Source organism: Podarcis cretensis (genome assembly GCF_951804945.1).
Source record: "Podarcis cretensis genome assembly, chromosome: 8".
Lineage (NCBI taxonomy): Eukaryota > Metazoa > Chordata > Lepidosauria > Squamata > Lacertidae > Podarcis > Podarcis cretensis.
Genome location: NC_137177.1, coordinates 66,618,718 through 66,761,395, shown reverse-complemented (window position 1 = coordinate 66,761,395; position 142,678 = coordinate 66,618,718). Strand labels below are relative to the sequence as shown.

At 46.6% G+C, this 142,678-nt stretch overlaps 3 protein-coding genes across 6 annotated transcripts in view; all 3 read left to right on the top strand.

Annotated features, from left to right (window-relative positions):
- Window positions 1-3,836, top strand: part of HES2 (hes family bHLH transcription factor 2) — a 4,476-nt gene extending 640 nt beyond the window's left edge. The window contains exons 3-4 of the mRNA XM_079989273.1: window positions 1,577-1,670; window positions 3,489-3,836. Of these exons, the coding sequence (XP_079845399.1) occupies window positions 1,577-1,670; window positions 3,489-3,754 (360 nt within the window). The 3' untranslated portion in view covers window positions 3,755-3,836. The remainder of the gene's footprint in view (window positions 1-1,576; window positions 1,671-3,488) is intronic.
- A 24,784-nt stretch (window positions 3,837-28,620) lies between these two features.
- Window positions 28,621-93,206, top strand: ACOT7 (acyl-CoA thioesterase 7). 3 transcript variants are annotated; one of them, XM_079987193.1, is made up of 10 exons: window positions 28,621-28,881; window positions 43,527-43,644; window positions 45,478-45,634; window positions 51,408-51,499; window positions 52,042-52,156; window positions 55,800-55,814; window positions 56,811-56,897; window positions 70,116-70,232; window positions 82,307-82,491; window positions 92,223-93,206. In XM_079987193.1, the coding sequence occupies exons 1-10, from the start codon at window positions 28,799-28,801 to the stop codon at window positions 92,325-92,327; spliced, it is 1,074 nt and encodes a 357-aa protein (XP_079843319.1). In that variant the 5' UTR covers window positions 28,621-28,798; the 3' UTR covers window positions 92,328-93,206. The 3 variants fall into 3 exon arrangements, with proteins under 3 accessions (XP_079843319.1, XP_079843320.1, XP_079843321.1); XM_079987195.1 differs by lacking the exon at window positions 28,621-28,881 and adding an exon at window positions 41,421-41,520; XM_079987194.1 differs by lacking the exon at window positions 55,800-55,814 and having other exon boundaries at window positions 28,623-28,881.
- Window positions 93,207-99,006: 5,800 nt separating this feature from the next.
- Window positions 99,007-141,458, top strand: GPR153 (G protein-coupled receptor 153). 2 transcript variants are annotated; one of them, XM_079986960.1, is made up of 6 exons: window positions 99,007-99,589; window positions 117,666-118,206; window positions 118,887-119,316; window positions 132,686-132,875; window positions 133,790-133,974; window positions 135,249-141,458. In XM_079986960.1, the coding sequence occupies exons 2-6, from the start codon at window positions 117,827-117,829 to the stop codon at window positions 136,062-136,064; spliced, it is 2,001 nt and encodes a 666-aa protein (XP_079843086.1). In that variant the 5' UTR covers window positions 99,007-99,589; window positions 117,666-117,826; the 3' UTR covers window positions 136,065-141,458. The 2 variants fall into 2 exon arrangements, with proteins under 2 accessions (XP_079843086.1, XP_079843087.1); XM_079986961.1 differs by lacking the exon at window positions 99,007-99,589 and adding an exon at window positions 106,831-106,904.
- The last annotated feature ends 1,220 nt before the right edge of the window (window positions 141,459-142,678 follow it).

Genomic DNA, 142,678 nt, shown 5'->3' with positions numbered 1-142,678 from the left:
TTTCCCGAAGGTCTCCTGCTTTTTTTGGACTACAACCCCCATCATCTCTAGCTAGCAGGTCAAGGATGATGAGAACTGTAGTCCAAAAACAGCTGCAGACCCAATTTTGGGAAACGTTGCCTAGATGCTGTTAGACTTAGGCTGCCATCCTTCAAGACCTAGTGGGCATGCCAGGGATCCTAAGGGAGGGAGCTGAAAATAAAACTGCAAATATCCTCATGAAAATCAGTGGTGCAACTGCTTTTCTGCAGTGCTGTGCCCTGTTCAGATCATCCCTCCTCAGAAAAAGGGTATTGTGGAGTTGGAGAAGGTTTGGAAAAGGGCAACCAAAATGATCCACGGGATGGAGCAATTCCCTTATGTGGGAAGATTGCAGGTTTTGGGACTTCATAGCTTAGGGAACAGGCGAGTGAGAGGCAACAGAATAGAAGTTTATAGCTTTGTTTTCAATCTGTTTTAGTGTTTAGACTTGTTTTAAAGCACAGTTGTAAATTTCTCTTGGTTTTGTTTTAACTTTTTGTAAACTGTTTTGAGGGGTTTTGGTTTGTTTTTACAATAAGCAAGGTAGAAATTGTATTACATACATATTGTAAAATTATGCATGGCATAGAGTAAGTGGGTAGAGATAATATTTTTCTTCCTCTCGTAATTATCAAACTCCTGGACATTCAATGAAGTTGAATGCTGGAAGATTCAGAACAGATCAAATCAAGTCCTCCTTCCATACACCACATAAACTATGGAACTCAGTCCCACTAGAGGCAGTGAGGGCCGCTGACTTTAACAGAGGATTACTACTTCTAGCCTGCAATGCTAGTTTCACTGTTGGGAGTCAGTAATGCTTCTGAATACCAGTTGCTGGCAGTGGAAACTGCAGGAGGGGAAAGAGCTCAAATCCTGCTATGGGTTTCCTAGAGGCATCAGGTTGGCCGCTGGGAGAACAAGATGCTGGACTTGAGGGGCCTCGGTCCTGATCCAGCAAGCTCTTATCATGTTCTAGCCATTGCCCATCCTGAGTTCAACATCTAGAGCACTCCATATTCCACACTGGTGGGCTAGCCAGAGCTCTCACCTGGATTCAGAGGCATATGCCCTCAATAAGTGGAGACTACATTTATTTCCCTGAGTCTTTTTTCCATGGATTTGCCCTATCCATGGTTTAGTTGGGGGGCTGGAAACCTACACCCTTCATATGTTATTGGACTCCAATCAGCTCTAGCCAGCTCAGCCAGTAGTCAGGGATGAAAGGAGTTTGGCATCTAGCAAACTTAGAGGAGGAGCACAGGTTCCCATTCTGGTATTTAAGGATTGCACAGAAAAGTACTTCTGTCTGAACCTGCAATCTTTTCATTCTCTCTGTGGCTCCATCCCACCTAATGTCTCCCTGGTCCCCCTGCCCCTAGCCTCCATTAGATGGGTGCCCACTCTTTTCTGTCCACATCCAAAATCCTCTTCCTTGCCCTTTTCTCATCTCTTCACTACTTGGTATCTCTGGGTCCCTTTGCAACATCCTCTGTGCATTTTCTTGCTTTTGAGACTCCTAAAACAACCCTCTCTCTCTCCCTTTCCTTTCCAGAGCTCTCGCTATTCCAAGCTGGAGAAGGCTGACATCTTAGAGATGACTGTCCAGTTCCTCAAGGAGCTTCCAACCCCTTGCGCTTCCATCTCTGGTGAGTGACGTGACATTCACAAATGATGTGCGTAATGGCATCACTTGATTTCTTACAACTGAATTATCCAACACAGGGGAGCTGACCGATGAATGTGGGAATAGATCCCAGTTTTGTTTTGGGTTATTTTAAGTGTTAGAAGAGGCAAGAGATCTAGGGGCCCAGTGCAAGAAACTGGTGCTTAGCATGCCTGGGCCAGTCCCTCACAACACCCCTGTGTGTAAACACTTGAGCAAGGACTGAACTTGTCTGAACCAGTAAAGGGGGGTTGGCAGAGAAGAGGGACTGAATGGATCTTCCACACCATACTATTAAAACACTATGATGCCAATTTGAACAGTCATGGCTTCCCCTAAAGACTCCTGAGAGCTGCAGTTTCTTAAAGGCACTGAGAGTAACAATACCCAGAGTTCCCTTTGAAGAGGGATTAAATGTTAGACCACCCAGAGAGTGGCGGCTATGTGAGGAGGAATAGCAACTCTTAGCACCCTGAACAAACTACAGCTCCCAGAATTCTTTGGGGGAAGCCATGCCTGTTTAAAGTGGTGTTATGTACTGAGTTGAATAGGATCCAAAATGCAGCAGTCTGATTGGTCCTAGAACAATAGGATTCAGAATGCAGCAGTCTGATTGGTCCTAGAACAATGCATCAGTATGATTGGTCCGCAGGAGCCACCCAATTCAGCTCCAGGTGGAAGTGAATCCACAACCTGATTGGCCTACAGGAGAATCCCGGAATTAGCCAATCACATGCAGCCCATTGTGTAAATAATGTATATAAAGCAGATATTTTTGGGGAACTTTCATTCCTCCTCACCGCTATGAGCTGAATAAAGAGCATGAAATCCACTCTCGACTCCGAGTATATTTCAAGCGGTATGATAGTTCTTTAGATATATGATGCAAATGTGCCTCAGGAGCATAGGAGAGAACTCAGCCAAAGAGGGGTTGCTGTCATCAGTGGGAAGGATCTCTGCCTCTTGTCAATCAGCGCTGACAGCACTGACCTAGATTGACCCAGGATCTGACTCAGTTACAACCTGATCATCAGACCTCATGAGACTACTTTATAGGGAAGTCAGACCATTTGGTCTCTGCTCTCTCCCCTAGCCAGAATTTAGGAGACATGGGCAAAATCTTTGAGAAGAATTCCTACCTGGCTGAGACGTTAACTCTATATTGATAATACAGCACATAGGGCTTTGTGGGTGGAATTCAAAGATCCTGGAGTCTGGGCTCCCAATGAACTTAGTCTAAAACTGACGGTGGGGGAAATAAGAGGGGGGAAATGAGCCCATGGGATAAATGATGGTGTTGCATGATGGGATAGATGAGGTCCACGCTTCATTTGGCAATGTGTGGTCAGTACTGTCAAATTTCCCTATTTACACCAAAACAAATTACAGGGCGAAATTTTCTGAGCAAAGCAATAACACGGTTATACCAGTTAAATCATCACAGTTCCCTCCCAAAAGAATCCTGGGAAGTGTGGTACTTTAAGCATGGAAGGCAGGGTATTCTCTGTTCATAGAATCAAAGAACTGTAGAGTTGGAAGGGTCCCCTGAGGGACATCCAGTCCAACCCTCTGTTGCTGACCTCTGAGTGGGTGCTGTAAGTTCAACAAAGAATAATGCGTGTTGTATTACTTTCTGTGGCTGGCACTGGTACCCAGCTCACAGACACAGAATTGTAGAGTTGGAAGGGACCCTCAGGGCCATTTATAGTCCAACCCCTTGCAAGGCAGGAATCGCAACTAAGGAATCCCTGACAGATGGCATGACAGATTTCTCTCTCTCTCTCCCCCCCCCCCCCCACAGGCTCCGCAGACAGTTTCTGTGACGGCTACCACACCTGCCTGTCCCGCCTTGCCACCCTCCTTCCTAAATACAACTTCCTGAACCGTGAGGCCTGCAGCACCCTCCTTGGGCATCTCCAGCAGGCATTTGCACAGCAGGGCTGGCTTCGGGACTGTTCCAGCCCAGCAGACTTGTCCAAAGAGCCAGGCTTGGAGAGGCCCCCAGGCCCACCTAGGAGGGCCCAGGAAGCCCCTTCACCACAAACAGCACTCTGGAGACCTTGGTAGAGCCGCAGAACTTCTCGACTTAAAACTGAGAGCCCTGCGTGCTCCTGTTTTCTCTGTACAGCAGCCGTTTTCAGACAGGAAGTGGCTGGAGCAGAGCCCTGTGCTGTGAAAGGATTGCCGATGTGACGAGCAGAGAGATCCGCCTGCAGAAAAGGCTGTGTCTAAGAATGATGAGCTGCTCTAGCCTTCCAGCCAGCCTCAGCTGGGCATAAATAACGTTTACCTTGTAATTCGGGTGTGATTGGATCGTCCCAAGTCGCTCCTGACCCAGTTGAATGACCTGCCCTCAGATGAAGCTGCTTGCTGTGCCTCTGCATGGCGGTTCCTTGTGTTCTGTTTAGGGAAGGATCACTCAGTGATAGAGCATGTGCTCTGCATGCAGAAGGTTCTAGGTTCAATCTCCAGGGAAGGTTGGGAATGCCCCCCCCTCCAGAAACCCTGGAGAGAGCTGCTGCCAGTCATTATATAGATGACCCTGAGCTAGGTACAGCTGGATCACAACGGTTGGAACACTTGGCATATGTTCCTATTAGACAATATAGGACGACTTCCTTCCAATTGGGAGGAGCACCCATGACATGAGACACATGAGAGGGACTCCTCTGAGGGCAGGTGATTTCTTACTCTGAACGTGTGTGCATGCAACAGAGTAATGTGTCTTCCTTTTCATTCAGAGTCAGGTATCAGTTGCCTGGAGAAAACTGCTAACTCTTTCTGAGGAGCATCAAGGGTCTGGAGAGACTTCCTGCGCGCGCTCTCTCTCTCTCTCTCTCTCTCTCTCCAGACATCTCCTTTCTCCCTCCCATAACCACAATGGGGGGCGGGATGGAAGGCCAGTAAACCCCGCGGGTTGTTAAATTGTCTTTTTCTTTCCCCTGGTCTGTGACTTGCACAAATCCGGCATGGCTTGAGCCAAGGACCGGACAGCACTTTAAACCTGTATATAATAATGGATTTGATACACAATTAAAAATAAATAAAAAATCATGTTTGTTTGTTTGTTTTTTAAATGCATGTATTGTTCTATCATGAGAATGTAAGAAGAGGCTGCTGGATCAGGCCGGTGGCCCATCTAGTCCAGAATCCTGTTTTCAATCCAGGCCAACAAGGTGCCTGTGGCGAAACTAGCAAGCAAGACCTGAGCACCAGAGCTCTTTCTCCCCTCCTACTGTTTCCAGCAACTGGTATTCAGAAGCACTGCTGCCTCTGACCCTGGAGGCAGAGCATAGCCACTGCTGGCAAGTAGCCATTGATATCCATCCATGAATTTTCCCAATCCACTTTCTCCGTGCCACACATAATTTGATAAACGTCTTTCATGTCATCTTCTCTCTAGACTAAAAACTCCCCAAAGCTGCAAGCTTTCCTCGTATCAATTTGTCAGACATAGATTTATCATTATGGGATACATTCATGGATTGCATTTATATCCCAGTTTTTTTTCTCCAAAGAGCTCTAGATGCCATTCATGGTTTTCCTCCTAACAACAACCCTGGGAGGTAGGTTAGCCCAGGAACACCCAGTGAACTTCCTGGCTGAGTGGGGATTTGAACCCAGGTCCTAGTCCAACACTCTAACCCAGTGGATCTCAAACTTTTTCCCCTGGGACACACTTTCAGAATAAAAATTTGCTCAAGCCACACCAAAAAATTTTATTGATGAGAAATATATTGTGGGGGGCAACTCCTAGCAGTGCTTGATTTATAGCACAAAACACAACTATTTTATAATATGATTGTGGGACATCCAGAAAGTATAAAACAATGCAGCTACATAAAAACATTAACCATTCCCAAAATATAATTATAAACAAACCTCTTACATTATTACCTAAAGTACATACTGTATGTATGTATAGCAACTCAGTGAGGTGTGAACTTGCTTTTGCCAGGCAATCTCATTTATATTGGCTCTAATTTGAGACAAACTAATCTCATCAACGTAAAGAAGCCTTTCCCTTTTCTGATCTTCCATATTTGTCAGAGTTGAAAAACCCTATTCACAACAATATATCGTGGAGAACTGGAAAATAATAGCCATTGTTCTGCCTCTTGTTTTGAGAGTATCTAGCCCTATTTTGCAAATAAAAAAATATTGTATTTAAACTATGCTACGCTACACTGACATGGTTAGGTGTTTCTTTGATTGTCCTTGAATCTTCCTGCCACACTCGCCATCCTCTCCTGACACACCAGTGTGGCACACCACACCCTTCGAGAATCACTGCTCTAACCACTACACCACAATGGCTCTATCTACAGCAGGGATAAACTTTCAAACCACTGGTTGGGCAGGTTGCTTAAACACCTTGCTACACCATCTCCCCCTGTAGGTTTTCCCCAGAAAGACCAGTCCCTCCTAGTACATTAGATACACTCCAAGATAGCAAAGAACTGGTAGTAGAGGGGAAGAGAGAGAATGTGCCCTCCCTGCTTTGTGATCCATGTCAATTTCTGAACTTGGCAGCCACCCCCCTCAACCCAGAACTTTGCTCTGGTTGCCCAAACATGTCCCAGCTATGGCGCCAGTTATTGCTCGGGTTCCTCTGCTCCTGGTGCTTTGCCCAGTCTTGTCCCCAACCTGCAAGCCTGCAGTGCTGTGAAGTGTGTTGCCAGCCACATATCTACAGCATGTGAGGGTGTGACAGAGGAGACTTGCAAGGGGCTCATTCCCTAGCACCCAATTTCTCAAGCAAGAGACCTGCAATGGCTTCCTCAGTGAGAGCTTCCCTTTGCCCTTATTACAGTCCACCACCTCCTGGGAGAAGCGGTTACAGCTCTGTGCCATTTCATTAGAGACATTAAAACAACACAGATTCTTGGAACATAATAACAGGCTGCTGGATCAGGCCAATGGTCCATCTACTCCAGTATCCTTTTATCCTTGTGGCCATCCAGGTGTCCTGCTGGGAAACCAGCAAGCACAAGAGCATTCTGCTCACCTGCAGTTCCCTGGCAGCTGGTATTCAGAAGCATTTAAATAGCAACTTGATGAAAAAGTGGCAGGCCAAAGGACAGGAGGAAAGCTGTCGTCGTTTTAGAGGAAGAAATGAGCTGAAATAATGGGCTGTGTGTGGCAGTGCAAGGACAGGGAGTTGGACTAGATGAGCCTTTTGGGTCTCTTCCAGCGCTACAATTCTAGGGAAAGTTCTGCATGCAGAAGGCCTCAGGCTCAGTCCTCAGCAGAATCTCCAGGTAGGGCTGGGAATATCTTGAAACCCCGGAAACCTGCTGCACACAGACCCTGAGACATCTTGGTAGATTCCGTCTCCAGAGTGCCCAAATTCCTTATCCTGCTGACACCTTGAAGGTGCTGGATCAGCAGTCATGAGACACGGAAGCAGCTGCCTGATGACTGACAAGTCTCCTGGGAGCTCCAGCTAGATAATCCCTCTCATCAAGACGGCTGTGCCCTGGTGATTGGCCAAAAACAAGCACCACCAAAACTCTGGCAGAGGCAGAGAAATGCCAGTCAATTTCTAAGCTGTGAAACCCAAGAACAATGACCCAGCAAGGTAGGACCAATTCATGATGGACAGATCTATCGGCTACTGTTAGTATTATTCATTTACCTGCCCTTCCTCCTAAGGTCCTCAGGTGGGTTACAGCATTAAGACACAATATTAAAAACAGTTTCAAACAACCTGCAACCACAGAAATCAGGCGGGTCCTAAAAATATACATCTCAAATGTCAAAGGCAATGGTAAAGAGTTGTGTCTTCAGCATTTGCTGGAAACTGTGGTGTGTAGTGCCAGGCAGTGCCACCCCCAGGTACAGTATAATTACTACCAGCCTCAGTCTGCACTGCTGTGATGGCTGGGGCTGATGAGAGTCATACTCCAAAATGTCTGGAGGGTGCCAGGCTCAGGAACACCATTCAAATGTATCTCCACTGCATGAGGGCTAGAAACTTGATTGTTAAGAAATGGAGAAATTAACACAGAGACCGACGGCATGTAGGGAAGGAACTGAGTCAGACAAATTTCAGAATACATGGTATACCTTCATGACAGATGTCACCAAAGAAGCTTCTTCCAGCCATCCTTGGTCAGCTGTGGCTAAATATTCTGGGCTGATACCCACAAAGAAAATGCACATTAGTTAAAGAATTCCATATACAACTTTAAACCTGATAGTATTCTACATAATAATATTCTCTTTCCTTTCTTATTGTGACAGTTATCCCTTTTTTTTTTTTTTTTGTATTTTTATAACCAACCACCCCCCCTCTCTCAAATCTGGTATAGCAAAGGTGAGAAACCTATAGCTCACCAAATCTTGTTAGGTTCCAGCTACCATTATTGCTAACCACTAAGCTTGCTGATTGGCGCTGATGGATGCTGAAGACTGACATCCTCTACAGGACCACTTTGGGATTTCCAGTCAAAATGTAAGATTGCCAGACAGGCATATGAGGGGCTGACACTCATGGAGTTTCTGAATCACTATAGAAGGGACTGTATGAGGTCACTTCTTTAATGTTTTGGTGGGAACTACTAACAAAGTAGATGATCTTATGCACTTTCTTCCTGAACTCCCTCTCTTCTTTCAAGCCAGTGATGTGAGCAGATGTACGGTACATGCCTGGGTTCTGCTTAGGGCCCAGACTCCATGTTGGAAACCAGTTTTATATTTTGTAACTAAGAAGTATCTTTTACCTTCATATTACTTTGATGTATTTGCTGCCTGCATTGAAATGTAAGTAAACCTTTTGTTTGTCTTACTAAAATGTGCAGCTCATTCTTAGCGATGGGGACGAAGAGGTCAGCAGACCACAAATAAACAGGGATAAACAGTGTAATTGCCTGACTCCTCACTTCCAGTAAGCTGCAAAAGCACATGGGTATTTTTACACTGCTAAAGGGGCTTCACAGCCTGGTTACTCTCATATTTCTCCCCCCCCCCCCAGGATAGGAGCTTTAAATTTTAATTTAGAGATTTAATCCTTAATTCATCTCCATCAACCACAAGTACTTTGCTCCTGCACCGGATTCTGCAGATGCAGGTTAATGATAAGTCGCAAATGGGGCCCCATCCAAATTCTTTTCATGGGTAAGATTACAGAACATTAACAATGCAATCTTATGCATACCTACTGAGAAGCAAGTCCAGTGGAGTTCAGTGGGATTGAAACCACCTCCCTGAGAGTAAGCCCCACTGAACTCCATGGGATTTACTTCTCAGGGGATACGTATAGAACTGTGCTGTACAAGTCAAGTTGAGCAGGACCAACCAACGCCCAAAGGTGAAAAGTAAAGTTGAAACACCAGTGCAGATCTTATCCTCCTGCTGGGGTGCCCCAGTGCTTAGCTCATGAAGTGGAGCAGGGAGCACTTGGTTCAATTGCTTAATTACCAGTTGCTTACGTCTCCTCACTTCTACCCTTTCCTGAAAACCTGGGGCTATTGCAAAACTATTTTCCAACCACAGAGAGAAAAGGAACACAAGAACTCATGGACATCCAGTGAAACTGAATGCTCAAACACTCAGAGAAATAAAATCCTTCTTCCTGCCGCGCATAGTTAAACCATGGAACTCCCTGTTAAACCATGGAACTCCCTCCCACAGGAGGCAGTAATGACCACCAACTTGAGTGGCTTTTAATGAGGATTAGACAAATTCATGGAGGAGAGAGCTATCAATGACTACTAATCCTGATGACTATTTTCTACATCCCCAGATAGTGGCAGTAATGCTTCTGAATGCTGGTTGTCAGAAGCCACAGGAGGGGAAAACGCTCTTGTGTTGAGGTCCTGCTTGCAAGCTTCCTACAAGCATCTGGTTGGCTACTGTGGAAACAGGATGCTGGACTAGATGGACCATTGGCCAGATCTAACAGACTCGTCTTATGTTCCTATGTAAGCAGGAGGAGATGAGTCCTCTGGAAGATGCTCTGCAGAAATACTCATGGTGCGGAGAAAATGATGGTTTCCTTTCTTTCTTGGAATGCTAGAACTTGAGGTCACTGAATGAAGCTGACTAGCAGGAGGTATTCAGAACAGACAGGGAAAAGTTTGGTCTTCATTCATCCTGTGATGCACTGGTGGGATTCACTACAAGACTGGACAGATACATGGAGATGAGGTCTCCATTAGGGAACATCTATAGCCCTTCAGATGTTCTTGGATGGACTCCAAACCCGCAATAGTGAGGGTAAATAGCACCACTATAAGTTGGCCAAGTGCAAGAGAGGATTATACAGCTGGTGAAACTTTAAAAGCTGTATAGACTCCAAAAGCCAGTGTAGTGTAGTCGTTAGAATGTCTGACTAGGACCTGGGAGACCAGGGTTCAAATACCCACTCAGCCATGAAGCCCACTGGGTGACCTTCGCTAGTCGCTCACCATAACCTCCAACATTTCACAGATGAAAATAGGGACATCCTATTCCATACTCTCCAACATTTCTCCAATGAAAATAGGAACGTTCTGTTCCATATCTCTCAACATTTCTCTGATGAAAATGGGACATCCTAATGAAAAGCGGGATGTTCCGGGATCAAATAAGAAACCGGGACGGCATCTGTAAATCCGGGACTGTCTCTGGAAAACAGTGACACTTGGCGGGTGTTGTAAATGAAATCTGCCCTTATAGAGTCTTTTGTAGGTTCTCCATCAGTAGGAGAAAATAACAAAGGCCAACCAGAGAATATTGAGAAGCAAAGCAGCTAGTAAGCCTGATTTTTATTAAAGCTGTTGCAACATGGTGCTCCCCTCACATGCAGGAGGATGGAGGAGGACCTAGAACTAAGGTGTGCCCGCCCTTATATAGACATTTTAAATTGCCCACCCTGGAGTCCAAGACCACCCCCAGAAACATCATACATACATCACAGAAGAGGCAGTCTACAACAGAAATCTGAGTGCGTTGTTTATCTCCTGTCTGGCAAGTTACCTGTTAATGGTCACTTGATTGGGTTACCTGGGGAGCCTGGCCAGTCTTTTGTAATGATAAATACAGGGGTACCTCGGGTTAAGAACTTAATTCGTTCTGGAATTCCGTTATTAACCTGAAATTGTTCTTAACCTGAGGTACCACTTTAGCTAATGGGGCCTCCTGCTGCCGCCGCGGTGCCACCGTGCGGTTTCTGTTCTCATTCTGAAGCAAAGTTCTTAACCCAAGGTACTATTTCTGGGTTAGCGGGGTCTGTAACCTGAAGCGTCTGTAACCTGAGGTACCACTGTACTTAGTTCCTGAGCCAGGTCACAGGCTCACCATATTCATACACAGACATACCCTTAAGACAGGATTTGTGAACAAAAAGACAATGGGGATGCTTTTCCATTTTCCTTCGATCTTGCAGAGAAATATTTGAGGTCAATTTGGGAGGGACAAAATGGTTTCAGGACTTTTTCTGTAGGGTTTCAGACATGTGGTTTACATATGCAGTTATGAATATATATATATATATATACACACACACACACACACACACAATTCTTATAACAAGGGTCTGATGCCCTCTCAGCCTAACCTACTTCATAGGACCGTTGGGAGAATGAACAGGGAGGAGGAGAGCTACACTACTTTGAGCTCCTTGGAGGAAAGATGGGATATAGAACCACAGAACTGTAGAGTTGGAAGGGACCTCAAGGGTCATCTAGGCCAACTCCCTGCAATACAAGAATCAGAACTGAAGGCTCCCTGGCAGATGGCCACCCAACCTCTGCTTAGAAACCTCCAAGGAAGGAAAGGTTTTTAAGCAGGGGTTGGATGGCCACCTCTCATATAAATGTAATGAATGAGTAAATCAAATAAACTCCCATCAGCCCCTGCAGCTGGCACAGCCAATAGTCCAGGATGTTGGGAGCTGGGCTACACAGCAACAACTGGCGGGCACCTGCTTGAGGAAGGCCATCCCTGAGGATGCATGCAGCTCCCTCCCCGAGTGCTTTCCTTGATGGGAGAGATTTGCTGGAGGTGTCTGCGGTGCTCAGGCAGAGCTGCCCGGGCATGTTCTGGGGAGACAGGCCGCTCAGCCAGCCACCCACAGGGCTCGCAGGGAGCGCGTGACTCAGCAGTTTCGCTCGGCAGTTCCAAGGAACCAGGTGAGGCCTCCATGCCCCCAAGGGATCGGCATCCGAATGGCAAGCCCTGGACTGATTTGAGCACCGTGGGAAAGCAGCAGCCCGCCTTGCCCCTGGTCGACCCACGTGGCTAGCTGTGCATGCCTGTCTGCCTTGCAGCCTCGGGCAGCTACTGCACTCTGGGCTGCTTGGGCCAAGGTGTGCCAGAGAAAGCAACTTTAGCCAATCCAGAAGAGACCTGATATTCGGTTGGAAAAGTATCTAAGACCATTAGGAAAGCCAAATTTCACACTGCATTGTGGAGAGGGAGTCCTGTGTGTTTGTTGTGTATAAGATAAAATAACGCCAAGCAGCGCAGAATTTCTCAAGGGTCCTCCAAGCTTTTGGAAACATGCACTTTAGGAGTTATTTTTTCAGCGGATGCTAAACTCCACATATTTTTACACCAAAGCAGAAGTCGCAAGTTCTGTAAAGTTTTCACACAACCAAGCTCCTGGCAGCCGCCTGCATCCGGGTCTAGAGTTCCTGAGCACTGAAACCCTTCCGCTGATTGTCCCACAAATTTAGTAAACAAAGCTGTGGTGAAGTAGTAATGCGTTGTTTGAGTATTTTGGTCATTCTTGACAAACCATATTCCAGAATTTGAAAAAAACAAATAAACTGTGCAGTTCCACCATAGGTAGAAAATGGTACCTCTTTTTCCACAAACCCCCAACAGTTCTGAGAAGATTGTGATGTCACATAGGCAAGTGGGTTGTGCCATCTTTGAAATATTTTCATAGAACACTCTCTCACTTCCATTGAGAGTGGTCTATGTGGTTTAGATGACCATAGTGCATACCATTTAAAATCCTTTATTTGTGTGAGGAGTTCCTTCTCCTGTGTAGGTTTAAGGCCCAGCTCATCATGAACCAGTTCACACTGAAGAGTCTCAGCCAACAAGCCAGCCAGAGGCCACGATCCAGATCTCCTGCCCTTTCTGCTTTTTATTTATTTAATATTTTTAACTTTGCTGATGTGGCAGCTTTCTCTCTGATAGTTATTGTGGGGGCACACCCACTCCCAGTTCCTTATTTGTTTTTGTCACATGGGGCCATTGCATATGTGCCTGAGCACTCTGCAAACACAACAACTTTGTTACGGTGTGTGTGTGTGTGTGTGCGCGCGCGCGCGTACAATATGCATCTCAAAGGAGACGGTCCCCTCCTCCATTCCTTCCAGGGTTTAAGGACATTCTTTTAAGAATGAAGAACCTGCTGGATCAGCCCAATGACCTGTCTTGTCCAACATCCTAGATGCCCAAAAGGGAAGCCCACAAGCAGGACCTGAGTGCAAGAGCACCCTCCTAACCTATGATTCCCAGTAACTGGGTTCAAAAACATTTATTGCGTATGACTATGGAGGCAAAGAAAAAGGGACACGGGTGGCGCTGTGGGTTAAACCACAGAGCCTAGGGCTTGGTGATCAAAAGATCAGCAGTTCGAATCCCCACGATGGGGTGAGCTCCCGTTGCTCAGTCCCTGCTCCTGCCAACCTAGCAGTTCGAAAGCATGTCAAAGTGCAAGTAGATAAATAGGTACCCCTCTGGCGGGAAGGTAAACGGTGTTTTTGTACACTGCTCTGGTTCGCCAGAAGCGGCTTAGTCATGCTGGCCACATGACCCGGAAGCTGTACGCCGGCTCCCTCAGCCAATAAAGCGAGATGAGTGCCGCAACCCCAGAGTCGTCCGTGACTGGACCTGATGTTCAGAGGTCCCTTTACCTTTACCGTGGAGGCAAAGCACAGTCATCATGACTAGTAGCTATTGATAGCCTTCTCCTCCTCCATGAATTTGTCTAATACTCTTTTAAAGCCATCCAGGTTGGTGGTCATCCCTGCCTCCAGTGGGAGGAAGTTCCACAGTTTAACTTTGCACTGCATGAAGAAGTCCTTTCTTTTATCTGCCCTGCATCTTGCAACATTCATCTCCATTCATGGGCATAGTCAAGAGGGGGGTGGGGGGCACCTGTCCCCCCCCCATCAAGTAAAACAATAGAGATACTTAACTAACTGACCAATCACATTGGTTCTGCCCCCAAAATCCTGCCCCTTAACAAATATCCTGACTACGTTCATGTCTTCATTGAATGCCACAAGCTCCCTCTGCGAGAGGGAGGAAAAATTCTCTCTCTCCACTTTTCAGAGCTTTCCAAATGAGCTGTGTGTCTAAGCGCCATGCAAACAAGGAACTGGGAACGAGTAAACCGACTGCGCCTTTGTCTCCGCCATGACCTTTTCCCACATCCTCGGTCTTGTCACCTGATGTGCCCGAGGGCAGGAAGGATGTGCCAACCCGTGGAAACCTCCGCCCATAATAACTGGCATCAGTCGGAGGTGGATCTACCTGGAGGCAGCAGGTCTGACCCCTGGAGCCCGAGAACAGCCTCCTAGGCCTGCAGGCACAGGCAGGCAGTCTCCTAGTTTCGCTCTGGCTGCTGCCCGGAAGCGTTGCTATGAATCACCAGGAAGGAGCTGCTTGACGGAGGAGTTTTCTATAGGAGCTCAAACCGCAACAAGCTGGAGCACATGTCAGCATCTGTCTCCCCCCGCCTCCCTCCCTCCCAGCACTCAAGAGCTATGCAATCATGCTTCCGAAGACAAGACGTGGGAAAATTGCAAGGAGCGCCAGGTTTGAGCTGCCTTGCAGCAACAGTTTCCCAGGCCTGGGGAGAGAACAGAGACGACGGTGGTGGCAGGAAAGTTGGGTGTGGCTTTTGCTCTCAAGCAGAGATGCAAGGAGAGTCTGCTTGCATCAGGCCCACCTAGTCCAGGATCCTACCCTGGATGTAGCAATGGGAAACCTTCAAGCAGGATCTGAGCCCCAGAACACTCTTCCCTCCTGTGTTTTCCAGCAACTGGCAATCATTCAGAAGAATTCCAGATCCCCATTCTCTTAGGTCTGCTTTCTTTGCTAGGTCTCCTTGACTCAAACTGCTTCCCTAGGCAATGGATTGCTGTTGCTCCCTTTAAGAACTCCTTCTTCTTCCCCCAAGATATTTTGTCTGTGCAATTAAGCACCTCCTCGGCAGAGTGCTGAGCATCCTGCCTTGGTTTCTGGACCCCATTTGCCTGCTCAAACTAACCTCAGCCAGATGTATAAACTATGAGGCGGAATTTGGTTCCCAATTTCCAGTTCCTTATTTGCTTGGTTTTCAAGGCCACCACTCTCAAGCACGCCGCCGGCCCCATGGGAAAATTATTTAGGGCATGTTAACCCCATGCTTCAATTAGAAAAGGTTTCCAGGGTAGCTTACAAAAATCAGTAATAAGACAGTCCTTGCCCTGAGGCTTTCAACCTCAAAGACCCAACACGCACACAAAAAGGGAGGAGTCAAAAAGCAAACCAAGGCACAAATTCTCAGCAACAAAGTTCTTATATACAGGTTATTTCAGGGCACTTCCAGGCGGTTGTTATTTCTAGGTGGGATTCAACCACATCCCAGCCAATTCAGGTTGCCAACTCCCCTATCAAGAAAGGTTATAGCGTATGGGATTTTTTCCTTTACAAAAAAGGCAAGCCAGAGGTGCCATGATAGAAGTTTATAAAACTTTGCATGACAAGGACAAAGCAAATAGGGAAAGGTTTTCCTCTTCTTTCATAAAACTTAGAACTCATGGTTATCCAATGAAGCTGAATGCTGGAAGATTTGGAACAGATAAAAGAAAGTCCTTCACACAGTGCATAGTTAAACTGTGGAACTCACTGCCACAGGACACGGTGATGGCCACTAACATGGCTTACTTTAAAAGAGGCATGGAGTGATTCATGAATGGATACCAATGGCTACTAGGCACAATGGCTATGCTCTGCCTCCATGATCAGAGGCAGCAATGCTTCTGGGAACCACAGAAGTGAGTTGGGCTCTTGCTTTCTGGTTTTCCACAGACACCTGGTTGGCCATTGTGAGAACAGGTTGCTGGACTAGGTGTACCGTTGGCCTGATCTAGCAGGCTCTTCTGATATCATATGTTGATTAGAAGGTATTTTGTAACAAACCTGCTTCCCCCAGAGATCAGATTTTTTGTGATAAGGAAAGTGACCAGGAAATGCACCAGGTAACATTTGCTTTGATGCAAGAGATATATAATCTCCCTGAGAATGAATCAGAACGAATGCTTGATAAACAGGCCACTTGGAAGCGCCCCCAGGCAGGCAGGGAGCTCCTTCTTTGGCTAATGGATGGGGTCAGGTTGGCCTTACCTTTCTATTTGGGAGGCAGGGATGCAACCTTCCAGGGGTCCTGGGTGTCAGTGGCTGATGGCAGAGGCAAAGTGTGCGGTTCTCTTCAGCTTTGCAGTCCCAGGTCCAATGTGTACATAATTGCCAGGGTAGGCATAAACGAATCAGTTTTGGGGTATCCCAAATTTCACTCTCATTCATACAAACATGTCCTTTATTAGACACTGTAGCATTGGGTCGAACCCAAGACATAACCAGGCACACTTCAATCAGGCAAATGCTTGCCAATATACATAACAGTATATAACCCGGGTGGCGCTGTGGGTTAAACCACAGAGCCTAGGACTTGCTGATCAGAAGGTCAGCGGTTCGAATCCCCGCAACGGGGTGAGCTCCCGTTGCTCGGTCCCAGCTCCTGCCAACCTAGCAGTTCGAAAGCACGTCAAAGTGCAAGTAGATAAATAGGTACCGCTCTGGCAGTGAGGCAAACGGCGTTTCTGTGTGCTGCTCTGGTTCACCAGAAGCGGCTTAGTCATGCTGGCCACATGATCTGGAAGCTGTACGCTGGCTCCCTCGGCCAATAAAGCGAGATGAGCGCTGCAACCCCCGAGTCGGCCACGACTGGACCTAATGGTCAGGGGTCCCTTTACCTTTTTAAAAGAACTGGGGAGAGTCAGTGTGGTCTAATGGTTAAGAGTGATGGACTAGGATCTAGCAGACCAGGGTTCTTTTTTTCTTCTTTTTTTGAATACAATTTATTAATTTTCTAATAACAAAAACATCACAAACAAAAATTCAAACCATAATTCTTAGTTCAACTGTATATACAAATCAAAACATCACCATACCCTGGGATTTCATAAATCCCTTGACTTCCCTTCACTCCCCCTCTTGGTTCCATTGTTTTGTGCTTATTCATGCACGTCTATAACCGGGAGACCAGGGTTCAAATTCCCACTTGGCCATTGAGTCAACCATGGCCCAGTCACAATCTCTCAGCCTAACCTACCTCACAGGGTTGTTGTAGGGATTAAAGTGATCGCCAAAGAAGAAGAAGAAAGACGGGGGAGGGAGAGAACCATGTACAGTACACCACTTTGAGCTCATTGAAGGGTGGGATATAAATGCAAATAATAATAGGTACTCCACATTAGACTTTGGCCTGACCTAAAATGGTACATCCACACCACTGGGGGTGCTATTTTCTAGGAGAAACACTTGCAGGGCCTCCAGTCTGTGTGGCTCTGTGGCAAGGACCAGTCTTCTGCCTCAGATGGTCTGCCTACCACCTCCCGGCTGCCCCTCTTCCTCCTTGCCGTTGGTGCTACCAGTTCTCTGTGAAGAGGGAGGAGTAACAGGTACTGAACCCAGCTCAGAAAAGGGAAAGTGAGGAAGTGTGTGACCATGGCAGCAAGGAGGAAAGGGCACCCACCAAGCATATTTTGCCCAAGAGCGCCACAAATACTGGAGATGGCATTGCATGGCACACTTGCTAGGGTGACAGCAGAGTGTGGTTTCCTTCTGCTCACTGATGGAATAGGACCTTGGGCTTGATGGTCCTTCAGTCTCATCTGCTAGGATGTTCTTAAGCACCCCTAAAAATATCCACAATCCTAGGCACACTGATAAAGGAGCAGGTGGCACTGAACTAAATGGACAGCTTAATTTCCACATTGATGTGTGCAGGATCAGGCTGCCAGGAGCCACCTTGGCCTGCAATGTAGAAAACTTCCCATCCCCCCCCCGTCCCAATGAGAGAGCATCCCCCAAAGCCACTCTGTCTGGGATGTTCCAGAGAAGGAAGGGTTTTGCCAATACACCCAATCCCCAAACCTGAAAGGATCCAGAATCTGAGATGAGGAAGAAATCCTGCTTTTAAAATGCTATTTTAAAGGGTTTCAAGCCACCATTGGGAAATGGGAGGGAAAGCAAGGAGAAGTGGAAGAGAAGAATCCATGAAACTACATAAACAGCTGTCAATATAATACAAGCATTGTGCTTTCCAAAACCCCGACACCCAACCATATAGAAATCTGCTCCTAGCATTCAGCAAGACAGTAAAGATGCAAAAGCAGAGGAAGACTGAGAGCTCATTCACTTGAATGAGTTCCACCACAACCAGTAATTTTTCTGTTTGAAAAGGCCATATCCAAAATAAAAATATGAAACAAACAAGAAAACAGCATAGCTTGACAATTAACTAATCCTCACTTGCCTAGAAGTAGAAACGTTTTATGGAAAAGTGGCTCAGAAAACCAATCCAAGGACCCTGTGGCAAACAAATAAATGGGAAGCAGTTGTAGCAGTTTAGTGGCAGAGCATCGGCTTTACACGAAATCCTAGAGAGCCACTGCCAGTCAATGTAGGTAACACTGAACTAAGCAGGCCAAAGGTTTGACGATTACTTCTTGCGTGCAATTAACTTGCAAAATTGCAGACTTGAGCAGCTGAAATTCCACAATTTAACTGCACACAAGGTAGAGAACTTAAAGCCTCCTGTGTTGTTGTTGTTTAGTCGTGTCCCACTCTTCGTGACCCCATGGACCAGAGCACGCCAGGCACTCCTGTCTTCCACTGCCTCCCGCAGTTTGGTCAAACTCATGCTGATTTCCCTTCACTCCCCCTCTTGGTTCCATTGTTTTGTGCTTATTCATGCACGTCTATAACCGGGAGACCAGGGTTCAAATTCCCACTAGGCCACTGAGTCAACCATGGTCCAGTCACAATCTCTCAGCCTAACCTACCTCACCGGGTTGTTGTAGGGATTAAAGTGATTGCCAAAGAAGAAGAAGAAGAAAGACGGAGGAGGGAAAGAACCATGTACACCACTTTGAGCTCACTGGAGAAAAGGGTGGGATAAAAATGCAAATAATAATAGGTACTCCACATTAGACTTTGGCCTGACCTGAAATGGTACATCCACACCACTGGAAGTGCTATTTTCTAGGAGAACTACTTGGAGGGCCTCCAGTCTGTGTGGCTCTGTGGCAAGGACCAGTCTGCTGCCTCAGATATATGGTCTGAGTTTCTCTGGTCTTGTGGTTTCTCTGTCTTGTGGTTTCTCTGTCTTGTGGTTCCTGATAGATATATTTATATTTATCTGAGTTTCTCTGGTCTTGTGGTTTCTCTGTCTTGTGGTTTCTCTGTCTTGTGGTTCCTGATAGATATATGGTCTCCCTACCACTTCTCGGCTGCCCCTCTCCCTCCTTGCTGCTGGTGCTACCAGTTCTCTGTGGAGAGGGAGGAGCAACAAGTATTGAACCAGGCTCAAAGGGAAGGTGAGGAAGTGTGTGACTGTGGCAGCAAGGAAGAAAGGGCACCCACCAAGCATATCTTGCCTAAGAGCCCCACAAATTCTGGTGGTAGCAATCCATGGCACACTTGCTAGGGTGGCAGCAGAGTGTGGTTGCCTTCTGCTCACTGATGGAACAGGACGTTGGGCTTGATGGTCCTTCAATCTCATCTGCCAGGGTGTTCTTAAGCACCCCTAAAAATATCCAGTTTGGGCTGCAATAGCCTGTACCTCAGATTGTGGCCTGGGAGGATCTCAAGAGAGATTCCGTTACAGAAAGCCAGGTTTGCATGCTCCAAGCCAACTGAGGTGCAATATCAGCAGGTCAGTTCATTGTCTCCTTCCTTTTGTCAATCACTGTCATTCCTCCCTTATCATTTGCAAATGGAAAAGAGCATCAGGCTCCTATTAGGAATGTCCAGGCAAGACAGGGTCGCTTTTTGGCCACTCAGTCCCCCTTCCTCACAGTACCTAATGGAGAAGTTTCAATAGCTTTAAGGCTCTTGCCAGCAGAGCCCCAAAGATATGCTAATCTCTCTTCCTCATCTCACCTGGACAGCAAAACAAGATTTTATCAGAAGCCATATCACAAACTTTTTTTTAGTTGATGGTTGGCACCATCTTAAAACTTTTAACATCAGTTCATTGTTAGGAAGGCAGGATTTCCAGTCTTTGTTTCTATGCAAATTTTCAAGCCCAACTTTAGGCATAAGAGATGATGCTTTTCATCTCTCTGCCCAGGAACTCTGCATTCTGTTGTAAACAAAAATCTGCCCTTTTTCCCTTATGGGGTATCCAAGAGCCCATATAGAGTCCTTACGTAGGTTCCCTACTGGTAGGAGAAAATAACAGAGGCCAACCAGAGAATGTTGTTGTTGTTTATTTGTGTCCGACTCTTCATGACCCCATGAACCAGAGCACGCCAGGCACTCCTGTCTTCCACTGCCTCCTGCAGTTTGGTCAAACTCATGCTGGTAGCTTCGAGAACACTGTCCAACCATCTCATCCTCTGTCATCCCCTTCTCCTTGTGCCCTCCATCTTTCCCAACATCAGAGTCTTTTCCAGGGAATGTTCTCTTCTCATGAGGTGGCCAAAGTACTGGAGCCTAGGCTTCAGGATCTGTCCTTCCAGTGAGCACTCAGGGCTGATTTCCTTAAGAATGGATAGGTTTGATCTTCTTGTAGTCCATGGGACTCTCAAGAATCTCCTCCAGCACCATAATTCAAAAGCATCAATTCTTCAGCAATCAGCCTTCTTTATGGTCCAGCTCTCACTTCCATACATCACTACAGTACTGGGAAAACCATAGCAAAACCAGAGAATATTGAGAAGCAAAGCAGCTAGTAAGCCTGAACTTTACTGATCTGTTGCAACAGGGCCCTCACTCACCACACGCAGGAGGGAGGAGGAACCCAGAACAATGGTGCGCAAGCCCTTATATAGACTTTTGAAATTCCCACCCCCAGAAACATCATACAAGACCACCCCCAGAAACATCATACATACATCACAGAAGGGGTGTAGCTCAAGACCACCACCCCCAGATACATCATACCTACATCACAGAAAGGGCGGTCTACAGTAGAAATCTGAGTGCTTTGTTTAACATCTGTCTGGCAGGCTACCTGTTTAATGGTCACTTGATTGGATTGCCTGGGGAGCCTGGCCAGTCTTTTGTAATGATAAATACTTTGTTGTTGTTGTTGTTTAGTCGTTTAGTCGTGTCCGACTCTTTGTGACCCCATGGACCAGAGCACGCCAGGCACTCCTGTCTTCCACTGCCTCCCGCAGATTGGTAATGATAAATACTTAGTTCCTGAGTCAGGTCACAGGCTCATCCTATTCAAACACAGACATACCCATAATACAGGATTTGTGAAGGAAAAGACAATGGGGAGGTTTTTCCATTTTCCTTTGACCTTGCAGAGAAAACATTTGGTCAGTTTGGGACAGTTTGGGAATAAAAAATGGTTTCAGGTCGGTCTTCCTGTGTTGATCTATGTACGTGCTTGGTTGGTACATTTATTATATATCTAAGACCTTAAAATTCTTATCACAATTCCCTCTCCTTTCTGCTTCTACTTCCTGCACCGAGAAGAGGTAGTCTCACCTCCACCTCATCCTGCCACTGAACTCCAGCCTTGCAGAATAAGGAAATGGAAGAACACAAGAAGAACCTTTTGGATCAGGCCAATGGCCCATCTAGTTGAGAATCCTGTTTTTACAGTGGCCAGCCAGATGTCCCAATGCGAAACTCACAGCTGAGCACAAGAGAGCTCTTCGCTCCTGCAGTTTCCAGCAACTGGCGTTCAAAACTTCCAACCATGGAGGCAGAGTATAGCCTCCATCATGGTTTGTAGCCATTGACAGATGACTATCATCTCATGCTCGTCTTTCCTCAGTATCCACAGCCACCGACCTGCTTCCCACCTGTTTCCAATGATTTTTACCTTTCCCCAAACTCTACTGCCCAAACATTCCTTATTCCCCTGACAACCACCCCTTCTCTTGCTACAACTGAGCCACTCAGCTCAGCACCCATTGAATAACTGATTTGGGAAATAAACAGAATAAAAATAGATGAGACAATTATAGATGATCCAAAAGTAATAATACAATTAAAAAAAAAAAAATATTGTGAAAATGTATATTAAAAAGACAAAGATGCAAAAGATGAAGTAGACAACTACCTACACAAACAGAAAATCCCAGAGATAAATAAAGAAAAAATACAAATGCTAGACTCTTCGATAACAACATTAGAAATTAGGAACGCAATCAAGAAAATTAAATTAGGGAAAAACCTGGCCCAGACAGTCTCCCAGCAGAATCTATTAAAAAAATGGAGGAAATCCTATCAGCTCCACTGGTTGAAGTAACAAACAACATTCTCAATAAAGGAAAGATTCCAGACTCATGGAAGGAAGCCTATGTAACATTAATACCTAAACAGGGAGGAGACCTGGAGTCAATATCTAACTACAGGCCAATATCGCTATTAAATTGCGATTACAAACTTTTTGCCAATATATCGGCAAATAGACTTAAAGAAGCCGTCAATGAAATTATACATCTAATTCAGTCCGGGTTCCTCCTGGGAAGACAAATCTCGGCTAATACCAGAAATATTGTGGGCATTTTAGAATATCTAGAAGCCAAAAGCTGCCCTATTATTACTTGATGCAGAAAAGGCATTTGATAATGTTTCATGGTATTACATCTATAAACAATTGTAGGTTATGGGTCTAGGAACAAAATTCAGAAAAGGAATAGAGGCAATATATGAACAACAAAAAGCAAGGTTAATAATAAATGGTAATCTAACAGACAATATCCCTATAACTAAAGGAACCAGACAGGGGTGCCCCTTGTCACCCCTGTTATTTTTCTTAGCTTTGGAACTGCTGCTGCATAATATAAGGAAAGAAGGAAAAATAAAAGGAATTACAATTGGAGAGAAATCATATAAAATCAGAGCATTCACAGATGATATAATAATAACAACTCAGGATCCAAATCAAAGCATTCCAGCAGCTATTGATTTAATTATAAAATATGGGAAATTAATGGGCCTGAAGATAAATCACCAGAAAACAAAGTTATTGACCAAAAATCTAACACAGGAAGAGAAAACTGAATTACAAGAAAAAACAGATCTGGAAATTAAAAATAAGGCTAAATACCTGGGGATCTGGATTTCAAATAAAAATATAAATCTCTATATTATATTAAAACATGGAAAGACATTAAAAAGGGTATGGAAACTGGACTAAATTACACCTCTCCCTTTTGGGAAGAATCTCGGTAGTAAAAATGAACATCCTCCCAAAAATGATTTTTTTTTTCAAACCCTACCAATTCTGGGAGGAATGAAATGCTTCCAGGATTGGAAAAAGGAATTAGCCAGATTTGTCTGGAATGGAAATAAACCAAGAATTAAACATCAGGTATTGATAGACAAAAGAGAAAGAGGAGGATTTGGACTACCAGATCTGGAATTATATCATGCTGCAGCAGGATTAGTATGGCTAAAAAAATGGAACACATTAAAAGACACAGACGTGTTGGATCTTGAGGGGCATGACAACCGGTTTGGGTGGCACGCCTATCTAATATACGAAAAGGTGAAAGTCCACAAAGGTTTCTTAAGCCATGTAATAAGGAGATCACTTTATAAAATATGGAGTAAATATAGAGGAATTTTGGAACCAAAGATACCTTTGTGGATATCTCCAGTGGAAGCAGTAGCAGTTAAAAGGAAAAACATGGAGAGTGGCCCACTTACTGGATATTACTAGAATCAGACAAAGATAAGCCAACTTTAAAAAAATACGATGAAATTAGATGACACCTGTCTGATTGGATAGAGTATTTCCAACTAAATCAAAAATTGTGTATAGATAAGAAAGAAGGTCTTGCCAAAGAAACTTCCATTTTTGAAAGAGAATTAATATATAATAAAGGAAAGTATATATCAAGAATGTATGAATATCTTTTAGAGCGGGAAGTGAAAGAGGAGCAGGTAAAAACATCAACGATAAGGTGGACGCATGACTTTGGATATAATATCTATATGGAGCAGTGGGAAAGACTGTGGCAGCAAGATATCAAATTTACATCATGTTATAACTTGAGGGAGAATACCATGAAGATGCTTTACAGATGGCATCACACCCCGTTAAAACTTGCTAAAATGTACATAGGTAGTTCACCAACATACTGGTGATGCAAAAAGGAGATAGGGTCTTACTATCACATGTGGTGAACCTGCATAATTATAAGCGAATTTTGGAATAACATATATGACGAATTTAAGAAATTATTTAAATTTACCATCAAAAAAAGGCCAGAGATTTTCCTATTAGGAATATTTCCAATAGAAATCAAGCAAAACACAAGACCACTGTTTATGTGCGCAATCATGGCTGCAAGAATACTGGTGGCCAGAAGTTGGAAATGCGAAACAATACCAACAATAACAGAATGGCAAACACTCATGATAGAGTATTTCCATTTAGCAAAGTTGACTGGAAAAGTCAGGGAAACCTTAAATCAAAATGTATATGGAGAATGGAAAATATTTAAGGAATATATGACTATATTGTAAAAATGATATGTATAATAAATCAATGGAATAAACATCTTAGAGGAATATATGGAAAAAGATATAAAACAAACTGCAATGAAATCAAGACAAGAGAAAAAGTATAATGAGAACGATTGGAAGTTTTTCACAGAAGACTTTATTGGATAAGACATGATGTTGTATAAATGTCTAGTACTTAATTGTTACTTTCTTTTTCTTTTCTTGTTACTTTTAAACTTCTTTTTGTATTTTTTTGGGTGGAGAATTCTTTTTTCCGCTTTTCCCCTTTTTGTGTTTAACTTTGTTGTACTTACCTTTATTGTATGATTGTATTTTAAACCAACAAAGATGTATTAAAAAAACAACAACTGATTTGGGAAATCTGGGTTGTGGTGGGAAAAAAGTATCTGAGGTAATTTTGGCTAGGCAATTCATTGGCTTGCCCTCTGTGAAATGTAACTAGTCATTGTTTAGCACAGAATGATCAAATTGTAGAATTGGAAGGGACCTCTATTTCAACCCCTTACTATGCAGGAAACTCAATATACGCCCATCCAGTATGAAACAAAACTAAGCAGTTTGCCTGCTTAGCTTGGCAAATGTGCTAGTAGTTTTATCGCTGCACCACAATTTGCATTTATGTACAAGATTTATGTACAAGATTTATGTAAATGCATACTATTAAAATATGCATCTATTGATTCTGATCCTTTAAATACTTAAGTATTGGGCCCCTGAGCATGAGCAGATGGAGGCTCAGGCCTCTAACCTGGAACTTTGGAACCTTGCCATAGAGGGGCTTCATTAACTATGAACCCCAAAATCTGGGATCCCTCAAAACTGGCGCCAAAGTTTCACAAGCGTTTCACGGCAAAAACTCCATATTTTGCACACCCACACAGTAACTGATACATCAAAAAGGGGGTTGTAGTTAATGCCCCCAAACCCAACATTGTCCAGCTTGCTCCAAACAGGCGCCAAACTTTGGTAAAAGTTTTGCAGCGTTTTACAGTGAAAACCCCGCATTTTGCAGCGCCCAACAATGGGGGTAATGGGTATTACCCAAAAACCCAATGTCGTCTGATTAACTCCAACCAGCACTGAAGATTTTAATATACAGGACCTGTATGAATTACAGAAGTGTGGTTTGGTTTTTTTAGGGGGGAGATGTTCCAAAAAAAAGTTCAACAACTTTCTCCTGGTTTTCACTTTTGGTAATATGGCTACCCTACTATAGAAGTTAAAGAAGGGCCGCTTTCTTTATTTTGCACTTTCCTGCCATCTAGTGGAACCAGTAGGAGTGAGTGCAGTAACTCCAAGTCCCCTTAGCTTTTGTTTACTGGATGTAATAGAAGGCAAGAAACTGAGAGGTGCTGGTCAGTTGTGAGGTTTTGCCTAGGGACAGAGGGGTCATTTTTTTTGCTTTTCATTTTAATGGAAGCCCACCTAATTCACAGTTCCCCCAATAATACATGGCCGCTTCTGGAAGCTAGAGAAACAGAGGCTTGTCTTTCTCTGAGATGCACCCAAGAGCTGTGGTGTGGGGCTTCATCATATGCTGTGAGCCCCTTCATCATATGCTCACAGTGCATGTATGTGCAAATAGAACCATATACTGTATCCTCAATCTCCATTGCCCTCCATTCCAAGGAAACCAAAACCCCAGATAAACTCAAGCACTCCTGGAGCCTCTGCATTTTCAGCTGCTAATGTGCAGATAGCGTAAGTGAATTTGGGTCATGCAACAGTCATGAATTTGACCCAGCGACTTGTGCTTGGATGTCTCTGATTTTGTTCCAATCCCTCTAAAATATTCTCAGCCACCAAATGTCATTAAGGTTACGTGGTTAGGAGCAAAGGATTCACTTCTCAGTGAAGATGCTTTGAATCAGGCTGTCAAACTTAGACAGAGTGAAAATTAACACAAGGAAACTCTGCAGCAGAATTTTTGTTTTTTTGTTTTTAAAAAAGCAAATAAACAAAAGGAAAAGGCACACTGGAAAAATAATCCCCTGAAAGAACTCCTTTCAGGCATTAAATAATTGATTTGCCTCTAAAAGTCTAAAAATAGCACTTAGAGAGGAAGACCAGCTGGAAGGCAAGATGGAGGCAAGTTGCTGAGTCATGCCAGGCCTATTAGCTTGATCTCTCCCCACTTTAAAATAACGGTCAGCATTTTAAAAAATATGTGAAATGGGGGGTAATCAGGACATACAGTTCCTTATAGCAGCCAGCAGTTTATTGCTTGGGTGAGATGGGACTGGGAGGGAAAATATGGTATCTTCAGAAAAACAGAAGGATTTGCACGTGCAACACTCCTGCTCACACCATACATTTAAAGCATATCCTATGGATACGGGGGTTGAGTGAAGGGTAAAGAGAAGTGATGGTGGGGTTGGCAGGGGGCTAGGGAAGGTTGGCAAACAACACAATTGGGGCTACCCTCTTTGGAAACTGGGTGGAGTTTGGGTTATTTTTAAGGGTTCCCTCCCTTCTTCATCCCCATAAAGATGTTGACGGCAATAAAGGTTTATGATTTTTGAGCCTTGATCATTGAGGTGGTTCCCCCCCCTTTTTTTTTTTACAGCTCTCTTGGATGAAACTGATTTTCTAGATCCATATTAATTGGGGTTTACGTCCAATTTTGGCATGGAAACTGATTTGGTCACCCCGTAAGATGTCTTCTGTCAGGAGAGAGACGGGGAATGAGTCCCTGTTAATTCTCCTTGATCTCTCAGTGACTTTCCATAACATTGACCATGATAACTTTCTGGAGCGGCTGTCCAAATTGAGGGTGGGTCACTCCGCTTTGTGGTGGTTCCATTTCTACACAGATGGTTGCGTTCAGAGGCTGGTGTTTGGGGAGTGCTGTTTAGCCTGATGGAGCCTTCAGTGTGGGGTTCCGCAGTATGCAATATTATCCCCCATGCTCTTTAACACCTACATGATACTGCTGAGTGGTGTCATCCAGAGTTTTGGATGCTGATGACACACAACTCTACTTCTTTACATTTATAGAGGTGACAGTGGAAATACTGGACTGATGTCTTGTCTAGCTAATGGGCTTGATGAGAGCCAATAAACTGAAGCTCAATTCAGACAAGATGGAGGCACTGTTAGTGGGCCATTCACTAGACCTGGTGGATGGGGGGTTGCCTGCTCTTGATGGAATTACACTCCCTCTGAAGAAGTGGGTATGTAGCTTGGAGGTATTTATGGAGTCATCACTTTCTTTTGAGGCCCAGGTGGCCTCAGTGGCACAAAGTGACTTCCATCAGTTTCTGCTGGTGTTCCAGCTAAGCCCCTATGTGAACAGAGATAGCCTAACTTCTATTGCCTGTGCTCTGGTAACCTCTAGGTTATATTACTGCAATGCATGATATGTGGGGCTGCTGTTGAAGGCGGTTTGGAAATCGCAGCTGGCACAGAATTCAGCTGCCAAGTTGTTTCCTGGGGCATGTCAGTTTTAGCCCATACATAGCACTAGTCCTGGTCTGACTGCATTGGCTACCAATGAGTTTCCAGACCCAATTCAATGTGGTTTTGACCCCTAAACTCTTAGGACCCTCAGTACCTCAAGGACCAGCTCTCCCCAACCCAGACCTTGCAATTGTCATCTGAAGTCTTCCTTTGGAGGTCCAAGGGGTGGCAACATTCGAACAGGGACTTTTTAGTGGTGGCTCCCTACTCCTGAAATGCTGTCCCTTAGGAGGCTCATCTCGCACCATAGCTTTAGGTGCTATGGAGAAAGATTTATTTTCTTCCATGCCTTTGGCTTTTAATTAACGACTTAAATAAATATAATATAAACAATTGAGAAACATGAAAAATTCATAATCTTATAAATTATGGTTTGTAACTGCACACTCAATATATCATATAGCACTTGAAAATACAATAAATAATAAAAACACAAAGTAATTGTAATGGTGATGATATCACATCTTATATTATGCACAGGGCATTAGCCGCCTAATCACGCCAGAGTTTCTTTTAGGGGGGCACTCTACCCCTGCGCACCTCTATGGCGCCTCCGTCGCTTGGCAACGCTTCTCCTCGCATGTTCCGTTCGGAGCCGGAAGAAGCGACCGTCGACTTCCCTAGAGACCGCGACCTCTCCCACTTCCCCCTCCTTTCGCTCTTTTGTTGCCGTCACGTGGGCAAGGGAGGTGGTCGCTCGGCGGTTTGAAATGAGGCGAGAGCCTGGCCAATGAGGAGGGAGTTGGGGGCGGGTGGGCGGCGGGCAGGGAAGAGGTGCCCGGAGCGGAGAGCCAATGGCGGCGTGGGAAGGCGTGTCCTACTTCGGGAGGCACCGCCCCTCCGTTGCCTTCCCTCGGTCCGCCTGTCAGTCATTGAGTCAGCCGGCCGGTTTTTCTTGCTGCGGTTCCCGTTGTCTCTCCCGCCATCCTTGCTTCCCTCATGCAGCTCGCCAGGGGCCCCGCCAGCGGGGAAGCCGCCGCCGCCTCGCCAATCTCCGGCCCGGCCGCCATCCAGATCAGCAGGTACCGCCGCCAAGAGCCACTGGGCTCGTCCTGTCAGGAAAACGCCGCCTTCCCCCCGGGGCGGGGGGCCTTGCCGTGGAAGGTGTAGAGAGAATAAAAGGGCGGGTGGGGGGAGAGGGCGCCTCTGGGCATGTGCAGAGGGCCTGGGGAAAGGAGGGCTCAATACCACCATTAGATCCCCACCATTTCTTCCAGATGACACACCACAGATTCCTTCTAGTGAGATGCAATATTGGACTGTACCCATCTAAACCTTACTCAGAATAGACCCATGGAAGTTTATGAGCCTAAATTGGGGGAGGGAGAGGGCCTCTGGGCCGCTTCCCTCATCAGGGGGTGCTCGGTGCATCTGTTTCTAAACTTCACACCCCCACCCTTTTTAGCCAATTGACACCACAAATACAGCTTAGTGATATGCTATATTGGGTCGTATCCAGCTAAGCGTTACTCAGAGTAGAACCATGGATGTTTATGGGCCTCAATTGGCCTTGTCCCCATTAATTTCAGTGAGTGCACCCCAACTTGGGCTTATTTTGGATTTGCCCCGTTAAAATGATGTAATACCCTAAAATACCAAAGGAGCTGAAATAGAGCATCGCCTCTGCTTGAAAGAGAAGAAGTCACCAGGACCAAAATCAACAGGAACAACCGACCCACGAGTTGCTTAAGGCCAAGAGCAGGTTCAGGGTTGTGTCCGATGCTAATCCTATTTGGAGCAGACTCATTGAGGTTCATGGACATGACTTAGAGTCATTAATTTCAATGGATCTATGCTAAGTGGAACTTTGTTGACTGCAACCCTCAGTATCACTTCAGCCAGTGAGGCCTTGCAGAACAGATATGTTGGCGACCAGCTTGAAGAGCATTAAAGGGGATTTCGACAGATTCATGGAGGAGAAGGCTATCCATGATGACTAGACATGATTGTTGGGTTTTACCTCCACTGTCTGAAGCAATGTGACTGAATAGCAGCTGCTGGGAATCACAAACTGGGAGAGTATTGCTGTGCAGTCAAATCCTGTTTGTGAGCTTCCTGCTGGGGCAATTGAGTGGTCACTCTGTGAATAGAACATAAAAAGAGCCTGTTGGATCAGGCCAGAGGTGGCCACCTATTCCACTGTCCTGTTCTCACAGTGGCCAACCAGATGCATGTGGGAAACTCACTAGCAGGATCCAAGCACAAAAGCACTCTCCCCTCCTGTGGTTTCTAGCAACTGGTATTTAGAAACAGTGCTGTCTAGATAATCTGCTGATCTGATCCAGTAGGCTCTTCTTAGGTTCTTGTGAGTCTATCAATGGCTACTACATATGGTGGCTAGATTAAAACATCTGGGCTTGGAGGCAGTGTAGCTCTGAATGCCAACTGCTGGGGATTGTGTGGGGAGGCTGCTGTTAGACTCAAGCTTGTGGGCTTCTGGAGCATCTGATTGGCCACTGTGAGACCAGAATACTGGACTCAATGGGCTCTGTTTGGCCTAACCCACATGTCCAACTTATTCTTACGTTTTTATTTCCACCCGACATTACAGCACTACAACGAAGTTTGAGAAGTCTCTCTGGGAAGGGCACTCCATGGCACTGGTACTATGCCAGTCAAAGTTCTGCTGCTTTGAGAGTGAACCCACATAGATTGCTGTTAATATATGTAGTGAAGGAAGTGACACTTGTATGTTCACGGGTTGTCTTGTCTTCAAGGTGTGGCTGTTCAGAGGGTACGTCCTTATTCATCCACTCTCTCTTGCTATCTATCAGTGTTGGAAGAGGAAAGGATTCATGGAGATCAAATTGAAGTAAATGGGGCAGAAGACTGGTGGCGGGATATAGGGGTTAAGTTATTGGCATGGTAAAGTCAGTTGTCACTATGAATGCTGACAATCCCAGATTAATTTTGTGAACATCCAGAAATAGAAAAATATTTTGCCACTATGGACATTTAGCATTAGTATGCAATGAATGCTAACGCTTTGTGTGGGACTTCCAAGATGCTAGTGTATGCCACATTTCAGAATTCATTCTAAAGTGCCAACATTATAAATCAGTTCAAAAAAGTTATTGTGTAAATTATGTAAACACCTGAGCCTGATGGGGATTGGCAGGACAAGAACAGAGAGACAGTGTGGTGTAGTATTTAGAGTATTGGACTACTAGGACCTGGGAGACCAGGCTTCAGATCCCCACTGAGCCATGATGAAGCTCACTGAGTAACCTTGGGCCAGTCATTGCCTCTCATCATAACCAGTTGCTAGAAACCATAGGAGGAGAGAATGCCCTTGTGCTTGGATCCTGCTTGCGGGTTTCCTACATGCGTCTGGTTGGCCACTGTGAGGAAAGGATGCTGGACTAGATGGACCACTGGCCTGATCTAGCAGGCTTTTCGTAAACTCTAGAGAGCCCATGTCTCAGTGCAAGGAGTCTGGCTCGATGTAATGCAGCTTTTGTTCTCCAAATGTGCTGGATGGGAGTTAAGCTAAGACCAAGGTATTGTTTGTGAGGTCTAGGGGAAAGATCTGTTGCCCAATTTATTTCTGGGATTGTTCACCCACTAACAGATCAGATGTTTAGGAGCTGCTGTTAGATCCAGCCCTCAGTGGTGGATGCTCAGGTACTTTGTATGGCTTGCAGCCCCTTCTTGTTTATTTCACCTGGTGTGTCAACTGCAGGGGAGGAATTTGTCCACAGTCATCCACATCTTGATAACCTGCAGATCACATTACCGTATTACACTACCTCTGAAGGCTATCTGGAAACTTTAGTTGGTTCATAATGCAACAGCAAGGCTGTTGCCTAGTGCTTGTATTGAGGCTCACATCTCCTTCGAAAATTGCCCAGTGGATGCTGAAACCGTTTATAGGTCAATTCAAAAGTGTTGGTTTTACCCTAAAAATCTTTAAATTAAAGAGGCTCTGGGAAGTGGTGGCTTGGTGGACCACCTGCCCAATTACTGGCTCACCATCAGGTGTAGTGGAGGCCAAAAGGAGGGGGCGCAATTTATGGACGTTCCTCTCTACAACTCCCTCTCCTTATTTGGTTGCCAGGGCCTTTGCTGTTGGTTTTCAGGTTACTGGGAAATATTTTGCTCTTCTTATTTGCTTTTAATGGTTGTGGGTTTTAATGCTGTTTCTGTATTCCCCGTTTTATTTGTGTTAGCTTGTGGTTCAGTACCTTTGCTGGAGAATCTTTCAGTGAGTGGGGAGGGTTATTATAGACAGTCTAATCAAACAGGTAATTTAATTATTATTTTATTTGTCTCCCCCCCCCATCCCCCTGAGCCTCACTTCATACTGCCCACATTCACACCATACATTTAAAGCACTATGATGCCACTTTAAATAGTTATGCCCCCCCCAAAAAAAAGTTATGGGAGCTGTATTTCGTTGAGGATGATGAAAGTTGCTAGGAGCCCCTATTCTCCTCAAAGACCTATGGTTCTCGGTGTGATTTCGCAATCACTTCCTCTTCTCAGGGAACTCACAGAACTATATCTCTCAGGGGGGAATAGGGTCCTCCTAACAACTCTCAATATCTTAAAAAAATACAGGTCTCTATGACTTATTAAAGTGGTATCACAGTGCATGGTGTGAATGTAGCCTGGGTATTGCTGCTTGAACAGTGCTTATTGTCACTTAGATGGTAAATATTTTACTCAGTATTTTATGACCTGGAGGCATAAATTGTGTTTGTTCTGGGTGGGGACTAACCTATTTCTTCAGGGTTGGGTTAAAGAAACACACATGTTCCTGAGTGTTAATCTACAAATTGATGCTGTGCAGATTTGTGATGTACTGTAGTTTAGTTTCTCTCTACTACCACCCTGAGCTCTCCTGAAAATGGAGAAAGTCGGGCCTGCTGAATTTTCAGTGTGATGGTAAGCTTTTATTGAGCTGCTGTGCCATTAGCAAGATGTGGCAGCTGCAAAGTTACATTTCTCCTACTGGATTCAAACTATTGTCAAGTGGAGGGTGGTCTTTGTGTATCTTCTCAATGCAATATTTGTGCTCTGATCAATGGAACCTACACTGGGAAATCACTTAAAGGGCTCCAGTTTTCGCCTTCCCTTGGTGTCATATTAGCAGTAGGCATATGAGAATAATTACGCTAACCAGGCTGCTGCCACCTGTGAGGTTTTCTAATCTCCTTACTCTCTGGGGTGGGGTTTACACCAAAGGCACTTAAGAGATCTAGGAGAGAAGTTTGCTGCTCTCTGTATATCTGCTCTTCTCAGTTGTGCTGACTTGCTGGGTTTTCACTCAGCTTTGTGCATTTGCAGAAGTTTAACATAAGTGCATTGGGAATTGCATTCATAAACATCTCCCATGGGCTGTTGGCATTTTAATTTATATAGCCTCTGGAAGCTTTATTTCATTTATTTATTTTTACTATGGTTTTTTTATTTTAAACGTAGCATTTCCTGACCAAGCCCAGTCCTCTCTACCTCTGGCATCCCTTTGCAAATCACTATATTTGCAGTTAAATTCAGCTGTTGGTTTGATGGTAAAATCTGCTTTGACACTGTGGTATTCCAATAAACAGAAACAGAGTGGACAGCTGGGTTTGAACAATCTGGCTTTAAATCCTGACTTTCTCAAGGGCAATGCATTTGCATAGCCTCGTCAAAGCCACCAGCCCAGTTCATAGCCTGACCACTGCAGTACATGTGTTGGTTACCTTGAGGCTGAAATACTGCAATGCATTCTCTGTGGGGCTGCCCTTGGTCCTAGTTCAGAAGCTCCAACTGGTAGAGAATGCGGTGGCTAGATTGCTGATGGGGGCATCTGGCTGAGAACATGGGACACCATTGTTGAAGCATCCGGCCTGCCTGCCCATCTACTACAGAGCCAGGTTCAAGGTTCTTGTATTAATTGACAAAGCCCTGAACATCCTAGGTCCAGGGTACCTCAGGGAGTGCCTAAACCCTTATATCATTTGCAGGATCATTCTTGGTTGTTCCCTGAGTTGGCAAGGCTCATTTGACAAAAACAAGTAACATTGGTGTCATTGGTCCAGTCTTGTGGCACACTTTGCCCATAGAGATTCAGCAGGCGCCCTCAGTTTTAATCTATAAATGTTTTCTGAAAAAATGAGAAAGTGTGAATGCAACAAAGACATATAGAACAGGTATGCATATCAGGGAGAGCCAAGATTAGCTGCAGATCCTTGACGACTGTTTAGAAAATCCACATTTGCTCCTATGTAATGTGTGGACACTCAGTTATGCATCAGTAAAATGCTAATGATTGTGCCTTTAAAAAATCCAGGTGTCTGTGGTCTTTTGACTTTTTGTCTTATCTCTGCACTGGATTGGCCTAAATGTTTGTTGCTCAGGGCACTTCCCAACAATTGTTGTTTAGTCGTTTAGTCGTGTCTGACTCTTCGTGACCCCATGGACCAAAGCACGCCAGGCACTCCTGTCTTCCACTGCCTCCCGCAGTTTGGTCAGATTCATGTTGGTAGCATCGAGAACAATGTCCAACCACCTCGTCTTCTGTCGTCCCCTTCTTCTTGTGCTCTCAATCTTTCCCAACATCAGGTCTTTTCCAGGGAGTCTTCTCTTCTCATGAGGTGGCCAAAGTATTGGAGCCTCAGTTTCAGGATCTGTCCTTCCTGTGAGCACTCAGGGCTGATTTCATTCAGAATGGATAGGTTTGATCTTCTTGCAGTCCATGAGACTCTCAATAGTCTCCTCCAACAATACGTACAGTAATGCAATTTAACGTTTGCTAACAATAGAAGTTTAGATTCAGCTTAACACAGGACGCAGAATGAAAACATCTTAAAGCTGACACAGATTGAATGCCTAGGGCGGGGACAATATATTTATTCTGAGAAAGAGCCAGTGTGGTGTAGTGGTTAGTATGTTGGACTAGGACCTGGGAGACCAGTGTTGAAATCCCCACTTGCCCATGAAGCTCGCTGGGTGACCTTGGCCAGTCACTGCCTCTCAGCCTAACCTACCTCATAGGGTTGCTGTGGGAATTAAATTAGGAGAGGGAGAACCATGTAAGCTACTGGTGAGTTGATCAAATTCTTTTTTTTGACTGTTCAAAAACAGAGATTGGGTGAGTGCAGAAATAGTGTTACTTGGCATCCTTCAGTAGGACAAAAAATTGTTGGCTTGGATTTCTTTTTTGTAATGTAGGGTCTGACCAAGTTGGTTACTCCGAAGATGTATGTGGGGAAACTGCCTTCATAAAGGTTCAGGTGTGGAATAAGTAGCCAAAACGAAAACAAACGAACAGGTTACCTCTTCTAATCCTGCAAGCTGTTGTAATTTGTTCTGGAGTCTGCAGAGAAGGTCACCCTGGACCAAGTGCCTATTGTAGTGTTGTCTGGCAGAAGGTGAGCAGGCTCTGCCCTCTACAGGACATTTTTGGGAAATGTTCAAGAGCTGGAGGCAGGCTGCTGTTTTTTTAAAGGAAGCTGCCTTATGCAGCATGACCATGTCTTGCGTGGGGGTTATGTTTTGGCAATAGTACGTATATACAAGAAATGCCCCTGCACAGCCCCTGCACAGCCATCCTTACCTTCCAAGCAAGACTGACTTGCTTACCAGGCTCTGGGATGCTCTCACGAGATCTCACGGGACTGTTCAAGTTCCTGCAAGATTTTGTGAGCTCTGTAAGCAAGTCTGAGAGCTTATTCTGCACCAGGAAAGCCCTGCTCTAAAGGAGGTTTTAAGTTCTCTTCCTTGTGTGCAGTTAAATTGTGGAATTTCAGCTGCTCAAGTCTGCAATTTTGCAAGTTAATTGCACGCAAGAAGTAATCGTCAAACCTTTGGCCTGCTTAGTTCAGTGTTACCTACATTGACTGGCAGTGGCTCTCTAGGGTTTCGTGTAAAGCAGATGCTCTGCCACTAAACTGCTACAACTGCTTCCCATTTATTTGTTTGCCACAGGGTCCTTGGATTGGTTTTCTGAGCCACTTTTCCATAAAATGTTTCTACTTCTAGGCAAGTGAGGATTAGTTAATTGTCAAGCTATGCTGTTTTCTTGTTTGTTTCATATTTTTATTTTGGATATGGCCTTTTCAAACAGAAAAATTACTGGTTGTGGTAGAACTCATTCAAGTGAATGAGCTCTCAGTCTTCCTCTGCTTTTGCATCTTTACTGTCTTGCTGAATGCTAGGAGCAGATTTCTATATGGTTGGGTGTCAGGGTTTTGGAAAGCACAATGCTTGTATTATATTGACAGCTGTTTATGTAGTTTCATGGATTCTTCTCTTCCACTTCTCCTCACTTTCCCCCCATTTCCCAATGGTGGCTTGAAACTCTTTAAAATAGCATTTTAAAAGCAGGATTTCTTCCTCATCTCAGATTCTGGATCCTTTCAGGTTTGGGGATTGGGTGTATTGGCAAAACCCTTCCTTCTCTGGAACCTCCCAGACAGAGTGGCTTTGGTGGAGGCTCTTTTAATGGGATGGGGGGAAATGGGAAGATTTCTATATTGCAGGCCAAGGTGGCTCCTGGTAGTCCGATCCTGCACACATTGATGTGGAAATTAAGCTGTCCATTTAGTTCAGTGCCACTTGCTCCTTTATCAGTGTGCCTAGGATTGTGGCCTGAGAGAGAAGGTTTACAGTGCTTCTTTTGTGACTTTCCCTCCCTGGACTTTCATTTAACCGTTTCATGAGCTTGCTTAACTGGAATATCTCCTTCTCAGACACCTCCCTCCTGCATTTCATGACCTAATGCTGATGGTGAACCCAACAGTGAGGTGAAACCTGTGTCCTAGGTGATGACTCATGCATGTGGGTATTTGAAGCCACATAATGAACCCAATAACAACTAATTAATGGTACCAAGCGTCCTTCATTAGATAGATACTTCATTCCTCTGATTTTGTTTGTTCATGGCTCAGCAGTTCTCCCTATTTCTACATTTTTACTCCACCTCCCCTACTGTAACTTATCACTGGACAGCCTACATGTTCCCTTAATTCCACCTTCTTTCATATTTTTTGACCCCTTTCTCCATTGTCCCACATTCCGTAAAGCTCCTTATAGGAATAGGCACTGTGCTCATTACCTGCTATCTAGCAGCATTCCGCTTTTCTCTTCAGCCTACGTTTTAGTATGTCTTCTTTGGCTCACAGAAGGAGTTGAACTTTACGTCACCATTTAAGAATGCAAGAGCCCTGTAACAGAATCAAGCGAAAGACCCATCTAGCCCAGCATCCTGTTCTCACAGAGTCCAAACAGATGCCCCATTGAGAAGCTCTCTTTCCACATGAGATTCCCAGCGGCTAGTGTTCAGAGGCATATTGCTTCTGACAGTGGAGAGAGAACATAGCAGTGTTAGAAACTCAGATATATAATCTAATCACCAAATGGCACATTAAACCTAGGTTACAGTCACCACAATGGAATGTCTAGGCACCATTCTCCCCAGTTGTTGTTGTTGTTGTTGTTGTTTAGTCATTTAGTCGTGTCTGACTCTTTGTTACCCCATGGACCAGAGCATGCCAGGCACTCCTGTCTTCCACTGCCTCCCTCAGTTTGGTCAAACTCATGCTGGTAGCTTCGAGAACACTGTCCAACCATCTCGTCCTCTGTCGTCCCCTTCTCCTTGCACCCTCCATCTTTCCCAACATCGGGGTCTTTTCCAGGGAGTCTTGTCTTCTCATGAGGTGGCCAAAGTATTGGAGCCTTAGCTTCAGGATCTGTCCTTCCAGTGAGCACTCAGGGCTGATTTCCTTCAGAATGGATAGGTTTGATCTTCTTGCATTCCATGGGACTCTCAAGAATCTCCTCCAGCACCATAATTCAAAAGCATCAATTCTTCAGCAATCAGCCTTCTTTATGGCCCAGCTCTCACTTCCATACATCACTACTGGGAAAATAATAATAATAATAATAATAATAATAATAATAATAGAATAATAATAATGATGATGATAATTTCTATACTGCTTTCTAGCACATTAAAACATCAAATAAAACAATCCAGAATAAAACTAATTCAAGCTTCCAGGAAAATATTTCAGAGGTTTCTGTAAGTGACATTTTGCTTTTCCCAGTCACCAACCTGGCATCCAGAGATCTCCATGTTCTCAAAATTGACCCGTGTTAGTTGGAAAAAAAAAAAACACGCCAGGCACATGGCTGATTTCTGACACTGGAACTTAGCCATAGTGGCTAGTAGCCTTTGATAGCCTTATCCTCCATGAAGTGAATTCCATTGTGTGCTGTGTGAAGATGCACTTTCTTTTGTCTATCCTGAATCTTCCAACAGTCAGCTTCATTGGATGGCCCTGAGTTCTAGTATTGTGAAAGAGGAAGACAAACATTTCTTTATTCCCTTTTCCCACAAGTTGTGTAATTTTATGCACTTCCACCATGTTCTCCTCTTTCTTGGTTTTTATCCAAACTGGAAAGCTGCAAGTGCTGTGAGCTTTGATCCATCCTTGTGATCATTCTGGTTGCCCTTTTTCAAACCTTTCCCAGCTCTGCAGCATCCTTTTTGAGGCGAGGAGATTCTGCCTCCCATTTTTGTCATTGTATTGTAAGTTACCTGAACACCTGCTTTAGCAACTGAAGCAATAGGCTAAGTCATCTGATAATAGTATTTTAATTGGTAGTTGGCTTCCAATTAAAGGGAGGTACATGATTCTTCCACTTGCTAAACAGTTTGCTGTTGAAGATTTATTTCTCCAGAGCTTTTGGTTAGATGTTAAAGCAGTTCCCTGAACCAGGGAGACCAGCCATATGAATTGTCAACCATCTCTTGTTTCCTAGGGGGAGGTCAAGCCTCTTTGATGGTTGTTTTTAGAGTCTGTTGTTGTCTGGATTCAGAGGAATTCTTTTTGTGTGTGTATGTTCTTCTGTCAATAGCGCAAGATCAGTTTGTTCTCTACATTCGTGGCTTGTGGCACTGACGATGTTTGTGTAGGAAATTTCCAAATTTCCAGACAGCTATATAAAGAGCAATATAGTTATGTGTTCGAAGGGAGCGGAGATATCACCTGGGCACCACATTCTGTACCTGAGCGGTCACAAGTTTTAGAGCAGCCATGCTGAAGATATTGCGGGAGGTGGGAGCAAAGCTCTTCCAGCTGAATGTGAATCTCGGGAGGTAAGTGATCAGATGTGAGTATCCTGCAATTTAAGCTGCCCTGGTATGGGAGTAAGGCTGGGTGCTGTCTTGGGTAGTGGGTTGGCCTTGGGCTGGCCAGTTAAAACTTGCATCTTAGATGCACATTCATCAGGTGGCCTTTAGGGAAATATTCACATCTTTTTTGGAATTGGGTATCTAGCCTGGGAGACCAAGGAAATGGCACTGCCTGCCCACAGCTTTGTGGGTTGGTGGGTTATAGATCTTGTAGAGTTAGATTTACATATGTAAAATGGAAGAGCCCATCCCACCATGGGGGAGTCCCATATGCAAGTCATAGGTAGAGATTCCCCTTCCCTCAAAGTCTGAGACTGGGGGAGTACACTAGCCTCAAGCTGCCACAAAGGAAAGGGAACTGTAGTTTTTTAAAAGGGTTTTGGGAACCGCGGCTCTGTGATGGGTAAACTATAGTTCCCAGGATTATTTGTGGGAAGGATGTCCAAAAAAAGATTCTGTCAGTTGATTGTTCAAATGTTTTTGAATAATAACACAGCTATATTTGAATCATTACAATTATTAGAACAGGAAAGACAATATTTAATCAGTACTTAAGCTAAGTCGACTTCATTGTTTTACAACTTTTGAAAAAGTAGACCTATTGAAATTAATGGACATGACTAACTTAGATCTATTGATTTCTGTGGACCTACTCCATGTAAAGCTTAGTTGGATACGGTTTGGCAGGATACATTTTTAATTAAAAAATATTGAACAATGTTACACACAGAGAGAGAAACAATCAATAATAACAAAATAATGTAAGTTCAGTGCAAGGAGCTCTTGATAATAAAGTCAAAAGAAAAAAATCAGGAGTGAATGAAATGGACACAAATAAAATTATAAATGGGATATAAAACACAACTTATACTGTACAATGATGAGAAAAAAATGTCTTGCCTGTTTATAGATCTGGTCAAATAAAATTGTATTCTGAAGGGATTTGCCTTTCTGACTGCATTGTCATATATAAATTTAATAAAATAAACAAATATTGATTAAAAATAACCCGCAAGCAGAGGTGCAATCAGAAGAATCAGTGTCTTCTTAGCCACAGGAAGATTACATCTCAATATCTCTGAAATAGCAATGAACATAACTTTCTTGAACCAGCTATCTAGGGTGCAGCATGAAGCGTCTTCCCGGCCCTGAGTGATGACTAATCAAGCTGCTACCAGAAGATATACAGTTTACTGTTTACATATAGGATCTGCATTACCTTTATCAAAAATAGGAAAAATATATACATGTGAGCCAAACATTCTAGGGTAAAATACTACTGATGGAAGACTCCCCACCCCCACCCCCAATGCTGGCAGAGACAGTCTAAAAGGGTGGATAGACCAGATCTTCATCCATTGAGATACCTCAAATTGTTCCTTAAGATCTGGCTCCCATACCAACTTTACGTAGGGTGAAAATTGTAATAGTAAAAGTAGAGTGTGATGCCATTCCCCTCTGGATGGCCTGCATAAGGAGGAGCTCAAAAGGTGTGTTGTTTTATGAATTGTCCAGTCTGCTGAACCCTTAACCTGTTCAAGCCAGCTTCCCAATTGCAAGAGGCATTTTTATGGCATGGGTACCTTTGCCCTAGAGAGCAAGTTCTCCAATCAGAAGGGAAGAACTGCACCACTTCATGATGGCCCTCTTTCAGGCCGCCTCCCTTGCTCCCACTCCTTTTTCAATTGATGGCTGATGGCATGCCAGTTTGGATCATGACGGGAGGAAAACTCTCTGTCCTTCATTTCTCAGGCTTCCCAGTGGGAGAGCAATCAGCCCCCCACAAACATCTCCTCCTTTTCTTCTTTCTGCTGTACCTGTTCCTAATCATAGAATCTCCGAATTGTAGAGCTGGTGCAGCAATGGTTTTTATTTTTAAGAATATTTTTAGCCTCCCCTTCCTCGCCAAGCAACCTGAAGAATGTAGATCCTTAAGAATTTAAGGTGAGGGGAGTTCAAGCTTTTACTTACTTGTGGGTGGGAATTTCTCTTTGTCCTCTTGCTAAAAAGTATGTGAACAATTTGTCCCTGCAGAGGACCAAAGTAGAACTTCTGCTAGCTTGATGAAGGCAAAGGTCTGCTTATCTTCCTGCAGCATTTTTCCATGGGTTCATCTCTCAGCACTGCTGCAGTGTTTTAGAAAAACCACCTCTACAGCAGCCTTTCCCAAGTTTGTCCCCTCCAGATGTTTTAGGCTACAAACACTTTTCTGGTGGGGCTGATGGGAGTTGTACTCCAAAACATCTGGAGGGGGATACCAAGTTGAGTTAAGGCTGCTTTACGTGAACACTGTCAGTCATGTAGCTGGGTTACTTCCTTTCCCTTTTGTATGAGACCGCAGGGTGTCTAGGGTGATTCATTCTGCAACTATGTTGGGACCAAGGCAGGAAATCCTCTGAGGGAGAGGCGGGTGTGTGTGTGTGTGTGTGCCAAGCCTAGTGCAGATAATGCCATGAAAATACCAGTTCAGAGTGCTTTCTAACAGAGATGAAGACTCTCTCTGTCTCCTCCTCGGGATGCAAGGTCGACTTATCTGGTATGACAACCTTCATACTTTTTTTGTAGGTGCTGTGTGGTTGAAATCTGTGGATTGACCCTCCTTTGTGATCAGTTACTTCTCTAGGTCCCAGTCAGGCACAGTGCCAGACAGTAGATATAGGAGAAAGAAGAGCACTTAGTTGGCTTGCAAGAGTGGCTGGGACTTCAAAAGGAAGAATATGAATCAAGGATTATGCCATGATTGAAAAGGATTTGACTTAAAGCCTGTATATACAAGAAGACAGGTAGTTGGGAAGGGTGAATTGGGGGCTCTAAATACAATTAGGCTGCAATTACAGCAGGTGGAATGGGGAGGGAGAATGGCTTTGAGAGCAAAGACTTTTGCAAGGGTTTTCCTCTCCCATGGTTGGGGCTGAGGGAGGAGGAAGAGCTACAGAATAGAAGGTGACTGGCCGGACAACAGAGGTGGGAAAATACTTCATATTCCTAGGAGTTGTTGACACCTTTTCAAGCTCCTTGGCAACCTGTTGCCTGGATTTTTTCCTGCTTCAGAGACTTCTTTCTGGGAAGAAAATGGTGTGCTTCATCTTGGCTCATTTTGAACATCACTTCAGTGATCTTCCAGACCGTGTGGCTGATTTGCTTATACAGTACATTTCCAGTTTGGCCTGACCGTTCTTTACCATGATGTCTGAATCAGATGAATTATGTTTAGCATGAGCAATTAATTTGCTTCCAAACTATGGCTTGGTAACTGACTTCACATCAAGGTTTTGTGGCAAAAATGGTTTACATTTCAATCATGAGATTAAATTTTACAGTTTGCAGCAGCTCCCAACCTTGGCCATTGAGAATATTAGACTGCTATCCTTGAAAGCAGACAGTTGTTGCTAAAAGTGTCCTGCCCCAAAATGCTTTGCTCCAGAATTCAGCCCAACACCAGACATGAGAGAAGTTCTGACCCGAGGAGAGACCCAAGGGCCATCATGATAGACTGGCCTGTAAGAGATGGATTCTGCCCTACAGTTCCCTACAGCCGCTGCTGTGTCTTTTGTTCCTGGCTCAGAATCTGTCCTTATCTCATGTTTCAAGATGCAGCTTCAACCATTCAGTTTTCTATTACTTCTTCCTGTTACTCTTTGAGAATTTCAGTAATTCAAGGACTACCAGAGCACCTCTGGGGAAACATACCTATGCCTTCTCTCTTTCCATGGTTCAACCGGTAACCCAAATTAGGGAGCAGCAGCTGTTTGGTCCAGTTCTTCCCTGACCTAATCCTTCCCCCCACTCCTAAATCTGGCAGGAAGTTAATCCACAATTAGATATTATAGGATTATAGGGTGTCACTCTTGAGGGTGGTCCAGGTTAGAAATGAGAGGAAGATTGTGTTCAAAACTGGAGTAGTAAGTACTGGCAATGTCTCATGCAGCTTGCTGATCCATGTAGCAGGTGCCCTCTGCTGGTCTTTGCACCTGTGAACCTGTCTACGCACTTGGGTTACCTATGGAGGTTGGCTCTGTTTTGTCCTCCATTGGAATAACAGCCTATTCCTACCTCTTAATGGTGACGCAGATCATTAATAACATTATAATCTTCACAACTGTGAGCAGGGCAGTGGGATGGGGTAAGTGAAGACAAGCTGCAACAATTAATTATAATGTTTTTCACTGCTCCTGCTCAGGCTGCACAGACAAAACATTTTGGTTCCTGAAATTCATTCTGATTGTGCAGATAAAATATAACTGATAGTATTGTATAGGATGTGGTATTAGTGTGTGAAAACAGTGAAGATCCATTGATACCCAGGCATGCACACCAGATGGTGGAGATGTCAGGCGCCATTCTGGTGCCCAAGCTTCTTCACTTGGTCGCAAGTGGCTGATAGCCAGGTGCAAAATGCACCTGGCCACTGGCTAATTTTGAACACTGCAGTCCAACATCATCTGTAAGGTGCCATGTTGTTGACACATGTTCTGTCTCTTCAGCCTGAGCTAGAGCTGACTGCTTCTTTATCTGCCTCTTTATCCTCTTTTCTCACTGTAGGATTATGCGCCCTGATGATGCCAACATTGCTGGGAACGTCCATGGAGGGACCATATTAAAAATGATTGAGGAGGCAGGTGCCATCATCAGCACTCGGCACTGCAACTCTCAGTCTGGGGTAAGTACTCTGCACATGTTCAAACAGTGAAGCTGTTTGCAGCCATGATATACGGAGGAGCCTCTTCCCAGTGATGCCTTCAGTATTAGTAGCAGGCAATTGTGGAATGGGGCAAAGCTGCAGGAGCAAAGCCTTTTTGCCTCCCTGCGCCTCCGTTGTAGATTGAAGTGCCTGCTCTGCATGTTAAGGTTTATCATGTTCCTGTCTTCTTTTGTTTTATTTTTCAAACTGTCATATAACAGTTTCCAGCTTAATAACAAGGGCGTAGTAAAAAAGATAAGTAAATTTAAAGATACATGACATGGGAATACAAATTCCAACTTCAGCAAAAAAGAAATGGAATAGAAAAGATCACAAGAGACATTTGTCCACTACCTAATCCAGTGGTTTTCAACAGATGTGCCATGGCGCCCTGCGGCACCTTGAATGATGATCATGAGTACCGGGGGTGGGGGAAGTGCTGTGCAACCATTGCCATGCATCAGGCGACAGAAAGCAGGCATAAGAAAAAGTCTGGACCCTGCACTCCTACGCAGGATTAGGTCCCATGTCACCTGTACAAATTTATTTCTGAGCTAAGCAAGCCTGGGGCAGGGCTGCCAAACATTTTGGCCTTGTTCAAACAGGAGGGACGCAGGAACGAGGCAGCAGGCTTGGAACGTCCCAGAGGAAATGTGGGCTGCACCTTTCACCGTAGATGCTCTCCCCTCCAACTTTTGGATCCATGCTGGCTGTGCATGCGTGCTGGTGCTGCTTACTCACCTGCTGCCAGAGCCCAGTGACGGTGCGGGGGGGGGGAGGGTCAACAAAAGCAGTGTCCGCGCCCATTATGCCCCTCCTTCTTCTTCACCTTTAGTGGGGGCGGGGTGTGGTTGTGAGATAAAGCTGAGGGGGAAAGACATCTGCCTCCCTCGCCCACCAACTTACCAAACCTGAGCCCTAATCCATAATAAAAAGGTCTGGTATTTATTTATGCAAGGGCAGAAACCACAAATCCAGGTTATGAAATGGACACTGACCTTCTGCCACCATGACTGGAGAAAAGCCCGAGGGTGGTGGGTGTTGGTTTCTGCTCTCTTCACTGTGCAGCGAAAGGCTTGTCACAAGACAATGTTTACATTCCAATCAGAGTTACTGTTGGGTTTTCCCACGGGAAAGGGAGACTGGATGTGACGTACACTGGTTTCCTGTTTTTCACTGTTCTCTCAGTGATTCTCTCCGTGCTTTAGAGGAGAGAGGATGCTTTTTCTGCTCCAGCAGAGGCAAGATGTTTTTCTGTAATCTACCAGCTTTGAAATGTAAATAAAGCAATATAGAGTATGTGCACGTATTCCTCATCATTCCGCTGTGCACTTGGGACACTGCAAATATCAAATCTTTCCAAATCTGTCCTTCAAAACTTCTTGGATGACCAGAATTCGTGGATAGTCACCCTATTTTATCAATTTCTTCCTTTTTGAAAAACAAACCCCAAATGTAATCTATGACTGGCCAGTAGGTGGCAGTGATAGATAATTAGAGGGGAATAAAGAGTGGGGGACTCCACCAAAGTTGGAGATGGGATGCCAGTCTACCAAAGAGCTTATTGCATAAGTACACAGTTGAAAGCATTCTGTGATGCTAATGGACCCAGACCTCTGACTCCCTCGCCTCTTGCAAAGTGGGTAGAACTGGGTAGCGGGTCTGTAGAGCAGCCTCATGTTTTTTCCACCCATCTTCCGTTTTGGGTTCTTTTCCTCCTTTGCTCCCAGTGGTGTGTGTTGTTTTCCTTTTACTCCACTGTCTGTGATGTTTTGCTCACTCACTAACAGTATCTTCACCTGCCCCTCTCAGGAACGATGCGTGGCTGCCCTGGCCCGTGTGGAGCGCACAGACTTCCTTTCTCCCATGTGCATCGGAGAAGTGGCTCACGTCAGTGCTGAGATCACCTACACATCCAAGCACTCTGTAGAAGTCCAAGTGCATGTGGAGTCGGAAAACATTCTCACAGGTAAGCAGAACCCCAGCACCTTTTGTGGTCACCTGCTGAACAAGGGTTAAACCACGTGATGGCGCTTAACTTCTTCACTTTCTTAAATCTTTCATTTCCCAAGATTTTTCTTGGGGGGGGGGAAGGGCAATTGCTGTGTCTATCATTCTTTTTAATGAAAGAAATTTCTCTCAAAGTGCCTGTTTAACCATGCACAGCCGGCAGTTATACTTCACCCTCAAAACTGGATTTGAACATAAAGAATTAATTTCTTACCTGTTAGCCGCAGCAGGAATTTTCGATGTGAAAAAAGTGAAGATAGCGTCCTATCCCATCCATTAAAAAGTAGCATGATAAAGTACGGTGATTTGTTGCAGTGGCTAAATTAACTAATTACCCGAGAAGTAAGGAAGGGAAATGACGCCCATGTTATTTTAGGAATTGATTGATGCATTTTGTTTTGCAGTAGGAGGAGGTTGGTCTCGATGGATTCACAATATTTTGATTTATCCAGGGCTGAAGCTTTTTATTATGATTTGTGAAGCAATTATGATGATTGAATAACAACACAGAATAAAGCAATCCACCAGGATACAAGAGACAGAATGCACTGACTTTGATACATTAAGTTGTATACGAGATGAAGAACTTTTATTTGTTTGATAGACTAGTGTTTCCCAACCTTTCCCCTTCCTGTGGCACCCCCATGGGCTTAGCCAAGGGAGGGCAGGGGGGCAGCTACCCCCCATAAGTAAAAATCAATACAAATCTGAGGTTTCCCTCCCCTATCACAAGCCTGCCCCCTAACAAAAATCCTGGCTATGCCCATGCCCCGCTCCCTACTGGTAGAAAGGTAGCTATTTTAATGTTTTGTTTGTAATTAGAACATGTTTTATTTATAATTTTTATAATTTATACAAAATACAATTACATAAAATGATAGGAATGAAATATTGTTGAAGCAGAAAAACATAGAGTTGGAAGGGACCCTAGGGGTCATCTTTCTAGTTAAAGGTAAAGGACCCCTGGACAGTTAAGTCCAGTCAAAGCAACTATGGGGTTGCGGTGCTCATCTCAGCTTTCCAGGTGATGTGGCCAGTTGACTAAACCACTTCTGGCGCAATGGAACACTGTGATGGAAACCAGAATGCACGGAAACACCGTTTACCTTCCTGCTGCAGCGGTACCTATTTATCTACTTGCATTGGCGTGCTTTCGAACTGCTAGGTTGGCAGGAGCTGGGACAGAGCAACGGGAGCTCACCATCTTTCTAGTGCAACCTTCTGCAATGTAGGAAACTTAGCTAAAGCATCTATGATAGATGGTCATCCAACCTCTGCTTTAGAAACCTTCAAGGAAGGAGAGTCCAGAACCTCCCGAGGAAGATCCATCTTCCATGTATTATAAAAATTAAACAACACTTATTTGACCTCAGTTATTTGACACAGACGGGGAAAACCTACAGATACAGACTAAAAGGTGCACAGGGAGTTCTGTATATATGGGAGAATTTTAAAAACAAGTGGTCCTCCCTGACCTCCTGCAAAAATATCTTTTCATCTGTAGGAACCCTGGCTGCCTAGATAAAACATTATAGCTCCCCATACTTTACCTGGGAGTAAAGCCTACTGAGCTCAGTGTGGCTTTCTTCTGAGTTGACACTTATTTACTAGATGCAAGTCAGCAGCACCAGACAACCCCACTTGGCTAGGCGCTGGGGTGGATTTCACGTCACCTTGCAGAGCCGAGGCCCTTGTGATTGGCCAAGCGGATAGCCAGTCCATCAGGATTTTTTAAAAAACAAAAGCTTTCCTCCTTTCACTTCTCACTTCCCTCTGTGGTCCCCTAGCCTTGTGTTGTGGTCCCTCAGTTATGCTATTTTCTCCTGTGGCCCCCTTGGAATATCCTGGGGCCCCTGGTTGGGAAACACTGGTATAGACTATATTACAATATACTGTGGTTGTATCTTACTAATTTGTATTTGGAGTAGACCCTTCTCTCATCTTGCCAAAATTCCTCCCCCCCCCCTAATATCTCAAAGCCAATCTCATGCAAAGTGAATAAAAATGTTGGGCTAGGACCTGGGAGACCAGGGTTCAAATCCCCTCTCTCAGCCATGAAACTTGGTAGGTGCTCTTGGGCAAATCACTGCCTCTCAGCCTAAACTCCCTCCAGGGTTGTTGCGGCAATTAAATGAGGAGGGAGGAACCATGTGTACTACCTTGAGCTCTTTGGAGGAAAAGAGAAGTGATATAATGCTCACCCTGCCTCTTGCTTGTCGCCTCACTCCTTGGCTCACAAATCCAACTTCTTTGGAAGTGGCTGCTTCCCAGCTGCTGCATTCCAAAACTTTCCTTCCCTCCAGGCCTGGCCGAAGTGACATTACCAGCGGATGTGCAGTCGAACGCATACTTCATTGCTCACGAGATGGAAACTGTCTGCAGCATATCTGCAAATTTCTGGCTTTCTTGGCCTTTTGGTCTATTTATTTATTCAATTTCTCGCCCACCCTTCACTACAAGCGCAATAAAACAAGAAAAGTTTTTAAAATGTGAAAAAAAAGTTCCTAAATGTTAAGGGAGGTTTTAAACTAAATGCATATTTTAAACCCTTCTCAGGGTTTATTCCTGCTTTATTGAACCGAGGATTCCCCCCGCCCCCCGTGATTCACACATAGGTGTTTTATGTTTATATCATCATGGCATGACCTTTGGCTACTTATAGTAAGACTCGACTCAACATTGAAGCACAAATGTTTGAAGAACGTGTGCCAGATTCAAGAGTCGGGGGCCTACTTAGGAGACAGGAATGCCCAGAATGGCCCTCAGCATTTCAGCTCCTTCCCCAGATACCCAGTCTGGCAAGAGATTCCCCATGTATGGCATTACAAAAGATAGCTCTCTTGGCAACCCTCTTCCCATCTCCTCTCATCCCCTCCTCCCAATATTTGGCCCTGCCTCAAGCTTCTCTTGGAATATCTTCCTGCCAAGAGAATATGGTTTTGACCAACTGGGATGTTGAGACTTTGTCAGTGCAAACGCTGGGTTTTGTAAAAACAAAGCAGGTGCAGAGAAACCAGATGTCTATCCCCATGCTCTTGGCCGATGTGTGGGAAGATGAAAATGTGTTTCCATGGTTACCGTGCCTTGAAAGAGAATATGCAGATCAAACCGGGAGCCAAAAGTTCATCCCACTCGGTGATAGACACCACTGATTAACTGTGGGCCACTGCGAGGAGTGGCACCAAGCGAGTCCCTGCCTGTGACTTCCTTTTTATAACCTACCCAAATCCTTGAGGCTGCTTCTAAATATTAATCTGCATATATCGCTGGATGGAGGAGAACTAGGGAGAACCTTCTCTTCCCACAGACGATCACAGTTCAGAGGCCCTGCATGACTGTGGCCAATTGGACAGCTTTGATGGGAGAGGCCTTTAATAAAATTGGACTCATGGAATGAAACGCTTTGGCTGCCTTTCATCTCCTCCAAATTCCAATTAAGATTTAAACCAACCCTTTCACCGGTTCCACTGCACAAGGAGATTTTTTTGCAGTGAGGTTTGTGGAAAAAACCGCTATCCAGAGGAACAAGGGAGCCGTCAGGCCTGGGAGTGTGCTGACTTTGATACTGCCCAGAGCAGGGACAGAGTTGGGAGGCTGCTTGCACCAACATCTTCCCCGGGATCAGCTTAGCTTAGCTTAAGAAACAGCAGCTCCCAGCATTCTTGGGGAAAGCCATGACTGTTTAAAGTGGCATCAAAGTGCTTTGAATGTACGGTGCGAATGGGGCTGCAATGTTTTCAGGAGATGCCTCATTGCGGTGCATTGCACCTTGAAAATGGATAGGCGGGTCAAAGTGGCACTTGAATTCCAAACGTGTGCTTATGTGACCCTGTGTCAGGCTACTAAAACCTCTGTTCAGTGTTCTTGTTTTATAGGAAAGATTGTCAAATTGGGGCCCAGCCAAGGGGTGGAAAATGAGCAGCTCCATATATTGGTGGACATCAGCCAGCATGGTCAGTGCTCAGGGATTATGGAGTCCTGCAAAAGCTGGAGGGTGGTATGTTCCCTGCCCCTATATTTTGAAGGCTTAGGGAGGTCATGCCAAGGATTCTTTTGCTTGTCCTTTGTTTCCCCATTTCAAGTTGCCATTTAGCAACAGCCGGCGGTGTCTGAAGTGCCCCGGTCCCCCTCTGGGCTTACCGGCTCCCAGCAGGCACAGCCCATCCAGCTCAACCAAGCTAAGCTGCCAGTGCTGCTCATTTGACTTATCCCCAATGTCTGGATGCTAATTTTTGTTAGATGCAATTAGGAGGGAACAGCTCCGGTACAGGCGGACTGCAGCCACAGAAGCTTCTGAAAGCAGCAGCCTTGGGAATTGGCGCTCTTTTGATCAGAGTTTTACCAGGAAAATGTGCAGATAGCCATTCTGTGTTGTTTGGGGAGGAGTGTGGGAGCCTTGGGGGGGGGGCATAGGGTTGCTGCTGTGGAATCCAGCCTGTCAGGTTGTTTTGTTGTTGTTGGGTTTAAGCAGTAAATCTTATTCCCAAGAGAAGGTTGTCACATCACAGTGAAAAGCTGTGCAGAGAGCCGAAGTATTGCAAATTAGCCCTACTTTCTGCACAAATTCTGTTTTCCTTTTGTAACAGGGAGGGGGAGATGCTGCAGTGAAACGCCTCCTCCAGAGTACTGGGAGCATTGTCCCTCTGATCTTCGGATGAAAAGAGGCGTGATATTTTTTCAAGCAGTCGGGCCAGTTTTAAAAGCAATGTACTTGTTTGTACCAGATCAAAATCTGTGCAGACTTTCCCCCCTGAAAATTTAGGCCCATAGTCAGAAATCAGGGTGTGTGTGTGTGTGTGTGTGTGTGTGTGTGTGTGTGGCATGAACTGAACAGCCATAACATATAGCTCCATAGGGTCAAACTTAGGTAATGGTCACTTTTTTTGGAAGCGTACTGCCGGCACACTTTTCCTTATTGCTGCAAATGTAAAAGGGACTTATTCAAAAATTAAAGCTGAACATTCAGGGAGGAGCCTGGAATATCAGTTCCCCTCCTTTTGGAACATAAGACCAGCCTGCTGGATTAGGCCAGTGGCCCAACTGGCCCAGCATCCTCTTCCCACAGTGGCCAACCAGATGCCCCAACCAGAAACCCTCAAGTAGGACCTGAGCACAACACTTTCCCTCCTGCAGTTTTCAGTAACTGGTATTCTGGAAGCATGACTGCCTCTGTTAGTGGAGGTAGAGCATAGCCGTAATGGCTAGTGGCCTCCTCCTCCTCCATTAGTTTGTCCAATCCACTTCTAAAACCACCCATCCCTGGTGGCCATCCCTGCCTCCGCCTGAGCCAGTGCACCAATTGCAAAGAGCCTTATAGGTGTAACACCATAGAGGCTAACATATGTGCTATGACATAAGTGGGGCATGGGGTTGGGAATGTAGGTAGTGCTGTCAAATAACACTGAAATGCAGAAAATAATTGTTGGGAGAACTCAATTATGAATGTACGTCAGATATGTACAGTGATAACTCACAACAGCAATAGCTGATGCAATGCAATCATACTCACATTGCAAGTTAATTAACAATGGCACCGATCAGACAAAGATATTGCCAGAGTTTGAGCGCGATGGCAGAAAAGGTCCCCTTGCCAGTAGTTACACTAGCTGATATCACTTGCTTTGTTTTGCTTTCTCATTTCTTCAGGCCAGATGCTTTGATGACTCAGTTATTCATATTTTGCAGTTTTCCATGGTCTGTTCATTTACAGATATTTTTTCCTCCTTTAAAAGGTGCCAAGCGGGTGACCAACAAGGCAACTCTGTGGTACGTGCCCCTCTCTCTTAACAACGTGAACAAAGTATTGGAAGTCCCTCCTATTCAGGTAAGGGGATGTTCCAAGGGTGATGGTGGAGCTCTATATGAGTCAGGCGTTAGTCCAGATTCCGCAAACAAAATAAGCAATGTCCATTTCCATGTTTACATCCACTTGCTTAATCATGTACTGTATTGTGTTGTATAATCTGGTTTTGTTGTCTTGATTCACACTGTAGCTGAGACTCTCCTAGAAATATGTCTTCTCCCCCCAGACTTCCTTTGAACAAACTTTTTCTAACTCCCTCCTTTACTCCAACATATTGTGACATATCGGATTTAACACTTGGTCCACGTTGCTCCTGTCCACTCCCATTACCTTAGAGGGAAGTCCTTTCTTGCCATGCCTTCAAAGGGGCAGTGTGTGTCCTCTTAAACAGCTGTATAGAAAAACACTCCGGCAACTTCCTTTCTCCGTGGTGGCCCAAGGGGACATTTTCTTGCCTCCAGTGGCACATGAAGCAATGGTGGTGGTGTGGCCAGTCGGGCAGCAGTCCTTGTCCCTTCCCCTCTGACTTGGGATGACCAGGTGGCCCTTCTGCTTCTTCTCAGTTTGCAGAGAAGGCACAGGAGGAGGAAGGGAGAAGGCGCTACGAAGAGCAGAAGCTGGAACGTTTGGAAACGAAGGAGAGGAATGGGGACGTCATCATGCCAGTGATTAATCCAGGTAAGATGGGCAATCTGAGTTGAAGCCTGCTCCAAAGGACATGGTGAGGCTTAGCAGAATCCTTTGCATTTTTACATGGATCTGTTGATTAGTTTGCTGCCAAAGCCAGAAGTACTAACTTTGGGGCAGGTATTTTTGTGAGTGAACAACTGCAACCCCTCCCCGAATTACTGATTTCTAAAATGTTATACCTTTCCATGAATCATGCCCATGATGCACCATTAATTGACGTATGCTTATCAACTACATGCCACACCTCCTCCCTGGTCCTTCCTCCAAACAGGAACATTTTAGGCCTTTTCTCCTCCATATCCCTCTGGCTGGCTCCTAGGTTCAGCCTGAAGGTTGCCCTCACCCAGTGGCGGAGGAAGGGGGGCAGTCCGCCCGGGTGACATCTCTAAGGGGGGTGACAAGAAGGCATTGCATGGGGGACTCGCCCCTGGGTGCAGTGGCGCTAGCCGTTGCCATCGCGCCACCGCAGCCACGCGCAGAGGATCCTCCTTTTTCGGTTGCAGTGGTGGAGGAGGGATCCCATCGGCGTCTGTACGGCGCTTGAGCAGCTCCTATCGATCCCTCTGCTGCAGCCACGAGCAGAGGATCCCGCCGTTGTCTGTACAGTGTTCGAGCAGCTCCATCGGCAAACCACCCCGCGGTGCATGCGTGTGCGCTGTATGTACAGTGCCGTGCATGTGTAGTACATAGCAGCGCCGCACATGGGCTGCGGGGTGGTTTGCCCCGACACCCCGCAACAGGTGCTGGTTAGCCTTCCTTTGCCCCTGCTCACACCTGAAATATGGGTGGCATCTTTGCTACAGAGGTGGGATATCTGGGATTGTAGTTCAGTGGGTGCTTCCTGAGAGTCAGTTGACTGTGATTTGACAACTTCTTAGCTAGTCACCATGAAAGCTGGATCCATTTTGCATTTTCTGCTGCAGAGCCTGTCTGATGACGGTGCCAGCTTGTGTGTGAACCTGGATGGGGGCTGGCATCTCCTCCTGATGTCTTGAACAGGTTCAGTCTCTCATTCTGGCTCATAGAAGCTCACAGGGACCCAGGCTGAGAATCCCAGGTTGGAGGTTTAGAACTTCCATGCCATGCATTGGGACTTTCCCCAGAGGCATATGCTCTTCTTTACCTTCCCCACCTCTATGCATAAAGACAGATTTCCTTCCTTCCTCCTGCTCCAATCAAAGCCCAAAGCCTGCCTTTTGGGGAGTGAAGAGCCTCAACCGGCGCAATGTGCCTGGAGCAAGAGCAGTCCTCCAGGGATGCTTTCGTCTTCCTTCCACCACGAAAACAGTTGGGTTCAAAGCCAGCTATTTTAGTGCTCAGACTGTCTGCACTCGGGTATTTATAGATGACCATACAGCGGTGTGCATGCAGCCCAGGAACGTGTCATTCCCCCTCTCCCCATCGACTTGAGTAGGCTGTTCAGTGGATTTCTTCCCAGAGCCATGAGCGGCAGCAGTCATGCCTTCTCTAAAGCTGAGGCTGCTGCCAGAGCATGTGATTGAGTGAACTTGCAGAGGTAGGAGCTCCGAAGAGGTGACCTGCAGGTCTATTTTTGTCTCTGTGAACAGAGCCCCCCCCCCTTCCCCACTAGCTTAATTTTAGGTGTCTTTTAGAGCAGGAAGAGCACAGGGGATTTGTGCTGCAGTTGCCTAGCAACCCATCACAAAGGGCGGGGGGGGGGGGGAGAGCTCGGATCTCTTTTGTCATGTCCAGGAGGCTTTTAAGATGAAAATTTCTACAGAATGGTAGCGGGCTTCCTTTGTTTGGAAGCTTTAGGATGGGGCACAGCTGTCTGTTTCCACAGTGAATAGACTGTATGTTCTACTTAAAGGTCATTGTCTGTGTTAAGGACATTTAAAGCTTGATGTGCTCCAGACTAAAGGTGTGTTGGGAACTCCCTGCCAAGTGAAGTATCTAAGGACTTGTGCTAGGAGAGAGCCTCATGTAGACACAGCAGAGAGGAATGCAGGTTCTGCCCCTGCAGCTGGGTGGCACACTGGCACCTCTGGCTATAAATACCAGGAACTTGCCCTGATTCGCAGAGCAAGGCTTTCAACCAGCTGCACTTTAGGGTCCAGCTCAAGTCCTGCCTCCATCCATGGATGACAGAGTTCCTGGGTTGTTATTATTCATTAAACTTATTAGTCACTTTTAAAAAAAACACACCAGTAACTCAAAGTGGCTGAACAATAAATAAGTAACATCTGAATTAAAACCAGCACAAAACAAGACAGAGAAAAATCTAAAACTCATTCAAGTTTAAACAGAAGGTACCTGCTGAATCTCTATTGGCAGAGCATTCCACAATACTGTGCCGATGACACTAAGACTGTATTTCTTGTTATCAAGTGAGCCTCACCAACTCAGGGAATGACCAACGATACTCCTGCAGATGATCTCAGAACTTGGATATAAGGGTTCAGGCGGCTCCCCAATCCCAGATCCACTACAATCTGTGTTTAGACCAGGCTTTGTAACTGAATCACCTTTGGTCACCCTGATTTATTGTGTGAGGGACAGGGGGAATGCAACTGTGTTACTTCTGCTCAATCTCTCAGGGGCTTTTGCTGCCCTTGACTGTGAAATCCGCCTGGACCAGCTCAGAGTGATGGGTATTGGAGGCACCATATCATGATGCTTCTGTTTGCATCTTCAGGGCTGGTGGCTGCTGCACTTGTGTGCAAGGGCTGAACAGACTTTAATAGAAGGTAGCTTTCAGGATGGCGGGACATTGATAGAACCTACCGTACATGGCGAGAGGGTGGGGAGCACAGGGAAATTGTGCAGAGCTGGTGCAAGAGAGGTGTGGAATGGCAGGGGCTTGAAATGATTTTTTTGGGTTTTTGTTTGTTTGTAAGTCTCTTTGAGTTGCCTTGGGCAAGAAAAAGCAACTCACCAATTCAATAAATAAATGAATAAATAATGGATTAAAACTCCCATGTGCTATTTTGTGTGTGTGTATGTGTGTGTTTGTGGGCACTCTGGGATCATTTTCAGTGGTGTCAGAATCCCACCCTCCTGGAAGAGACTCCATGCAAGGCAGCATCTGAAGTTTTATCGACAGTAACCTTCTGGTGAACTGGTGCCACAGACACTGCCTCTTTCTCTCAGTTTATTTGCCTGGTGGGCAAGGAAGGGCTAGCAAGCAGCAACATACCCCCATATGCAGTGATTCACTCATCAAGCATTTTGTATTCAAATGCCATTGGCTACACGATGTCCAAAACAGAGTGAAGTCAATGTGACTTTTTAATTCCCATATGAAATCCATACTCCCTTTCTGAAAATGTAACCCAGATTCCCTTTAGGTTCAAAACTTAATGTTAGATTGTTTTCTCAGCTCTTGGGTTGTGTTTAACTGAGCAGGTCCTTCTCTGAAGTCTGTCTTGTGGTTGGATGGGGGTTGCTGTGTTTGCTCTTCCCTTCAGCTCCTGGCATGCTACTTAATCTGGGTGATCAGGTTAATCTCTGGGAGAGTGAAAGTCTTGGCATGGTTGATTGGTGTGAGATACTGTATTGCCTGAAGGTTGGGGGTGAGGCTACATGACCTTCATATCCCATTGCACCTTGCAATCCTGCAGTGAATGCTCACAGCTTACCTTTCTGTCTCTCTTGCTCTCCTTGCTCACAGATAGACAAAGAAAAGGTAAGATTGTTCTGACTAATTAACACTGTTAAGATAGGGAAGCTTCCAAGTGTTGGCTCGCTTATTCTTTGCTGTAAGATTTGTCAAAGGAAATAACTCTCGGCTTGGCACTATGGGGGCAGATCCCCTTATTATTTTAAAGTTCATTACAATTGCTTAAAGCAAATTATATAAAATTATATAAAAATTATATATATATATAAATCTTCTTGCCACACAGACCTCTCCAAGGCAAGTTGGCTTGAATGGATTTGGTTTAGAGGAGGCATATAATTTAAAAAAGTTAAGGTTTGCTTGATTTCTTAAATTTTTTAGCGCTGGAGAACTGAGCAGGTACTGTGCTAGCCAAGGTGGATCAGATTTTTTTTTTCCTTAGGTGGTTGCTGCAAGAGGGGAAAGGATCTGACAGCCAGAGCTCAGCTGAAGAGAGTCCCTTTCCTCTGCTAGTTGAGGAGGGGCAATGGTGCTAAACATTCTGGATGAGAAATGCTTCTTCCTTTGCTTAAAAGCTATATGGCTGGATGAGTAGATGATTTTTTAAAATACATAAGGTTTCACTGGTGCAAATAGTGGCTATACATTTGATTTCACATGTCAGCCATGTTGGTAACTACACAGATTTCAAAACTGCTGCCTTTTCAAGTGGGTTTTCATAGTCTGTTTTGACCCCTTTCAGGCAGGGGTCAAACATTGCTGCTTCAAGGCATCTTCCATTGATACGTGGTGTACACAGGGCATCACGCTGCAACCTGTTTCCCAGCATTTCCTTGGAACTGAATTGCAGGGAAAGAGGCACAAGCTGTTTTTCAGGGAAGCTCCTCTGCCATAGTTGAAAAAACTGCTAACACAACATTCTCCAAGTCTGAATGCACCCTTAGTCTGATCCAGCAGATCTCTTCCTCTGTCCTTACGCTTCTGTGAACTCTAAAACATCCTTTCTGTGGGGCTGAATTAATTTGGTCTTCTCATGGTCTGTGCTCTTCCCTCCCCTTACAGAGCCATATACTGTTGGCTACAGCCAGTCCAGCTTGATCCACCTGGTGGGACCATCTGACTGCACCATGCATGGATTTGTGCACGGAGGTAAGTTCCCAGTCTGTGTCCAGCGTGGCTTTGATGTGCTCTTTTGGTGCCACGTTGTGGCTCTGCCAGACGTCCCGTCATTTGCTAGAAAGTCCTGGGTGAACCCTTTGAGGAGGTGCCTGTTTATGCTGCATTCATTCATTAACTTATATACCATTTCCTGTTTCAGCAGAAATCTCTAAGCAGTTCCTTGGCATCAGCTGCCATGTAACCTTTTCCTTAACTGCACCCAGGCCTATCTGTCTAGTTCTGCCTACTCTTCCACACACCCCTTTGTTCTGTTAGTCTTGCATCGGAGGCTTACTGGGCAGGAGTTGTATGTTTGTAATGCGTTAGTGCCACAGAGGTCTCCTACACCTGTTTTGGAGGCTTGAATCAGGAACCTCAGGATTCAGGGCTAGGGTCTTCGATGGTAAGCTGACTACAACCATACAAATTCAAGCGTCTAGACACACAATCTCAGGTTGTGTAAACATTGGTGCCTGCAATTGGCAGTCTGTGTTACAAAGCCTCTGGGTGAGCGGATGGAATGGTATTTCTTGCTTGCTGTGCTTCAGGTATCACCTTTTTCAGTTACCAGCTCATGCAACTGACTTCAGGGATCCTGAATGGGAGAGGGTCCCCCCCCACTGGCGAAGGAAGAGGAGTGCGGGGGGAGCGTACCACCCCCGGCAGTGCGATCCCGGTGGGGTGCCATCGCGGCTGCCCTCCTGCCTGCACTGGGTGCCACGCCCCATGATGTGCGCCAGCCCCACCCCCGCCTGTTATCCACCTCCCCCCCTCGGTGCTGGAGCATGAAGCTCTGCCACTGCCCCCCCCCCCCCCCCCCCCCGGTTTGGATTAAGGTTGCTGTCTAGTCCCAAGGAGCCGAAGGAAGATCTCTTTAATAACATTGTATGTCGTGTTTGTTCTCGATGTAGAATTCTAGTGGCTTTGGGTTTTGGCCTTCTTCCAGTTGCATTGACTGGATGGATCCATTACATTAAGCCGACCGTTCAGCCAAAAACAAAACAAAAAAACCCCCAACCATTCTAGGAAATGTGTTGAGAGACTGAATTGCTCCAAATTTCCCAGCAAAATGCAACATCTGTTGATTTATGCAAAAAGCCTCAGTTGGCACAGGCTCTCTTTTCTAGCTGCAGCTCAGTATCTTACTGGCGACTACATCAGCCCTGCGCAGTTTATTCTACGTGTGCTGAAAAATCTTCAACCAACCTCCCCCAACCTGGCGTCCTCCAGATGTTTTGAACTACAGTTCCCATCAGCAGTCTGTGTCTGTGTGTGTAGAAAGGAGGAAAAGACAGAGCAGCTCAAAGAGAATGGAATGGTGCCTTTTTCTCCTTTACCTCCAAAGAGATCAATGGAGGGGTGGATGGCAAAATGGTTTGCTCTTAATAGATGTTGTAAAACCATAACTGCTAGTATTTTTGTTGCTTCGCAACAGCTGCCTCTTTCCTAAAATACTGCACCTGCAACTTGACTGTTTAGCAAAATTGATTTTCTCTTGAATAAAATGTTGGCAGATGTGTGCTGGTGATTTGCAGGAACAGTTTTAATCATATTATGCTAAGGTTGGTTTTTGGCCAAATTAGGCCTAGTTGGAACTTTCTCCTTTAAAAAATTCAAAACTGCCTTGTGCCATTTTCTGTGAAAAACATGGGATTGCTCAAGGCTAGGAAGAGTTTGGGGAATAGAAGGGTGAAATATTGTGGAGCTGTCCCTCCCCCCCCCCCCCCGGGGCCTGCATGCTGTTCTGTTAGCAGGGCTGGGACAAAATAAAAATAAAAATGCAAGCATGTTGGTCTGTGAGCTATCAGATAGATCTAATAATCCAGATTTGCAGCACTTTAGAGGGCAGATGAGAATATAATGCAGGTTTCAGGCACTGGATAAAAAGATCATCTCTCCCCCCCCCCCCCCCCGGCCATCAGCTTCTCTGAAACTGAGGCTTAAGTAGCCGTTCTCACTGGGGTGCAGTCTGGCTAGCAGTGCACTCCTCTGCATATCTGCTCAGGAGTAAATCCTATTGAGTTCAAGTGGGTATAGGATTGCAGGCTTCACACTGCAAAGTTCCTTGGCTTCCAGGTGGCCATTGTGTGACTTGTGCCTTTTCCAGGCATCCAGATGGAGCAGTTGGGAAGAAAGTAATAATGGGAGCATTGTCAAGCTCACTGCTTGGTGTCTGGGGTGCTGTTTCCAGTGCCTGTCATTTCAGTGTAGCAGCTTTAGATGTGCAAGATCAAACTTTGAGTATCAGCTGAAATTGCAGCATAATTGGCAGCCAGGAAGGCCTGACTGGCAGAAGGCAACAGACGTAGCACAGAGCGCAGCCCTGCCTTGGTGTTCTATTTTTAAAAGGCAATGGAAGTCATGAGATCTAGGAAAGATCCCACCAAGGCCCCAAGGTGAGAACCTTGTCCTAAAATCCACTGTTGACTCTTAATAGATTCTCGCAAGCAACCGAGGGACCTGTCGCTGTTAGGGTGGGCTTGGTGTTCATAATAAAGCACCAGGATCCATCCTCAGCATGAGGAAAGGCCTCAGCCTGTGTCTGAGATTCCTCTGCTGATCAGAATGGTTTCAGTCAAGCTGCCTTCAACAACCTTGGTGACCTCCAAATATTTTTGGACTGCTGCTGCACCCATCAGCTCCAACCGCCAAGGGGGCTGTATAGAAATAAGTCAGTAGGGCAGGATCAGTTATGTGTGCAGGTCCAGTCTCCTCATCTGAAAAAATATATATTGTAGATCTGCAGGTGGTACAGACACAGGCAGCTGAAGTGATCCTCACAAGATCAGACCCAAGTCTTTTTGACTTCTTAGTTTGGGGGGGGGGGGAGAGATGTCTGGGGGGGCAACATGGGGAGATAATATGATATATGGTTGTATACGCATGTTGAGGAACAAGTGTGTTTCATAATACTGGCATTTGTGTGGTGATCCAATGAGGAAGATTGGGGGGTAGATTCAGGTCTGGCCGAAGAAAGCACTTCTCCACACAACACATGGTGTTTTTTTATTTATTTATTATTTTTGAGTCCCCCGTCCCCCACCAGCTGTGGTGGTTCTCACTGGCTTTTTTGGGTGGGGGAGGGTTAAATTTGTGGATGAAGATGTTTGACATCAGTTAATCGTTTGACAGATTGTGACACAGCCTTGTGGAAAAGCAGCTTCCCAATGAATGCTGTCTGAATAAAGCCTCTATGGTCAGAGGTACTGTACTTCTGTTTTCCAGTTGCTTGGAAGAGGGCTGTTTTGCTTGAGTGCTGCAAGTGAGTTCCACAGAGGTATTTCACTGTAGAAACCAGGGTGGAGGACTAGAGGGTGTATTTGCTTGGATCCAGGGCTCTTCATATGTTCTGACATTTAAAGCTGCAAAAGAAGATGAAATGGGCAGGTGCTGCCATGGGCTGCAGAAGCAACACAGAGACTATGCTCTGTTATTCAGAGGCTGCAGTGCAGGTAGGAGGAGGCTGTGATAGGCTGAACTGTGTCTGGCTTGGGGTGTTCCAGCTGCCCAAGATCCTGCATGTTAGAGGAGGGCTAGCCAAAGTGCTCCCTACAGGTGGTGCTGGACTACATCTCCCATCATTCCTATTTGCCATTCTGGCTGGGGCTGATGGGAGCCGCAGCCCAAAAACATCCAGAGGGCACCAGGCTGGCAAAAGGCTGAAGCAGAGTAACCTAGATAGATGTGATGGTAATGCCATTTGTTCGGAGTTTTCTTTTAATCAAAATTTAAATCTCCTGCTTGAATGCAGATGAGGTGGTGCTTCTAGTGGTGCCAGCGAAGAGAAGTGGTTGCTATAGAAACTCTTCATTATGAAGACTCTCCTTCGTAATCTAGACCTGTGTAATTAAAACATACACTTTGGAGAAGGAGGGGGCTCTCAACTTTAAAATCAAGTCTCGCAAATTAAGTGGAAGCCTTTTGATGGGAGGATTGTGCCGGAGTCGGAACTGACTTGCTAAAAATCCTGTCTCGTGCCTCTAAAAAGAAAGAAAAGTATATGTGTGACTTAGAGTAGAATCCTGGTAACACCTTCTCCCATCAAACTGGTTTAGGAATAGAATGGCTGATGGATGCTAAGCCCTGGTGACCTCACTGCCCATTTTGTACTTGGGAACCAAAAAGAGGCTGTCCAGACATTTGACACAGGGAACCAGCAATTATGATGCAGGGTTGTCTTTTGTATTGAGCATATATGAATTCAAGCATCTAAAAAGCACCTTCCCTCTTCCCCAAGGCATTGACTTCCAGTGACCTAATAAACTTTAGAAAAAGACTCTCTGTCCTCCCCACCCTTTCCACCTGTTTACAAACACACAGAGAGAGACTTTTTATCCACAAAAGACTCTAGTAGGCCTGGTTAGGAAATTCTGACCAAGTGATGCTTCTGAATACCAGAGGCTGGGAACTGCAGGAGGAGAGAGTCCTATTCTGCTTGAGTTCTACTTGCTGTTTTCCCACAGGTAGGTGGTTAACCACTGTGAGAACAACAGGATGCTGGACTAGATGGGCCCCCTTTGGCCTGATCCAGCAGGGCTCTTCTCATGTTTTTAGTGTTAATGGTTGTGGGTCTGTAGCTTTTACGGGCTGGTTTGGGTATATAAAGTGGGTATATAATACAGGAAGTAAAAGTTTGGGGAAAGGATGTACACCCACCACCAATGAACCCAGATTATTTTATAGATCCAGTGCCTTCTCTCATAACCAGCTGGTTCAGAACAAAGTGTCTCCCTCTCTCCAGCTCCCTGGCTCCCACAGTAGCTGGCCAGATGGTTTCAGGAAGCCCACAAGCAGACTTGGATGGCCTGTGTGCCCCTCCAGCAACTGAGCTGAATATGGAGTTCCCGCCTGGTCCTTATTGCTAACAGCTGTTGGCAGGTACATTCATGGAGGTCTTTTCTACAGTGTCAGAACATAAGAAGAGCCTTCTGGATCAGGCCAGTGGGCCACCGAGTCCATCATCTTCGTCTCGCATTGGCCAAGCAGGTGCCTATTATGAGGAACTGGCAAATAGGACCTGAGCACAAGAGCACTCTCCCTTGTGGCTTCCAGCAACTGGTAGTCAGAAGCATTTCTGCAACTGGCTGTGGAGGTTGAGCATAGGCATCATGGCTAGTAGCTATTGATAGCCTCGTGGACACATTCATGATTTGTCTAATCTTTTAAAGCCATCCAAGTTGGTTGCCATCACTGCCTCCTGTTGGAAGGAGTTCCCTATTTTATGTGCTGCATGAAGAAGTCCTTTCTTTTACCTGGCCTGAATCTTCTGGGCTGGGGTGTGGCACATATGATGGATGGGCCCCTGGCCTGGAAGGCGTGGGGTTTTTTGCACATACTTTGGAATCACTGCTTGTTGTTTGTGGCCACAAGGCACTAGACCTCTTGATGTGGATAGGCGTGTGCTGCTTTCCACTCTCCCTTTTGCTGTTCCTCCACAGCCCCTTTCCCCCCACACTTAACTCAGCCTAAAATGCACTCATTACAGCTGCTTCCCTTGTTCCAGGTTGCTCCCCCATCATGCCACCCTGGGTGCATTGCAGCACTGATCCACACTGCACGTGCTTCTCTACTTTTTTTTGCCTCTCACAGTACACCACAGGCTCTCCCCCAGCAGGGAGTAATGGCTTAACTGCTAGCCCTGGCAGTCTTCATCTTATTGTTTTCCCCATAGCCCTGGCAGTCTTCATCTTATTGTTTTCCCCATGTTGGGGGCAGGGGGAGTGCTGTTACTAGCCAGGGCCTTGCTGCCCTCGTGATGCATGCAGGGCCAGCCAGTCCCCAGGGTGGCTTGATTTATTGGCCATCACCGCCTGGTTGGGGGCAGCGGCAGGGCAGGGGAGATGGATGCTTTGTTTCAAGGCCTCCTCTGCAAATCGGGGTTAATGCGATTTCATCTGTCTCCAGCAGGCTAACACTAATAGGGCAGCAAGGAGGCAAGAGGAGAGCTGCGCTCGGGAGACATTGCCTTCCAATTGACTCAGGAGCAAATCATTCCCTTGCATTTTTACCCAGCTCCTTGCAAGCACAGGCCCAACTCCCGGGTCAAGGAGTGGCTCTTCTCTCTGAGTTGAGCCTGGTCATCCTTCATGGGGTCATGGGCTTCAGTTTGCAGCATCTTCAGTTTAAAGGTTTTGAGGTAGCAGAGCTGGGCTCCTGCTGGAGACTTTGGGGAACTAATCAGAATGAACTAGACTTCGCCATCCTGATACCCTCCACATGTTTGGGGCTACCGCTTCCATCAGCTGTGCAGCCACAGCTGAGCTGGCTGGGGCTGGTGGGAGTTGTCACCCAAAATGGCTTGCTGGGGGCACCAGGTTGGTGAATGCTGCCTGGAATAGGCAATGTTAGGCTAGGTGAACTAATGGTCTGGCACAGTATTTGCCAGCTTCCTATTCCTGAAGAGTAGCTCAGTCCCAAGAAAGTAGCAGTTGGTTAACCTGTTTAACCTCATGTTGCACCCTTTGGGGATGCTGCAGACTAAATCCTGTGGTTCCATCCAGGCAGTGCATGCTCTCTACTACTGAGCTGTAACTCCCTGCCAATTTTTGGACTTTTATCCCACCATGGCTATGTATTCTTTGGCATGGAGAAACAAAAGTTGAATTAACTTGGAAGGTGGGCAGTATGCGTTGTTTTCCATCCCCCTCCTTGCTAGGTATATTTTATCAGAGAATTGCTTAGTGATATATTGGTGTGCTGTTGTGTGTGCTGCAACTTTCCCTACTCTGTTAGTATTTACTTCTCTGTTTCAAAGCAGAAACAAAAAAACCTCAGGGCTACTGTCCTATGTGTCTGCCCATGCCCATCTGCATCTTGTGTTTAAAAAGAAAACACCCCCAAACCTGGAGTGAGTTGACTGTCAGATAGATACCCTGTAATCTGGCTGCCATCTATGAAATGACAAATCTCCTCTTCTGACACCAAACACAAAATTACTGAGAAATGTCTGTGTAATTATTCTTGTTCTCTTTAGGTGACAGCTTGAATGAAGTGGCTGTAAATGGGGAAATGTGGATGCTGATAGAAAGGAAGGGCATAGTTGACAACCTTAACATATCCTGCTAAATGAACTTCTTTATAAAATGGGTGAAGGTCTCTGTACCTGTTGGGACTGTGAGATGGAAACAGTTTTATGTGATGTTCATTGGTGTCCACAGGCAATAAATCCCTGCTCTATTGTTGAAGGGAAAATCCTAAGACACCTTTTTGAGAAACTGAAAAATGTGTGGTCTGTACGATCCATGTTGCAGGTCAAAGCTTGCTATGTACCCCTTGCCGTATTTAGAAGAGTCCACCAGATCAGGCCAGTGACCCATCTAGTCCAGCATCCTGTTCTCATAGTGGCCAACCAGATGCCTCTGGGAATCCAACTCTCCTCTCCTGCAGTTTACAGCAATTGGTATTCAGAAGCATTTCTTCCTCCAACTGTGGGAGGCAGCAGTGCTTCTGAATACCAATAGCCATCAACACCCATGAATTTGTCTAATCCTCCTTTAAAGCCAACCAGGTTTGAGTCCAACTCAAAGCTAGTCCGATAAAAAAAAATTAAATGGTAGAAGCCTAAAGCAGCAGAATGGAGGAAGATGGAACAAAAGTTAATCTACTCCAAAATTATGGTGAAGCAAATGTGCTTATAATATACCAAACATTAATAAAGCAGGAAGCTTGGAAGCTGATCAGAAACCAGTGGAGATCTGATAACATTGAAGTTGGTGTTCCAAAGGGGACAGAAACCAGTGGAGATCTGATAACATTGAAGTTGGTGTTCCAAAGGGGACAACCCTATCTGTTCCAGACAGAATTGGCCATTTTGTGCCTGCTGATGTTACCAAAGGCAGCCTCACACGCTGTAGCTTTGATGTGATCTAAGTGTGACAGTGTCAAGACCTGCTTTTTCTAAGAAAGGGCATTGCTGCCTCACAAGTTGAATCTCTGCAAAAGCATGGCATGCCACAACTACTGACCTGATGTATCATGGAGCAGAGCTTGGTTCCAGGAGAACTGCAAGCTGCTCTTGGGTGGGGGGGGGGGGCACTCTCACCCTGTAGGACCACCTGTGTCCCTATAAATCGGGATCTACCAAACTTTTTTCTTATTTGGTTTAAGTCTCAGTTTGTTAGCCCACATCCAATTCATACCACTGTGATGCTGGTTCCAGACGTCCTCTCTGAGGTCACATGGAAAGGGGGGAGAGAGAGACAGAGTGGCACAATACTGCCCCCTCCCCCCCCCCCCCGCCAAACATAGCTAAATGCTGGCACAGTTTCACAACCATGAGTGCAAAGATAAGATCATGGTTTGAGTTTGAGAATACAGTTCAGATTTTTAAAGCTCTCACGTGTTATCCCTGGCTGTGTTTTGAGGCAGACATAAGCATGGGCCATGTAGTCCAGCCTCCTGTTCTTGCAGTGGCCAACCAGATAGATGCCTGTAGGAAACCAGCAAGCATCCTTTGGCTTCCAAAAACTGGTGTTCAGAAGCATTATTCTCTCCAGCCATGGATGCGGAGCATAGCCATCCTGACTTAGTAGCCAGTGTGGCAGTGAGTTCCATAGTTTCGCTATTTGAAGAAGGACTTTCTTTCATCTTCACTGAATCATCCAATGTTCGGCTTCATGGGGTTTCCGCAAGACCCGGCCTGCCGGCAATGAGCTGTGCTTAGGACAGATCCCCACATTAAACAAGAGACGCAGATGCCACTTAAACAGCTTTCCTATTTTGCATGATTCTCCCATAACATATAGGATCACTTGTCCCTCTCTTCCGTGCTGCTACATCAGTGCACTGAGCATTTCCACCCTTGTTTCTAGGGAAGCACACAGCATGATGGAGGAAGTGACGGTCCTTGTTTAAGGAAGACAGCATGCTCTTCCTCCTGTTGCTGTTGCTTTAACAGCAGTGCAAGGAAGGAAGTCACGGTTCTAGTGAGTGTGCACTTGCCAGGGTATTTTTAGTAACTGTTAGCTTCCCTGTCAGTTGGAGCCACATTGCCTTGCTTCAGGCCGGGGGGGGGGGGGCTGCATCTCTATGGAATACGCTGAAAGCAAGTAGTAAAAGAAATGGTGTTGCGTCTCTCTCTGACTTCCCAACCTGTATGCTGTTTATTTCACAGGCCATGATGCTAGGCAGCGAAGAACACCGTGTGTGTGTGTGTGTGTGTGTGTGTGTGAGAGAGAGAGAGAGAGAGAGAGAGAGAGAGAGAGACTTGCAAGCCATTTCCCCATGTCAATCTGATTCTTTTGCCCCATTCTAAAAAGCCTGATGTCTGCCCACGTGGACCAAATGTAGTGGCATGCAGGCAGTCTTTCAGAAAGCCAGTGTCAGACCAAATGCAATAGATTGGATCAGGAGATTATTTTAATCAATTACAATGAGCACAAGGCAGCACATATGGTTATTCCTTTCCCCCATTTTATCCTTACAACAACCCTGTGAGGTAGGTTAGGCAGAGAGAGGTAGAGTGACTGGCCTAAGGCTACCCAGTGAGCTTCATGACCGAGTGGGGTTTTGAACCCCGGTCTCCCAGGTCCTAGTCCAACAAATATAACCGTTGCGGCAACCACTGGCTCTCAGTGAGAACAAAACTCTGTCAGCAAGGGAGCTTTGCTGTCTCCAGCTCCCTGTACCTCCCAGGGGGTCTGGGGCCTGCAATGGGATGAAGAAATGAGGAAGCTTTAGCAGTCCTGTCTCACTCAGTCCTAGTCTGACCCTTTTAGCACTATCCCATGCTGGTTTACCCAGCCATCATCTCCTGTGGAGGTGCTCAGGAGCATGGTTCGATGCAGTTCCAGATATACCGAATTTACCAGGTATAAGACTAGGTTTTTTCCTTTAAAAAATGTCAAAAATTTGAAGGTGTCTTATACACGGATAGTAAAATACACGATTTTTTCTTAAATTGGAGTCTCCCAAAATAGAGGGCTTCTTATACATGGGGGCGTCTTATAGATGGAAAAATATGGTGGTTGTCTCTTCCTCTGTATCCAGCTAATGATAAAGAGAGCAGGATGATTGGAGCATTCCTCTGTTCAAAATGCACTACCCAGAGTGGCTTGCCTGTCACCTAATTTATTATACTTCGAGGACCGAGAAAACATGGGCAATCTTCTTTTTTAATCTCTTTCAAATATAGGTACGCCTGAAATTTAAGAGGCCTGTAAATCTTGAGTGTAGCTGTGAACTTTGTGTTGTGGTTACATCTTTGATTTTGTGCTGCATTAGATTTTCATAGTGTCCTTTTTGTGTACAGCTACTTTTAATTTGTCCCAGGAAACTGTCATTATTGTGTTGCATATATGTATAAAAACCACTGTAAGTAAATAATTTCTTCCCCACTCTCTAAGTTTCGGGGATCAAAGCGGTAGCACCAAAATTTCAAGCAATTCATCTCCTACCCCCCACCCCCTGTTTGGTTTTGAAGATGCTCTCAAGGCAAGTCTTTAAAAATGTAGTATAAGCACTGATAACTGGGAAAAACTGGCCTGCGAGTGCTCCAATTGGAGAACAGGCTTTGCTTTGTCTTCATGGAAGACAATCTTACTCAGCTGTGAGTGAGAGAAGCTGCTTCACATCCTCCCCTCCCAAAGGCCTCTATGCTGCTTAAAAGTCTTGTCAGAATGGATGTTGACTTGTGCATAAGTCACAATCCTTCCTCTTTCCCCCTCCCCCTCCCCCCTTTCTTACCTGCTGTGATGAATGCTCCACTTGCCTGTAACACTTGCTGTGCTTTGCCTTAAATTGCTTTGCCTGTTTTTTTCCTGTAGAAGAATGGCTTGGCCTCTTCTTTTATGTTCCTTAAACCTTGTGGGGAAGTGGAAATTGAAGCCTGGAGGAAGAATGCAGGCTTCCTTTTGATCAGAGACCGTTCCAAAAGAGAGTCTGGAGGAAAGGAATTCTGTTTCCCCGCAGACCTTAAAATTTCAGTGCATTTTATTGTCCTTCCAAAATCAGCTACATTTTCTCTGAAGATCTTAGGGCCTTGTTAAGCTGCAGTATGTATTGTGCACTTATTTAAAATGTTTGTGTCCTGCCGTTCCAAAAATGGCTGTTGGGCCCAACAAAGAAAAAGGAATTTGGAAATAAGTCAAAATGCTTAAAACATTATTACTTCAAAGAAGGAACGGCAATAAAAGAGCAGAGGTAAACTCCAGAGTTCACCAAGATCACTAGCAACCAAAGACCTTCCTTAAAATAGATCTTCATCCTGCAGTGGAAGACCCTCCAGGAAGGGGTGAGGCAGATCTCTTCGGGATGGGTATTCTAGATTCTGGCTGTGCCCTACTCCGAAAGGCCTTCCAGCAGATGTCAAAGCGATAAACAACTACCTGACATTCAGAAGACATCTTAAGGCAGCCCTGTTCAGGGAAGTTTTTAACGTGTGATATTTTACTGTATTTTTGGTTTCTATGGAAGCCGCCCAGAGTGGCTGGGGAGGCCCAGCCAGATGGGCGGGGTATAAATAATAAATTATTGTTATTATTATTATTATGGTCAGTCAGGATTTTGGAACTCTTAAGAGTTGATATTAAGAGATTGTGTTCCTTTACAGTCCAGCTAGCTGTGGATCTCTGTCCTTAGCTCTCATCCACTTTCTAGAATGCAAATAACAAGCTTGCACAGAAAGGCTTGATAGCACTCACTGGCTGCTGCTCCTCAACAGGAAATTGCTAAAAACTGGAAACAAGCCTCAAACTTGTCTCTCTGTCTGCTTTTTTCGACTGAGCCTGGAGAGCTTTCTTGGCAGAAAAGCTCACAAATGAAAGAAGTCTGCACAAAGACCTAATTAAACAAGATTTATTCACCAGAATTTGGTTCACATTTGTAGTATCTGCTGTGAAACACACCAATCTGTATACTCCCATCTGGTTCACAGATAAAAGTTTGGAGGATCTGCTCTTTGACAAAACAATAACTAATGGCCTGCCGGGCTGAGTCTGCCATATCATCATGGAATATTTCAATGTTTATGTCATGGTATGACTCCTGGAACGTCGTTATGTTCTTTGTTCTGTGGCTTTTCCTGTTTTGTTTTAAACAAACACACAAATACTTTTTTGGGGAAAAGATCCAGCTGCTGGAGGGAAGTTGGGGTGTTTCCTCAGCGGTGTTACTGAGTGCTGAAAACTTTAACTAGTCATGTGTAGCTAATTCCTAAGATAAGAATCCAAGGCTGCTGGGAAGACATAACCTCTGCTTTTTGAAGCCCTACCAGGGCTGCGTCCACACAGCAGTTGATTCCATTTCCCCGATTTCCCCCAAACTGCATTGTATTTGAGCCTTCACATGACCTAAAAGCCACTTCTGGAAAACTAATGGAACACAGTGCATGTTTAGTGCTCATTTCCATGTTATTTAATTCCAAGAGAGATCTGTTTGCAACCCCCTTAAGCTGGAAAATTGTGGAAGCAAAGTGACAAAATTGGGGCAGTATACTGGCTTTACAACTCTTCCTGCTATTTTTGTGGGTGTGGGGATCATGAGGGAACAGAAACATGCCTGTGTGGAAAGCGGGGAGAGATTAGTGACATTTGTTTTTATGCCACCTGTGTCCACTGGTATGAATAAAATGTAGCACAGCATGCCAGTATAGCAGTAAAATAGCCAGAGTTCCGTAACCTGCAGTGTGAATGGAATGTTAAGGGAACTGATGGGCTAGCATTATAATCAGGAAAACTAAGGCAGTATTATCCATGCCCATGTCTCTTAAGCCCAGATGTGAAGGAAGCCCCACTCTGGCTTCAGAGGCACACCATATGCTTCTGAGCCTGGTGTGGTTTTGGGGTTTGTTTGGTTTTTTTTGCATCCTTATGATTCAGAAACATGCATGTTTTAAAATAACATAAAAAATGAGGCACTCAACCTGCTGAATTCTGTGGGCTGTGCCAGTTTCTGCACTTCCGTAGAGAAGTTGTAGGATTTATTTTCTGCAGCCTGAAAGAATGGCCACCTGGATAGAACAGAGTAATTTTTGCATGCTCCCAAACAGCAGCTTTCCAGTCCTTAAAAAGGAAAAATCTGAAAGCCTTTTTGCAAGTTCTGCTCAAGACTTAGGAGCCAGAGGAGGAATGTGAGTAGCCCAGTGGCTGAGGGTGGGAGAGGGCGATTGGGTTGCTTATTGCCCAGAGTGGCTGGGGCAACCCAGTCAGATGGGGCAGGCTTCCTCCTCTTGTGGCTGCCTCAGTTAATAACTGGCCATTCTCTTTCCTGCAGGTGTTACTATGAAGCTGATGGATGAGGTAGCTGGGATCGTTGCTGCTCGCCATTGCAAGACCAACATAGTCACTGCATCCGTGGATGCCATCAATTTCCATGAAAAGATTAAAAAAGGTAAATTGGTGGGGGTGGGCATAAGGATTTCATTTTTTCCTTTGCATTTACACTTTCATGTCCCAAGACACTGGCCTTACTCCCAAGTTGGACAGAGGGTCTAAAGACTTGAGGAAGGAGAGGACCAGATGCCTGAACTGCTGTAGGAGACAGCAAATTGGCTGCCCTGGTAGAGATCTCCGCATGGAAGGAGGAACATAAGGAGGTGCCTTATGCTGAGTCGGACCACTGGTGGATCCAGCTCAGTGTTGTATGCTCTAACCAGCAATGTATCTCCAGGGGTTTAGGCATGAAGCCCTATCATGAGGTGCTGGGGGTGGCATACCGGGTTTTTTGAATGAAAAGCTGATGTTCTAGTATGAACAATTCATCCTTCCCAAGTGAAGAGTCCTTGCAGGCAGTGAGGTCTCCTCTGCTCCCGAGAAAACAGTTTCACCTCCTCAGATTCCCTTGTATCCCTGTAGACCACCGTGACCAGCTTGGGGCTTCAGGAGGTATCCCATGCCTGAGGAACTCATGCTTTCTCCTAGGGGGCAGGACTTCAAACGCCCCTTTCTCTGCAAGGCCCATGACAGCCTTGAGTTGGCTCCAGGCAAGCCATACTCCAAGCTCCCTGCTGGTCAGCCAGTTGCATCTGGTCTGAAGGTGCTGTCAGCCCACAGGGAGCTCTCTGTGGTCCTGACGACTTGCTGCCCAGCCTGCACTTTTTGCCTGTGCCCGACTCAGAACATCCCTGGCAGAGCACTGCTTCTTCAGCTGGGTTTTTGTTCCAAGTACGCTTGCCATGCAAAGACAAAGGGAAACTGGGTGGAAGGAAGATCTAGATTCTGCTGCAGAATCCTACATGGTTTTTATTATTATTTTATGAATTATATTTATTCGTATCCCGCCTTTTCCCCGGACCAGGATGCAAGGCAGCTTACGTGTATTTAGATATAGTACAAAAAGCTAAAAGCATATGAAAGATAATATTTGAAACAACAATTAAACTGCAATAGAATATGAATATATATTTGAAAATACAGAGTGTACATTGCATTGAAATGCAGCAAAGGAAGGTGATCCCAGCATGGATCTTTGAAAGCTGCCACACATTGTCTCCTAGCAGGGAGGGAGAAATGCCCGGTTTTCCAGCAAGGGCATGGAGTGTCAGTGGCCTTCCAAGCAGGGCTGCATTTCCCACCATACTCAACCAATACTGAATGCTCTGTTATGTGTATAGAGAAAACTTAGAGGTCAGTATATATTTTTTTCCCATCTCTCTGCTGAATCAGGCAGAGCCATCCAGTCCAGCTTTGGTTCCTAAGAGCGGTGAGCCGCAGGGAGGATGAGAGCATGATAACCTTTTCCTTCTGCCCAAATACTAGGTGCAACAGACAATGGCATGCTGTCACTGAACCATGCAGGGGTGCAGCAGGCAGCCTCCCTTGTGGGCACATCCAGCTGGGTCACAGGAGCCCTCAGCTGTTTCTTTTGATCCACAGTGTGCCCCAGCAAACCGTGTGGGTAGTGTTGAGACCCTTTGAGGAAAACACAAGAAAACATTAGTAGGGTGTGGAAAGGAGCCCCCCCCCTTGACTCGGTGACATTTACCTTTGAGTTGAGAAGCAAGCCCTTCTCTTCTGACTGTCAGTTGCCACGTTGACTTTTGAGCATGTTCTGTTTCTGAAAGCTTGACTGGATTAAATTAGCTCTCAAAATCTTTATGGGATAGAATGTGGGTCAGAGGTGTTTACCCCTGCGTGGAGAGAAACGGCCTCCTGAAAGGCTGACTTTTCCAACTCAATGTTGGGTCTATGACTGCAGTGGAAAAATCCCACAAATTTCAGCAGGAGTTCATAGAGTTCCAATTCAGCGTTGTTCTCTTTGAGCCGCCAGCTTTTTCCTGGCAACATTGAGGCTAATCTGAGATCTGTAATGAACACCCCTGACCTACCGCAATAAACCTTTTTTAAAAAAAACAACAACAATACACACACATGCACATAACCTTCTATCCATTAAAGCTGGGAGAGAATTTAGTTTGCTCCAAATTTTAAAGCTGGCATATCTTAATTCACACCTCCCAAACCTAATACACAGATGGGATTGTAATGATCCTTTAGAGTTTGCTAGACGGTTCTCTCTTCAAAAAAAACATGCAAAAATGCATTTGAAAAAGGTGTGTGTTGGGATAAAATACCTTTCGAAGCTTTAAATAAAATACTTCATCACAATACCTATCTAAATACATATTTAATTTTTGTGTGTGTGTGGATTTCTGTTTGTTTTTTTTTTTAAGAAAATTGCAGATTAATGTGGAAACAGGGCAGGACAAAATTAGGATTAAACAATGAGAAATTGACAATTGGCATAGTGATCTGTTCATTCCTGCTTTCTGAAATAGGAAGTGATTAAAATGACCCAGCCTGACTTGCTGGTTCGTGGGGTGCCTTGTTGTCGGCAGGGCTTTTCAGCCTTGCAGGTATTAATCTAGTGCTGGGAAGCCAAACCCTTCCTAAATGGAGATGAGCTTCTTGCCTAGCCAGGCTGCGTGCTCTTCCTTCTCAGGGGTGAACTTGGAAAAAGCAAGCTGCCTTTTGCTCCCACCCACACAAGCCGGGGCGCACAGTAAGGAATAATTGCCGCTTGTCTGTCCCTTTCCCAAGGCAAATTCATACCAGAAGTGACAGCTCACCAGCTGCAAGTCACTGGGGTGGACGCCTTTCACAGCTGACTTTAAAATTACATGAACCCTGGGACTTGCCTCTTTCTCTGTCAATGTGTTGGTTTTTTAAAAAACCTGAAATTTATTATCCAAACTGGGCATTTGGACATGGAAGCAACCAGTTGGGCAGGGAGGGAGTGCGATTTCCCTCCCATCTTCATGTTTTACATCTGTGTTATTTACCTACCACACAATGCAGTTGAGAATGGAGGCGTGCAGGATATGTTCCTTTCTTGACATTTTTATCTGCTTTCTTTCTATGCTGGATCACCAAAGGTAGTGCTTAATCCCCTAGAGATTTTGTTTGTTTGTTTATGTTTATGCTACTATGCTGGAATCAGATAGGCCCCTGTTCAAAAGCAAAACAAAAACCAGGTCTTTTTTGTTTTTGGGGGGGGGCATGTTTGTGTGACAAGGTATTAAGGTTTGCTGTTTACAGTAAAGTTGGCAAGTTATGCAGGGTTTGGAAGTCAATGTTAATTTCAATGTTGATACATTGCTGATTGATTTGTCCCCTTCTTCGTATGGTTGCTGGAGATACGAATTGAAAAAAGCAATACATGGGGGCTAAATCCTCAAGTAAACCTTAGCTGCTGCTTTAAGGAACTGTTTTGTTTAGATGAGAGTTTCACTACTTTGAAAACATTTAGCTCCTCTCTTCCCCCCTCGCTGACACCTTGGTCCGGCAGCGTTGCATTCCCCCACTTACATTAATTGGGGTCTAACTGGCCACAGTAACCTTCAAAATAGCAAGTTATTTGTTCTAATTTTTGCACACAGGGTAAAAATGCTGAGCATTCTAGAATGCGGAAGCAGGAGATGACCAACAGTGCTGATCCTGCCTCAGTTGCTAGCACAAAGCCATCCAAAACACACCGAAAACACTGAGTGGTTGCAGAGCAGTTTGGTACGTTTATGTGTTAACAAATAAATCTGCTGCCACCGCTGAAAAATTGTTGGGGGTCTTGTGCGGGGGCGGTACAAAACATTTGGGTAGGCCATGGGTTAGCTGCCACTTCCCTACACAACTTGTGTTTTCAGTTCCTGTCCACCTGCCCATCCATCTGCTTTTAGGCCCCACGAACAGCACCAGAGGCCTCCCTTCTTTAGGCACCCCTGCCAGGTGAGGTGGGTGGTGACTGAAGAGGCTGCTTTGTCCCCTGTGGGGAGCCTTCGTGCAGAACTCTCTTCTGCAGAAAGACTTGATGGGGGCATTAATTTTTTAGGTACGAAGACTTCTCTCCCCCCCCCCATGACTTTTAATTGTTGTTTATCTCTGCTGGCTGTTACGAATGTGTTAATGGAGAGATGTGTGATCTCAGGCCCAAAAGTGGCCCCCAGAACTCTCTTATCAGCCGCTCAGAACTCTCTGCAGGCCACACCCCTCATTGGTCCTGCTCTGCACCCTCCTGACATGCTTTTGCCTGGCTGGAACATGTCCTTGAACTGTGCTAATGGCTCCTGCTTCCGTGGATGGAGAGGGGTGTGTTCATGTGTATAGAGACTTCTGTGTGACTGGAATGTAGCCTATTGGGAGGAAGGTTAAGAGCCACATTATTTCATCTGGCTTTGACCACCAGGGTATTGGATACTTTTGTTCACAGAAAACTCCATGAGAAATACACACACCCTGTGCAACAAACTCTGGCATGACACATTCTGTGACAGAGCCTCCAGCTGCGTGTAATTCCTTTTGGAGCAGAAGAAGACAATAACATTGCAAGACGGCTTCCACACCTCCTGGGTGTCTTTGCTCCTGCCTTTACCTGTCTCTGGGGTATTTGCTATAGAAAAAACGGAAATCATGAACCTGTTAAAATTTTGCCCAAATAGATCTTATGAAGAAGTATTAGACATGCACTGGAGATGAGCTGCCCTTGTGGAGAAATACCAGCAGTTCCCAAATGTTATAAGCATCTTACAGCTAAGGGGGTGCTGTCAAGCTTGGTGTTAACCAAGTAACATCTAATGTGTTTGCAGAGAATGCTATCTGAGTGTGCCATCTTGTTACAGAGCTGAGAAAGGTTCAGATAAGGGCAACGAGAATTGCCAAGGGATTGTAGCGCCGCCTCTATGAGGAAGCGGTTAAGCATTTGATTCTTTTAGTTTGTGGGAGAAGGTTGACATGATGGAGGTGCATAAAATTATGCAGTGTGTGCAGAGAAGTTGTCTCGTAATAAGAATTCAGGATCATATTGTGAAATAAGAACATAAGAAGCGCGTGCTGGATCAAGCCAGTGGCCAATCTAGCCTAGCATCCTGTTCTTACAATGGCCAACTAGTTGCCGCCAAAGGAAACCGGCAAGCGGGATCTGACCACAAGAGCACTCTCCCGCCGTGTGGCTTTCTCTGTAGAAGCAGAACATAGCCATCATGTTTAGTAGCCATTGATATCCTCCATGAATTTGTCCAACCCTCTTTTAATTGAGATTTGGACTGTAGATTCAGGACAGACAGACACAAACGCACTGTCCATTCACACAGTGCAGAAATTTGTACTTCACTGCCATAGGGTGTGCTCATGGGCATCTTTAAAGAAGGATTAGACAGATTAATGGAGGAGGATGTATTATCTGTTATTATTTGCTCCCTGATACTGAATGGTACCTCCATGTTTTAGAGGCAGGGTGCTGCTGAATGGCAGTTCCTGCAGGTCATCAGTGAAACTAAGGGATGGTGGCCTCAGTGTTGCCTAGCGAACTTCAGTGATTTCAGACCTGGCTCCTTCCTTGAACCCAGACATGCATCTGGGGACTCACTTCTTATTTCACTCCCCCACAGTATTTCTGTGGTACTGGTGCTGCGACCGATCTTAGACCAGGCTGCAACCCAACTGTGGGACCCAGGCCCACAAGTTGCTGTGGGACAGCCTGGGGCTCACCAGATGTTTTGAAATACCACTCCCATCAACCTTAGCCAGCATAGCTGTATGATGCTGGGGGTGACAGGAGCATGACCCTGCTGACCGAGGCTAATGGGAGTTGTGGTTCCAAACATCTAGCGGGCTCCAGGCTGACTTGGGCCACCCCTCTCAACAGCTGGAATTCTGTATCTGAGGGGGAGGGGTGTCTGGCACTAGCTGTATTTTTCCTTTTCCAACCAGATGTGTGTCTGGGGAGGGGGAGGGTACACACACACACACACACACTGTTCTGGGGATCAGTCTTGTTTGCTTTCCATGCTAAGGGATCCGTTTCCTTTCCTTCACATCACAAAGGAGGCTTGAAATTACAGATAATAGCATCTCTTAACAGATGGAACCTGCTGTTTCTCTTTTAAATGTCAAAACTGATTAGGTGCTCTTATTCAATCGCAGAGATGTGGAAAAACCATCTGACTTTACTGTTCCTCATCCATCCCCCCCCCCAGAGTGTGTTTTAACGATAGTCATGTGTTCTGGATTGGCTCTTTCCCTCTCTTCTCTCTCTCTCCCTCCCCCTCTAATGCTTAAAGTTGCAGAGTAGGCTGTTCCGTGCATGAATAAAACAGCAGATTCAGGCTGTTAACCTAAAAAAAGGGAGGGAGTGCATGGGAGCACAAATCTACAACCCAAGTTTCAGTAATTCAAAAACACGCCTGACATTTGCAGCCCGTCAGGCAAATGCACAGAGGGTGGTGAGGCGTGGCGGAAGAACAGGTGCTGAAATGAGCAGGCCAGAGTATTCCAAGAGGTAGGCAGGGTCTTTGTGTTTCTTGACTTACGTGGTGGAAGGAAGTGGGCACCAGCCTATAAATTTGACTTAATAATATGATTTAATCAAATGCCTCCAGCCAGGATTGGTGTGATGTGCTCAAGGCTGAAATGTGCACCCAGCTGTTTGGCGCACACTTGCCTTGGGATGCATTTAGCTTAGGTGTACTCTGAGTAAACCACTTGAAATTAATGGGCTGAGCAGGTCCAACACTGAATACAGCATGTCATGAACCTATTCTGAAAGGTTTTGCCACTGCATGCCTTTTTCCTCCAACGCTGTTCATTTTACAAAACAACCTCTTGTTGTCTCTTCCTGGGGTGGTAAAGAGCGACTGCTTGAGAGAAGTTCCTGTGCCTGAATGGATCCCCCTGTCAGCTACAATCTCTCGGCGGGTTATATAACGTGGGTGTCTCTGGAGGAGCATGTTAGGTTGATTCCTGGGGTAACATGTCAGCGCTGTTGCAATGAGTCTTAAAATCAGGAATGGTGTGAAAACAGGAAGAGCCTGTGGGTTCAGGCCAAAGCGGGCTCATGTAGTGTAGCATCCTGTTCTGTCAGTGGCCAACCAGATGCCTGCCACAGGCATGACTTGAGCACAAGAGCCCTCTCCCCTCCTTTGCTTTCCAGCAAGGTATTCAGAAGTGTTGCTGTTTCCAACTGTGGAGGGAGAGCATAGCCATCATGCTTAGTGACCATTGATAGCCTTATCCTCCACGAATGTATCCAGTCCTCTTTTCAAATCATCCAAATTGGTGGCCATCGCTGCCTCCTGTGGGAGTGAGTTCCATAGTTTAACTATGATTTGTATTCAGGTAGGTAGCCATGTTGGTTTGATGCAGTCGAAATATATATAAAAATATAAAAAAAATTGTCCAGTAGCACCTTAAAGGTAAAGGGACCCCCGACCATTAGGTCCAGTCATGACCGACTCTGGGGTTGCGGCGCTCATCTCGCTTTATTGGCCGAGGGAGCCAGCGTACAGCTTCCGGGTCATGTGGCCAGCATGACTAAGCCGCTTCTGGCAAACCAGAGCAGTGCACAGAAACGCCGTTTACCTTCCCGCTGGAGCAGTACCTATTTATCTGCTTGCACATTTTGGTGTGCTTTCGAACTGCTAGATGGGCAGGAGCAGGGACCAAGCAACGGGAGCTCACCCCGTCGCAGGGATTTGAACCACTGACCTTCTGATTGGCAAGTCCTAAGCTCTGTGGTTTAACCAACTAAGTTTGTTCTTGGTATAAGCTTTCGTGTGCATCTGAAGAAGTGTGTATGCACACGAAAGCTTATACCAAGAACAAACTTAGTTGGTCTCTAAGGTGCTACTGGACATTTTTTTTATTTTATGATTTGTATGGTGAAGTCATTTCTTTTATCTCTCCTGAATCTTCCAATATTCAGCTTTGCTAGTAGTTGTCCATTCGTGTTGTGAGATAAGGAGAAAAACTTCTTTCTGTCCCCTTTCTCTATACCATGCATACTTTTATAAGCTCTCCCCACTCCTTTTCCCGTAATGCCAGAACCCAGGGTCAGCCAGGGAAAATATCTGACAGCAGAAGCAGAACTTCGCACAAATCATAATTTAATTTGCAGAATTCACTGGCAGAAGGTGTCACGACTGTCCATAGCATAAGCAGCTCATGAATTCACCCACACAAAGTTCAGGGTGCTAATTCTGGTGTATAAAGTCCTATACAGCTTGGGACCCAGGATACCTGAAAGATTGTCTCGCCTCTTATATAAATAATCGATCACTGTGCTCTGCATATGAGGACCTCCTGCAGATGCCATCATTATCAGAAGCTCTGTTCTGTATAGTGTGGGATTCTAGCATTTAGCGTTGTTGTATGTACCCTTTGGAACTCCCCCCTACTTGAATATTAGACAGGCACCGTTTCTGCACCTACCAAAAACCTTCCTCATTCAGCAAGCCTTTTAAGCTGAGATATTTCCCACGCTGCATCTGTATCTGGGTATCATTTTTTTATCACTTGTTCATTGCCCTGGGCTCCTTTGAGAGGAAGGGTGGGAAATACATTCAACAAATAAATAAAGCCCAGACCTCCTTAGCCTTCATCAAGGCGGTGGCCTTATGTCTCTTCAGAGTATGGAGCCTCCATGTTTAGAGGCAGTGTACCTCTGGGTTCTGGTTGCCAAGCAACAGCAGCGAGAACAGGATGCTGTTTTCAAGCCCCCCTTGCAATCTTTGCAGAGGTATCTGATAGATTACTGTGGGAAGCAGAACGGCGGGCTAGGTGGGTCTGTCCTAGTGGGCCATGAGTCATCCCTGTGTTTGAAAACCTCACTTGAATGATTGCTTGACATCTATTTGCAAAGTCTAAGCCAGCTTTGGATAATCTGTAGGGCACTTAGATGAACAAATTAGAGCACAGAATGTATAGCTTTTGCTGGAAAATGGTACCTTTCTGTTAATTTGCCCCTCACGCCCCGGCTGCTGCCATGGAATAAATGATGGTGCTGCAAACTAAAAGTTCACCGTTAATGCATTTTTGGCTTCATTTAATTAGTGAAAATGTGTTTATCCCACATTTCCGTTTTGCTTGTTTATGTTTTGTTTTTAAAGATCAAGATGACTTATGACACACTTAGTATGTGCATCTGAACAAAATAATAGAAGCAAATATTACAAAACAAGCGATTTGTCATGGCAGATACAGTAAATATAAAATCAGGAGGGTTGTGTGTTGGTCCCTAAGATGCTCCAAAAATCTACAGCCAAATGGGACCAAGCCAAATGGGTGAAAATTATGGCACACTTTCAGTAGATAGGGTTTTTGTAACAACAACAACAACAACTGTTAGAATTTAATTATTTTTTAATAATTATCTTTTATGTGTGTTTTTAGCTTTTTGCATTTTACCTGTGTTGTTTCAGTCCATGTGAGCCACCTTGAAACCTGGTCTGGGGGGAAAGGCAGGCTCTCTCTCTCTCTCTCTCTCTCTCTCTCTCTCTCTCTCTCTCCCCCCCCTAAAGTTCTCCAGAATTCTTGATCAGGCAAATCAGCGGCAGAGAGAGGGGTGGGGTGGGGGTATAAAATAGGCTGAATGTTGTAGCCATCAGGTCAGCTTGTAGAGGCCTGGGTTCCCAGGGGGAGACTGCAGGCTGAATCATTCCCCCCGCTGTTCCCGTGTACTGTATCCCCAGTACTGTGGGGATACAAAAGCAACGAATGTTTCCGATTGTGTGTGTGTGTGTGTGTGTGTGTGTGTGTGTGTGTGTGTAAGGACCATGGTTTACTGGTGCATCTGCAACAAGCAAACCACAGTCAAGGCAGTTCTGTGGCCTCTCTGCCTAGAAGATGACAGGTAGGTCTTGTCAGCATGTTTGTGATGTGTTAAGCAGGGTAGGACACTAACCCATGATCAGCGCTGGGCTGCTGCCACAGCTGAGCTGTGAATTGAACACAGGTTCCCCCATATCATAGAACTGTAGAATTGGGACCCTAGGGTCATCTGTCCCCTATCTCTGCAATGCAGGAATCACAGCTAAAGAACCCCTAGCACACAGCTATCCAAACTCTGCTTAAAAACCTTTAAATGTGCTTCCATGTGAAAGCCCTGCAGATATTTGAACGTGGTCAGGGGTCCCTTTACCTTTACCTATCGTATCACCTCTCAAAATGAGCTTTGTATCTGCTGAACTTTAGCTAACTTTTCAGGGCCAGCATGCAGTTTGCAAATTATAATGCTACTTCTGACGTCTTGCTCCATCACCCTCATGTTAATTGCTCGGAACCAGCCCATGGATTTGACAGCACAATGGCATGAAACACCTTTGGCATCTCTGACAAGGGTCAGTTTTTGCAATCTTCCCTGGTTGTGCGGCTCCCAGCGATGCCCATGAAAAGATGCCCAGAGCTGCTTCTCAGGAATTTGCTGACTCGCTGCCAGTGCCTTCCTTGCCCCAGCACTGGACAAGATCTTTGTCTTTGGAAAAAAAGAAGTTATAAATAAACAAAAAGCTACCCAAGCTGGAGTTGCCCTCTTACAGCTTGTTTCATTTTATTTTATAGTGTTTATAGTGCCTGTAGCTTCTGAGTCAAGCTCTGTTCTACTGGTTTTTATCTAGTACAAATGATGACATCAAACTGGAAATTGAAAAACAAACCTGCTTTAATTGGTAAAAGTTCATCTTGTCATTAGGATCCAAACAACTTGCAGAACTTTTTTTTGGGGGGGGGCATTTAAAAGTACAGCTTTTTTCCACCCTAGATAGCTGCAGACAATACTATTTAACAGCTTTGAGCTGCCAAACTCCACTTGGCACCCAGAACCCTTCCCTGCTCCCCCAGCTGGCTTTTCATTGCTGGACCTCTTGCACGTACCTAAAGTGCTGCTGTGCATGGCACTGACATGAATTCCACTGTTACTGATTTTACCCTTGGTAAAAGACTTGCTTTGAACAGACAAAGCCTGGTGTGGAGGAGAAGGCTCGCAATGGCTGCCAGCCACAATGGCTATTCTCTTCCTCCACAGTCAGGCGGCAATGCACCTGAATGCTGGTTGCTGGAAGCCAAAGAAGGGAAGAGGACTCTCTCATTCAGATGCTGCTTGTGAGTTTCCTAATCAGGCATCTGGTTGGCCACTGTGAAAACAGGATGCTGGACTAGATAGATCCCCTTTGGCCTGATCCAGCAGACTCTTCCGATGTTCTTATAGGACCTAAACACTCAAGAAGCATGGAATTCCTCCTTGGGACCCTGCTATTTAAAAGGTAGCTGATTGACCTCCATGAACCCACATGAGGTGCCATAAGAGAGACTCCCTGAGCTCATCTTGTGTGATTCCCTGCATCAAAAGTGCTGCTTGGCATTCTGGCCCCTCACCTGCCCTTTCTGCCTTTTGTTGGAGAACCTGGTCGATTTCATAAAATTTATATACTGCATGATTGTAGCGAATAAAAAGGTTTACAAAAAGAATAAAACAACTAGATTATTAGTAAAGGCAGTATCATTTTTTAAAAAATAAAAATAAAAACCAGCAACAAACTTAAAAGACATCTGCATTCTAAATATCTGGGTAGGCTTGTCTAAACCAAAAAGCTTTTAGCAGGCACCAAAAAGAGTACAGTGAAACTGCCTGCCTGGTGTCAATAGGCTAGGAGTTCCAAAGTGCAGGTGTTGCCATGCCAAAAGATTGATTTCTTACAAAAGCGGAACTGATGATGCTCCTAACAATGCCAGTTCTGCAGATCGAAGTGGTCGAGTGAGCATATATAGGTTAAGACAGTCTCGCAGGTGTAGACTGGTCCTACGTTATTCAGGGCTTAGTATCCCAATAGTTCCAGTTACAGATAGGTAGCCGTGTTGGTCTGCCATAGTCAAAACAAAATAAAAAAATTCCTTCCAGTAGCACCTTAGTTGGTCTTTAAGGTGCTATTGGAAGGAATTTTTTTATTTTGTTTTATCCCAATAGTAACACCTTGAACTTGGCCCGGGAGCAAATCTGCAAACAGTGCAGATCTCTGAGCAGAGGTGCGGACAATTCTTTACTTCTGTCAGCAATTGTGCCTCAGCATTCTGCACGAACTGCAGCTTCTGGATCTGATGCAAGGGAAGCCCCACGTAGAGTCCACTGCAGTAACCCAGTCTTGAAGGTAACCCAGGCATGAACTACTGTGGGCCAAGCTTGATGAACTCCTCTGTGTCTTGCAGGCAGCGTGATCACAATTTCTGGGCGCATGACCTTCACAAGCAATAAGTCCATGGAGATCGAGGTCTTTGTGGATGCTGACCCCTTTGTGGACGAGTCTCAGGAGCGGTATCGGGCTGTCAGTGCATTCTTCACCTATGTGTCCCTAAGCAAGGAGGGGAGGCCTCTCCCTGTCCCACAGCTGGTGGTAAGCCTTACGAGTCCTCCCTCCCATCTTTTGGTCCTGCAGAACTTGGCTTCTCTTCTCTCTTCCCGCCCCCCATTTTGGCACATGTTCCTAGATGACTTCAGGGATGTTAAGCATCCTGGGAGACTCTGCACTCCCGCTGTTGGTGAGAAGCATTTGAAAGCAAACACAGAACCCTTCTGCTTAGCCGTTTCCAGCTGCATTTCAATGTATTGTTTAAACAAAACACGCAGCATTGTGAACGCCCTCCAGGGTTGTGTTTTCCCTCTCTGCTTCCAGGGTGGAGAGGTCACATGGATTCAAGTTTCTCATTTGTCAGAGATGATGTGTCTTACGCAGTTGAGCTCTTTATGCAATGTCCCTGGGGCTTTTTTGTGTTCCGTCCAGCAAAATCTTGTTCTCTTAATTCAGCATGGAAAAAAGAGAGAGAAGAAGCTGCTTAAATTAGGCTGAAGACACATTTTGTTTTGTTTTTTTCAGAGAGCTGAAAGTGGTTTGAAAGAGAGATCTACTGCTCATGGTGTGTGTATGGGGGTGTGTTATCTTGGTTTTGCCCTTGAACAATTGGGCTTGACAGATTTTTGTGGTTTTTTTGTTTTGTTTTTACAGCAACCTGCCAAACCTATTTGGCTAGAGAAAGCAGTTGAACAAAAAAGGGATGTGTGTGTGTGTGTGTGTGTGTGTGAGAGAGAGAGAGAGAGAGAGAGAGAGGGGGGGGGTCCCCTCAAATGATTCTCACTGCTCTAAAACTATTTCTCCAGTCCTTTACCATAACAGCATGTTGTTACCTAAGCAAGTGTAACTTCCCAGACCTACTTCTGCCAACCTAACACAAATATGAGGGCAGAAGGGGCATTTCTAGGGAAGGAGGCGTGCATAATCTCTCCTGGGCCCATCAGTTCTTCCCAACAGTTGCCGCATCTCCACCTCTTGACTGCTTTCCCCTCCACTGAGTTTACATCTCTTTCCAGTCAGAGCCTAGCTTAGACAGGGAGGGGGGCATTCTTAAAAAAGTGGTCTGGTGGAGCATTTGTGGGTGAGAATCGGCTGAGAAAGGGTTAAACACCCTACCCGCTTCTCCGCTGGACCACCATCATTTATCCCACTCATACACATGCCTCCATGCTGAACATACAGGGCTGGAAACCCTGTATATTTTGCTCTGTCCACCCTTAGTGTCTCCAAAGAGCCCCCTTAAAACCCATGATAAGAAAACACCTAACCGTTTCTACAGTGTTTGTCCCATTACTGTCTCTTGAAATGTTTTTTAATTATAAGCATTAAGGTAGTATTGATGCAGAATTTGGAGCCATACGGCCTCCAGCTTCTATCGATGTTTGAACGTCACCTCTTCCTCCTCCCCCAAAAAGTCTTCCTGGCTTACTTTTCCTACCGACTATTGTCAGTGCTGCTTCCCTTTTATTGCCTATTTTTAGCTGTCTTCACTCAGCCGCTCAGAAACAGCTGAGTGAGAGAGTTGTTCCTCGATTAATATGTTATGCCTTGTTGATTTCCAACGGCACTCAACTCTCTCCCGGCCCCCCGGTGTTTCAAAGCATTTAGTCGACTCTGCTTGGTTTTGCTATCGGAGTAGTGTTTATATAATTTGTTCTTAACATTAAACGAAACACACAGATACACCCCACTTAAATTTCTTGGTGCTCTTAAATGGGGGGCACCCCCCCCCCAAATGTGCTTCACTTCTTTATTTCTGGAGCTTGTTATTGCCTTCATGGAATTTAAAGTCAGCTCAGCTCCACTTCATGTAACTTTCCATTCTTATAAGGCTGTTGGCGGGGCCAAGGCTCTGATTTATTTCCTGTGTATTTCATAGAATCTTAGAATCGCATCGCTGGAAGGAACCACAAGGGTCATCTAGCCCAACCCCCAGCAATGGAGGAATCACAGCTAAAGTATCCCTGACAGATGGCCATCCAACCTCTGTTTAAAATCCTCCAATGAAGGAGAGACCACCACCTTCCGAAGCAGTCCTTTCCACTGTCAAACAGCTCTTACCATCAGAGAGTTCTTCCTAATGTTTAGTCAGACTCTCTTGTAATTTGGATCCATTGATTTGGGTCCTGCCCTCTAGAGCAGCAGAAAACAGGCCTGCTCCATCTTCCATGTGGCAGCCCTTTAAATATTTGAAGATGGCTATCATATCACCTCTCAGTCTCCTCTTCTCTAGCCTAAACATACCTAGCTCCCTCAACTGTTCCTCATCAGGCTTGCTTTCTAGGCCCCTGATCATCTTGGTTGGCCTCTCTACACATCTTCCAGCTTGTCAATATCCCTCTGCAACTGTGGTGCTCAGAAGTGGACACAGGGCTCTAGGTGGGGTATGATCAGGGCAGAGTAGATCGTTGATGTAGCCTAAAATTTATATATTTATTTGCCACTCTTACACACCATGTTCCAAGCCACAGCTTACATCAACAAGAGGAATAACAGTAAAACAACATCTTAAAACGGCCACAACAATTGCATAGCAAGGCAGCTGAAAGTATGTTACCAGCCAGCTGGGAAAGCACTTATTCTCCATAGGAACCCCAATGGGAGCATTAACACCCCAACATACCTTGCTTCTTCCCCATTAGGGTTCTAGGGGAACCCCAAGTCACATCTTTAGGTCCCTCCAGCACAGAGCAGGCCTGTCTCTTCTCTCTCCAGCTTCCAGCATCAGCCAAACTGAAACACACAACTCCCTGGCTAGCATTGTGTTGTGTTTCCCTAAAGCCATTATTTATTTATTTAAACACTTTACATACTGCTTAAGTAGAAACATCTCTGGGCGGCGTGCAAAAATTATAATACAGAAAAGGTTAAAAATCAGGTTAAAACTATAAAATCAGACCTCAGTTAATATGCCTGCTGGAATAAAGTCTTCAGTAAGTCCCGGAAGTTCAGAAACAAAGGCCTGGCTGGCATGGCTAAGGCTTCAAGTTATATCCCTGACACCTGCAATAGAACAGCTGGGAAGGTCTCTCTCTCTCTCTCTCTCTCTCTCTCTCTCTCTCTCTGGCCTTGGAGAGCTGCTGCCAGTCAGAGTGGACAAAGCTGGGGCTGGATGGATGGATGCAATGGAGCCTGACTCGGAGGAAGGTGGCTTCACTGTATGTTAATGTTTTCCAGGGTTCTGTTCTGCCTCTGCTCTAAGCCGCTGTATTCCCTCGAGCCAGAATTAAATTTCTGGCAAACGGGCTCCCCACCCCATGCTGAGCAATGCGGAGATGCTAATCTTCTTGGATTGCAGTGTTCCAAGTTCCTTGAACTGATGTGTTTGTCTTTGAGGCTGGTCCGCTGTGCAGTTTCCAGGCGAAGGTCTCTCATCCCAGGCTCCCCGCTGCTATGGCATCCAGGGGGCACATTGAGGGCTGCTTCGCATTGCCAAACCAAACTGGGCTCCTCCTGCTTGCCGCTCAGTGCTTCTGCAAAGCAGAACTGCCTCAGGCTGCAGAGAATCATAGAATTTTAGAGCTGGAAGGGACCCCAAGGGTCATCTAGCCCAAACTCCTGAGCACGGGGAGTTTCCTAAGACTATTTCCCATCACTACCACTTCTAACCAGAGGTTCATCTGCACCTAACACCTAGTTAATGAGAATCGAGATCTTCCATTGATCTGCTGTGCCCATATACTGCTGGTGGGCCTGTTTGAGGGCAGCGAGTCCTGAGAGGAAAATTAAATGTTGAGTCCTAGAATGAAGGTATCCATAGGATGACTTCATAGCCCGTGTAGCCAATTCCTTGTCCCTTGGGGCAGGGTTCCAAAGCTACCTTTGGCGGAGAGACTGAGCCCCCTAGTTCAACTCTTGCCTTGCCTGTGAGCTCCCTAGAACGCCATGCAAAAGCCCCTCTGGTGTGGATTTCTGCTCTGAGCTATTAGCAACTCAGATGCCTCTGGAAAGACCAGGAAGCAGGATATGAAGGCAACAGCTGTCTCTCCCACCCTCTGCAGCATCGGATATTCTGTGGTCTCTGAACCCAACAGTCATTTATCGATCTCCCTCTCTAGATTTGTCTGATTCCCTTTAATATTTTAGACTGTTTTGATGTCTAAATTAGCAGCTGTCACCCCGTCTCATGAATAATATTGGCCTATCTTGCTAGGAAATTGTTAGGCAAACTGTGAGGTTATGAAATTTAGCACATCATCCGTTTCAGTATTAATATGAGTGCCTGTCTGCTTCCTCCACCCACATTCCGCTTCAAGACTGACACAGTGCAGGCTCCCTCCCTTGATACAACATCAGCCCAGCCACCCAGGCCATTCCATTCTCTAGCCCAGGGTAGGCAAAGTTGCACCCTCCAGATGTTGGAGCTGCCAGAATGGGGGTCTGGCCTGATCCACACTCACAAAGTTGGTTGGCCTGTTAAGAATTTGCTGGTCAGCGATTCCACAGGCGTGGTTTGAAATCTAAGCTAAACAAACACATCTCTAAACTTGGGAGGGGGGAGGCAAAGTTGGACCTGGGACCTCATGTATGCACCCAACCAGCTCAGCTGCGGAGCCATGCTTCCAACCCCTAATCCCAAGAGGCAGTCGTGAAGGATTCAATGACAGCTTGAAATAGGGAGAGGACAGGCCCAGGTTTGCTAGCTGACTTTGAGTCAGCCCCACACCTGTTCCCCCAGGGTTGTTTGGCTTCAATAGGTATAATCTCAGCAGGAGGCAGTAGTGGTAAATAAAGGAAGGATCTTCTTCTGAATTCCAGGGCTGAGCTTTGAGGCCTGGCTCTGATTAACCACCAATTGTGTTGGAGGAATGTTGGCTTGAGTTTACTTCTGCAGGGGATGGTTGGGTGTGTCAGAATTTTAGCTGCTATTGCTTATGGGGGGTAGTTCCTGCCATTTTCCATCTTAAAATATGCTCTCTGTAGGTCAGCTCTGGGTCTTCTGGGGGTGGGGAGAGGAACGGCCTCCAGGCAGTTGCAGTGCAAGGGGCTGTGGTGACTTTTTTAGTTTGGTCTCCTGCGGGGGGGGGGGAGGCTTGGCAGGCATGGGGCAAAGCTGGCACACAAGCTGTGTGGCCGTTCTGCATTTTAACTGGGTCATTTCAGCAGGGGGCAGAGGGAGGAGTGCTGCTGCTGAACTGTGCCGTATGAGGCTGGGTTACCAGGAAATGCCAGGTTCAAATGTCCCTTGCTGGGTGACCACCCACCCACCTGTAATATTCTGAAACTGGGCTTGCCTTATGATGCTGGGAAGAGTTAATGCAGGCCAAGGTTCATATTAGACACAGTTGCATGGAACCAAACCTACTCCAACCTTTGTTGATGGAAAGCAGTCCCAAGAAGCTGCAAATTCCAGGAGGGGGCTGGTGGACCTTTTCCTGCCCCTCCAAGCTCTTATCGCAGCCCCCCCCCCAACCTTGCAGGTGCCTATAGCAGTGTTGTTTGTTGAGCCAATTGTGAGCACAGTGACCATAGCACTATTAAATTAGATATCCATGTAAATGGCCAATTACCAAGACAATCCAGCACTGTCACGTTCGATTTCAAAGAAGTCCTCAGAACGAGGAGATTGGTAGAAAGGAGTGTATAATGCAGATCAGGAAAGGTACCACAAGCGCAAGAGGATGCCAGTGCGGTTAATGGGCAGAGTCAAAGGATCTATTAGAGGCAATGAGGCTTCCTTCAAAAAGCAGAAGCCTTGTCCAAATGGAAGAGAACTTTGGCAAAAGAAGTGCAAGCAGACAGCAAGGGATGCTAAAAGGGGAATGGGGGGGGGGCATGTTGTTAAAAGCATTAAGACCAACAACAGGAAGTTCTTTAAATACAGTGGTACCTTGGGTTACATACGCTTCAGGTTACAGACTCCGCTAACCCAGAAATAGTACCTCGGGTTAAGAACTTTGCTTCAGGATGAGAACAGAAATTGTGCTCCGGCGGCGCGGCGGCAGCAGGAGGCCCCATTAGCTAAAGTGGTGCTTCAGGTTAAGAACAGTTTCAGATTAAGAATGGACCTCTGGAATGAATTAAGTACTTAACCCGAGGTACCACTGTACAGTAGTAGCAGGAGATTGTCATCTGTGGAGGTGCTTGAACAGGAGGCTGGGCTGGATGGGCCACAGGGATGTCCCAGCAGGTTCTTCTCATGTTCTTACATCAAGTGGGGAATTGCTCTTTGGGGAAAGGGGTTAAGCAGCACCAACACCAACACCACCAGGGCTCTGCTCTGTATCACAGGCTTCCATGACAAAACTACGTAGAAAGTGACACACACTTTCCATTAATGTGTGGCTTGAATCCAAGTTCAGCCTTCCTGAGCCTGGTGCCACCCCACACACAGTTGTTTTTGGACTACAGATCCCATCAGCACAAGCCATGATGTCTGGGGTGGATGGCAGTTGCGGTCCAAAACACCAGAGGGGGGCATCAGCTAGGTTGGGGAAGGCAGCACAGAGTTCAGCTGGAGATTCTGTAGTGCTGGCTGAATTAACTGTTAAGTCAAAAAAATTCCTTCCAGTAGCACCTTAAAGACCAACTAAGTCAGTTCTTGGTATGAGCTTTCGTGTGCATGCACACGAAAGCTCATACCAAGAACTGACTTAGTTGGTCTTTAAGGTGCTACTGGAAGGAATTTTTTTGTTTTGACTATGGCAGACCAACACGGCTACCTATCTGTAACTTTAACTGTTAAGTGTTAGCATTCTAAAACAGTGTGCTCAAATTCCCCAAAGTGAGTGATTCCTGCAGGTTTGCATGGTTTCCATAATGGGGGAAGGAAATCCTCAGAGAGTCACAATGTTCCTCACCACCAGGATGAGAGGCCCCCTCAGGGCGAAAGGGGCAGAGGAGGAAGAGCAATCGAGGTGAAAGGTGGACAAGTTTGGGAAGGGGGCTTGGGAAAGCCCTGCAGTTGGATATTGCCAAGAGCCAGCGCTGTGTAGTGGTTAAGAGTGTCAGGCCAGGATGCAGGAGAGACCGGGGTTCAAATCTGCTGCTCGGCCATGAAGCTCGCTGGGTGGCCTTGGGCCAGTTACCACCTCTCAGCCTATCTCGCAGGGTTGTTGTGGGGATTAAATGAGCAGGGGGAGAACCACGTGGCACCACCTTGAGCTCCATGGAGGAAGAGGTGGGATATAAATGCAATAAATAAAATAAAAGCCCATCTGTTCCAGCTCTGGCTTTGCTGTGGTGGCCAACCAGGTGCCTCTTGGAAGCTCCTGAGTGACATATGTATATTTGGGGTGGGGGGCAAGGGACTTATCCAGCAATGCAGGGCCAGAGATCTTCCCTTCCATCTGGAATATAATGTTACACTACTTGGCAGCAGATAAACACAGAGGACTCAGTTGGAAGGGAGCGATTCATTAGCGCCACCACTCTTCCTGGGGGAATCGTCCTGCCAGGCTGGTGCATAATAACCACTGTGATCCAGAAACATCCCCCGGCTGCCTCTGACTAAACCACCAAGGAGCCTGCCAGCCACCTGGCGTGTGCCTTTTTACAAGTGATTAAGTACCTGGGTTCAGCCACAAGTCCTCTGTGTGTAAAACACGTCCCTGCATATGGGATTGTCGCATCAGTTGGCAGGTGTGCCAGGAATGTCCTTGTCTCTGATGTACAACGGAGGATCGGAAAACCAAGGGCTTGCCAAAGCCAAGGCCAGAGCTCGATCCTTTGTCCCTCTTTGCTCCCACCCCTTCAGTCACCACAGATTCTGTGCAGGCTCAAGTATTCTATTGGGGGAGAGTGTGCAAATCAAGCAGATTCTTGTTTTATTGATTTGGAGCACTTGGACCCCCCACTCTTCATCCAAAAAGGCTCCCGCATTGGCTTACATACAGTCATTTAAAACAAGACAGACCCTGCCCACTCAGGCTTACAATTTTCAAAAAACACAAGGGAAAATGGACAGGGAGAGAAGCAGGAGGATCACACTCGGGGACAAATTCAGTTCTTTGTTTAATGACCAGCTGGCACAGAGCAGATCATAGACTTGTGGAGTTGGAAGGGACCCAAGGGATATTCTAGTCCAACCCCCTGCAAGGCAGGAACCACAGCAAGTATGATTGCAGATGAGCATTTCCCTTCTGCCTTGCGTCTACAGTGGTGGAGTTGTTGCTGGTCCATGAGGCAGTGTGATTCAGTGACTAGTGTGTGATGTTTAGGTATGTGAAATGAACTGGGGTTTGTGGGAGGTATGGATGTTGTGGAATCTCATCAGAATGGAAAACAGTACCGGAAATTATGTGAATTCAAACAGGAACAGAGTTCAGGCAGGCAAATGTGATTGTGTACTCACTGTTGTCACTTTATTGCCCCTCCCCCCTCCCCAAAATGACACAAACGATGTAGAATCACATAGCAATATCACAAATTAATTGCACGTAAATTTGGCCACAGCAAACAAGCAAAGAAAAAAGTGTTTTTGTGGAATTCAAGCTGCATCACCATCATGAATTTATATGTACGACACTTTTCCATGGTGGGACCGTGCTCAAAGCAGTTCACAACAACATGCAGAATAAAATCTAACATTCCAAGATAATGCATGAACATTTGCAAAACAGAATACAATTTAAATGAAAAGTCATGCTAATATCAATATGGCAAGCAAACATTTCATCTTAATAAACACTGAAGCAAAATAAAATACAATACATCCAAGTAGCAGCAAAAACAATGCTGCTGCCACCCCAGCAGAGGGTTGGGGCAAGGCAGGGGCAACAGCTTGCCACTGGTGGTAAGGTAAAGGTAAAGGGACGCCTGACCATTAGGTCCAGTCGTGGCTGACTTGCATTTACCTTCCCGCTGGAGTGGTACCTATTTATCTACTTGCACTTTGACGTGCTTTTGAACTGCTAGGTTGGCAGGAGCAGGGACTGAGCAACGGGAGCTCACCCCGTCGCTTCTGATCGGCAAGTCCTAGCCTCTGTGGTTTAACCCACAGTGCCACCCACATCCCCTGGTGGTAGCAAAACAGAAATGACACTCCTTTGCATCCCTCACTGTGGATGTGAGTGACCCCACCCCCAGCCATGGTGAACAGGGGTTTGTGATGGAAAGGAGCAGAGCCTGGAGACCCCAGGGAGCAACCCCAAGTGAGCAGTTCTGTTGGGACCCAGAAACAAGGGCTGGGAGATGAAATGATCAGAGCCTTAGGAACATCAGGTGCTGCCTTATACTGGTCTGTCTACCTAGCTCAGTATAGTCTAGACTGACTGGCAGCAATGGTTCTTTGGGGTTTCAGGTAGCGATCTTTTCCGGCCCTACCTGGTGCTGCTGGGGATTGAATCTGGGACTTCCTGTGCAAAGCAGGTGCTTTACCACTGAGCCATCATCCCTTTTAGCATCTTTCTTTGCTGCTAAAACTACAAGGAGAACCAAAGAGGCACAAGAGACCTACTAGGGAGCTGAAGGGAATGGGAGAGCTCTAAGGAACTGGAGGGCATCCCTTGCAAAACACCCACCTGGAAATGTGCCCTTAACATTTTGAAATGTGTATCCCAGGGTACCCCTTGGTTTCCTGCAGCTGTGGAAGAGGACTGACAGATGTTTCCTGTCTGTGCCGATGTCTCTAGGGAAGATCCTCCCCTTAACCTAGCCAGCCAACGTAAGGATGAGTGGTTGTAAGAATACAACAAGAACCGCTTTTGTCGAAGATTTAAAACACAGTGAAATAAGTGGCTGGGAAAACCCTGCCTGTCCCTCATGTGCTTTGGGTTCCAGGGCCAGCTTAATCCAACCTCGACCGTGCCCACACCTGTTCTGTCTTTGCTCGGCAGGTAGAAACAGAAGATGAGAAGAGGCGTTTCGAGGAGGGGAAAGGCCGCTACCTCCAGACCAAAGCCAAGCGCCAGGCACAGACCCAGCCGCTCACTCAGCAATGACTGAGCTCAGCCGGAGCCCCTTCCGGGAGGAGAGAGCCACCATCAGCACATCCACTCAGAAATCTTCACTTTGGGCATTTCAATAGCAGAACCTGACCGGTAGCACATAGAGCCCTCATGGCACCCCAGAGAAAGCCACCATTCTGTTATATCTGTACTTGTCGTAGCTAGTCCAACTGGCACATTAGGAGCCATGCTAGGCGGCCAGGGATGCCCTTGGAAAGGTGGGGTGGGGGGCTTCGGGACAAGGGATTGGGGGTGGTAATCCTGCTTGGGGAGTTATGGAGCTTCATTATTTTGAAGGCTGCTCCACCTAGGAGGGCTACTGTATTTTAACAAGGTTGTGGTTTTTTTGCGGGGATGGGGTGGGGTTTGCCTTGAAAAATCCTGGCCAGCCTCCCCTAGCCTAATGCCCTCCAGATGTATTGGGCTTCCAAGACTGATGGGGCTTGTAGTCCAAAACATCTGGAGGACACCAGGATTGTTGGGCAGGCTACCCTTGTTACATGCAGACGAACTGAACACCTGGCTGGGGCAACACAAGGACTATGTTGTTGCACTTACGGGGGCTGCTCTCCTCACCCCCAAAAAGGCACTAGCATTCTCTCAGAAGAATGATGGGGCCATTAGCACAGATTTTTTTTTCCAGGGCCTTGTATCTTTGTTATGCTCCTGTTTCACACCCTTCCCTTCTCAGCAAACACCAAAAGCTGCTTCATGACAGTCACAAGCCTAAAAAACAACGCTGTTCTCTGTATTGTTAGCTGCAGTCTCTCTTCGTCCTGTTCCATTCCTCTTGACTATACATATGTATATGTATATGTATATGTATGCCTAATTTATTTAATGACTATTGTGAATAAAGACTCTATGCCTTTATTTCAGTGATGGGTTTCTGTTAAATTGCTTTGGGTAGGTAGAATATGCAGGCAACTCTCAACTTATGCAGGAGGCTACATTCTGGGGATAGCGTGCAAAACCAAAATTTTGTATAATCAAAGCACACAGGGTGCAATGGTGAATGGGATTGCCAAAGTTTTTTTTCCTGGATGCCCACCCCCTTTTAATTTTCTTCTTCTTAAATTTACCATGTGTGTACAAGTTAAATGTGTGCAAATCGCGAGTTACCTGTAGACGTTTGCACAGCTGATGGAACAGCTATCAGGCTTGGACTCCATAGAAACACAGGAAGCTGCCTTATGCTGAATCGGACCATCGGTCCATCTTGCTCAGTGTTGTCTGCACTGACTGCCAGCAGCTCCTGCAGGCAGGAATCTTTTCCCATAGCGGTATATAAATATTCAAACAAACAAACAAACAAACAAACAAACAAACAAACAAACAAACAAACAGATACCACGTAAGTAAGCCAGGAAGCGGAAAGGGAAGACCTGCCACCATTTTGAGTGTGGAATGAGCCCAACTTGGCCAGTGGCAACTGGTTCCAGGGAAGCTTGGGCTCCTGCAAGTGGGAGAAAAGGAAAGGAAGTTACAGGTCATTGTAGAAGTTTCACATCTTATAAGAGCAGTGCAGTCAGTGGAAGTGTCCCTTGACCAAGCTAGGAACAAAGTACCTGGAGAAAAAAGGAAAACTATGGTTGCTATGCTTCTTTCTGTGGTTAAACAGGCTGCTGTTTCCTTGGAGTTACAGGAAATGTGAGTTTTACCAACTGTTCTAAGAAAAAAACTGCTCCTTTATCCCTTATGGGGTATCCAAGAGCCTGTATAGAGTCCTTATGTAGGTTCTCTATTGGTAGGAGAAAATAGCAGAGGCCAACCAGAGAATATTGAGAAGCAAAGCAGCTGCTAAGCATGATCTTCATTAAACTGTTGCAACAGGGTCCCCCACTCCCCCCATGCAGGAAGGGAGGAGAGGAACCCCGAACAATGGTGTGCAAGCTCTTATATAGACTTTTGAAATTGCCTTTAGTTCCTGAATCTCTTACATATATTGATAGTTTGCTCAGCTTAACAGATACTTGCCAGACTGTATTTTCAGGGAGGTGTAAGCCCCTACAGTCCAAAGACAACTGGAAAGCTTTTCCCATTTCCTTCCTCCTTGCAGAGAAATATTTGAGGTCCATTTGTGAGAGTCAAAATGGCTTCAGGATTGCTCTCCTGCACTCTTTCAGACACTATACTTATGCACGTACGTTTGCCTTGTACATTTATGAACATTTATTCTCTCTATATATAAGACCTTAGAATTCCTATAACACAACTGAAATCTGTTTGAGTTGGTGGGTGCCTAGGAAAGAACCACCAGCCAAGACTGTAATTGAGAAGGGCTCCATCCTCAGGGGAGGCTGTTTGCCAGTGTCTGCAAGAGGTGCCATTCTGTCCTTGCTTCCACTTTGAATTTGAAAACATACACCACACCCCTTGGCCCTTGGATGTTTGCACTGCCTCAAAACCAGCAGCCAGGTTCTGAAGTTCCTAGACAATCCTCCTCCCCCCTGGCTCTGTGTTGCTTATGTTTCCTCTGTGCTGATGGAGAGGTGCTCTGCACATGTTCAGAAGGCCTATCATTTCCCTGGGCTGTGCAGGCAAGCCTGCTCTGGTTCCTAGGTCCTAGCAGCATATTTGTTCGTATCTATAATGTAAGCCGTTTACCATTTTCTGAGGAGTTCTCTCTCTCTCTCTCTCTCTCTCTCTCTCTCTCTCTCCCCCCCCCCCCACACCCACAAATCAGCGTGGGAGAAGACGGTCCCAGCCCTACTGCTCAGAGCTGGAATTGTCATCAGGGAGCTTGCAATTAAGCAAAGTATAAATAGCCCCAACTCGAGTGGGCAGCGGTGTGGCTTTAGTCATGGAGAGGAGTGACATTTCTAAGTGAAATAGCTGTTTAGCACTCCCTTTCCCCTTCTCTCCCCCCCCCCCCCCAATTCCCAGTCGCATGAGTCATGACAAAACCCAGGCAGATAACAGGTGGGATAAAGGAACCCTCACCCCTCAGTGTTAAGCCTCTGCTGTGTCTCCGTCGTGCGGCGTTTAACTGTTACAGGATTCTTTCCTAAGGGCAGCACCCGGCCCTACATCCGTCCATCCTAAAAGAAGCTAAGCTTTGGACTTCTTCCTTAAAATGCAGCCTCTATTCCTCAGCTTTGTATGGTCAGATCAAGCCTCTGTGTGAATGCCCAATGGCTAAGATGTGGGTTTTGAAAGTGGAAGCAAAGGCAGAACAGTACCTCTTGCAGAGACACAGCAGGCAACCTCCCCTGAGGGTGGATGAGTCCTTCAGGGTCAGAGGAGAGTGTGTGTGACAAACAGACGGACAGAGACACAAACAAAGTCATTGGCAAGTGTTGCTTCGCAGTCCTCCTCCCAATTACCTCTTCTCCCTGTAGAATCTGGATGTCTGTTCCAATCTGGTTTTAGTTTATTGTTTATTTTATGCTTTGAATTATTTAAAGAGTCATTTTAATGGGGTGGTTTTTTTAATTGTGTTGTTTTATTCTCTTTGCAAACTGAATTGAGGTTTCTTTGTTTACCATCAAGCAGTTGTATAAATTTTGTGAAATAATTTCTAAAATACCAGTGGATTGGAGGAGGGGTGAGCAGGTGAATCTCACAAAACTGAGGCCAGCTCCTTCCTGATCTAAAGGAATCCACAGTATCTTTTAGAGCAGGTGACCAGGGATGATGGGGCTGTAGTTCAGCGACAAATGTAAGTTTGAGATTAGCCACCCCTGGGACCAGCTTTTCTAAGGTAATTCACCATCGTCATCATGAGAGCCAGTGTAGTATATAATGGTGAGAATGTCAGACTAGGACCTGGGAGAGACCAGGGATCAAATCCCCACTGGGCCATGAAGCTCGTTGGATAACCTTGGACCAGTCACTGCCTCTCAGCCTAACCCACCTCTTAGGGCTGTTGTAGGGATTAAATGAGGGGAGAGCTATGTAAGCCATCTTCAGCTGCATGGAGGAAAAGGTGGGAAATAAATGAAATAAATAATCATTTCTTGCAATGCCACCTTTCCTTGGTAAACAGCATTCCAATGCTGCTCACAGCCTTCTTATTTTTTCTGTTTAAAGTTTGGGGATGTATAATGCTGCATGCCTCCACTTCAATAACATAAGGAGAGTCTTGCTGGATCAGGCCAATGACCCATCTAGTCCAGCATCCTGTTCTCACAGAGCCTATGGGAAACCCACAAGCAGGATCCAAGCACAGGAGCACTCTCCTCTCCTGTGGTTTCTAGCAGCTGGTATTCAGAAGCATTACAGCCTCCAGAAGTGAAGTGCAGGACCATCATGGCTAGCAGCCATCAATAGCTCTCTCTCTGCCGTGAATTTGTCTAATCCTGTTTTAAAGCTATCCAGTTTTGTGGCCATCCCTGCATCCTGTGGGAGTGTGTTCCATTGTTCCACCCTTAAAGTATGTGAAGGGCTTCCTTTTATCTGTCCTGAATCTCCCAACCCTCATCTTCATTGGATGCTCATGAGTTCTAGAGTTGAGAAAAGCTTCTCTTTACAGTGGCACCTCGGGTTACAGACGCTTCAGGTTACAGACTCCGCTAACCCAGAAATAGTACCTCGGGTTAAGAACTTTGCTTCAGGATGAGAACAGAAATTGAGCGGCGGCGGCGGCAGGAGGCCCCATTAGCTAAAGTGGTGCTTCAGGTTAAGAACAATTTCAGGTTAAGAACGGACCTCTGGAACGAATTAAGTATGTAACCAGAGGTACCAATGTATCTACTTTTTCCATGCCATGCATCATTCTATAAACTTCCATCATGTTGCCTCTTACTCGCTCTTTGTCCTAAAAATGAAGTACCACCAAATTCTGCAACCTTTCCTCATACAGGAGTTGCTCTGTTACCTTGGTTATTTTCGTTTTATTATTATTATTATTATTAAGGAAAAAAGAAGTGTGTCTTTGGTACCTGTAATATGGTGTTGAGGTGACTTGAGCAGGGGTCCCACATGGGATTTCGAAGCCACACGTCTGCTGCGTCAGCCAAAATTTTTTTGGCAGGAAGCTCATCTGAGCTGGGCCCCTTTCCCCCTTTTTCTGTCTTTTTCCTTGAGAGTGCCTGTCCCAGGCAGATGGCCTCACAGCCAGCTTCTTCAAGAGCGCAGCCTCTGCCCTGCGCCTCCCTCAGCCGAACGCCAGCCTAGCAACACGGCCGCATGTCTCCAGCAGCTCAGCGAGGCTCAGCGCTGGCTTTTCACTTCCAATTAAACATCAAGATGCATTTTGAAGGATGAGTCAGGGCTGCCCTTCAGGAAAAGGGGGAGTTTCTGTAACATGAAAGAAATGCGTCTCAGGCTTATGGGCAAAAGCAGGGCTGCCAGGGCAAAACATTCCCCCTTCCCCTGCCAAAAAAGAGGATGCCTCCCTTGTGTAACTTTTGAGGTGGTGAGGCGTAACACTCTCTGGACCAGAACACCTAGTCCGAATTAAGCAGGTAGGTCCAAGGATGGCTACTCATTCCCGAAATCCGTTTTCCGGCCTTGATTCTGGCAAGAATTTGACCTCCTCCTAGCTATGCATCCATATGTGGTCAGCAAACTGCAAGCGACCACATGGGAAGCAAGTGGAAAGCCAAATCTTGCACCCCTCCTTTGCAAGGGGCAGGGCTCCTGCATCTGTCAGTTTTGCTTCCTTGACCCCCGTTTTGTGTGAAGAACCACAGCTCAGCACTAAGCATCTACCCAATGGTAGGGCCAGGAGAGACTCCCAGCCTGAAACCCTGGAGAGCAGCTGCCAGTGAGTGCAGGCAGTACTAAGCTAGATGGGCCAATGGGTCTGACTTGGTAAAAGGCAGCTTCCTATGTGTTGGCAGCTGATGTGCACTGCAGAGTGCCTTTCTGGGAATGCTGCTCAGAGAGCTTCCAGCTTCTGACTAGGCTTGGTGAAGTGTTCAGGTGGGAAGAGTGACTTCCTCTAAGGTCCACTTGGCCATCTCTTGAGTTTGATGCTGGTGGGAGCGGCTGATGGACTGCCGGAAGTTGGTTCAGTCTTGGAGGGGTTCTTTGGCACAATTAGGAAGTCAGGGAGAGAATGTTTTGCAAGCCCATCCGCCTGGCCAGCCTTTGAGATTTTCCCTGAGGCTCCTGTTCACATCTGAGATGGAGCCTTTTTTGGTGGCTTCCCCCATCTCGTTGCTCTCTCTCCACATTGAGGTGTACTCTGCCTCAGGATCGACACTTTGTAGTGTGATGTGAACAAAGTGCTTCCCCTTTCAGACAGTGTCTAATAACACTTAATGGCTTTCTTTGGGAGAAGGTTTTGAAAAGGGTGAGTTTGGGGGTTCTGGTAGTGCTGTTCCGTTTCAGCAGTTTTGACTGCCTTGGATTTGTACAAGGTTTATGTCACCAACATTTGAGTTTTGCACTTATGGGGGCAGTGAGCCAGTAGGGGTGGGCAATACCCACCCAAGAGGCATTCTTTTCTTAGCAGCTCAGATGTCTTCAGAGTAGGCTTCCTCCAGGGGTGAGGGCTGCAGTGGGCCTGGAATCTCACGCCCCACCAAACCCTCTTCCCAACTACACTGCCTTCTCAAGACACAGCTAAGGGGGCGTCACAAAGGATAGGGGGCTTTCCTTATTTTATATCCAGTTCTGCCGGCCAACGGTCTCGATGAAACCTCACTGCTGTGGCCGTGGAAAGCACTCTGCATATGCTCAGAGAAACACTAGCTCGCCCACGCACCTCGTACGGAAACAAGGAGGCCCGAGCAGTGCAAAGCAATACACTCTGCGTATGCTCAGAGGCGCTCACGTACCTCGCCTGCTCCTGAGACCCGAGTTCATCTGAGCAATGCAAAGTGCGGCCGTGCGCCTCCTCCTCGCCCGTAGGATGATTCATGGGGGCTGCAGAGTGAGCCTCCTGCGCCTCCCGGTGCGCCATCGCCATCTGCGGCAGGGACTACCGGTGGGAGCAGTGGGGGGCGGGATAACAGACCGGCTCGGAAGTGCGCCCCCTCCCAGGCTAAAAGAGAGAACGAGGGGAGGGGAGGGGAAAGGAGCCATCCCTGGGGTGGAGACACAAACGCAGCCCCCCTACCCGCGTGTCCAAAGCGCCTCGGCCAGAAGGCCCCCTCTCCACCCCCAGCAACGCATCTCCCGGGCCCGATCCTGGACGAGCGCGGAGCGGAGGGGCGGCGAGGAGTCTAAGCATGCGCTTGCACGCCCCACCCCCGCCCAGCCCGGGCAGGCGGCGAAGGCGGCGGCGGCGAAGAGCGCGAGCGTCAGGCGGCGGCAGAAGGAGCGGCAGCAGCGAAGCGCCCGCTTGCAGCCCGGAGCTCTCGCAGGTAAGCCGCCCCGCGTGGACGCTGGCGCGCCAAGTTGCTAGGGGGATATGGATTCCGGTGAAGGGGGGGTTCCTTCAACCCCCCACCTCGTGGTGTAGGGACGACACCCCCTTCCTCCCTGCGGGGACACTCCCTTCCCCCTCGCCTTCCCCGGGGCGCGCAAGGCAGCGCGCTCTTTGGGGGCCGCGGAGGGTGGGGTCTCTCCCCTTTGCAGTCGAAGACGGTGGGGGGAGCGACCTCCTTTTCAGCCCAGCCATCTAAGCTGCGAGGAATGCGTCTCCCCCCTCCCTCTCCCCCTCCTCTCCTAAACCACCGCAAGTTTCTTTCTTCTCCGTCTAGATTTTACAAGGGGTGGGGTGGCGAGGATGAGCAGGCGCGCAAAGGACTCCTAGTCTTTACTGCTAGTTCTCAAGACGAAGCCTTTCTCTTTAGGTTCACCCGTGGGAGGCTGGGCTAGATGGGCCTTTGCACGATCCAGCTGCTTCAGGGCTGCTCTTTAGGGTCTTCCCTTCATCTCTCCTCCCACTCTGTGAACCAGGCCTGCCACAGAGTCCATGCTCCTCTCACCTGCAGTACTCAATGTAAGATGATGATGATGGCTTTTGTTTGTTTGCAAACGGGTCGATTTGGGCTGATTTCTGGCATTAGTCCTGATTCTGTAATCCTATTGCATTTTGTTGTAACTCTTCCGCCTTTGACTGAGGCTGCAAAATTGGCATCTGCCCCATTTCCCTCCAGCTTTCTCCCAACCAGCCAGTTCCTCAGCTGACACTGGCTTAGGAAAGGAAGGGTAAAGTAAAGCCAGGGAGGGGGCAGCTGTGGGGAAGGGTCACTTAATTGCCCTGATCCTTCTTTAAGACATTTTGCAAAGATGTCTCTGTTAGCATTGCGAGGAATTTCTGGAATTTGCTGGGGGCACCTGCTGTCAATATCTGAAAAGTCGCTGAAGCAGCCATAAACTCTTGTAGTTGCTCCTCCAAGAGGATGTTTTGTGTTCACCCAGCGAATGAGGGCTGTGTCATTTGATTGATGAATCAGTTAGTTTAATTAAGAGGGTCCCCAAACTGTGATCCCATATCTGAGAAAAAGCTACGGTTGTTCTTAAGACCTGGTGGTCCATTCAGAAGATGAGTGGGAAGGGCCAGTATTGACAGAGGGAAGAGTCGGCACTTGAGAGGAGTGGAGAGGATTAGCAGCAAAGTCAATGGGAGGCTAGAATTAAGATGTTTAATCTTGATTCAATTAATAATCATACAGCATCTAGTGCAGCTCATTACAATTGCTACAATAGGCATAAAAACCATTAAGGCCCTCAGCAATTTTCAAGTGGACTGTTGAGTGGGGGGAGTTGTTTGGGAACCACTTGTCTAATAGATTGCAAGGTTCTGATTAACTTTTTTTAAAAAAGCACCAGATGCTCATGCGTAACTGCGTAATTCAAGTACTTAGAGACTTAAGATGGTAGAGGCCACCTTAGCAATGCAAGAGGAACCCCCCAGCTTGGTCAAGCTAGAAGCCCATCTAGTCTAGCATGCTGTTCTCACAGTGGCCAACCAAATGCCCCACTGGGAAGTCCACAAACTGGACATGAGTGCAATGGTTGCTCTCCCTGCTTACAATACCCAGCCTCTGCTATTCAGAAATGTACTGAATAACTCAGTTGGTTAGAGTGTGGTGTTGATAACACCAAGATTGCAGGTTTGATTCCCATATGGGACGGCTGCATCTTCCTGCATTGCAGGGGGTTGGATCTGATGATCCCACTCGTACCATCCTGTGACAGCAGAGGCAAGCATAGCCATTGCGGCCAGTAGCCTCCTCCTCTATTTATTTGTTGGATCCTCTTCTAAGGCCATCCAAGTTGGTGGCCATCTCTACACCTGGTCAGAGTGGGTTTCTTAAGAGCATAAGGCAAACCTTGATGATGGCTCAGACCAGCGGCCCGTCTTACCCAGCATATTCTTGTGCAGTGTCCAACCAGAAGCCTTGCAGTCAGGACCTGAGCTCAGCAGCACTCTCCTCACTCGTGCTACTGGGCAACTGGTGCTCAGAGATGGCCTGTCTCTGAACATGAAGGTTCCATATTGCCACCATGGATGATGGGAACAGAAGAAGAAGCCCCATAGTCAGGCCAATGGCCCGTCTAGTTCAGTGTTGTCTACACTGACTGGCAGGAGCAGTGTAGGTTCTACCAGCCCTCCCTGGAGATTGAACCGGGGACGTTCTGCATGCACAGCAGATGCTCTGCAACTGACCTTGGTGCTTTGTCTAATAGCCATCAACAGACCCCTCTGTCATGGAAGAGTAGAACTTCCATGGAAGAGTAGAAGAGAAGGAAATGCTCTTACTCATAAACAGAAAGATCCATGGGTTAAAGCACATGCAATTCACTGGCTAGGCTTTCATCTGGATCTTCATGGAATTTCAGGTGTTCTCTTCTGTACTCTGTAGTGCATATGATGCATTAATTGGTTTCATTTCCTTCATATACCATCCTGACCCTAAAGTCCAGTGCACAATACTAAAAATGCAATCCATAAGTAGAACACCTAAAAACTGCATTTTTCCTTTAAAAAAACAATACAACAAGGCTACATAGTGAAAGAAATGTTGAATCCCAGATCAATAAAAGTGTGGGGGACAGCCACACGTCTTGGGGGAAGGAATTTCAAATAATAATAATAATAATAATAATTTGGTACCCTGCCCATCTGAATGGGCTGCCTCAGTCACTCTGGGTCTGGTTGTTGGGAGATGGACGGCTGAAATCTGTTTAAAATTTGTCACTGTGTGGTGGAAGTGCATTTGCACCGGGTGTGTTGTTTAGGGAGTGGGTAGCGCACCCCTCCCAGGTTTCATACTGATAACCACTGAGTCACAACTGCCATACCAAATTAAGCGGGCCTGGATCCAAAGGACTTGGATCCAAAAGCACACATCCAATTGCTTCAGTAAAAAGGACAACACTCTCCCATGTCTTGATAGCCTACGTAAAAAGCAGCCTGCGTCTTTCTTGGTCACGCTCTAGTGTGACCAAGTAAACGGCCTCCAGGATGGTGCTGTTCAGAGGGGAGCCCCTTTTAAGATTCCAGGCTGCCCTGTGAGCATGAATTTGCTCCAGAGGTGACATGTGTGACTGTAAGAAGTGGGTGTCCCCAATGAGCGTGTTCAGCTCCTTCCCCCAGGGATGCACCCTTCAGTGGTGTAGCGTGGGGGGTGCAGGGGGGGGCCGGCCGCACCGGGCGCAACATCTGGGGGTTAAGGTTAGGGGGCACAAATCCACGGGTTAGGGGTGCAAATCCACAGGTTAGGGGGCGCAAATTACTTGCCTTGCCTCGGGTGCTGACAACCCACGCTACGCCACTGGACCCTTTAATTTTCTCCTCTGGCACCTTGGGAGGACAGTAAGGTGCTGTGCTCAGGGACAGCACAGCAACTTTTCCAGCTGCCAATAAAGACCCCGCAGGCAGTCCCGCCCCATGGGGTTCTAGCAATGCACAAACCCACCCTCACCTACCCCAGCAGGCACTTTGGTTCTGAATGGAAAGGAGAAAATAGCCACAGCGATTGCTCTCTTCCAACCCCAACAGCCATTTAATCGCTGAAAAAGAAGGCGGTTGAAGTTGACTTGCTGACACACACCCACACATCCGGGGACCCTGCTTTGCTTTGGCATTCGCTGTTTGGGCTTTGTTTGCGATTCTCCCACAGCAGAGGATGCCCCCGCACCTTTTAAAAGAACTGCGGATAAACTTCCTGCCGCGAATTGCTTTGAAGGGCTTGCATTAGATGAACCTTGGGGTCCCTTCTAACACCACAGTCCTATGAATGTGGCCTCCTTGCTTCTCACTTCCTGCCAACGGTTCATTTCAGAGTGCGTGGGGCAGACTGGGGCAGTGCATCTAACCTGGCATCATCAACCAGGAGGGGTGAGCAGGTCTCCCTCCTTCCCTCCCTCCCCAAATCTCCTGGAATCTGACTTCCCTTCCCAGGAAGGGTCAAGTAAAGGTAAAGGGTCCAGTCATGGATGACTCTGGGGTTGCAGCGCTCATCTCACTTTACTGGCCGAGGGAGCCGGAGTACAGCTTCCAGGTCATGTGGCGAACCAGAGCAGCACACGGAAACGCCGTTTACCTTCCCGCCAGAGCAGTACCTATTTATCTACTTGCACTTTTGTGCTTTCGAACTGCTAGGTTGGCAGGAGCTGGGACCGAGCAACGGGAGCTCACCCCGTCGCAGGGATTTGAACCGCAGACCTTCTGATCAGCAAGCCCTAGGCTCTGTGGTTTAACCCACAGCACCACCCGCGTCCCTAGGAAGGGTCAGAGCTACTGTTAAATCGTGCCATGCAGGGGGTTGCACTCGATGGCCCTTGGGTCCCTTCCAACTCTACAATTCTATGGTTCTGTGCTTGTTGATTATCTTAAAGCCACTGTGTGGTCGTAGGACCATAGGAAGCTCTCTTATGCTGAGTCAGAGCATTGGTCCATTGAGCTCAGTATTGTCTACCCTGACTGGCAGCAGTGGCTTTCTAGGGTTTCAGGTAGAGGATATTTCTCTGCCCAACCTGGAGATGCCAGGGATTGAACCTTCTGCATGCAAAGCAGGTGTTCTGCCACTGAGCTAAAGTCTCTCCCCTAAAAATAAAGTAAGGTCTTCATCCTCAAGGGTTTGAATAATGTGCTGAATTAAATAGGATTGCTGGTCTATCCAGCTCACTTCAGACTCTCCAGAGCAGGGGTCAGCAAACTTTGTCAGCAGGGGGCTGGTCCACTGTCCCTCAGATCTTGTGGGGGGCCGGACTATATTTTGGAAAATAATATGAATGAATTCCTATGTCCCACAAATAACCCAGCAATGCATTCTAAATAAAAGCACACATTCTACTCTGATTCCCGGATCGTCTGCAGGCCGGATTTAGAAGGTGATTGGGCGGAATCCAGCCCCCGGGCCTTAGTTTGCCTACCCATTCTTCAGAGTTTTTCCCAGCCCTGCCTTGAGATGCCATTGAGGACTGAACCCAGGACCTTCTGCATTCAAGACAGATGCTCTACTAGTGAGCTTTGGCCCTTCCCCAAAAGCACTCCTCCTGTCCAGTTTTGAGCATTGATTTGCGCACCTATTTTATTTATTTATTTATTTATTTATTTATTTATTTATTACAGTCTTATCCTGAAGGGAAAAAAAGGCCCCAAGCCAGGTAGAAACTAATCTAGATAATCTGTTTTGGCGCAGGTTTTGCCACTGAAGCATCTTGTCCGAAAATGCAGTACTGGGAACTTGCAGAAAATTAATTAGTTAAGATCAAGCAGTGCTAGTGAGGGCTTTTTTTTGTGTGTGTGGAGATCCCACTACTGTTTCTTTCAAGCTTCGCTGGTGTTCCTCCCTCTCTTAAGGAGGCATTTATCACCCTCGCTGCCCACTCAGCCAGCCCTGCCTCTGGCTGCCCTGCGAGCATCCAAGAGGGAGTGATTTATCAGTGCTGTGTCTTGCAAATTGGTTGCAGCAGGCCACTGTGCCATCTCTCCCCACCACCACCACCCCCCACCCCCCTGCAACAATCTTCCCTGAGGGCCCAGATGTAAAAAAAGGCCTTTTACAACTTGGAAGAGCTCTGCTGAATTTGGTGGGGTTCGTTTGTCAGTTTTCCTCCGATGCGGCACTAACCCTTCTTCTTTAACCTCGGAGCTGAGAAAATGCTCTGTGGCATCAAAAACTCGGCCTTTGTTTCCTGATTGATTTGTCTGCTTTACTTGTGGCTGCTAATAGAGGGAATTTGAAGCTGTCTCCACCTGGGTTTTTCCCTGGTGGGATTATAGAATTGTAGGGTTGGAAGGGACCCCAAAGGACCATCTAGTCCAGCCCCCTGCAGTGCAGGAATCACAGCTGAAGAATCCCTGACAAATGGCCACCCAACCTCTGTTTACAAGCCTCCAAGGAAGGAGAGGCCACCACCTTCTGTCCCACTGTCCGACAGTCAGAAAGGTTCTTCCTAATGTAAATTGGGCAGTGAGATCATGGCCAGGCTAAAATATTTTGCTGCCTGAGGTGGAGCAGCAAGTGTCACTATACACCCATACATGGTGCACAGTGTCCCTGAGCATGCGCAGAGTTGACTTTCAGGGCTCATTTCTTATCAGATCTGTAGGTAGATCAAACATAATATCTACGCTACTATCCCCCCCCCCTTCTTCCCATAAGACCACAGATGAGGCAGGAGCTGAAGGTTTGTTCTAAAGGGCAGCATATCCTTCAGGTTTATATATCCTTTATCCCCCCCTTCCCTCTATTATTACTATTATTAGTAGTAGTAGTAGTGTTAGTATTATTTTGCTTTGCTTGCAGAGCAGCTGGCTGCCTTAGAAACCACTGCCTCTATGTGCTCTGGAGACCTTTTTTAAAAAAAAGTTTAAACAATATGTACATAATTGACCGTTCTTGTCAATAGATTGTGTGTGTGGATTGGGCCCTTTGCCCACCCCCCAGAAATGCATGTTGGCACCCTATAATTCAGAGTCGGCCCTGACAGCACTGCTTCCCTCCCCCACCCCTCTGAATGTCAGCCTCTGTTTGCATCTATATACATATATACTGTATATATATAACGGCGTGCCACCAATCTGTGCCCTGGGTCCCTTTTGCAGGAGCCCATTTCCTGCCCCTTGGCTTGGTGGGGGCGAGGGGAGCCATCACCAGTGCCCATCCATCCCCCCTCCCCCATGCATTGCAGGGGGTGGACTAGATGAGCCTTGGGGTCCCCTCTAAACTCTGCGATTGTATGATTCTAAAAGACGTCCCTGTCCAAAGCAGCCACCAGCCTGGGCTCTCAAAAGCTGCCTGCCTGCAATTCCCAGGGCTTGTTAAGTCAGGACGGACCCAGAATGGATCACTTATTGACGAGGAGTAAATGCTTTATTTGATTTCTGCTAAAGAGTTGTTTGCAAGGATAGCAATGGCTCTCTTGATTTGAGCGGATGTGCAACTGGCACAACCGATCCGATGCAGGAATGTGTGTGTGCACATGCTGCTGGTTGCTCTTTTGGCACTGCACTCATCTGGCTCCAAGTTTGGTATTTCAGAGGTCTCTTGAGGTGGGCAGTAATCAGAGAGAAGTCTGCCAAAAGGCTCTGTGACTCTAAAGAGAGACGGCATTTGAAATAGTTGCCAGAGCAAAATTCTGCCCAAGACTCTGTTTCCACAGGGAAGAACAACATAAGGAGGAGCCTTCTGGAGGCAGAGCTGAGCCATCATGGCTAGTAGAGCCTTATCCTCCAACAATATGTCTAAATCTCTTTTGAAGCCACCTAGATCTCAGGTGGGTTTGTATGGTAGAATATGGTCCTACAGGTAGCCTTGACCTAAATCTAAAAGGGCTTTATAACCAGCACTGTTGAATTGTGCCTAGAAACAATGGTGCTGTGCTAACAAGGGAGTGATCTGCTCTCCATAACCACTTCAAAATACAGTCCATTCGCTTACTTTTTATATTTTGAATTTGAGTTTCTATATGGCTAGCTCCCTTGTGGATTTCTTTTTAGATCAGGTAGGAGGGAAATAAATGTTCTGGCATGTGAATGAATGAATGAATGCCAGTGGGTGTGATGCTTTCTACAGGTCCCTGCCCCCAAGGACCTTACACACAGTCAGCAAAAGTGGAAGAAGAGGGGAAGCAGAGGCACAGGTGAACTGGGCAAGAGGATGCATTATTTTGATCGCAGGTGCTTAGGTTACTTGCGGTGGGGAATCAAGGACAGCTTCTGCAAGTTGAAAGGCTGCCAAGAAGCTGCTGCGGTGCTGGGCCAAGAAATTTCAGACCTCCTCCTCAACTCTTCCTAAGCAGGTCCCTCCATTTCAGACCCTACGCCCCATCTACTGAAACCCACAGAAATACTGCTACCCTCAGAAGTGGACCTCAAGACTCTCTCCAGCGAGCAGCGAGGGGGGCTGGGAGTGTATTCCCTATTATTTATTTATTATTAAATTTCTATCCCATCCTTCATCTGAGCACCACAGGGCAGTTTACAGTATAAAAACACGAAAACACATAACATAGTAACAAATAAAAACAATAGCCTCACACAGCATAAAAGACCATCGATTGTTCAATTAGTCAAAGTCTTGGGAGAAGAGAAATGTTTTCACTTGGTGCCTAATGATATGAAATGAAGGTGACAGGCAAGTCTCCCCATGGGAGAACATTCCACAAGTGGGGAGCCACTGCAGAAAAGGCCCTCTCTCATGTTGCCACAATCCAGGCCTCTCGTGGAAGAGGCACATGAACAAGGTTCTCATGATGATCGCAGGGTCTGGGTTGGTTCCTTAGGGCAGGCATAGGCAAACTCGGCCCTCCACATGTTTTGAGACTACAATTCCCATCACCCCTGACCACTGGTCCTGTTAGCTAGGGATGATGGGAATTGAAGTTCCCAAACATCTGGAGGGCTGAGATTGCCTATGTCTGTCCTAGGGGAAGAGGTGGTCCTTAAGGTATTGTGGTCCTGAGCCATTTAAGGGTTTACAGCCAGGTTGCTTCTGTGCTTACCGGCCCCCTGTAGAACAGCCTTTCACAAGCCTGCAGCCCTTCAGATGTTTGTGAACCACAACTCCAATCAACCACAGCCAGCATAGCCCAATGGTCAGGGATGATGGGAGTGGTAGTTCAAAATGTCTGGGAAGCACAAGATTGGAGAAGGCTGCTCTAGAAGGAGCCAGCTACTCCAGATGGTAACCCTTTAGATGCCAGATGCAGCTCTCAGAGAGTGTGGAATGTCTTGAAGAACTCTCTAGGCTGGTCTGTAAAAGCTTAGCTGGTGCTCCAGGCTGGTGCTGAGGCAACTTGTCTCCTGCATGGTTGCTGGCTGTGGTCCTGAAAGTGTGGTGAAAATCTGTGGGCCAATATCTGCAGTGCTGTCCATGGTGCTGAACCTGCCCCAGTCCAGATTAGCACCAGCCTGGTCTTGTTCCCTCTCACCTCGCTGGGGTGATGGAATCCCCAATGAATAATAGGATCAGAGCAGACCTGGGAAAGACCCTGGGGGACTGGTGTTAGCTTGAGAGGGCAGGATTGCACTTTTTAATCCTAGTTGCCTCATCTCAAAAAGGAAATTGTAGAATTGGAAAAAGGTCCAGAAAAGGACCATCAAAATGACCAATGAGCTGGAGCAACTCCCATTCATGAAAAAAGATTGCAGCGTTTGGGACTTTTTAGTTTAGAGGAAAGGTGAGTAAGTGGAGACATGATAGGTGTTTCGATAATTATGCATGGCTTGGAGAAAGTAGATAAAGAAACATTTCCCTCCCACTCTGATAACACAATAATTCATTGGGCGTCCAATGAAGCTAGATGTTGGAAGATTCTGGACAGATAGAAGAAATGACTTCTTCACACAGTGCATAGTTAAACTATGGAACTCTCTCCCACAGGATTAGCCAAATCCATAGCTCCTAGCAATTGTGGCTCGGCTCTGCCTCCACAGTTGGAAGCAGCAATGCTTTCGAATACCAGTTGCCGGAAACCGCAGGAGGGGGGAGTGCTCTTGCGCTCAGATCCTGCTTCCTGGTTTCCCTTTGGGGCATCTGGTTGGCCAGGATGCTGGACTAGATGGACCAGGGGCCTGATCTTGCAGGCTCTTCTTATGGGCTAACAGCCTCACTTTGTGCAGGGGAGCTGCCTCTGTTCTGTATGCTTTTCCTAGTAGTGCAGAGCCGCAGCAGTGCCACAACTGATTACCTTCTGAACACTGAGCCTCCTGGGAGTGCTCAAATGTTGGCACTTTGCCAGCAGCAGGGGCCGAATCGCGCCCCCCCCAGTCCCTGGAGAGGCCCATTAATGGGAATCGCTCCTCTGAACCGAAAGAGCCCACCTCCCCTTTCCTGCTCCAGCCAAAATGCTCCGCAAACCTCTCGCCTGGCCCCTCTTGCTCTAATTATTATTTTTTGTAATTGCCAATTCCCCAGTCACAAAAGGCAGCCCTGTACAGTGCCAGCCAGGGTATGAATTATATTTCTGGAGAGCGCAAAAGATCCATTATTCACCAAAGAGGCATAATAATTCCCCGGGTGCTCGCTTGAATGCCGTGCACTTAATCACCCGGGCAAGCTATTTGGGGGCTCGATGACGCTTTGCCCCCACCTGGTGCCTGCGATTCCATTTCAATTACACTAGGTGTGCAGACGTGTTTTGAACACAGAACACAGTGGCGAGGTCAAGGTGCCCGAGAGATGCCTGAGGTTGCGTGCCTGCTTTTTTTAGCTTGCTCTTGAGCAACAGCTGGGTTCTCTGCTTTGGGGTTGTGCTGTTGGAGGGGAAAGGGGAGAGAACCACAAACCTACAGCTGTGCAACCTGTAAGGCACAGTTCCTGAACAAGCTGTTAAAATGAAGGGAGGTGTGTGGAAACTCCACACAATTGAAATTCTGCCAGAGCTTCAGATAAAAAAATAAAAATCAATAAATTCCATTTCCAGTGCTAGACCTTATCTTCAGAACATGTGAACTCTTAATGAGCCCCAGAGGATGTGCAGAGTGCCTATTGCTCACAGCACAGTGGTCCTAAGCAGTCCTTACCAACATATTGAATTGCAGGGCAAGGTGTCCTGCTCCAGGAGTCCCAGAGTCCCAGCAGAAAGGATTTTTAGAGCAGGGAAGGAACAGGCTGTTCAGGGCAGAGGTAGCCAATGGGATGTTGTAGACTCTCAGCAGTCCCAGTATGGCCAGCAGTCGGGGATGGTGGGAGTTGGGAGCCTAGCATCGTATGGGAGGGGCGCCATACTGGTTACCCCTGCTTAAGGCCTGCTCGTTATAGAATCTGATAATTGTAGAGTTGGAAGGGACCTCTTGTGTCATCTAGTCCAACCCCTTGCAATGGAACAATCAAAGCTAAGCAGCCCCTGAAATCATAGCTAGTTATGTTTACCAGTCCTTAAGAGTGCTCACTAGGAATACTGCTTTTGCAGAGGCAGAAATAATACTAATAATACTAATAAATAATAATAATAATAATAATAATAATAATAATAATAATAATTTATTATTTATATCCCACCTATCTGGCTGGGTTTACCCAGCCACTCTGGGCGGCTTTCAACAGAATATTAAAATACAATAGTCTATTAAACATTAAAAGCTTCCCTAAACAGGGCTGCCTTCAGATGTCTTCTAAAAGTCTGGTAGTTGTTGTTCTCTTTGACATCTGGTGGGAGGGCGTTCCACAGGGCGGGTGCCACTACCGAGAAGGCCCTCTGCCTGGTTCCCTGTAACTTGGCTTCTCGCAGCGAGCGAACTGCCAGAAGGCCCTCGGTGCTGGACCTCAGTGTCCGGGCAGAACGATGGGGGTGGAGACGCTCCTTCAGGTATACTGGACCGAGGTATACTGGACACTGCCATTTCCTCAGTCTTGATAAAGATGATGCAGTCAGCATTCATGATGATTGACCTGTATGTTTAAGACCTGGTTGAACATGGTGTTGGTGGGTAAATCTCTCCCAGCTTTGTCCAAAGTATTTCTGTTCAAAGAGTCCTTATGGTGGTATCTTTCAAATCCATTTCCCAACTTTCTGTTACTGACCACGGTGATAATGCAAACAATAAAAATTTCCGGGAATCACAGGAGGTTGACATCACCACTCCTCAGCATCCTTTCACGCTGTGTAGAACCCACCAACTCCCTGATTTTCCAGGGAACTTGAGACAATAGAACAGCTGGATGACAGCTGGTATGAGGGTGGAAAGGAACATGTGGCGAAATGATCAAAGCGATGGAACGGCTCCCCTTTGAGGAAAAGTTGCAGCATTTGGGACTAGAGCATCCAGCCAAGCTGATTGGCCCATCTTGTCCAGCATCCTGTTCTCAAAGTGGCCAGCCAGATGCCCCAGTGGGAAACCCTCAAGCAGGACCCAAGTACTAGAGCTCTTGCCCATTCTGTGGCTTCCAGCAGCTGGTGTTCAGAAGCATTGCTGCTTCCAGCTGTGGAGGCAGAGAACAGCCACCATGACTAGGAGCCGTCGACAGCCCTCTCCTCCATGAATTTGTCCGATCCTCTTTTAAAGCCATCTAGGGGATGCAGGTGGTGCTGTGGTCTAAACCACAGAGCCTAGGGCTTGCCGATCAGAAGGTCGGCGGTTCAAATCCCCGTGATGGGGTGAGCTCCCGTTGCTCGGTCCCTGCTCCTGCCAACCTAGCAGTTCAAAAACACGTCAAAGTGCAAGTAGATAAATACCGTATTTTTCATCCCATAGGACGCTCCGTCCCATAGGATGCACCTAGTTTTTTTGGGGGGAAATAAAGGAAAATTTTTTTTCCTTTATTTCCCCCCCCCCCCCAAAAGCAGGTTGGGGAAACCGAACCAGGTCGAGGAACGGCGCTGCGCCTCCCTGCTGTCCCCCAAGCTTGTGGGGCTGGCCGATGTCTGCCTCAGACGGCAGGCTGCTATCCGCAGCGTGGGGAGCCCTGCGGGGAACTCCTGCAGGGCTCCCCACGCTGCGGATGTCTGCCCGGCGCGCGGGGCGCTCTGCTTCAGGGTGCTCCACCCGCCGGGTGGCAGGCTGCTATCCGCAGCGTGGGGAGCCCTGCGGAGAACTCCCACAGGGCTGCCCAGGCTGCGGATGTGCTCCCGAAGCGCCGGGCGCTCTGCTTTCAAGGCGCTCGACACTCCGGGAAGCAGGCTGCTATCTGCAGCCTAGACATCCCTGCCGGACCTCCTGCAGGGCTGCCCAGGCTGCGGATGTCTTCCTGAAGCCTGGAGAGCGAGAGGGGTCAGTGCGCACCGACCCCTCTCGCTCTCCAAGCTTCAGCGAAAGCCTGCATTCGCGCCATAGGACGCACCTAGATTTCCCCTTCATTTTTGGAGGGGAAAAAGTGCGTCCTATGGGGCGAAAAATATGGTAGGTACCGCTCCAGCGGGAAGGTAAATAGTGTTTCCATGTGCTGCTCTAGTTTGCCAGAAGCGGCTTAGTCATGCTGGCCGCATGACCCGGAAGCTGTACGCCGGCTCCCTTGGCCAATAAAGCGAGATGAGTGCCGCAACCCCAGAGTCATCCGTGACTGGACCTAATGGTCAGGGGTCCCTTTACCTTTACCTTTAGGTTGGTGGCCATCATGGTCTCCTGTGTGAGTGAGTTCCATAGTTCATGTGGTGCATGAAGAGGTCCTTTATCTCTCCTGAATCTTCCAACATTCAGCTGCTTCAAGGTTCAATAGGATTTTAGCCAATCAGTCCATCAGCTAATCATTGTCATCTGGAGTAGCTTTTCTGGCCGGGGTTGATTTATTTATTACATTTAAAGCCCACCTTTTTCTCCAAGGAGCTTGTGGTGTCATACACGGCACTCTCCCTCTTCAGTTCATTCCCACCACAACTCTGTGATGTAGGCTAGGCTGAAAGGCTGTGACAGTCCCAAGTTCACCCACTGGGCTTCGTGGCCATGTGCAGAGAAAAGTGGGATATAAATGCAATTAATAATGATGGTGGTGGTGGTGGTGGTGGTGGACTGGGGCAAGGGAGAGGCGTCTTTTCCAGGTAGCGTTGATAGAGTCGGTCGTCTAGCCCAGCCCCCTGCAATGAAGGAATCTTTTGCCCAACGTGGGGCTCAAACCTGTAACTCTAGAAGTTAAGAGCCTCGTGCTCTACTGACTGAGCTATACAGACAGTTTGTTTGCAAGGTGCCTATTTAAAGCCTGTGGTTCATAGTCTCTCTTTTTAAACCCCGCCGGGTCTTTGCACCACCAGCACCACCCACTCTGCAGGGACAGCATAAATAAATACGTGGGGCGCCTGCCATTGTAAGTCTCGCTGCTACTTAATGGAAGTGTTGCGGGGGGCGGTGTGGCGGCTGCATTTTGCACCTGAACTGTATGTAGCCCAAGAAAACTACCGGGCTATATTTATCTCCTTGGTGTTGGATGGGTTGCCATGGCAGTCAACGAAGAGAGAGGTGTCAATGGGGGGGGGGTTAGCAAAGGAAGCCTGCTGAATTCCTCCACAGAGATACCCATGCACTCCCCCCCTACACACACACACACTGCAAGTCTGGGTTATTTTTAGCCAGCTTCTCTCACATCCGGCAGGTAGCCGAATCCTTCCTCTCCCTCATCCTGCTCATCTCTGAGATGGGATGCCCCCCAAAAGTGGATGTTCCACTGCTAGACTAGATGGTGATGCTGTCCCAAGCGTTGCTGCAAGGAAGGGAAATGGGTGTCATAAGGAAATAAAAAGAGCGTGCTGGATCAGGCCACTGGCCCATCTAGTCTAGCAACTCCAGGTACCTATTCTGGGGAAACCCAGGAGCACTCTCCCTTCCAGCAACAGGTGTCCAACTGGTGGGTGGGCAGAGCATAGCCATCACGTCTAATAATAATAATAATAATAATAATAATTAATAATAATAATAAACATTTTTATTTATACCCCTCCCTCCTCCCCCGGCCAGAGCCAGACTCAGGGCGGCTAACACCACAGTAAAAAACATAATAGGAGAAAAAGGAAAGAAAAGAAAAAAACAATTTAAAATACAGATTAAAATGCAATTTAAAATGCAGCCTCATTTTAAAAGTAACCAATAAATCAAGACCATAAGGGGAGGGAAACATAAGGGTCAGACTCAGTCCAAACAAAAGGCCGGGCGGAACAGCTCTGTCTTGCTGGCCCTGCGGAAAGATGTCAAGTCCCGTAGGGCCCTAGTCTCTTGTGACAGAGCGTTCCACCAAGTTGGGGCCAGTACTGAAAAGGCCCTGGCCCTAGTTAAGACCAATCTAACCACCTTGCAACCTGGGACCTCCAAAATGTTGTCATTTGTGGACCTTAAGGTCCTCCACTGGGCATACCAGGAGCCGTCGACAGCCTTCTCCTCCATGAATTTGTCCAATCCTCTTTTAAAGCCATCCAAGTTGGAGGCTGTCGCTGACTCCTGCGGGAGAGAGTTCAGAACCATGAAGACTAGCATCCTACTTTATTTTTAGGGGAATGGCCATAGCTCAGCGGTAGAGCGTCTGCTTTGCATACTGAAGAGTCAATCCCTGGCATCCGGCATCATCTCCTTGTAGGGTTGGGAGAGACTTCCTGCTTTGAATCCCAGTCTGAGTTGACAGTGCTGGAGCAGTGGTCTGACGCAGTCTTAAAGCCAGTTCCTAGGAACCCTTTTGAGTTCTTCTGGTGCAGAAATGTGAGTGCTTGAGCCTTGAGACAGTTGCTCAAACAATGCGAGTTTTGCAAGAAAAGGAATGTAGTCAAGGGTTGGGCTCACCATGTTCAGGGTCAGCTGTGAGGCAGGAGAACTGATAATGGAGTTTGTCCTGAGGGCCAGCATGGTGGATTCCTCCAGGAACAGCATATGCCTTTTGACCCAGCAGGGTGAGCAGCTGGCTGTCTGCAGCAAACGGCCAAGCGCTCCCAGGAGGAAACAGCACCACTCCCTTTTCGCCCCCAGCCTTGCTCCTTAGGAATCGTGCAGAGAAAAAATGTAAAATAAATAGCAAAAGACATATTTCATTAAGTCTTGCTTAGAGCTGCAGGAAGCTTTGCAGATTAAATATTAAATCGCACCCTGACAGATAATGTCACATCCTGAAGGTCGAAGGAGCATTTTTTCGTTTTTTAAAGCAAAAGATGGAAAAGAAGTGGGAAAATGTAAATGTTAACAAAACAAAAAACCAGCCTCTTAAACTGGTGAGCATATACTGTGAGGAGGTGGGGATAATCTGCCTTAGAGCCAGTTCTTGACAACCTTTCCCGCTTGTCTACTGCTCTGCTCTCAGCATTCTGTCACACTCTAGTGTGACCAAGAAAAGGGTGGAGCTAGGCAGATGAAAGGGGGTGGCTGCTGTGTAGAGTGGGGCTGGCTGAGTTCTCCATGAGTGGGAACTCAGGCCTGGGGTGGGGTCATGAAAGTCGGTGTGGTGTAGTGGTTAGAGCATCATGTTAGGACCTGAGCGAGATCCGGGTTCAAAACTCAAGTCAGCCATGGAGCTCACTGGGTGGCCTTGGGCCAGTCGCTGCCTCTCTCAGCCTCACATACCTCTCAGGGCTGTTGTGAGGATTAAATGGAGAGTGAGAGAACCATGGGGAGCATGACTTCCTTCAGACAGGGAGGCAGGGCATAGCCATCGTGGCTAGTAGCCATTTGGTAGCTTTATCCTCCATGAACTTGTCTTATAAAGCCATCCAAGTTGGTGGCCAGGTTGGGACAACTGTTCTGACTCTGCAGAGAGCCCTGCAGGATCAGGCCAGTGGCCCATCTAGTCCAGCATCCTGTTCTCACAGTGGCAACCCAGATGCCCCCAGTGGGAAACCAACAAGCGGGACAGGAGTGCAACACCGCTCTTCCCACCTGTGATTCCCAGTAACTGCTGTCCAAGCTTTGCTTACTCAGTTCGTTCTGGAAGAGTTAGAATCATAGAGTCAAGGAAGTGTAGAGCTGGATAGGACCCTGAGAGTCATCTAGTCCAACCCCCCACAATGCTGTTGTATGGGGATGTTCCAGGCTGTTCTCTCACCTGTAGTCTGAACTGTTCTGACATGTTATTCAGATGCCTCCATGCAGTGGTCACGGACCCCAACAGGAGTGCATTTTGTCTGTTTGGGAGGTGCTTGGTAGCTGATTTGGTTCTCTTCTGATCATTCCTCCTTGACCACCTTTGTTGAAGATCCTCTGGAGCAGAAGTATTTTGTTTCTTTCCCTTTTTTGCAGCCAGACAGAATAATAAGTAGACCCTTTGAAGGGCCAAGCCAAGATTGGGGATTTGGAAGCGGATCAGAACCAGGTTGCCAAAGCTCAATGGAGGCAGCATCGAGGGTGGACATTTCAGCATTTTGCAGAAAGCTGGAATGCTAAGAGAGCAAGCTGTAAAGGTAGCTCAGGAGGAGGGGAGCGCCCAGCAGCCAGCACCCCTTAGTAAACGAGCTTTCCTCATTTCGGCTGCTTCAAAGGCCTTTTTGCTAGCAATGCGTTTGACTTCAGAAGCATGTACTCGAGGACCGTCAGCTGATGAATTGGGCCTTGTGCTGTGTACTGGGGGAGTGGGCGGCTATGTGCAAGTGGGTTGACTCAGTGGCCTGTGTATTTGGATGCTTCTTGGGGGCTGCTGCTGTGGCGGAGGAGGCTGCCAGGCTGAGCTGGCGCACTTCAGAATTTAGCACTCCACCACTGTCTTATGCTCACCTAGGCTGCAGGAAGGGGGCACTCGCTTGGTCAGAGCATCTTGCTCAGCAAGGCCAAGATCCCTGGTTTGGTCCCCAACATCTCCCAATAAAAAAGGAGAGTAGAGGCTACTGGTGTTGGGGAACTAATGGCTTGTCTCGATATAAGGGCAGCACACTCCATCTCCAGCCACTATGACTCCAAGCATTGGGCTGCCGGCTGCTAGCTGCCTAACATAGGGGCAGTGGGCTTTGCATCGTGCCTCAAAAACGTGGGTGCCCACAGTTCAGTGAATCAGAGGTTGCTCCCCAGTTGGGAACAGTATATCTGTCTGGTGCTGTTGTTGCTGCTTTATGCTAATCTCAATAGCCCCCTCTGGGGGTTGAAAGGGGTTTAACATAAGAACATAAAATCAGCCTCCTGGATCAGGCCAGTAGCCCATCTAGTCCAGCATCCTGTTCTCACAGTGGCCACACAAATGACCCCATGGGAAACCTGCAAACAGGACCTGAGCACAGGAGCCCTCTCTCTTCCTGCGGTTTCCAGCAACTCTTATTCAGAGTAATTGATGCCTCCTGCTATGGAGGCAAAGTGATAGCCCTCCTGGCTGGTAGTTATTGAGAGCCATCTGCTCCATGAATCTGCCGAATCCTCTTTTGAAGCCATCCTGAGTTGGTGGCCATCACTGCCGTCTGTGGAAGTGAGTTCCACAGTTTAACTATGCCTCCAAATACCGGGAACCGCAGGAGGGGAGAGGATTGTCATGCCGGGGTCCACTGCAAGAAAAAGATGGACTAGATGGGCTTAATCCAGCTGGTTCTTCCTATGTTTTGTTCCTCCTCTGTTTGAGCCTTGCAATCCAGCAGGATATCAATTTCACGCAAACCTTTTGCATGCGGCAATGCTCTCTTTGTTTCCTGAGCTGTCTCTTGTTTCCCTTCCAGAACCATGAGCCATAGGACCACCCCAGGTGCTGCTTCCCCGTCGGTCCTTGGGTGGGATCCCCCCACTTCCCTGATGCACCCTTGATGGCCCCGGCCCGCTTGTAGGATGCATCTCCTCCCCTCCTTCTTCCTGGTACGTCATCCTCACCTGGCCTCGCCAGATGGCCACTACTCCTCCCTCCACCATGGATGATGAGCAGACCTTGAACAGGAATGCCGTGGCTTGGCTGGTTTGCTCAGGGCTCTCTGTCCTGGCCAACGCCTGGGGGATCCTCAGTGTGAGCGCCAAGCAGAAGAAATGGAAGCCCCTGGAGTTCCTCATCTGCACGCTGGCCGGGACGCACATCCTTAACATTGCCATTCCCATCACCATGTACTCAGTCGTCCAGCTCCGCCGCCAAAACTCCGACTACCAGTGGAGTGAGGGTCTCTGCAAAGTCTTCGTCTCCACCTTCTACACCTTGACGCTGGTCACCTGCTTCTCAGTCACCTCCCTCTCCTACCACCGGATGTGGATGGTCCGCTGGCCGGTGAACTACAGGCAAGTCCTGTCTTTGGATGAGTCCCGCGGTGGTCGCAGAATCATAGAATTATAGAGGGGAGAGGAACCCCCCAAGCATCATCTGGTCCAACCCCTGCAGTGTAGGAATTACAGCTAGAGAAGGGCTTTCACCATGGAAGGTGCAGCAAGCTTTTCTGCTGCTCCAGAGAGGAGGACCCAAACCAATGGATTCAAATGACAAGGAAGGAGGTTCTGACTATAAACATTTGGAAGAGCTTTCTGGTGGCAAGAGCTGTTCAGCAGTGGAATGGATGACCTTGGAAGGTGGTGGACTCACCTTCACTGGAGGTTTTTAAACAGGTTGGATGGGCATCTGCCGCAAAAAAAAGTTTCCCAAACTTGGGTCTCCAGCTGCTTTTGGACTACAACTCCCATCATCCACTGATCATGCTAGTTAGGGATGATGGGAGTTGTAGTCCATCAACATCTGGAGACCCAAGCTTGGGAAACCTTGTACCAGAGGTTCTTTTGCTGTGATTCCTGCACTCCAGGGGGGTTGGACAAGATGACCCTTGGTGTACCTTCCAACTCTACAATTCTAGGATTGTATGGTTGCCATTGCCAAATGCTTGGGATGATCTGTTTCGCTTTCAGCCGAAAGGATACGGAGAATGTGGCTTTGTCCTAAGGGGAGGTGTCTTTTTTCCTCCCCTCTCTAGGTTAAGCAACACCAAGAAGCAAGCGGTCCACACCGTCATGGGTATCTGGATGGTGTCCTTCATCCTCTCCACGCTGCCGGCCGTGGGCTGGCACGACACCACGGAGCGCTTCTACGCTACCGACTGCCGCTTCATCGTCACCGAGATCGGCCTGGGCTTTGGCGTCTGCTTCCTGCTCCTGATCAGTGGGAGCGTGGTCATGGGCGTGGTCTGCATGGCCATCGCCCTCTTCCAAACTTTCTCCATCCAGGCAGGCAACAACATCGACAAGAACAAATTCAACGTCCCCACCATCGTGGTGGAGGACGCTCAAGGCAAGAGGCGCTCATCCATTGATGGCTCGGAACCCATTAAGACTTCTTTGCAGATCACCTATCTGATCGCGGGGATCGTTTTCATCTATGACTTCCTCATGGGCTTTCCTATACTGGTGAGTGTGATTGCAATTGCTGGTGGTACTAAGTTGTCCAGGGTCTCTGCAATAGAAAGGATTCATCTTGTTTGACAGATTAGAGAACTGGGCCAAAACAAACAAGATGAATTTTAACAGGGAGAAATGTAAAGTATTGCACTTGGGCAAACAAAATGAGAGGCACAAATACAAGATGGGTGATATCTGGCTTGAGAGCAGTACATGTGAAAAGGATCTAGGAGTCTTGGTTGACCACAAACTTGACATGAGCCAACAGTGTGATGCGGCAGCTAAAAAAGCCAATGCAATTCTGGGCTGCATCAATAGGAGTATAGCATCTAGATCAAGGGAAGTAATAGTGCCACTGTATTCTGCTCTGGTCAGACCTCACCTGGAGTACTGTGTCCAGTTCTGGGCACCACAGTTCAAGAAGGACACTGTCAAACTGGAACGTGTCCAGAGGAGGGCAACCAAAATGGTCAAATGCCTGGAAACGATGCTTTATGAGGAACGACTAAGGGAGCTGGGCATGTTTAGCCTGGAGAAGAGGAGGTTAAGGTGTGATATGATAGCTATGTTCAAATATATAAAATGATGTCACATAGAGGAGGGAGAAAGGTTGTTTTCTGCTGCTCCAGAGAAGCGGACACGGAGCAATGGTTCCAAACTACAAGAAAGAAGATTCCACCTAAACATTAGGAAGAACTTCCTGACAGTAAGAGCTGTTCGACAGTGGAATTTGCTGCCAAGGAGTGTGGTGGAGTCTCCTTCTTTGGAGGTCTTTAAGCAGAGGCTTGACAACCATATGTCAGGAGTGCTCTTATGGTGTTTCCTGCTTGGCAGGGGGTTGGACTCGATGGCCCTTGTGGTCTCTTCCAACTCTATGATTCTATGATTTGCAAAGAGCTCTTTCCAAACCATGTGAAAGGGCAGGAAAATGGCAAATGCAATCCCATGTAAACAAGTGTAAACGGATGCACATTGGAGCAAAAAATTTTTATCTTTACCTATACATTCTGAACTGGCGGTGATGGACCAGGCATGAGATGGTGGCATAGTAAATAGCTGAATGAAAATGTCAACCCAGTGTGCAGTGGCTGTGAAAAAGACAAATTCCCCGCTACGTAGCATTAGGAAAGGAACTGAAAATAAAACAGCCAGTATTAATAATGTATACAATGAATACAGTACAGTGGTACCTCGGGTTAAGTACTTAATTCGTTCCGGAGGTCCGTTCTTAACCTGAAGGACCACTTTAGCTAATGGGGCCTCCTGCTGCCAATGCGCCGCCGGAGCACGATTTCTGTTCTTATCCTGAAGCAAAGTTCTTAACCTGCAGCACTATTTCTGGGTTAGCGGAGTCTGTAACCTGAAGCGTATGTAAACTAAGCGTATGTAACCCAAGGTACCACTGTATACAATTCCAGGGCACCACCGTGTTTGCAATGCCGTGCACAGTTCTGGTTGCCTTGCCTCAAAGAGGAAAAGGTTCAGGAAAGGGCAACCAGAATGATCAAGGAGAAAGGAAATGTAGTTTTTAAAGGTGCTGAGAGTTGTGAGGTGAGCGCATACCCCCCTCACCTACCTACAATTCCTAGGGGGCTTTAATGATCAATCTCTCATCACGGAGGACTTTGGGAATTGTAGTTCAGTAAGGGGAGTGGGGCTCTCCTCACAACTCTCAGCAACCTCAGCAAACTACATTACACAGGATGCTTTGGGGAAAGCCCTGACAGTTTACAGTGGTATGATGCAGGTTTAATGTATAGTGCAGATGGGACCACACACACACACACACACACACACACACAGAGAGAGAGAGAGAGAGAGAGACTGACTTCCAGGTGTTCTTGGTGTCCCAACTCTCATCAATTTTGGCCATCATCCTTAACTATCAGGGAAGATGGTAGTTAGTCCCCAACAACATCTGGAAGGCACTTGGTTTTGCAGCCTTTCTCAACCTGTGGGTCCCCAGATGTTGTTGAACTGCAACTCCCATCACCCCTAGCTAGCAAGGCCAGAGCTCAAGGATGATGGGAGTTGTTGTCCAACAACATCTGGGCACCCACAGGTTGAGAACCGCTGAGGTTGGGGAATGTTGAGCAGTCCCTCCAGATGATATTGTCTGACTCCACCAAGGCAGGAGGAGCCCCCTCTAGACCTGAAGGGCACCGGGCAGAGCAACCTGGTATGATGCCCAGAACAGGCTGACTTGCAAAAAATGCCAAAATGGTTACGTTACTTTCCCCTTGGCTAGAGAACCCGAATTTTCAAATATAATGGATCCCCTGATGGCTCTTAACAGTGCCAACAAGGGACCTGTGTGTATCCCTCTCCAGAAACCAGGGTACGTTTCAGGCACATCTCTCCTAGTTAGCAAGCTGCAGTCACTCCGTGGGCTTTCATTCCCTCCCTTGTTTGATAAAGCAAGCCCTGAGGAGCACGCCTTTGTTGCACGTGGTTCCTCCTCCACTCCCTTGGAAAACAGCCCGCTTGCCAAGACTGGATTCCAAGCTCCTACAGTCCCCCTTCCCAGGACCTCCCTGCAGCCCACTGAGACGGCTCCGGCTAAACATAGCCGCTGCTGCCTCGCCATCATCTGGAAATCAAGAAAAGGCATCTCGGAGGCTGGAGCCCAACGAGGAGAAGCCTTACATTCCGGTGCCCCATGTCCTGGTTTGTTCTTATCTCTCTGGCATCGCGCCCAATGCCTGCCTGCCGTTCCAAGGGTTTCTAATCACTTTCCAGAACAATAAGCAGCGTCTTCCAGCTCTCCCAATTAATGCAGATGAATTGTTTTATTAGAGGATGGTTGCCAGTCAAGGTGAAGGCAGAGAAGCTGTGTGTATGATTCCTGTGGAAATCAGGAGCATGCAAGGGGAACTTGAACAAACAATGCCAGGAAGCAGCATGTAGCCAAGCACGCAAGTCCTTTCCATGGAAGGTCAGTGGCAGATCAAAGTCCAATGAATCAATATTGAGATAGGCTGATCAGGGCAGAGCTGGTTTTTCCCCTGTGTGGGGGCAGCCAATCATCACTTCAGAGTTGGAAGGGGCCCCAAGGATGGGGAAAAGCCCCCCCCCATAACACTAGAACTCGTTGCTGTCCAGTGAAGCTCAGTGTTGGAAAATCCAAGACAGATCAAATAAAGGACTTATTCATGCAGTGTGCAGTTAAACTACGGAACTCCCTCCTGCAGGAAGCAATGAGGGCCACCAACTTGGATGGCTTTAAAAGAGAATCAGACAAATTCATGCCTATCACTGGCTACTAGCCATGATGGCTCTGCTCTGCCGTCACATTTGGGTGCAACGATGCTTCTGAATACCAGTTGCTGGAAGCTCCAGGAGGGCAGAGGGTGTTTTTGCACTTGGGTCCTGCTTGCTGGTTTCCCACTGGGGCACCTGGTCAGCCAAGGTGGGGACAGGATGCTGGACTAGGTGAGCCATTGGCCTGATTCAGCAGGCTCTTTCTCATGTTGTTATGTAAACTCAACATAGGCAGATGAGTTCCTATCAGCCACTGGGATTCTTTTTCCTTTTGTCTCTGCCAGTGTTCCTTTGAGTAACCCACTAGATGGCAGAAGCCCAATCCGTAATATAGATGGGAGTGAGTTGGAGGCTGGCTAAACAGTGGCTTGCTAAGCCCCACACCGGGCTATGCCCAGATTTGAAGATCCACAGCATCTTGGCTTCTTAGCCAAGAAGCCTCACTCCCTCTCCTTGTTTGGAAAGCAAAGGGAAAGTCACTGACATAAAACAGAGAGAACCCAATGTGCGTCTACTTTATTTCTTGGTGCCCAAACTGGTTCCCAACTAAGTAACTAGCTACCTTCCTCCCTAACTGATCTCTGATGCTTTTTAAAAGAGGGTTAAACCTTACAGGATTGGCAGGATTTTAGCAGCCAGGGTGGTGAGGCTGGACAGCAACAGAATTTCTTTTCAGATTGCTCGTTCCCTGGGGCCAGGAGGGAGGGGGAAAGGATGTACAGTTTGAGCGGGTGGAAAGAACTCTGTGTTCCTTTGATGTGTGCGCTTGGAAAAGGTGCTGGGCCTCAAGGGAAGAACTGGGGTGGGAGAATCTCTGCTGCATTTTACACCCTAAAAGACAGAGTGAAATTCAGCAGATCACTCCTCTTTCATCTCTAAAACTCTTACAATTGTGGATGACAGTGCTGTCCACCCTCAAGCAGTCAGCCTGCTCTGGGCCATTGGCTTAGCTGCTCGGATGTCATGGAAGAGCTCTCTTGGCTTGGGCATCACGGTGAAGGGAGTGTTGCTGAGATGTTAACCTTAAGGGGGTCTTTGAGCAAACATTACTAAGTGGAATGTTTGCAGGTTTTGTCTCCTTATCCTGACCTTGGGCTTTCCAAAGAGACTTTGTGAATCAGTTGAGTGGGACGGGGCCTAGCAATGGAAATGGATAGAGGACTCTTCCTGTGAGTAGATGTGATATCTGAGCCATCAGGGGTTCGTCTTAGTCAATGGAGAACAAACCTTCCTTTTTAAAGAGTCCTCTTTGACTGTGAAATCTTTCTGAGCTTGCTGTTGTTATTAGACTACAGTGGTACTTTGGGTTACATACGCTTCAGGTTACAGACTCTGCTAACCCAGAAATATTACCTGGGGTTAAGAACTTTGCTTCAGGATAAGAACAGAAATCATGCTCTGGCGGCGCGGCGGCAGCAGGAGGCCCCATTAGCTAAAATGGTGCTTCAGGTTAATAACAGTTTCAGGTTAAGAACGGACCTCCGGAATGAATTAAGTACTTAACCCAAGGTACCACTGTACTAGGGACTGCTGTCTCTGTTCCCTTGTTGGCTCCCATCAGCAGTCTGGCTGCAGCATTCTGGACCAGCTGAAGCTCCCTTTTCAAAGGCATCCTCACATAGAGTGTGTTAGAGTAGTCCACAGTAGGGTTAGGCTGAGAGAGAGACAGAGATTAGGCTAAGGTCACCTAGTGAAACTTCCGGTGGGATGGGGATTTGAACCGGGATTCCACACCTCTCCAGCAATCTAACCACTATGCCAAACTCCCTGCGCCCACATGGCTGCAAAATTTGCAAACGTATGGCAGCTTCAGCAGGAGGGTGGGTAGGATGTGTCTGACTGGGTAGTGGGGGCTGTTCTTCTTGGAAGCATCATTCTGTAGCTCTTCCTTCCTCCATTCCTTCTTGTTTATAAAAATGGAAATGAGATTCTTCTCTTTCCCACTCACCCGCCCGCCCGCAAACCGAAATCCTCCCTCATGTACTTCAAGCCTGATTCACCGCCACGGCTCTGTTCTGCTGAGAGACATTACGCACTCAATTTATAAAGATCAAATTAAGTTAATTTGAATTTGGCTTGCACTGGGGGTGTTAATGAAACATTGATTAACAGTGGGGAAAACCTCTGTTTTCTAGCCTTGATTGATATAAATGTCCACGTGTTCCGGTTTTGGCTCCCCTCCCATCTACCCTCACCACCCTCACCCTTCTGGCCCCCAATTTAAATTCAAAGATGCTATTAATTGGATGGCTTTGCATTGGACAGGCTGAATGTCTGTGCAGCGATTTTGAGTCTCCAGACAGGGCTGAGGCTGGCAAAAAGGAAATGTGCTCCACTGGGGAAAGAAAAGGCTTTTTGCAGCTAGACTTCAATGCTAAATGTTGGAATGAGTCCCTTCCCTTTTGGAATAAATTAAAAAAATAAAAAATATGAATCTAAATGCCTTCCTTGTGCATTGTGTCACCACCACATACCTCTGTCTCAGCTGAGACTGTAAGCTCTTTGGGGCAGGAACCTTTCCCTGGATCTCAGAATTCTGCCCAGGCCACGCCCCCTTACTGACCGTGCCCTCTTTGACTGCTTCTGCCTAGCTGGGAAAGGACCACAGCTCAGTAGTAGAGCCATCTGGATTGCTCGCAGAAGTTCCCAATTTCAATTCCCAGCTCCACAGAAAAAGTTGGGAGAGAATATCTGCCTGCAGTCTCAGAAGGAACCTGCCAGTCTCTGTAGGCTATGCTGAACAAGATCGACTCAACAGACTCCATGTGTGATGCCTCTTGCTTGCTTGTTTGGATGGAGAAGAGAGAGGTTTGCTGCTGTGTAGAAACCTGTTTCCTTTTGTGCAGCAGGAAGGTACGTACCTTTGCACAGGATGTGCCTTCTGTACAAAGGGAAGAGTCGCGTCTCTCATGGCACTGGGACTTGTGAACATCTGATGAAGCTGCAAGATCCAGGACAGGTGACAGAAAGTCCTTCTTCGTTAAGCTATGCAGCTTGCCCCCACAGGACACAGGGTTGACCACCCACTTGGATGGCTTTCAAAGAGGATTGGACAGATTCATGGAGGAGGAGGTGGCTATCCATGACTACCAGCCATAATGGGCTATGCTTTGCCTCCACAGTCAGAAGCAGTCATGCTACTGAACACCAGCTGCTGGAAACCACAGGAGAAGAAAGGCATCTGGTTGGCCACACTGAGAACAGGATACTGGACTAGATGGGCCTCCCAAGTTGACCTGATCCATCAGAACCCTCCTTATGTTGCTATGCCAGTGTGCTCAGTCATCTACTGCCTTCTCTCACGTTTCCTCTTGAAACCGTCGCCAGATGCAAGCTGTTCTGGAGCTCCACCATCAGCTTGCACTCTGCTTAAGATCATAAGAAGAGCCTGCTGGATCACACCAATGGCCTGATCCAGTCCAGCCTCCTGTTCTCGCAGGTGCTCCAAAGGGAAACCAGCAAGAGCACCCTCTCCCCTCCAGTGGCTTCCAGCAGCTGATCTTCAGAAGCATTGTTGCATCTAACTTAGGCAGAATATAGTAGCCATCAACTCCCCCATGAATTTGTCTTATTCTCTCTTAAAATCACCACTGCCTCCTGTGGGAGTGAGTGCTGCAGTTCAGCTATGCTCTGCGTGAAGGACTTTAAAACAAGCAAACAAGACTTCCGGAGGCGGCGCCATCGGTAATGGCGGATACCCTCTGAAACGGAGGGGGAAGCTCCGCAGAAATCGGGTCCACCGCTACAGCGAAGCGGAGGACCCTCAAAAAACCCACAGGCGGGTGAAGCCTGGGGCCGTGGGGCTCAGCGGGCACGCTTTGCGCCCCCCCGAACTGTCAAAGGAGCCCTGAAAAGAGCTCCGGAGCGGAGCGGGGGTGTAGCGCTGTGCTGGAGCCGATCGCTACTTCTGCGGAGTGAAGCTGCATAGCAGTTACCGGAGAGCGCTGGCCTTTTTCCTGTGAAACATCGGATTAAAACAGCTATCCGTGAGTAAGAATTGGGAACTTGGAAAGATCAAAGTTAAGACCAAGTATTGGACTTTGATTTTGAATTTGAATTTGAACTTGAAACTAGAAACTTGAACTTGAAATTTGAACTTGAAACTAGAAACTTTGATCGGGATTTTGAACTTGAATTTAAAATTCGGACCTGAAATCGGCAAAGTGCAAACAGGAAGTCCGCTTTGCCGATCCTGTAAATAGAATAAAAGCAAGGGACAAGGGAACTTTGAACCACTGACTTGTTTTATATAAAGAGCTAAATTTCACTGTCAGAGCAAAAGAACCCCCCCCCCCCAAGTAGGGAAGGGGGGATAAAAAATCCACCACTTTACTTTTAACACTGATCTGCCGGTCTGTTTTAAATAAATGCAAGGCTACTGTGAAAGTACTGTTTATGGACATTGTAACTTTTGCTACTGAATGCTTAGAAGGACTGGTAACAATCAAGGGAGCCTCCAAATTTATAACTTTTTTACTCTTTTACTCTTGCAACAAATTGGAAAGATAACTGGGGAGCTGATGAAGTTACTGTTTAACAATTATTGAAGAAACAACCTGGTATTCTGCTCCCCTAGAGGAACTGTGTGTTATAGCTGGGGATTTTCCACTGCAGCTGCTATTGTTTATAGCTAAGAAGGAAGCTTGGGAACTGTGTGAGTGACCTTGATTTCTAGAGGCAAGCAATGGAAGAGAAACAACCAGACAAGTTACAGCCTCCAGATAAAGTATCAACAAGAGCAAAAATTAAACAACAGCAGCAGCTGCAGGCACAGCAGCAACTCCAGCATAGAAGAACATCATCAGCAGGACTCTCTGTCCCACAAGCCACAGAAAGGGAAGAATCAAAAGGAACAGGATCGGATTCTGCAACATTAGATAAGATTTTATCGGCTCTGCAAAATTTGACAGCTAAGATTGATCAAAATACTTCAACTATTAAGGACCTGGGGCAAAAAGTAAACGATTTGGGGACGAATGTGAATTCTAACACCCAGGCGATTGACAGACTGGTGCAGGAGTCTAAGGAGACAAAGAAGACAGCGGAGGAAGCCAAAGAGAGGGTATTGGCAGTAGAACAAAAGATACCACCAATAAATAAAAAATTGGATGAATACAAGGTACAATTCTCTTTGATTGAACTTAAAGAGAAACAGACCAACTTGAGAATTAGATCGGTCCCAGAAATAGAAGAAGGAGACTTGATAGAACTGTTGACATCGGAATTTGAGGAGTGCTGGGACCTGGATCCAGAGAAAGAAGAATTTAAGATAGTGAGTGCTTTTCGATTGGGAAGGGTTAAGAGGAAAAATAGGCCGAGAGACTGCTTGATTGCTCTAAGGACAAAAGAGGAAAGAGATAAAATACTGAGTCTACACTACCAGAAGGCACTCGATATCCAAGGGGTGAGAATTGAGATTTTTAAAGATATCCCGAAATACCTGCTTGATCTTAGAACCAATTACGGAAATTTGGTGGACCTGCTAAAAAGAAACGGAATTTTGTTCAGGTGGGAATTCCCACAAGGCCTCTCGTTTACATTTAAAGGAAAGAAAATTAAGATAAGATCAGAGGAAGATAAAGAGAGTTTTCTGAGAAATTTTGGAGAAGAATTACAAAGAGAGGCCAGAACAAAAGACTCGGAAATATTAGGACTGGGACCACCTGACTTAGGAAGAACTCTCTTGGGACTGGACCAACGGAAAGAGATACCGCCGACAAACCAAGAGCAACTTCTAGGAGCAACTGGTGGAACAGCAGAATAACAACAACATGTCTCTGCAGATGTTAACTTGGAATGTTCGAGGTTTGAATTCCCCCAGCAAAAGGAAGAGGATTTTTCATATTCTGAAAAAGGAACAACTGGACCTAATTTGCCTACAAGAAACACATATAACAAGACTCCAAAGGAAATTATTGATAAATAAAAAGTTAGGCCAAGACTTTATTTCATCAGACAAAGTAAAAAAAAGAGGAGTTGTGATCTACGCAAAAGAGAAATTATCACCAAAGTTTCTCCTTAAAGATGAACATGGACGATTTGTGGCAATTGAAATACAATTTCAAGGAGAGAAATTAGTAATAATTGGAGTCTATGCACCTAATGAGGGGAAATCAGAGTTTTATAAGAAACTGCATGAGACGTTAATGGACTTTATAGATCGAAATATCATTTTGATGGGAGATATGAATGGCGTTGTCTCGACATATATGGATAAATCTGAAAGACAAGTAGTCACAAAAGATGGAAGACTACCAAAGACCTTTTTTGAATTGACAGACAATATGGACTTGATTGATATTTGGAGAACTAAAAATCCCCTAGGTAGAGAGGGGACCTTCTTCTCTGAAGCCAATTTGACCTGGACTAGAATAGACCAAATTTGGATTACAAGAGGGATGGCACCCAAGATTCGAAAGGTGGAAATCTGCCCCAAAATCTGCTCCGACCATAACCCAGTGAAGATGGATATGAAACTAACACCCACTGGTTCCTTTAGATGGAGAATGAATGACACCTTGTTTAGAGACTCTGAAATTGTGAAAAAGGCCCAAAAAACACTAAAAGACTACTTTGAGATAAATTTGAAGACTACCGTGGAGAAAAGAGTAATCTGGGATGCAAGTAAAGCCGTAATGAGGGGGTTTTTGATCCAGCAAAATGCTATAAAGAGGAAACTTCAAGAGGAGAAGAAAGAAAAGATTTTAGAGAAAATTAGAGAAGGCGAGAAGAGATTAAGGACTAAACCTAAGTCACAGGACATTCTACGAGAAATTAAATTACATCAGGCACAATATTTGAAAATGGTTAACCAGGATATAGAATGGAAAATTAAACAAATGAGACAAAAAACCTTCGAATCGGCCAATAAGTGTGGAAAGCTGCTAGCTTGGCAGCTGAAGAAAAGACAGAAATTAAATACTGTTACCAATCTTGAAGTAAATGGACGAAATATACAAAACCCACGGGAGATTCAAGACTGCTTCCAGAGATACTTTAAACAACTGTATTCACAAGGGCCACAGAATGAGATTAAAATCGAGAAATTTTTGGAAACAAATGGATTACAAAAAATTTCTCAAGAGAATAAATTAATATTGAACGACAAAATTTCTGAACAGGAGGTTGAAGGTGCCATTAAGAACCTGCAACTAGGCAAGTCTCCAGGCCCGGATGGGCTAACCTCCAAATACTACAAAGACATGAAAGATTACTTAATTCAACCTCTAATGGAGGTTGGCAATGAAATTATGGAAGGGAAAAGAGCGCCGGAGTCGTGGAAAGAAGCTTACATCACGCTTATACCGAAAAATGAGATAGAAAAGACACAACTAAAGAACTACCGCCCCATATCCCTACTTAATGTGGATTATAAAATTTTTGCTGATATTTTAGCTAGAAGATTGAAAAAAGTTTTAGCAACAATGATTCATAAAGACCAAGCTGGCTTTCTCCCAGGCAGACAATTGTCAAATAACACGAGAAACTTAATTGACATTTTAGAAAAGCTACAAGTTAATATAAATACAAAAGCTGTTTTAATATTTATTGATGCGGAGAAAGCCTTTGACAATATTTCGTGGAGCTTTATGAGGAAAAATTTGCAAGGGATGGGGGTTGGAGAAAGGTTTGGAAACGGTATAGGCGCGATTTACTCAGAACAGAAGGCGAAATTAATAGTGAATAATGCAGTAACGGAAGAAGTTAAGATAGAGAAAGGGACACGACAAGGCTGCCCAATTTCCCCTTTGCTTTTTATTTCAGTCCTGGAGGTCTTGCTGAATATGATTAGAAGGGACCAACAGATTCAGGGTATACAGGTCGGAGTTAAACACTATAAACTTAAAGCCTATGCAGATGACCTAGTACTGACGCTACAGGAGCCAATCCCTAGTTCTAAAAGAGCACTGGAAATAATACAAGAATTTGGTCGGGTGGCAGGTTTTAAATTGAATAAATCAAAAACTATGGTTTTAGAGAAAAATTTGACAGCAGTAGAGAAGGAAAGGTTTCAGGAAGAAACAGGTTTAATATTGGTGAAAAAAGTGAAATATCTAGGGGTGAACTTGACTTCGAAGAATGTAAATTTATTTAAAGATAATTATGAGAAGTGTTGGTCAGAAGTGAAAAAAGATCTTGAAATTTGGACAAACTTGAAACTTTCCTTACTGGGTAGAATTGCTGTTATCAAAATGAATGTATTGCCAAGAATGTTGTTTTTGTTTCAGACGCTACAAATCATTGACAAAATGGACTGTTTTGAGAAGTGGCAAAAAGAAATTTCTAGATTTGTCTGGCAGGGCAAAAAGCCCAGAATAAAATACAAAATTCTTACTGACGCAAAGGAAAGAGGGGGGTTTGCCCTGCCGGACTTTAAGTTATATTATGAAGCAGCAGCTTTTTGCTGGCTGAAGGATTGGCTACTTCTTGAAAACACGGATATTTTGGATTTGGAAGGATATGATAACGTTTTTGGGTGGCATGCATATTTGTGGTACGGTAAGGCTAAAGTGTACAAGACATTTAAAAACCATATTGTCAGGAAAGCATTGTTTAATGTCTGGATGAAATACAAAGATTTATTGGAAAATAAAACCCCTAGGTGGCTCTCACCTATGGAAGCAAAGGCCTTAAAAAAGCTTAATATGGAATCTAATTGGCCAAAATATTGGGAAATTCTGGAGCAGGAGGGAGATAAAATGAAATTGCAAAGCTATGAGAAACTTAAGGATAAGGTGCGAGACTGGTTACATTATTTTCAAATAAGAGAGGCCTATCATTTGGACAGGAAAATTGGCTTCCAGGTGGAAAAATCAAAGTTGGAAACAGAATTGTTAGAACCCAATGCTAAGATATTGTCGAGAATGTATAACTTGCTGTTGAAGTGGAATACTGAGGATGAAACGGTAAAATCTGCTATGATAAAATGGGCACAAGACGTTGGTCATAACATTATGTTTGTTGACTGGGAACAGTTGTGGACCACCGGTATGAAATTCACGGCATGTAATGCCTTAAGAGAGAATATTATGAAAATGATATATAGGTGGTACATGACCCCAGTCAAACTTGCAAAAATCTACCATTTGCCCGATAATAAATGTTGGAAATGCAAAGAAACTGAAGGGACATTCTTTCACCTTTGGTGGACGTGCCCAAGGATCAAGGCTTTCTGGGAGATGATATATAATGAACTGAAAAAGGTATTTAAGTATACCTTCTTGAAGAAACCAGAGGCCTTTCTTCTGGGCATGGTCGGCCAATTGGTGCCAAAGAAGGATAGAACTTTCTTTATGTACGCTACAGCAGCAGCAAGAATACTCATCGCAAAGTATTGGAAGACACAAGATCTACCCACTCTGGAAGAATGGCAGATGCAAGTAATAGACTATATGGAACTGGCTGAAATGACTGGCAGAATTCGAGATCAAGGAGAAGAGCAGGTGGAAGAGGACTGGAAGAAGTTTAAAGTCTATCTACAAAAACACTGTAAAATCTTTGAATGTTGAGGACATTGAAAAGGAAAGAAGGGGTTCTAGTGACTGAGTTAAATAAGAGCACAAAGGGAGGGATCAAGAATCAAAATGAACAAAGATTGAGCTTGCTGAACTAATTATTACATAGAATACAAGATCGGGAGGCGGGTGGAAGTAAGGAAAATAAGGTTTTGAAGGTTATAATTGGAAAGTGAGGGATTTCTTTTTGTTTTTTTTTATGTTAAAATCTCCTTTTTTCTCTTCTTTTTTTGTCTATGTTTTCTTTTCTTTTGCAATGTTTGTGAAAACTTTTCTTTTTGTAATGTTTGTGAAAATTTGCTTTTTTTGTTCTTTTTTGTGGAAAATGCAATAAAAATTATTTAAAAAAAAAAAATAATAATAAAACAAGCAAACAAACCTCTACTTGTACCCTTCCTATTTTCTGTGAACTCAAGTCCAGGTCTGTGGCGGTCCCAGGCAGGCAGACACCCATCCAAGCCCTGACCAGCCTGAGACCAGCTTAGCTTCCACAATGCGGCTGCATTAGATACCCCACCAGCCAATGTGCCCACTGCCCACCGTGAGAGTCTGGAGGGCCTGTTAGGAGCCCCTACCGACGTGCCTGATGCCTTGTCCTGCAGGTGGTGAGCTTTGCCAGCTTGAAGTCAGACGTGGCCTACAACTGGATGATCCTCTGCGTCCTCTGGTGCTCGGTCATCCAGTCCCTCCTGCTCCCGCTTTTCCTCTGGGCTTGTGACCGCTACCGAGCTGACATCAAGTCTGTCTGGGAGAAGTGTGTGGCCGTCATGTCCAATGACGATGTGGGGGAAGGTGAGTGGTGCTTTTTCTTTGCGGGGGGAGTCCCCCAAATTCTGGAGGTAGGGCGTTTGGGCAGTCCAGTCCAGTCCTGGGCATCGTGTCCTTCCTACGTGAATGGAGGACAGCATCTTGGCTGAACCTTCAGTTGCAAGGCTGATGTTTGGGAGTAGTAGGAAATGATGAACAAGACCAGGAAGAAACCAAGGCAGCCAGCAAATCCATTCCATGTGCCCCTCCTGGCCCAAGTGAATTGTAGAATTGAAAGGGACCCAAAGGGTGAGTTAATGCAACTCCCTGCAGTGCAGTTATATCTGTCCGCATTCATCCCTGCCCTCCAGCATAGCCTATCTGTTAATATCGCAGTGAACATTCAGGTGGAATGCTGACTCTACCTACTCTTCCATGTATTCCCCATAGTGTGTTTTATTTATGGTGTTTGTGGAATTTATATATTTCACTTGGGTGTAAAAACCAAGACCTCAGAGTGGTTTACAAAAAGGAAGAAAGCAATAGGAATTACCATTGAAAACAGATTTAAAAAGGAAGCAGCTACTTAAAACATTCAGGAAATAATGCAAATTGGCAATAAAAGAATGGATCAGAGTGCATGCCAACATCCTATATAACTGGACAGGCTTGTTTTTAGCAGGTGCTGGCAAGAGTCTGGCAAAGGAGACTGCCTGGTATCAATAGGCAGGGAGTTCCAAAGGCCTGCCACACAATGTGAAAGAGGAGAAACTTGCTGCTTACTTCCCCCCCAAAGGAAACCCCCTCCCCCCAAAAAAAAGAAATTAGAGAGGTGGGCTTTGACATCTTGGAGGAGTGGGTCCTGCATGGCTGTGACCCCGACCCCTTTGTCCAAAGTTCTTAGCAGTGGACCCCACCCCACCCTTTTTAATGCAGCTTTGCTTCCTCTGGGACTGCAGAAAACAGCCTGGACGGGGTGATCCATACAGACCTGATGTACGAGCGGCCCTACGATTACAACTTTGCTGGGGACGCCCTGACCTTGGACCACATTGCCAAATACGACCTCTCGGCCCTGGAGAGGGGCCTCCCCCAAGCCTACCCTACAAAGCCTCCCCCAGAGGACAAGATGCAGTATCTGCAGGTAAGGGGGGGATACAGGTAGCTGCCTTAAAATACTGAGTCAGATCACTCGCCCACCTAGATTAGTAACACCTCCACTGACTGGCAGCAGGTCTCCGGGTTTTCGGACAGGGAATCTTTCCCAGCTTTACTGGGTCCTTCTGAATGGGAAGCAAGTGCTCTAACCACTGAGCTGCAGAGGGTTTGAGTTGCATCCCAGTGAACAGGAGAAGTACAAAGTGTAACTGCTTTCTACCACCTACCAGGGAGGGGAATGGGGAAAAGGTAATCATATAATTGTCAAGTTGGGAGGGACACCCCAAAGGTCATGTAGTCCAACCCGCTGTAATGCAGGGATCACAGCTAATATAATGGCACTTCTGTGTTCTTTAGCAGTGATGGTGCTGCTCTGCCCCTCCTTCCACCCCACACAAGGCCCATTCCTCCCCTCCGGCTGCTTTTCGCTTTCAGCTGTCTTAAAAAACCATGCGTCCATCTCCAAGTCCCAGTTCCCATCTGCCGAGCTCCTGTCAACTATGGATGGTGTGAAAAGAAGCTTAGAAACATTAGAGGTGTCACGTCGCAGCTTACTTATCATGGATTGAGACTGCTCGGTCCTAGAGTTAAGTTCCATTCACCTAGTTCAGAGAAGGGGCCATGAGGGTCATCTAGTCCAACCCCAGCAATGCAGGAATCTTTTTCCCAATGTGGGGCTCGAACCCGCAACCCTAAGTGTCTCATGCTCTACCGACTGAGAGATGTACAGTTCCCAGAATTCTCTGGTGGGAGGACATGACTGTTTAAAGCAGAATAATGGTTCAAATGTGTTGTCTTGCACAGCTCCAAGAATCCTTTCTAAGGCACCTGCCAGAGAAATTGTGGAACAGGGGTGGCTTACCTGTGGGTGCTCCAGGGCCACATTCACGCCTTCCATATAAAGCGCTATGATACCACTTAGAACAGTCATGGCTTCCCCCGAAGAATTCTGGGAAGGGTAGTTTGTAAAAGGTGCTGAGAGCTGTTAGGAGGCCCCTTCCATTCCTCTCACAGAACTGCAATTCCCAGAGTTGTGAAACAACCAATCCTTCTTCACAAGGAGTTGTCGCTCTGTGAGAAGAATAGGGGCCTACAAACAACTCTCCGCCCCCTTCCCAGAATTCCTTGGGAGAAGCCATGACTGTTCTAAGTGGTATCACAGTGCTTCAATGGTACGGTGTGAACATGGCCTTTGAGAGCCCTTGACCCCGGTGCAGAGGCGGCAATCACTCTGAAGCTTCTCCGTTCCTCCTCCCGCAGGTCCCCCCCACCCGGCGCTTCTCCCACGACGAAACGGACATTTGGACGACCAGCCAGATCTCAGCCTACCTCCAGCACTGGGGGGCCAGCGGGGACATGGCCGCCAGCCTGGCCCAGCTCCTCCTCCCGCGGGGGCACGGCTATGAGCGCCGGAGGAGCAGCAGCAGCCTCCTGTCCTATCAAGAGGAAGGGCAGCATCAACACCGCAGGCGCCGGAAGTCCGCTGAGAGCACCTTGTCCCTCCGGCCCTTCCATCCGGAAGACTACTACAAGGGCAGTGGCGGGGGGCCTGGAGGCTACAAGTGCTTCAGCAAGGAGGAAGGGGTGAACTTCATTGACACCAGCCCCCTGCCAAGCCCCAGGAAGGGCCCACTGCGCTCTGCGTCCGTCTCCCTCATCCCGGACACGTTCCGCCACTGCTCGGCCAACCTCGCCAACTTCCCCTTGACCACTTTCGAGCGGGAACCTCAGGGCTTGCGGCGCCTCTCGGCCCAAGGCCGGGGGTGCTCCCTGACGGTCCCGGGCCCTTTCCTGGCCCAGGAGGATGCCAAGAACTTCTTCCCTAAGAGCAGCGCCGGCTCCCCGTGCCTGGAGCAGATCCGCATCCAGCTGTACGAAGCTCCTGAGGAACGCCCAGCCAGCAGCTGCTGCTCCGAGCCAGAGGGCTTCCGGACAGGCCTCAGCCCCTCCTGGGGGGGCCAGGAGGAGCTCCGGAAGGGCGGAAGCAAGGGCAGCACCAGCAGCTTCCTGAGCACGCCCTCGGCCTCCTCCGGGTACGCCACGTACCACTCGGATTCCATGGGTTCAAGCTCCTAGAAGCATAAAGCACCGGAAGCCACTGGCGGATCCCGTTCAGTTTTCTCTTTCTCTCGGGAAAAGTCTTCTCCTCTTCGTGGTCCAGGCTTTTGTTGTTTATTTAAAGAGGACTGGGCACAGCACCAAAGAAACCAAAACTCCAGCCTCTCTTGCGTGTTTTGCAAAAAAGCAGGAGGATGGAGGAGGAGGAGGAGGGCGGCCAGGATGATCTGAGGACTCGGGAGCTGCAGCGGAGCAGCTTGGAGACCCGTGTCCCTCTTGGCTGAACCAGACCTCGCCAGCAGAAGGGCGGTGGGGTGCACTTTCCCCTTTCCCTCTTCCTTCCTTACTTCCAGCTGCAGCCGCTAGCTGGGCCCGATCAGGAATTTTCCATTTTTTTAATAATCCCGTGTCCCGCACCTGGTACTTTCTAAGACAATGTAAAGTGTGCATGAGTTTTCTGTATCAAATGACCCTGCGATGCGTCCCCTGGATGAGGCTGTTGACGAAAGCTACGGGCTTGCAAGAGGGTGGGGGTGGGGGGGGTCACCGATTTCTCGGAGGGGGCTGTTGGCAGGGTGGCAAAGCAGTCTGTGTTCCCCTTTCCTCCATCAACCCTGGTTTGCGGGACAAGAGCTCTGTGTTTGTGTTCCATTTGTCCATGATATCACTGCACAAGCAAAGGGTTTGAGGCAGGCGCAAAGCTCTGTGCTGATTTGCCCCATCCCCTGAGCCGTAGGGTATTGCAGGATGAGGCCCCTGTGGAATCTAGCCTAGCAGCTGATAGGCAAGGAGAGAGAAGAAACTGTTGGTTAAACTGGCTGCTGGGACTTGGAGTCCAACAATATTAGGCTGGAATAAGGGTTTAGTCTATGTTGGCATTTGGGGCTTTCTTCCCTCTTTTCCTGGGACTCAGGCAGCAGCTTCTGACACACACATTTGGCCCACAGGATGGAGATTTCGCCGCCACCACCTTTCCAGTGCCAAAGCCCTGCCACCCACACCATGGGTTGATTTGCTGCCTCTGGTCTGATCTGAAGCAGCATATTGCAGGTAGAAACTGTGCTTTATGATTCTAGGGTCATCTAATCCAACCCCCTGCAGTGGGCATTTCTCCAGGGGCGAAAAAGCACGACAGGCACAGAGTTAAGGGCCAAAGCTGCAACCCATCCTCCTGTTCTCTCCTGAGCCCCAGGAACACCTAGTGATATTTTTTTAAAAGACAAAATCATGGCATCGCTGCAGCGCCCCTGCTGTGTGGCCAGGAGCACCACTTGCATGCATCATTCAAATTGTAGTGTTGCACCTGGGGCTACTGTTTTCAGCCTGCTTGATCGGAAAATGATGGGATGAGATCGTCACCTTTCTGGTTTTTCTGTATGTAGGGTGGCATGTCTTTGGTACTGGCAGGGAAGGAATCCTTTCTAGCCCTTGGGCTGGATCCTTATCTCCCCATCCCAGGTGGGCCAAATTTGACTGGTGGAAGCGGCTGCCCACCTGCCAATCACCTGACATCATTATGCCACTGTGCTTTGAAGGTCGGGACTTCAAAGTGCAGCACAGGGCTGTTTGGAAACCCCTTTGTAAACAGCCCCATGCTGCTCTTTGAACCTGAAAATCAGCTGGTGGGAAGTGGAAGTTCATCTGGCCCCAGCAGCAAAAATAAACCCCCAAGAGTTCACTCCCAGTTATTTATTTGAAAGCACATTATGTGATGGCAGGGTGGGGAGACAGGGCCTCTTTTTCAGGCTGCTTTGAACCCTTTGCCACTGTCACTTTTCCAGTTTAGCATGGGGCAAGTGAATGTTATGACCATTAGGGTCAGCACAAAGTTTCCTGCTTGAGTTCCTTCTCGTGTGCACGACTGTGTGTGTGATGTTGTCTTGGTAGCAGGGGAGTCGAAAAGGTTTGCTTTAGGGAAATAGATGCCCGGGAAAGGAATGAGGGCAAGTGGAGAAGGGAGGGGAGGGAGGGAATTAGCATTTGTAGAGTCCTCAACATTTTTGCTTTCAGGTGCACTGTCTTCAGTCAAACAGTCTCCTCCCTCTGGGGCAGGAGGGTCTCCCAATGGAGTCACGAGAAGCTTCCCCAAGCTAAGATAGAACCAGATTCAGTGCTTGTTTACGTTCAGCTAATGGCTGGATTTGCCACCATTTCAAGTCCAATCTAGTGCGGTGCAGGAACCGCAGCTAGAGAATCCATGACAGGTGGCCATCCAACCTCTGCCTAGAAACGTCCAAGGAAGGAGAGTCCACCACCTTCTGAGGTTGTCCTTTCCACTGTCAAACAGCTCTTGCCATCAGAACGTTCTTCATCAGAATCTCCTTTCTTGACTCCAACCCCATCGTTCAGCCCAGACACTGAGGTCCAGCTCCAAGGTCCTTCTGCCGGTTCCCTCACTGTGAAAAGTGAAGCTACAGGGAACCAGGCAGAGGGCCTTCTTGGTGGTGGTGCCCGCCCTGTGGAACGCCCTCCCATCAAGGAAATAAACAACTATCTGACTTTTAGAAGACATCTGAAGGCAGCCCTGTTTAGGGAAGCTTTTAATGTTTGAAGTTTTATCGCTTTATTATTATTGTTAATAATAATCTGTTGGGAGCCGCCCAGATGGGCGGGGTATAAATTATTATTATTATTATTATTATTATTATTATTATTATCCCATGGTGCGGGCCCTACTTCCTGGAGCAGCAGAAATTGGGGAATCTGTGCCTTTTAGCTGCTGAAGAGCAGGCAGAAATATGAAGTGCCCCTTTTCCTTCCTCTTCAAAACTTAGTTGCACACAGCTTTTGAAATCAACCCGCACTGTCCATGGCTGTTTTCATCCCTTTGCTGGGCAGATCTACACCTAGGACACTGCTTTGCTCTGAGTCCAAACTGGTTCATTTCACTCAGTATATTGTCCACCCTGAGTGGCAGCAATGGTTCTTCCAGTGTTTCAGATGTAGGGGACATTCTCTGCACCCCACTTGGAGATGCTTCCAGGATTGGCCCTGGGACCTTCTGCAAGCAGAGCAGAATGAGATGATAGAGTCCAGAGGTGGAGAGCAGGCTGTACCACTTTAGGGTGCTGGAAACTGATAATTTCTTTGAGCATTCCCGCACATCCGAGGCAGATGCTGCCTTGATAACAGAGCTATAATCCTGTGCTGTGGAGAAACGTTCTCATCTCACTGAAACCTGTTGGGTGTTCCTTATTTTTCCCTTTTGGATTTTGGATTATTTAAGAAAGGACATACACTTCAATAACATACAAGGAGTGAAGAAATAAAGAAAGACAATGCGGTGAAATTGAAGTTAAACATAACACACAAAATGCAAATTTGCATCCTTTCGGTCACAATCCCTGAAAAGAATTACTGTATTGGTATTGGGGGTAGGGGTAGCAATGCAATTGCTATTACAGTGGTACCTACGGTTACATATGCTTCAGGTTACATGCGCTTCAGGTTACAGACTCCGCTAACCCAGAAAATATTATCTCAGGTTAAGAACTTTGTTTCAGGATGAGAACAGAAATTGTGCTCCAGCGGCAGCGGGAGGCCCCATTAGCTAAAGTGGTGCTTCAGGTCAAGAACAGTTTCAGGTTAAGAACGGAACTCCGGAATGAATTAAGTACGTAACCAGAGGTACCACTGTACATATACAAATGTTTGAGAGATACAGGAACAAACAACAGCTTGCCTGTTTGCCATCATATGGTCCACAACTTGAAAAAGAAAATAATGCGCAGTGGAGAGTTGATGAATTGGTTCAAGTGCCCCCACCCCCTACCCCAATCTGTTTTAGGATGGTCGCCTGTCTTGGGTGCCAAATCTGGAGACAGCTTTCCAAAATGTAGGATGGCATCATTCATAGTTTATTCCCCAGCGCTTTAAGAATAGATATGGGGCCTTTGGGAGGATGAGCATTTTCCTCATAGGTCAAGGAAGGGGTTGTTATGCATGCCTGTATTTGTGGTGTGGGGGATGTGGAGGGTTCAAAAACATCTTGGGGTGGGGCTGGGTGGGATTGGTTGCACTTTGAAACTTGTACTGTTTTAATCATTGTAGCAGATTTATTCCCCTCACCCCATCGCTATGAAATCCACAAAGGGGGGACAGATCAGGGCAAGGCATCTCAAAAGGCAGGTTCCAGGGCACAGAAGTGCTCAGTGCACATCCTTCCACTCGGCTTTTCTTCCTTTTATTGAAAAACAACAGCAGCACCAAAAAAGCATGCTTCTAGCCCTCATGCTTACAGATGCTAACTCGCATCTGAACCAGTGCAGCAGCAGCTCCTGTGTCGAAAAGGGTATCTCAGAGGAATTGTGATAGTCCCTCACTTCATCTCAAGTGTAGTTTGTTTTCACACAGGCCACGGGATGGGGTCCCGTCCCCCGTCCCCCACATTGTGGGTTTGCAAGGGGGACAAGGGTGCCAGTTGCTGAGAGGAGATCATTCAGTTTGGGCTGTGGTTTCCAGAAAGGGGCTCTTTCGCTGCGTCCGCCATTGAATGTCCAAAGTTGTAAGGAGCAGTAATTATTTGAAGGCTAACTGTAGAGGTTGCACCTTTGGAACAAAACTGCCTCCCCCCCACAGGGAAAAAGATGTTGGCCAGGAAACCAGCCATGGCTCTCTGTGGTGTGACCAACAGACTTCTTGGTCATTGTGGCGTGACCAACAGACTTCTGGGGCGCTGTTTTTTCATTATTATTATTCCAACCACTTGATATTCCACCTCCCCACAAATATATTATGGATGTTGTGCCTTTTAAGGGTTTGACAATAACGATGCTGGTAATTAATATCTGACGAACATCGATAGTCCTGTTGATGAGCGTATATTGGATTTCTTTTTTGCAGAAAGCAGTCAGGTAAGAGGTGGGATGGGCAAGATGAGATACTTAACCCTTTTGTCGTACTGTATCTTTTTAACTCTTTGTAGTGTCACAAGGCAATACTTTTCCAAACCCGTTGGGAGGGTCACCGTATCTCAGAAATCAGATCCCATGTTTTTACTGACCTTTTGGGAAATAATACTTTTTTAAAGAAAAAACTCACCACCTTGGCACCCTTAATAAAGAATACTGTACCGGCGGCTAAAATTCATAGGTCCAGCGAGGCAATACCTTTCTACTGCTAAAAGACCACGGGGTGGGGGTGGGGAGTGTTTATTCCAGCGCTGAGGCTTCACTCGGCCTGCTCCGAAAAAGACTCCATTTCTGTTTTGTGTTCTGTCCCTTTCTCTTGGTGACGTTCCACGCTGTGCAAAGACAAACTTTCTGATTTGTGTCTGGATTTGTCTTGAAACCAGATTTAAAAAAAAAAGTTTTATTCATCGGTTTTTCCAAACTGTTTGTAGTTTGCTCTTTTTTTCCAACCACTTTGAGGGTTCCTTTCTCTTAAAGACCAAATTAAAAATGAAAACAAAAACCCGTCTGTTATTTTCTTTGTCTCTAAACCTCATTGGCCTTCTTTTTAGTTACCAAAACAAAAAAACCCACCCAAGGGCAAGCCTATCTAATCCAACCTGGTGCCCTCCAGATGTTTTGGACTACAACTCCCATCAACTTCAGCAAGCATGAAGTTGTAGTCCAAAATGGCTGGGGCTCATGGGAGTTGTAGTCCAAAAAAGGAACACAGAGAAATACATAGGAAGTGCATTTTACCGAGTCAGACCATTGGTCCATCTTTGCTTAGTATCATCAACACTGATTGGCAGTGGCTCTTCAGGATTTCAGGCAGCGAGACTTTCCCAACCCTGCCTGGAGCTGTTGGGGATTGAACCTGGGACCTTCTGAAATCAAGGCAGATGCTCTTAACATTGAGCTATGGCCCCACCCCATTCTGGCAGGGGCTGATGGGATTTGTGGTCCAAAACCTTGGGAGGACAGTAGGTTAGTGAATATTGGTCTAATCTAATATCCTGAGGATTTTTAGCTTGGAAAAGAGACTGGGGGGGGGGGTAAGCTACATCTCTTCAAATTACTGAAGGGGGACTAGACAACTGAAGCCATAACCAGCGCAGACCCTCCAAGTGTCCCTATTTTCCATGGACAGTCTCATGTTTACAGAAGCCATCTTGGTTTCTGATTTGATCCCAGAATGTCCCACTTTTCCTTAGGATGTCCCTATTTTCTTCAGAGAAATGTTGGAGGGTATGGAGTTAGGCAAGCCCCCCCCCCCCCAAGCCAAGGAGATAAGTAACTATCTGAAGGCAGCCCTGTATAGGAAAGTTTTGTTTAATGTTTAATGTTTTGTGATGTTTTTATATTTGTTGGAAGCCACCCAAGTTGGCTGGGGCAGACCACTCAGATGGGCGGGGTATAATAAAATTATTATTATTATTATTATTATTATTGACGACATCCCTACTTTCATCAGAGTAATGTTGGAGGTTATGTCAGCATGCCAATCTCCTCTTCCATCTAGTGGTCCAATCCTCTTGAACAGCCATCAAAGCTAGTGGCAGTCACCATCTCTGGTGGCAATGAGTTCCAAAACCTAAGAAACCATTTGTGAAACTGCCACAAGGACAGTCTTTGGTTTATGTCCAGGGAACCAGCCTGTGTTTAGGCCTCGGGCATGGAGTTTACATTCAAGGAACCCAAATGTTGGTTGCAGGGGGCAGAACATCCAAATGATGCACCCTA

Excerpts from the sequence above, each read along its gene's own strand:
- ACOT7 (XM_079987193.1), top strand. The coding sequence starts at position 28,799 with ATGCAGCTCGCCAGGGGCCCCGCCAGCGGGGAAGCCGCCGCCGCCTCG. Across the intron at positions 28,882-43,526 it reads GCCGCCATCCAGATCAGCAG|GATTATGCGCCCTGATGATG; the intron begins GTACCGCCGCCA and ends TTCTCACTGTAG. Across the intron at positions 70,233-82,306 it reads CCATGAAAAGATTAAAAAAG|GCAGCGTGATCACAATTTCT; the intron begins GTAAATTGGTGG and ends TGTGTCTTGCAG.
- GPR153 (XM_079986960.1), top strand. The coding sequence starts at position 117,827 with ATGGCCACTACTCCTCCCTCCACCATGGATGATGAGCAGACCTTGAAC. Across the intron at positions 119,317-132,685 it reads TCATGGGCTTTCCTATACTG|GTGGTGAGCTTTGCCAGCTT; the intron begins GTGAGTGTGATT and ends CTTGTCCTGCAG. Across the intron at positions 133,975-135,248 it reads ACAAGATGCAGTATCTGCAG|GTCCCCCCCACCCGGCGCTT; the intron begins GTAAGGGGGGGA and ends CTCCTCCCGCAG.